The sequence below is a fragment of the Heliconius melpomene genome, chromosome 17, assembly GCF_056956725.1.
Source record: "Heliconius melpomene rosina isolate 202511_hmr_F chromosome 17, ASM5695672v1, whole genome shotgun sequence".
Lineage (NCBI taxonomy): Eukaryota > Metazoa > Arthropoda > Insecta > Lepidoptera > Nymphalidae > Heliconius > Heliconius melpomene.
This window is the reverse complement of record NC_140405.1, coordinates 9,368,730-9,490,625: the sequence shown is the minus strand read 5'-3', so window position 1 is coordinate 9,490,625 and position 121,896 is coordinate 9,368,730. Positions and strand designations below refer to the sequence as shown.

Here is a 121,896-nt window from a genome sequence, read left to right as displayed (position 1 = left end):
CACGCTCTGGTAACAATATAAAGCGTTGCATTGAATTCCGATACTCCGCACGCGATTTCTCGAAATTGGGGAATAGTGTCTTAACACTCAGTTCTCTCTGTTATGGGACAGTAAGAAAACACGTGAATCAAAAACTTTCAAATCCTGATGACCTGATAAATGATAAATATTCATTGATTGCAGAAATACACAGACATCTCCAGATTAAAATGGAATATAAGTCTCTTGATTTTTTATTATTAAATGTCTTTTTTATATATTTGACATAATTTTACTAATTGCTATAGCAAATAACTAACAATAAATAACAATATTACAAGCAATAAATAAAAAAAGAATTTAAAAAATCCAAGTAATATTTATGTTAATGAATGTAACATGTAAATACTTTTTAATGCGCACAAATGACGTTAAGCTCTGAGGTAAAAATGATGGAACAAGTTTTTTGACTTTGTAAATAATTAAAATCAACATTTCATCAACGATGATAAAGAGTGTTTACATTTTTAAAAGAAAGGCACAAATACGTATACGGTTAGATTTTTTATTCTTTGGTGGTTTTATGTAGTATCTATATTCTCATGCTTACTTTAAGCAACAAAAAAACAATAATTTTTCACACATGGAGTGGAAGGCATAAGGAACCTAGTGTTAAGGCACTCCGCTGCGCTTTGTTTGGCAGAGCAGGGAAGTACACATATATTTTTTAATAATCATACCCCAGGGGAAGATCGAACCCACTATCATTACAATTTGAAGAGTCAAACATTTTCCCAGTCCCATTGCGTTACGATTCTACGGCTATGAGTAACCATTCATTACCTATTTATATTTTTTTTCATGCTCTTTTATTTACGGCATTTTGTGGAGTATAAAGAGAGGTTGGTCACTGTCAGTTTACATTCACTTTATGTTTATTTAGGCTTGTTAAAACTATTGATGTTATCATCGTAATTTTTTAAGTATAAAAAAAATAAACTAAAATTTGTCTGTTTATACAATGGGTATACAAATTCGTTCGCGACTTATCCTTCCAACCAAAAAAAATGAAAATAATTATTATGTTGTTTCTAAAAAGTCAAATTATTAATAAAATAAATATTACACGGAATAGAATCCAAGTTCCAATCGAAAGCTTTAAGTTAAAGGTAGACTGGCAGTGTAAACCGCGTCGTCACACCAGCCGCTCGTACGCACGTCGCCGTGAACGTTGTACGCACGTGTTGCTATATTGTCTTAGTGATTGTGATTTATTTTTTATTTAAATCTATGCATAATATTGTTAATTTAAATTAAACAAAAATTGTGAAGGTAATTTTAAACGGTAAAATTTATAAATATAAATAAACTTGAAATTCATTTTAAAAAATACATATAAAATAATAATTTTAATAATTTTAATATAGAAATAAAAACATTATCTATTCAATTGATTTTTCGATAGTCTTTGATAAATATTATTATAGTAAACCATTCAAAAGCTCAAAGCTCCATAGATGGCCTCTTACGCACATATTCAAAACGTTAGACGCACGTGCACGTATTTCTATATCGAGTATTTATGCATATGACTATTTATTATTCTATTGTATGTTTCAAATTATAATTATTATTTAATATACACAAGGATTTAAAATTAAATTACCGAGATACGTTAATTTTATTTTAAATCCTTTTAATAAAAATAAAACCGAAAAATGCAAAAATAATCTTAAGAAGATATTTCTATAAAATTTTGTTTTAAAGAAAACGTAGGTTTATAAGAAAATATATTTATTACTTTCAATGTGATACTTTAAAGAATAGCTATAACTATAACTATTCTATTGCATTTTTATTTATCCTCTTTTATATCGTAGGTAAGTGCTATCTGTATTTTAGATAACTTTGTTTGTGTTTCGTAATGGTGTACCGCGCTAATATCAAAAGTAAAGGACAACTGGTGGTTATTTAACTTTTTCTACATTTCGTCTTTATGCAACGCATGCTTGCATTGTCATTCTATTACTATCTGTGTAATCTATATAATAAAAAAAACATGAGAATTATGTAGGTTTAGAAATATTTTTTAATCAATTTGAAATGTAGAGTTTAAATAACTTGCTAGTAAAACGTGATATGTACAATGAAACTTGTATTTCGACTTCGACCTCGACCTCCATTCGAAAATGATGACAGTCTACTTTTATTAAGATGTAGACATGTATTAACAAAATATGTTAAGAAAGTATGTGCTTCTCTTCGTTTGTTTCAATATATTACTTGTTTCTATACTGATATTATAAAGATGAAGAGTTTGCTTGGTCGAATGTGCCACTCTCAGACAATATATAATGGTTTGAGTTAAAAAAAAATTCTGTTGGATAGTAGATAAATGATCGAAGAATTGGGGTACTTAGAATATAATGTGCTTAGAATAACTTAAAATATAACACAACTTTTTTTATTCTATTTTTTTAAATATTATGTTTATATTTTAAATATTATGTGGGTTCAATCCCCACTCGGAAGGATGGATTATTATTTATTTATATTTTCATTTCTTTGCACCAAGGTAAGTACGTTGAGTTCAGCTACTTAGCATAAAATTCTACGGAAAGTGGGGAAGAAAGTGACTTAACAAAATTCTCTTCTACCCTACTTTAAAATTATATGTAAATATTTTTTTTTTAGGTTACTTGTACACAGTTGGTATTATATAGAAATGCAAAGTAGAATGCATATATATTGTATAATAGGCTTTATGTAATAAATAATAAACTCTTGAACTCATTAGGTTGGTTTCGATCAAGGAATTAATGAATAAATTATAATATTTTTGGTGCTGTACTGCTGTTAATAATATGCTAAATTTCTCTTTAAACATTTATTAAAGTTTTTAATAAAATAAAATAAATGAATTAATATATTACTATTATAATGTATTTTAAAGTATTAAATTAGTATGCAAACTCTTTATATTATGATTTAGGTACATAAAATCTATATATGGAAGTAGATACCTTAATTAAATCCATAAATAAAATTTCCATGCAAGGATTTTTGTACTTACTTTGTAATATGAATATATTAATAAGCTCGAACATTTTTCCATAATGTTTTATTCCCAAGCAATTGCAATAATTGAACAATTAAAAGTATTATAACTGTTTTCTAGTTTTTTGTTAAATAGGTACCTACTTAAAACAAGTTTTATGAGAAAAGTTGAAAATATTATAATTGCTGTATTTTTTTAGCATTTACTGTCAAAACACTGTTCTTCACTAGTGCAGAGTTCTACGGTGCACTTTTTCTTATTGTTAAATTTCTTCGCACTGTCTTAATGTCTTAATGTAACAAATATAGTAGAATACAAAATAGCGTACACTTTTTTAAATATTCTTTATCAATACTTACATAAGTAAGTCTCGTTAAAAAACAATTTGGTAGTTTAACAAAAAAACGTAGAAATCTTTTGTTCAAATAATTACTTTTAACAATGCCGTGCATAGGTATGCGTATATTTACAATATTATCGGAGAATTTAAGTTATTTTGCTATAATTATTGTATTAAATAGACTACATAGTGATTGCAAGTAATTCAAGTAAAGTAAAAGCAACGGGTGACTGATTAGATGAAATCCATTTCGACACTATACTTGAGGCAGCATATCAAACGGTAACTAAACCGTTACCTTAAAGTGTAAATTTTTCAGTTTCGGCTTTATCTATTGAAATAGAATAAATGACTTTTATTATTTTTAGTCTGTTACTTTAAATTACAATAATAAAATTTTATTAGTTGATCTTTACCTGTCGATGAAATTATAAGAATAGAGCGGGGAAGCATTCGAGGCGGAACACTTTGTGATCTAAGAGCCATATGAAAGTGAATCACGGAAGTGGTGATGTGTAAAATGAAATAAATAGTTTATAATGTGTGATATAAAAACGTTTTAAAATTGGACATAGTGAATGAGACTAAAAAAAAAAAATTATAACTGGCTGAATGCATTTTATCATGTGATTATCTGTTAAAAACGAACATTTTCAAAAATGGCAGTGTGGATGTTTTTGGCGGTATTATTTTGTGGGAGTCACGCGGCAGTACTTCCTCCACCTTGGGCCGATATACGACGAAATCCATGTGCCGCACATCCAAGAGGATGGCTGATGCTGTACTGGCCTTCAGACGGAAAATGTTATACAATATACAAGGTTAGTTAAGTATTTTCTATTGTAGTTGTTAATTTTTACGCACCGTTGAAAATCAGTGAACGGCAACATATACTTTTTATTATACAGTGATTAAAATATTACTGTAGCAATAACAGTAATAGTTTTGAATAGTAATACGCCCTATAAAGTACGTAATGGATTGTAGGCGTTAAATTATTAATAGTAGATAAATTATGTTAAACTTATCATTTCTTGTCGACTTTATAAAACGGTCTAAAAGTTTCTTCAAGTATTTTTTTATAAAAAAATTTTATATTTCAAAATAATAAGTAATAATATCTTTTAAATACGATGATACGATTATAATATTTTTTTTAAAATAAAAATAATATATTATTGTGTGTATATGCTTTGGTTGCGTAGTTCGTGAAAGGCCGTGACCGATTGATAGTAATGCCTATGACCTACTGCACTTAGTTTCTTTCAAAATACCTAGTAGGCTGTAATTGTTATTCGCGAATAATGTCTTTAGTCGCCTCCTCTTTTATTTGTGTTGTTGTGTTGAAAAAAGAAGTTTTGTGTTGTAAAGTAACAAGTACATGTCATTTTTATGAGTGTCTTTCTAAAATAATGGAGCCTGAGAGTATATCTTTGTTTTATCTTAACCTATTTAAGATGGTAATAAAATAAATAAGCTTGTAAACTCTATTAGGATAGGATTAGTACTAGAAGAAGAGAGAAGTAGGTGCTATCGCGGGGGCAATCCTAGTTATTTTACAATGGCAATAGATATTTAAAAGTAATGAAGAAATAAGGTTTTAAAGAATAACATAATTAAGTTACTAGCGCCATACTGCTTTTATTATTCAAATATAAACATTTTACTTTTATTAAACGTTCTTACTTATTTTTTATAATAATAATTAAAATTTTAAATTTGTCAACAGTTTAATTAAACAGTTTAATTGAGTATACAGCAATGCTTGAGCTGAGAAAGCTTACCGTGCAGCATATATTACTCTAGCTAGCGGTAACATGCATCGCGAGCTGCACGTACATTATCTATGTTTATAATATAATTAAGATGAAATATGTAAATATGATGTACAGTTACGCAGTTACTCCTCTATTACGTAATTTTGTGCTTCATGCATTTCTGGATTGTCCCCTAGAATGGCATTTTATAGTTGTTCTTTATTATAACCATACTGTATATAAGGGATGATAAATAAAAGTTTTTTCTTTTTTCAACCCCACGCTTTATCCTGCACATAACAGGGTAGGCAGAGTAAACCTGTGAACTAAGTGTTAAGACATTCCGTTTCCATTAAAACTCTTCTGTTGCCCACTTTCCGCCGATTTCTCTAGGAATTCCGTGTAGAGTGGCGTAACTCATTTCTATTTCATTCTCCCGAGTGGGAATCGAGCCCACAACCGTCGTGTTTACAGTTGCATACCTGTGCCCCTGTGTAATGACGACCTCCAGACTCTTCTCTTCCTAGATATTTTCAATGTTGATACAAAATAGTTATACCCTATACCCTATATACAATTACTAGCGGACGCGCGCAGCTTCGCCCGCTTATTTGCACTTTTAGAGGTGAATCCTAAATAACCATGAAACACGTGTTCAATGAAATAATTTTAAGAGTTTAAATTTCAAATCTTATAAAAATCGGTGGCGATTTAAAAAAAAATCCATACAAACTTTCAACCCCAAAAACAATCCCTTAAAAGTCGAATATTGCATATTCCTGTCTTAGCGAGCACCTACGTCCTGTAAGTAACTCCTATGTAAAATTTGAGATTCCTAGCACTTGTAGTTTCTGAGATTTCGTGATGAGTGAGTGACCTTTCGATTTTATATATATAGATATAGAGGTATTCCCTTATTAAATATAGATAAACAATCTAAACGTTAATAGCTGTTCAACAGTGCCATTAGCTGGCATCACATAATATGGAAAGATCAAATTCAGGTTCAAGGGTCGTATTACGCAAGTCATCCTCGATCGTGGCTGTAGATAGAAGTGAGTGTCTACTGCCTAGTAGGAAGTAAGTTGCATAAATGTTGCAAGATTTAACCGACATTGTTGCTTAAATAATCATATTGGCTATTGGGATATCTTATGTTGAGTTTGCAGTTTTCTTTGTTCCTTTCCTTGTTTTTCTTTTAGTCTAAATAAATCTCCAACAATGTGTACGTTGTTATAATATCGGTCGTATGTATACTTTGAATAAGACTTTATATTACTTTTTAAGAAAAATAATACAATCAGGAATATTCAATGATATCTTGTATATAATTGATTTTTCTAATTCTAACAATTATCAAAAAATTACCATATTGTGTGTTGAAATAAAAATTTTATGTATCTTTCAAATATCCCAGTGTCAAACCACTAGAAACGAGTCACTAGCGATGAAATATAAACATGTAATAACCGTGTTTCTCAAAATGTAAACAATTTTTTGTTCTCACGTTCGCAGGCTAGTTTCATGTATTATAATTCTCATCTAGAAGATGTATATCAACTATAACAGTGAATACATTTAGATTTAAGCTTTACACGAGTCAAGGTATTCTAGGAAAGGTTCAATGATTGTGCCAGCGTAGTGTCTCAATATTGTGAAAATGAATATACTATTAAACAAATCAGACGGGATTTGCCTATATATAATTATTAAGAAATTATTATGTCGTTTCGTAATTATTAACAAGTTTATTGTAATTTAACCATTAATCCAAGTCCATTTACTACATGTTAAATAGTGTTCTATATTTTAAAAAGAAAAAAAATAACAATAATGTAATCATTACATTGTGAAAGTATATATTTTTTATATGTCTTACTCGATGTCGCAAATATGAATGTCTGACCGAGTTTTAAATGGGACATGCATGGCGCATAGATAATTTAATTTTTGGAACCTTTAATAATTTAAACTAACTATTATTGTTTAGGGGTTCTTAATGATTATAAAACGTTTTTAATTTTTGTAGAATTTAATTTAAAGTTCTTTATGTACTTTAAATTAAATTTCAGGCAGTTTTTCGGAAGAATCTTGAATTATTATACGTAGAGTAGGATTTTTTGTACTTATATATTATAATCTAATTACGTACTAATTCGGGACACGTAGAGCCAGTGACCGTAAAATATTTTATTCGCCGCGTGCATCGCTAGATATCAGATTAAATCAGTTGTCAAAATAATTATGTACGCCATTTTTTCCTTTACCACAAGGAAATAGTGGATAATATCGCGTGACATTTCGTGAGTGCCTTCGCAAGTTACGCCTCAGATGGGACGTGATTTCCGGAATGTTATACAGAAGTTGGTTTAATATGATTACACAAATACTTAAAATATATTAACCAGTTCCTTATACGTAGAGTTTAATTTAAATCTAATTTAATCAGCTTCACGCTGTATCCCGCTCACTGCAGGGTAGGTGGAGGGAACCTAGTGTTAAAACTGGTGAATTCTGGAAGCATTAGGTGTTGAGTGGTAGAATTCAATTCCGCGCTTTGCCTCGACACCAGAGCGAAGAAATAGAAATTAAAAACGTAAATAAATATTTCACTTCTTCGAGTGGGGATTGAATCCACAACCGTCGTGTTACAGTCACTGCCTTGTGCCGCTGCGCCACGACGGTCTCAGAAATACTTAAAATATATTAATCATTTCCTTATATGTAGAGTTGTTTTTCAAATTGCGTTACTAAGTACACTTGCCCAGTTCTCGTTCCACTTTATATCTACGAGTTACGAATTACATAAATAGCTTATAGTGACATTGTTTTGTAAGCTTTAAGAGCCTTAAGCAGAGTTAAATTGAATTTATAATAGGATTATGTGGTTGAGTTAAATATATTATAATTTTAAGCGTTGTCGAACTTTGTTATTTTTTCCTGATATTTCTTACAGTATTAGATATCGTTTAAAACTATTGTTATATTATTTTATTTTTATAAAATGTGTTAAGTAAATATTAATATTAATTTGTTAGTATATAAAGTATTATTAAAAATTCACTTGTTTAAAATAGAAAAATAAAGATTATTAAAAATATCTAATCATATTATCTTAATCTATTTCAGAAAGGTCACCCATGTCCAGAATCTCAAGAGCTAAGTCCAGGGCGACTAGGAGGGCGAACGATAGCTGAATGCAAGTGTCCACCTGGTTCTGCGCAACTACCCCACACTACAACATGCCATAAGTTGTTTGAGAAGGGCCCTTGCAGGAATGGCGAATATTTTGCACCAGTTGAAGAGTCCTTTAACATACGCGGGTAGGTAAGCATCTAGGAGTAAAGGATCTACAGGGAAAGCAAGGATTCCATTATTACAAATAGAATAAATGAATGAGGCCGTAATGGCGCAGGGCATGTGACTGTAACGTTGTGGCCTCGATTGGAAATAAATTGTTATTTATTAATATTTTCATTCATTTCTTGGCTCTGGTAAGCATAAGCGCAGCGTAGAGTTCCGCTACTCACGCGCAATGTCTCAAAGATTCGGCGGAAACGGGCGTACGGAGTATCTTAACGCTAGGTTCCCTCTGTCTACCTTACTATGTGCGGAACACAGCGTAAAGATAATCTTAATTTACCCGTGTAGGCCTATAGACCAAAGGTCTTGGGTTCCGTTATACGAAATAAGTAAGAATGTATGTAGGTACATAAGAGTCCTTGTTTAGAAATGAAAGTAGAAAGGAATTTTAATGGCGAAAGGAGCTATATAAATAGCTCCTTTCGTCATTATTTATAATTACTTTCACTTAAAACAATGGCTTATACTACAGGTTTATATTTCATATATTACATTTTATGCAAATATTGTATTAATACAAATATAGTAGACAATACAATAAATATATTTAATTTTTTCAAATATTTCATTGTTTCTCGTATGTTTCTTTGATATTCAGAGAGAAAAATAAACTTTATTTGTACATAATATAAAATATTTTTTCTTAAAGCATACATATAGATACGATTTTAATAAAAAAAATCACATTTAATCTAGATAACATACATTAAAAAAATAAAGCTTTTATATTTTTAAACTTCTTCCTATTCTCGTTCATGAGAATATTTGGAATTGGTTAATTTCATAGAATTTTTTAAATTCGTCACTCTTGCGCCATCAACTGTCTGGTTTTACCAATAAAATAGGGTCAAGTTGCATTTGGTTTTAACTGTATACGATTATTGAGTCACTTAGCCAGGGCAACATATGAAATCGTATATATCAAGGATATATTAAAAAGACGTAGAACTATAATAGAACAAAAGAATAATAGTCCCCGTTTAAATGATAATTTAAGAAGAAAATTATTTTGGTATTATTTATTGTTCTAGATACACCATTTTTTATCGACATCATAATAATAATAGAGCGTTTGACTATAAACGTGACGGTTGTGGATTCGAATCCTACTCAGGGGAAATTAATTATTTTCCTCGCTCTGATAACAAAGCAAAGCGCGCAGTTGAATTCGCGCTCAACATGCTGTCTCGAAAATTTGACGGAAAGTGAGGCACGGAGTGTTTTAACACTTGATTCCCTCTGCTTACTTTATTATATTCGAAATACAGCATGAATTAAAAAAATACACTTATAAGCTTAATTAAGTAACCAAACACCAGAAATCCGCACCACAACCACACAAACCCACATTGGACATATTTAGCAATTAGGCCCACATTCCAGTGAACGCCAAGGCATGTGCGTGCGGCCGCAGGCGTGCGCGGACGACACGCTGCTGTACTGGCCGCCGGACGGCAAGTGCTACTACAGGCTGACGCAGGGCCCGTGCTACCCTGGCTCCGTGCTGACTGTCGGGGACGATGGACTTGCCAATTGTACTGTAAGTGATTTTAGATTATTTCTTGAGATTATTCTAATGATAGCTTTTTAAACGTTTGTAGATTTTCGTTATTTTCTTAAAATTAGATTCTCTGCTATTTTGATATCGAAGATCGTAGAGCAAAAAAATTAATTACAAAAATTCATAAATATTCTTTAGTAGAATAATAAATATTATCAAGTAACAAATATCTTATTTTACATGCCATCTTCGTTATGATAATTGTAAATGGTTCTTCGTATCCTACGTTGGTAGTGAAGACCACTTCTTTGAAATCTCATTAGGGCTTTGATTTATTTATTTCTATGTATTTAAAAGTGTAGTATTTTAATTTTTCACCAAATATATTATACTATCCATTTAATTTTTTAGCTTCATGCTGTATCGTGCATATAGCGCACTAGGTTCCCAGGTTCACTATGCTTACCCTAGGCATATTGAATCTGGGAATCTGTTAAGACACTTAGTTCTTCTTTCATTAAGGCACTTTCCATGTTACCAGAGCGAGGAAATAAAATAATTCAATCCCCTAAGTGGGAATGGAACCCACAACCATCGTGTGTGTTATACACAGAATGTGCCACAACCGGTCATTTAATGTTTAAGATCTCATGAAAATATATATTGGTTAAAATTTCCAGTGTAAACCAGAATCTAGCAATTACTGGGCGGCGGACGGCGGCTGCTACGCGCACTACACGCGTGGGCCCTGCGAGCGCGGACAGCTGTTCCTGCCGGGCGGCCGCTGCGGCTGTGACAGCTATTTACCTCATTACCACAACGACACTAAAGGATGTTATGAACTTGGTGAGCTTGTATATGTATGATTGACAGAAGCTATTAGGTTTACTGGGGAACGGAGTGAAATACTAGATTCACTCTGCTTAACCTGATTCATCTGCTGTGTGCAGAATACAGTGTGGTAGTACATATAATAGTGTGCTACAGCAGTATTTTAATTATTATTTTGCCTTATTTTACCAACTAGATTATTATAATGATAAGCATTTGTCCGAATGGAAAATCACAGATTTTGTTTGTGTGTTTCATTTAATGAATTTTATTACTAGTAAACGTAGTAATTGCTATTAATGAATGGTTGTTCATAAATTAAAATATTCATATCTTCGTTGTAAGCATTCAAACATGTTTCTACAAGATTATTTATTCGCAACATGTTTCTAATAATAATGTTTAATTTATTAATTCACTTAAATTTCAGATTCAATAGGGCCATGTCCAAAAGGCCACACGTTCTCTTTATCGTCATCCACGGAGGCGCGCGCGTCGTGCCGGTGCCGCACGTTCCACGCGCGCGCTGCCGACGGCGCCTGCTACCGCCTCTACACGCGCGGGCCGTGCCTTCAGGACGAGATGATAGCGCGCGGCGGGAAGTGCACCAAGGTACTGTTGCTTGTAGTACAATTGGCACAGGTGCAAAAACACAATAGGTCCATTTTTTTAAATATAGAAATAAATAGTTTTTTATTATTATATTTTTTTTCAATTTTACTTACTTAAAATTAGCCTTGTTATAATTGTAACAGAAATTAAGTTTTCTTTTATGTGTTCTCTAAGAATACGAGTTTTGCCATATATATTGTTTTATTTTTTTTATATATTTTGTGTGGTTGTAATTTTGCCTTTTGCCTTAGGATAGAGCCGCCTATGCTGGCTGTCACATTATTTCTACTAAAGGAAAACCTGTACTTCAAAAATAAATATTTACCCGTGTGAAGTACCTAATGAAGCGTTAGTTTGAAATTATATATTCAGCATGACAGCATTAATGCTAAAATTATTTCTGTCGAGCAATAATGTAAATAATATGTAACGGTGGACTAATACCCTTATTATAGAGCTAGCGGTCCACTCCACATTTACCTGTTTGTTATTTGTTTTGCATAATATCCAACTGTTAGATTATAATTTATATTTGCGATCGAGATTCGCAATGTTAATAGAATAATTTACTAAAATAACAAATAATACTTTTAAATGAAATCCAGACACTTTAGTACATTTAGTAAAAAAATATGTTCTACATTCCAGGTGCCGTGCGCCCGCGGCCGCCTGTACGTGCGCGCGCGGCGTCGCTGCTACCGGCCCGGCGCGGCCGAGCCGTGCGGCGCCGGCGAGCACCTCGCCTTCGACTTCGAGGCGCGCCCTGCGCTCGACGGCCTCAGCCACAACGGCGTGTGCGTGTGCTCCGGACCGCCCTGCCTCAGGAGTACGCAACAGGTGTGTAATATTACTGTCATTTATGTAACCTGGTCTTTGACCGTTGAGTAAAGTGCAACCCTTGTTTGGCCTATACCGGCTTACACTGCTTTTTGACAATCGGCCTAATGTGTAAATATGTACGGAAAATGGAGAGCCCTAGGTGTTCTCTTTTACTCTATTATCAGATAATAATAATATTTTTGTATAAATATTTTAATATTTACCTCAGGAAAATCCTAACAAATTCTCCCATACAATTCCAGACACCAGCATGCTCGTCCCGAGCGGGCGCAGTCCAATACAACGCGACGTGCCACATCCTACACACACGCGGACCGTGCTCCACTAACCAGTGGCTCTCGCACGACGACCAAGGACGTGTCGCGTGCTTATGCAGGCCTGGTACTTATTGTGGACAAACTGAGGACAGTTGATAGTTGTTGATATGTATGTGTATGTGATATATTTATTCCTCAGTTGTACCTTACATAGAGTAAGGCTGATGAGTTGTGGCCGTACTGAAATTAGCTATAGACTGCGCAGATTTGACTCATTGTTCATAGAGCCTAACTTCAGGGTGGCCACAATTCGTCGACCGTACTGTAGTTAAGTGATATAGGCAGTAGTATATTATAACAGTTTGTCATAGTCTATACAAAATAACAAGATCGTGAGACTTGCATATGACTCTGAACGTGTTGGGTGCTTATGTAACACTGGTATTTATTGTGATGAAACGGGAATAGTTGTGATTGGTAGTGTGTTTATTATGTTTATAATTTATATTATACAAAATATAGAGAGAGCCACTTAGTGATATGTAATTTAGTGATAAATTACATATCACTAAATATACTATTTATCACTAAATTATTTATCACTTGGCGTCGAGTAGCAATAGTTTTAGCATTCTACACAACGCAAAGTGTCACGTGGTCCGTATAAGTAGTCCTTCCTGCGTAAGTGTATTTATATTATTGTTATTATTCTTGAAAAGTTGTACATACTGATTTACTGAGGAGATATTCATATTTTATTAATTACACTAAATTATTACTTGAATTTACATATTTTTATAATAACTTACATTTGGTATTAAATTTAAGTTATTTACTATACTTACAATGCCTCTGAAATAAAACAAGTAAACAATAATTATACAGTGATTTTTGTAGTTAAGTGAACTACTATTAAAATAATGAAAATATTCATGAATATTGCCAGTGAGACTTAAATATAGAAATTGCCAAAAACAAAATGTATTAAATTTTATTAAAAATGATTTGATCTCGAGTAATCGAGTAATTTTATGCATAGTGGTCTATTGATTTTTATGTATATAAAATAATCATTAAAATATTTTTTAAGTGATAAATTGTTTTATAATTTATCTTTACGAATTATCAGAGGTACGCGCCGACACTGGCGTAGCTTCGCTTCCCACTTTCCGCTGAATTCTGAAAGTATTGAGTGTTGCTGAGCAAATGCAAAAAAACAATCGAACCGAAATCGAACCCATAACCTGTCGCGTTTAATATCTCATACATTTTTACTGAAAGGTATAAATATTTCATTAGATTAGTCCATTATCATGATAGTCTTTGACATCATCTTTTGCTACCCTCTTATATAATTTCGTATAAAATGATTATATGATATATTTGATTTTCTTTATTTTGATGTTATATAGGTATTATATTTAATTAAGTATCTTTTGCATTGTGCAGAGTAGGTAGATAGAAATTAAATATTTTTTTTAATAAAAGCTTTGTAATTTAAAGTCTTTTTAGTGAAGAGGTCCCCCTCTTTTTAGGTAATTAGGTAATTGATTAGGACTTAGTTTTAAATAAAAACTGTGTACAGGATTTGAATCCAAATCCGTAGAAATGTAATTGTTATAGCAAACAGTATTTAAACGCAAAATGTAAATAAAACAAACTCGTATAAATGTCAATCAATAACTCTTTATTTTTTTCTTATTAAATACATTCTTATAATTATTATGGTACAAAAATAGTCAAAGATTATAAACTAGATATGTGATGTTTGGCTTAAATTTATAATACAGTCATTTTTTTATAAGTCCTCACTTATCTTTTAACTTCGTCTGTGATTTACCTGAAACAAGAATTAAAGTATGTAATTTTATTATCTCAAGTTATACATATATTATGTAATTTACACCCTTCTCTGTTTCTAGCCTATATTTTCTTTACTAAATAGACACTATATCTACATACGAGTATAAATTCAGTGAATTCATATTATTCGCTACGTCATGAGCCTATCCAAAGATATTTTCAAGAGGAGGCTTGATTTTGTTAGCTTTTTATAATTTTTTTAATCTTAATTTATTGTTGGTAATAATTTTAATTCGATCACCAAACTATTCTGCGGTGGGCACAGACCGCAGGGCTTCCCCATTCTTATGCCTATGATCTTCAATTACTTAACTAATATTTTTTAGACACAACAAATCTTTTAAATTAAATAATATTATAACATTCATTTTTTTATAAAAGGACCAAAATAATGAATTTCCCCACTCAACTCATAGATTTTGATTGAAAATGGGGAAAGGAGTGTCTTGACACTAGGTTCTCTGTGGCTACCATTCTGTGTGCGGAATACAGCGTGAATTTTATCCAAAATAAAGAAAAAAGTCCACAACGTCCATACATTATACGAAACAACTAGTAACTTTAGCCAGAATGATGTTTAAAACGCAAACAGACCACGACTTGCCGGTCTTGTGATTTAAGTCCTCATAAATTCTACTTTAACTACAACCGCGTCTATCCGCATAAATTTTCAATAATCCCCATTATAATATTTACTCTCACTCCGGAATCCACTCTCTTAAAATCGGCGAATATAAATGGATTTCAGTTCGCAGTTTTGAATTGCAAATAAGTAATGCTGTTAATAAAAAGCTTCGTAATCTTCGCTTGTTTTTAAAGTATACAGATAAACAGTGTTTGGTGTTTGTTTGTTTGTTTATTGTTCGGTATAATGAATGGATTTTCGTTTTTGCATTAAAGATGCTTTAAAAAATATGGAAATTGTTTTAGATGAAATAAATATTAAATTACATTGAAATATCGAAATTTTATAACAAAATTAAACTTTTATTACCAAAAAGATCATTTATATGAAGTTTTATATTGGAAAAGTAGGGCAATGATTCATATATAAGTACATTTAAGGAAAAAGAAGGCTTGTTATTAAAGCGATTTATATGAAACCAGTTCTTGCAATTTCCATTTAATTTCCAAAGATGGTGTTACGACGTCATTCATTATATTTATTTACCATTTAAAATCTTCAAATGTCATAATTTAATAATATTTATTATCGTTGAATGATGATATCTTTATTATGAAATCATAATGGTATTGTAGCTAATAAGTGTCTGTCTGTACACACGAAGTTTGTGGGTTCCATCTTCACTTACAGAAACGTTTATTATGAAAAAGAATCTATTTACTATAGAGATGCATAAAAATCTTTTAGTGCCTTTGGGCCACTAAAATAATTATAAAAATAAGTAATTATTAAACAAACAATTTGCTATCATAGCTACTACTATATGGACCGTTTATTTTGAGAGTGGTGTAAGTACATTTTCTTTTGTTTCGAGAAAATTAAAGGTTAGTATATCGATGATTATGCAAATTCATTTACCGACCGATTTTAAGTTGTTCAAAACATGGGTTTTTTTTCTGAGAAATTAAACACGGACTAGTTATATATAAAAAAATTACGTTAAATTAAGCATGAATTACGTGATAGCTCATTTTTCTCAAAAATGGACTTACACCCCTTTCAAAATAAAAGGTCCATATATAATATTTAACTAGGAACAAACACAACAACGGAAGCTACTTACCAAAATATATCCTATACACTTGGTTAAAAGGCATCTCTATTGCCACTGTTGTCAGAATAGATACCACTAACACTACCGCCATTTCCGGAACATGGAACTGAAATAACATAGTTTTCAATTAATTAATACAGTATAACATTATTAATATAGTAAGTAACTATAAAATAAGCGCCATTGAAATAAATGTTGACAATGTTGTTATACAATAAGGGTGTTCAAATTTGAGGAACTTTTTTTAACATCACGCTGTATCTCGCACACAGACAGACAGAAAAAATTTAGTATTTTGATACTCTGTTCTCTATTTTTCACCGAATTCCGGCGGAACACTGAATATTGTATGTTAAGTGGCGGGACTCCACGCCGCGCTTAACGCTCGTAGTCTGAGAGCTCGAACCGCTCTCGAATCTGAGATCGATCTTGAAATGCCGTTTTCATTAATATGGATAGTGACAGACAGATATACATATATGTAATTTATGATTGAATACAGCATCTCAAAATCGATTTAAAACTTATGAACGGCTTATAAATACAGGGCTTTTCACCCACAATTATCATTAGTTGATGTTATATCAGAAGTCCTTTAAGAAGCACGACCTGGCAAGATACATAAAATAAAAGTACAAATTAAGGTATTACGAAAGCCAGAGGGTTTCCGTGACAGGGTTTTAAGGTAACAAGGGTAAGATCTCTCCGCCAGAACAACAATGACGCAGCTATAAATTCGACACAAAGTGTTTACGATGTAATTTCATACAACGGTCTTTGATCCTTACAGACTTCTGTTTAGAAATTTTGATTGAAATTGATTTGTGTTAGTATTAAAACATTTGATGTTTTAATTAATAAGTTATATTGAAGTTTTAATAGTTATTAAAGTAAATATATTAATAAAATATTGTTTAGACACAATAATTAAATTAGTTTTGCATCGTAATGTAAATACAAATAGTTCAATTAATATAGTATAATATGAAAAAAATATTTATTTTCTGTATAATAATTTTACTGTATTCTATTAAGAAATTATGTAATGAGCTGTCTCTTATATCTTCAAATCATTTACAGCTTTGGAGTTTATACCAGCTTTTATCCGCGGCTTCGACCGTAGTTTAATGGAAATAAGTAATAATACACTAATTAATTTCCCGCAGTAACTGGGACCGCAGGTAGTGTTACAACGAAATGATAAACGTAATGTAATATACCCTTTTTAAAGTTTTCCAAAAAAAAATGGACTAACAAACCAATAGTTCCTGAGATCAGTGTGTTCAACCAAAAACAAACTCTTCACATTTATAATATTAGTAGGTACAGATATATTAGAAGAATAACTTACAAGGTGTAGTGGATTGTAATGTTCAGAATGCCTCTGGATCCCGACGTTATAGAAGAATATTGGGAACTGGGTTAAATAAACACCGTATGCTATTTTATTGAAGAACTTGAACACTCGTGACTCGACGAATGCTGCTCCTAAATCTGAAACTAAAATGAATTATTTAGAGTGCTGGCTGTTTATCCTAGGGCTTTATATGATAACTTATTATTTCCTTTTTTCCTACTAAGAATCTGGAATAAAAGTAAGCTGTTGATTTGGAAAGGTTTTATATTGTTTAATATGCCTATGTTTCAAAATGGCGATTTGCATTACAATACCTGTATTACATTAAAGGTGTATAATATTGTTATTTGTTTGTACGGTGTATACCGCACACAGCAGGGTAGGCAGAGGGAACCTAGTGTACACTCCGTTTCCCATTTTCCGCCGACTTCTGGGGGTACTGCGTGTTCAGTGGCGGAACTGAACACCGCGCTTAGCCTCGACACCAGACCGAAGAAATGAAAATATGAAATATTTCATTTTCTCGAATGGGGACCGAATTCACAACTCTAACTAACTCTAACCTAGTAATCCATTAAGAATGTGTCCATTGGCAATCTTTTATTGTCTACATTTCTAGAGAAAACACTTAGTTCTTGTCTTTTTAAGTATAACTTACCAACATAATCATTGCATATACACCAGTGCGCTATGCACATGAACAGGCCCCACAGTATCGGCGTGACCGCCGCGAACATAGCCGCGGGGTAGTGCTCGTATTCGTACCCTTCTAGCCCCATCTGATAAGGGCTCGCTATGGTGTACGCGGCCAGCGCGAAGCATAATGCCCAAACGAGTTTTTCTTGAGTCTTAGATATGAAAGAGAATGATAGAATGATAATATATTTTTCATTATAATGTTCATAAGGGTGTGAATGTGACTGTAATGCGACGGTTGTGAGTTTGGTCTCCACTCGAGGGAAACAATTATTATTTATTAATATTTTAATTTCTTCGTTTTGGCACCAAGATAAAAGCCCGGCTTTGTGTTCCTCCTCTGAATACACTGAATAGTGGTAATCGAACCCACGACCACCGTGTTTACAGTCAAACGCTGCACCATGACGACCTCCTATGTCCTAATACCTGATTGAGATTGATGCGTAACTTCTTAGACTTAATGAAGTAAGCCATCATAACGCCGATGAGGTAAATGGTGGCGCGATGAGTTGGCAGTATATAGGAATATCGGGCAGCGTCCAATAACTTCTGAACTCTGAAACAATAAATATTATTTACTTTTGTATATTTTTTACTTTTGTTCAGTAGATAAAACATTTGAGGCAATTAAAAGGTAAAAACGGAATCTTTATACGATCACTCTGCTGTCCGTCTGTCAATACCATATATCTCGAGATTGTGGAGGTATTTGATACCTCCTGGTGAAGTGAAGGACGAAACGAAGAACCTATAGGACTATAGGGTACTTCCTGTTCACCTAATGCTATGAAACTTAGTACGAAGGTAAAACTTACAATACAAATAAAGGGAAAAATCCGAAAAATTAAATAATTACAAATTATTATTATTTATATAGTGAACGTAAATGAGTGAGTGTGTGAGTATAAATGAGTTCATGTACCCGTAAACTTAATTTTGCTTTTATAAGTTGTATTTCCCGTTGACTTACAATCGTTAAATTGGTACGGAAGCCTCGGTGGGCAAGTCCGACTCGCACTTTACTGATTTCTTATTCTTTATTTTTTTGTCGAAAATAATACTTTAATATTAGTAAGTGTGATGTAACAGTAGTTCGTTAAAATTCTGTATACGAAATAAAAATCTTGCCCGGTTAAGTAGCGTTGCTTAAAAGGGCTTAACCTTTGTCACGAGAATGTTTTGTGTCACTCTTATGATTTTCGGGTTGAGAAAAACAACATGAAAATTTTACATTGTATGTGTGACGAAAAAAATATATTTTTGTATTATAATTTTTATGTTTTTGTACGGGATTTTTTTGCCGACAGAATTATTATTTACTTAAGTAAAAAAAAAGAACAAATACAGTATAAGATTAAATAAAATTAAGGTGAAATACACCATAATAGAATTCAGTTCGTTCGTTTTTGAATTTGAATCTAAGACAGAAAGAATCTAACGAAACATATCTCTCTGCTTACACATTTTTTTATTCAATTTGTTGTAGCTTCATATTTTACCTCGTACATATCAGTAGACGAAAAAAACCTAGTAATTAGACACTTCGTTCTCCGCTTGGCAATCATAAATCAGTCCCTCAATTAGGAATCCAGCAAACAACCATCACGCTTACAATCAGTCTTAGTGTCCTTCATTGCTGCGATGACCTCAATTAATTATTTATAAACATTATTTGTTTATTTAGATATTTTCTTATTTTTAATTTATTCTAAAGTATTGATGAATTCAGTATCAAAGTCGCCTATAAACAATTTATGTTTTGGGAAGTAATGATTTTGGACAAGTATATCACCGCCCACGTCGCACCGTAGACGTGTGTAGGTCATGTTTACGTCATTTGCATAATATTAACTAGTTCCAGTTCAATGTAATATTGACATTCAATTAATATATAGTAAACTGTACAATCTATATATATAAAATCGTAAGGTCACTCACTCATCACGAAATCTCAGAAACTACATGTGAATCTGAAATTTTGCATAGGAGTTACTTATAGGACGTAGGTGCTCGCTAAGACGGGAATTTGCAATATTCGATTTCTAAGGGGTTGATTTTGGGGTCGAAAGTTTGTATGAAACTTCGTTACTACAAATGCTAGGAGTCTCAAATTTTTCATAGACGTCACTAGGACGTAGTCATGGAGACAGAAATTAATAATATCATAGTTCACGCGGGTGAAACCGCGAGCGGGCCGCTAGTATTATATATAGTAGACACGTACTTCTATTTAGAGAATTTGGCTGCTATTCCAAAGATGAATATTTAATATTAAGTAGTAGATTATTAAGATTTTTTTTTTAGCTTCCTCAATGGCGATAACAAATACAAATATTAAACTAATAGTCTCTCGACATGAGGAATGTAAAGAACAGCAAAGTAAAAAAAAAAATCCTGTAATGTGTCATACGTTACTAATATCTTAATTATTAACTATCACGTAATGCAAGAATTGTTAAGTGTTTATTTCTGTAAAGATGTCTAACTGAAGGTCAGTAACCATAATTGAAGCTTTAAAAACTTAATGTTTTAATTTTTTAAAGTTAATATAGAAATAGGTCTTTTGTATATAATGTACTCTGAATTACATAATTTATTGAATTTGGGTAAAATAAATTACAATTCATTGCAACGTATAAATAATTATATATTATTATTTATGTATATTCATATTGAAATTAAATGAATTGGTGTGTAGGAAAGGTAGGTACAGGACCAGGAAATTGTACTTACAGTCTCATTCTACATACAATGAAAAAGGAGCAAGATTTTTCAATATATACAAAATAAATAGTTTAAGATAAAATATAAGCAGTTCCAGTTTAAGCCAAAGTAATTCAAAGTATTTTTTTATTTTATTTTTATACTCTACCAAAAAAAATGTCGATATAAAAGCAGTATCTATCAATGATAAAGACATTAAATGATAATTAAATTAAAATACTTACGAAATTCCATAGTACACGAACATGCTAATGTCGTACCAGTGTATAGCGAGGTACCTTAGCACGGTTGACGCGAACGCTATACCTCCAATGAGAAAGAACCCGAACTTCCTGAACTTCCAGAATATGAGCATCAGGGGTAAGGTGGCCACGTATAGCTGCATATCCATTCCAAGCTGATGTGTATGGGTTAAGCACTGAAATAAAATAAATTAATAAATAAATGAATATTATAATTAGCTTCACTAGTTGAACATGAAGACACGTAAGAGAAATTTCACTTATCCGGACTACAAAGGGAAGCCTAAGCAGGATTAATATTTCGAGGGGAGTGTTTCTTCACGCCTATCTTCAAATTGCACAGGGAATTTTTCGCATAGACGATAAATAATCTCCTAAAATAATGTGAAATGAAATATTTAGGGTCAGGGGTCAGCTTGACCCAGCAAAATACCCTTGTAACGGCCTACCTTTTTTAAGTCTTGACTCCCACTGAGTGTTTACGTATAAAATATTATTTTGATCCCTTTTGTTAGTGAATTTTAACAATTTAATTTACTACCCTTTTATATAGAAAACGTTTTGTACAAAATAGTACTCGAAACAAAAAGGTAGATGATTTTTTTATTAAAAAATATTTTATATATATGGTTCATTGTTTTTGACAGATTAAGGTCACAAAATCAAACGAATATATTTGGGAAGTGGTTGTTTTTGTAAGCATTATTATTTAATTGTATAAACAATTTTAATTAAATGCCTTGCATTTATGCGGAAGCACATAAAGGTGGCTTGAAGCTAAATAGGTTTCAAGGGTAATAGCGATGTAGGTTACATGTCTGGAATATTCTATTTCAATTTTAATCGTTATTCATAAACTTCGATCTGAAATTTTGATAAGAAACCTTGTATTGAGAAAAAATATTATTATATTTTATATACATTTGTGAGCCTGTGAAAGAACATTGTGTAATTTGACCAAATTTTTTGAAGAACTGAGTTGTTTTATTCTCCTTAATCGATGTAATCACTTCATGTGGTTTCTATTTTGTATTTGTAAGGACTTAATAATACTATTTTAGTCCTATTTAAATACATAGATATTTAAAAGTAATGTAAAGTCTTACTCTTAAACATCTAAGTTTTTTAGATAATTTTGTGTTATTTTCCAGACTTACTCTATTACTTAAGCAAATTTAAGTAATTTTTCATTTAGAAATACAACTTACTTAGGAGTAGATCTATAATAAACTGAATTTACCATATCACTTTGTTGTATATTAATCAATTATTATTCAAGCTCGATATTCATCTCGCAGTCGTAATTGGGTCGCGTCGACATCCACACAATGGATTCCAAAAACTACCAGCTCCGCAAAAACTACGTAACACATTTATTAAGTGTGTGACGCCGGAGCCGACACGGTTATATAATGTCATGGGAACTACAGCGATGGTGACTATTATTAGGTTCAGAATATTATTTATCCTAGGATTTACGATGTAAGAGATATTTGTCAGCGATTCTGATCTCGTTTATATTTGACTTTTGTTTTTGTTTAAAAAAAACTGCTTGTAAAATTAGGTAACACAGTATATTTAAGAATTATATTTTTCAAAAGTTTTTCATAAGACCATTTGTATCAAACTAGGTGTGATGCTTAATAGCATTATCTTAAAAAGATTCGAGAAGTCTTTAAAAATGAGTTAAGAGAGGTCTGTTTTCATTAAATTATTTAATTAAGTTGACATAATTTTCACAATTCTTAAACATTTTGGAATGTTTCGAAGCGATTCATTCTTTTAGAAACTGAATATTTATATTAAATTAGTTGTCTATTTCATACTGCTTACGGGCAGAATTTTCGATATCCGCCTACGCATCATGCATAGAATATCAGTATGATGCTGCCATTTTACTACATTATCAATAAGATTTTTTTTCGATTTTGAAATCGGATTAATATTTAGCGTATATTTAATTTTGTTTTCTACCCGGGGCCCACTTCCAAAAATTTTAATGTCTCTATCCCTAGAGGACAATCTACAATCTGTTTATTATGAAAGAATTCAAGGCTTGAGGTAACTACGAAATTGATTAATCTGGCTTAAGATTTTCAATTAAAACTTCTTATTGTTATCTGTCAGCAATCTTACCTTATTGCAGTAGTTGCTAGTATCAAGTTATATAATTGAAGAAAATTCACACTTTCTTAGGCTAGATACAAGGTATCCATATATTTTTTGTTTTCTTAGTCTTCACACATTCTGTATATGTCATTCCACTTTTAGCTTATTATATTAGAGATATTGTATGTTGATATTGATTGAAATGTAATCTAAAAGTTGTTCTTGATTGTTCTGATTGGAATTCGTAAGAGTTTCAACTACGACGCTATTTTGTTAAAAAACAAACAGGTATATCTTACCATTTCTTCAAATCCAAAGTAATTATGTATGAAAAGGAAGCTCTTCCACATATTATTTTGGCAAACTCTGCTATGTTCCTCAACTACAAGGTTCCATTGAGGACCGTTGTTGATGTCTGGTAATATGTAGGTGCAGAATAACATCAAACTTAGAAATAATGGGAATAGTCTGAAATAAATAGTTATTTTATTTAAATAATAAGTTTAAAAATATGTATAGAGTTTACATTTATTTTTTCCTCTTACATTATCCAATCGTTAAAAAGAATTCTTGCCTTTTAGATTTCTGAGAAAGTATTAATTTTAAAGGTATGATTTAAGTAGTTTTTTTTTATAATAAATAAGATAAAAAATGCGAAGAAACTCTTATTATTAGATAAAGAATTTTCGTCCAAAAATTCAGAGAATAACGTTTAAAGAGTTGTTTATAATTCAATCATGATCCCTGAAAATGTAAGGCGAACGTCAATTTTTTCCGCGAAGATTCACAAGTCAAGAATCACGAATTAAAGTTAAACAAGATTAAAATGAAAATTAAGACACATTAAGAGAAAATTATAAAACAATTAAAAATTTAAAACACGTGCTATGTATATTGAGATGATTCAAAAATGTCCTTAATTACTATTAGATGATGAAAGATATTAAAAAATCGTTTTTCGAATATCGATCTTTGGATAATGATTGAATTGTTGCGTGATGATGACCAGCACATTACGTCTAAACAGGAAGTCAAAGGGTAACTATATATTTAAAATGTAGTAAATATTATTATATGGTAAACTAGCGGCCCGCTCGCGGTTTCACCCGCGTGAACTATGTTATTATTAATTTCTGTCTCCATGGCTACGTCCTAGTGACGTCTATGCAAAATTTGAGGCTCCTAGCATTTGTAGTAACGAAGTTTCATACAAACTTTCGACCCCAAAAACAACCCCTTAGAAGTGAAATATTGCAAATTCCCATCTTAGCGAGCACCTACGTCCTATAAGTAACTCCTATGCAAAATTTGAGATTCCTAGCACTTGTAGTTTCTGAGATTTCGTGATGAGTGAGTGACCTTTCGATTTTATATATATAGAAGATGTGGAGCTTAGTCATCTTTAGAAATATAAACAATATTCCTTAATATTATCGTATTAAGGAATCATATTTTGACCTTATGTTTATTGAACTTTAAAGACAAATTTTAGAAATATTTATTTTGCATTTTGCATCTTTTTTTATTAAATGTGCGATTCACGACTATTATACATCACGATTTTTTATATAAATGTTCTTTTGGTTCAGTATTTTTAAATTACAATAGAAGTTAAAAAAATAATATAACTTATTCATTTATATTTAGAATAGTTAAGTCCTAAACATTTTTTTCAAATCATTTTTGTTATTAATATTTTTCGCAGAATCTAAGGCCTTTACTTTTAATTTCTAACCAAATCGAAAAAATGTATTTTCCAGGTGTTACTTTTATATTTGTTTCTATTTGGTTTATTGGTGTTAAATAAATACGAGATCACTTCTTAACTCACCTAAACCACCTGGAAAGCATTCTGTCTTTTATATTGATGGTTCCTTTCTTCTCTAAGTCTTGGAGAAGATTGTGAGCGTTTAAAAATCCGCTAAGATACAAAAAGCTGTCGGTATAAACAATCGCTGAACGTCCAATTACTGCCCAAGGCATGCCAAACACCTGAAACATAAGATCATAGATATAAATGTTATTTTTCAAATATAATATTATCTTTTACAGTATACTTTTTTAGCAATTTATTGACAGGGTGAAAAAATACCAAAAAATTCAATACTTTTGGCTTCTAAGGTGCAACTGAGAAGAATAGAATAATGAAAATATTCCATTTATTTTCGCCACTTACTACAAGCTTACTACAAGATCTTGCGTATTTATAGAAAAAGTTTAATCTATAATTAAGTTATATTTTTCACAGTATTATTGTATTAGGGCCAGGCTCCTGTAATTGTAAACGCGACAGGTTGTGCGTCAGATTTCCACTCGAGGAAAAATTTAATATGTTTATTTCCTCGCTCTGGTAACGAGGCAAAAAAATTCCGACACTCGCAATGTCTCCAGAATTCACCGGGACGCGGGGAACGGTGTCTTAATGGGAACAGGTGTCTTTACTCAAGGTGTCTGCCATGTGCGAGATACAGGTGAAGCTAAAAGTAACAGTATTATAGTATCTTTTTAAATCGTATGTTTAGTTAGTATTAAACCAATTTAAGTACTTCCGGAATAATGACATTGATTATGTTAATCAGTTACTTTATGATATTTTAAACTTTAAGAGCTGATGGCATTTTTGATAAGTAAATAATCTTAATCACTTGAAGCTATATAATTATAACTTCCGCTTCTATGAAAATTAAGAAATAATTCAAAATTATTCTGTATATTTTTTTTTTTGTATATACTTATAATATAATACTATACTAACAAACAATACAAAAATAGAACAATTTAAAATATAAATAAAAAAATGTTAATAAATTTCAACATTATTGATACCTACTAACATTTAAAACTTTAAAAAGTGAACTACTAGCGTTTTTTAAAATAGCTATTCTCAAATAGCTTAAAAATGAAAACATTTTAAAAAACTATAAAAATAAAAGGACATATTAATTGAAAACAATTCAATTGGAGTCGAACAAAATTGGACAGCATACAGATTTGGTATAGGTATCCTATCTTGCAATACGTGAGTTCTCGTTCGATATTTTCATTGCCACTTTTCGTTTAGTTATTTAAGTATTTTATATTTAAGAAATATTTAAATAAAAAAACATAGGTTTACGTTTTTTTCGCATAGCAGGATAAGTAGAAGAAACTAAGTGTTAAGATACACCGTTCCCATTAGGACACTTCCGTTGAATTCGAGAGGCATAGCGTGTTGAGTGGCGATACCTAACGCCACGCTTTGCCTCGTTACCAGAACTATAAAAGGAAAATATTAAATGTTTCATTTCCTCGAATGGCAATCGAACTCACAACCACTGCGCTACGAAAAAATAATAAAATATAATATCATATCCTTGATGTATTTGTATAATACTAATTATATATTGTATGTATTTGGTACAAACTAGTCTGCCTTCAAACAATCTTATCTAAAAATACTTCTTTATCATATTAATTTCTTTTTTTAATAAATACGGAAGTGAACTTAATAAATCAACTGAATTCCAAGGAATTTTCAATAATTAATATTATGATAGTTGCTATATCGATTACGATGTAATATTATAATAGTAATCATTATCGTAATCGATATCAGTAGAGTAGTAAAAACAATCTACATATATATAATGGAATCTTTAGATTTCATTATATACGAGATGTTTTTTGAGTTTGCTACTGTATCTCTCATATGAAAGGGTAGGCAGAGGGAATCTAATGTTAACTATTAAGACACTCCGTTCTCCACTTTTCCCTGAATTTCCGAGGCATTGCATGTTGAGTGGCCAAACTCTATGCTCCGTTTTGCCTCGTTTTTACATTTTGAAGAAATGAAAAAATTAACAAATGATACTTCATTTCCTCAAGTGAGAATCAAACCCACACCCGTTGCATTTATAGTCACACGCATAACTGGTCCACGACGGCCTCAATATATTATATTACTAGCGACCCCCTTGCGGCTTCGCCCGCTTTTACTACTGGATTATTCATATAATGTATGTTTGCAAAGCACTTAAGATAATGTGAAAATTAATTAAACCCTAATGCAACCTGCATTTTCGTAGTTTCAATAAGGATATTCCAAATGTTTTACACAGCAAGGATTTTTTAGTAGGTACCGTAATTTTAAATCTGTGCTACTAATCTTTTCAAATACCTATTAAAATATTTTTAAATGACTATTTTTAGATAGTTAAATGACTATTTTTAAACGGAAGAAATTATAAACAAAAGCCTACCCCTACACTACAAAAAATATGAAACCAAATATATCGCGCTGAAATAATACATTCAACTCCAATTATCCAATACGTGCAAACGCATCTAACTAAATCTTCGTTGCTTTAGAGGCAGGCGGGTTTTTTTTTTCGAGCTTGTGGTTAATGCTGAAGGGGGTATTCTGTCCCTGATGAAAAGCAAGCACTACGTGGCTGCCTGTTAGGAAAATTAAATAGAAAGCATTGGCCGGGAATCGAACCCGGGCCGCCCGCGTGGCAGGCGAGCATTCTACCACTGAACCACCGATGACTGCTCATGACGCGCTTGTATGAGCAAAACGTCGCGGGGCGCGTTTCGCAGCAAGGATGTTTTGATATTGTAACAACTTCTAAAGTACTTATTAAAATGAAAAAACAGTAAAAGAAAGTTTTGATTTACATTAAATGGCCAACGTAACTAATATACTTATTTATATGCTGAGAGTAAGGGATAAGTAAAACTTGAGTCGGCACAGCTGATGTGTCAACGGCGGGATGTGTCAACAATTAAATGCGTTTTTCTCTAATACTATTCGCAATTTCGAAATAGTGTAAAAAGCAAATTTTATCTTCGTTTAACGTAGAAAATTAATAAAGTATTTTAAAGGATAAGGATTAATACCATTATGGAAAAATATCCCTCACAATAAAAAATATATTGAAATTACTATTTTTAGACAGAAATATGATCACTACACGTTATTCTTAAAAGATAAAAATATGTTCTCGCGGACTTTTTTTTAGATCTTATTAAGAGGAACAATATTCCAGTACATTATTTTCATGTAGTACTTACCATTAAAGCAGCGCATGCGCGAAAGTGTCTCAACGGGTAGGACTTTAGACACATTTATCGTATTTATGTTAATTTACATAAGAATGTACAAATAATAAACTATATATAAACCTTCCCTGAGAAATACTCGACCTAATGGTGAAAACCGCATTTAAATCCGTTGGGTGGTTTAGAAGAAGAAGAGTTAGAAAGTTCAGACAGACACAAAAAGCGACTTTGTTTTATAAGATATAGGATTATAACAAATAAAATAGTACATTCATTCGAGGTAGTCTTGGGGTCCGTGACGTAGCGGATAAGCTCCAAGAGCGTCGTCTGAGATGGTTTGGCCACGTTACGCGCCGGCCTAAGAACTATGTCGGATGCAAGTGCCTTGCTATATCAGTCCCTGGAGTCAGACCTCCTGGACGCCCAAGGAAGCGCTGGCTGGATGTCGTGATGCAGGACATGAGAGCCAATGGTCTAACCAACGAGGACGCGAAAGACCGTGCAAAGTGGAGTAGGTTGAGTAGGAGGGCAGACCCTAGCAATAGCCGGGATTAATGCCAGGAGGAAGGAGGAAGGATAACAAATAAAATAGTACATACCTCAGAATAGCTCGTTTTATTTACATAAGGACTGTGCGCCATTGCCATAGATTTATGAGCTAAGAGTAACGCGAAAGCATTCACTCCTCTAAACACATCGACACCTTTTACTCGAGTCGGTGAATCGGATAAATCAAATACTTTTTTTATATTCCGTTTCAAAGAAAAAGCGTTTAGTAACTTTTCAAAATTTGTGGCTCCCTCCTTGCCGTCGTCCAGCAAAGTACCCAAACTGAGCAGTAGTGTGATAGCTAAAAAGAATGTGCTGGAAAATAAAATATTAATTGAGTTACTTATTTATAGGCCAGTTATGGCGCAGGGACAAGTGTGTGTGTGTGCCTGTTGTGGATTCGATTACCACTCGCGAAAACGAAATGTTGAATATTTTCATTTCTTCGCTCGTGTGTCGAGATAAAACGCGGCCATGAAAACCGCTCTCTATATAACCCCGCTATAATATGTGACAGTGTGAATGTAATAAAAGAAAAAAATGTAGAAACTTTTTCTATTTAATAGACACTAAAATGAATCATATATGAACCAACACATAAATTTACCGCATTAATAAGAGTGTAGATGTATAAAGTACTAAAACTAAATTATTAAATTATTACATACATAGCTAAAGTTTTGCCAAACGAATATGGTCGTTTAAAGTTTTTCACAGTGCACATTGTGTTCTGGACTTTGACTGATATGCCCAGATCGGACATCTTGTGAGACAGTTCCTCCTCCAGGTCATAGCTGCTGCAGGAGCTTGGAATACAGACTCCCCATAAAATACTTGAAAATCTAGGAACCCTGTGGCCCATCTGAAAATTAATTATACTTTTAATTACTCATCTATACTAATATAATAAAGCGGAACAGTTTTTGTTTGTTTGTTTGCACGCTAAGATCTCTGGATCTACTGGTCCGACATTTTTTTTGTTTTTGTTTTGTATGAAAGCTGCATTCTTCAGAAGTGCTATAGGCTATATAACATTACATTACACATATATACTAATATATTAAAATACTTATTTCAATTTGACATGCAATTTATTCTGCCATGTTAATAACAACCGCCGCGTCGCTACGCGACCGTTACCGCGACATTTTGATATTCATCCTTATGAAAATAAATATAATAGTCACTTTTAGCATTTCATCTAGGTTGAAATTATAGTTTACTGTATTACTGTGTCACTGATTCAAAATTAAAACTCGGATAACTTTAAGTACTTTTTCTAATATTAAGAATATGCTTTAGTTACTTTTACTTCTTTTGTTGGTTCATTTCAATAACTCAGATATTTTTTCTAATAATATGTTTCTACTTATTATTCTTTCTTGATTATTTAAGCTTATATTTTCTAACTAATTCTATTGAAAATTGAAAATAATTTCATAAATATATTTAATAAATATTCTTATAGTTCAAGCAGGCGTAGCCGCTTCCGGGTCCGCTAGTAATTTATATTTTTTTTATACAATAATAAAAGATTTTAAGTTAATAGTATACATAATGATCACGTTTTATAAATAAAAATAATCAAACAGGTTTTGAAATATACAAATTCAATGTAAACAAACTAGTTGTGTCAAGCCAACGCAAAAGTTATTTTTAATTCCTTAAAGCTTTTTTAACATATGTATAAATTTAAATATGCATAAACGTCTACATGTTGCATCGTGATATGATCACAAGCAAGGCTTATTATACTTTATTTTTCTTGTTTATAATTCACTGTAATTTCATTTATTATTTTTACATTTTATTATAGAAAAGACGAGGCCAACTAACGAAAGGGTCACCGCCACCAACCAATACCAGAGATGCTAGAGCTTTGCCGGTCTTTGAGGTGGAGATAGACGCTTTTTTAAAGGTACATAAGGTCTACCTACTTAAAAACACTGCTGCAGGTAGGTCTTTCCACAGTTAGGTGGTGGGTGGAAGGAAGTTCCTAAGTATTAGTGGAGTGCCACGAATCCAGATGAGCTTGTGACGTACTGTGCGCTTAGATAATTTAGCAGCAGCATTTGCCTATAAACCAAAGTGAAGAAATGAAAATCTTAAATATTTCATTTCATCGAGTGGGAATCGAACCTATAACCTGTCGCCATAACAGTTACATATACAAGTGGCCTCATACACATGTTGCATAGTAATATTATAGTGTAGAACATTATTCAAATCGTCGTTTAAGCTTGTAAGGCGATCTTTGGACTATTGGTACCTAATCGAGGGTTGCGTTGCTATTGTCTTCAATAACTTTTGATCTTTTTTAACAATGATTTAAAACATATGAACAGTTTTGGTCAAGGGCCATTGTGTTACACAATAAGAATTGTGATTCAAAATAAAGCTAGAGACCAAATAAGTTGACAATGTTGCGAGCTCACGGAATATTAACTAAGGAATTGGACCTTGGTATTTGCGTGATCACGATCCAGATGATACCGAGTTCATTTTATTATTATTTTATTTGTCATCGTTACTAAGGTATTTATTTGTACTGTAGAATCTTTTTAGCAACATTTATATCTTTTTGTCAACAGTACTTGAACTGTCAACTGTAAGTACAAGCGTACAAAAAAAGCCAGCCGGCCTTGCCTTTACAGTGGTTTAAGAAACTCTAATGGCACTTGACTTTAAATATAATTAATCATTGGCTTATTGTTTGATTTCTTTTTTTTAGCTTTACGCTGAATCCCGCATGTAGCAGAGTAGGCAGAGACAGCCCAGTGTTAAAACACTCCGCTCCCCACTATCCGCCGAATTCTGAAGTGCGTGCGGAGTAATGGAACTCTAGGCCGTGCATTGCCTCACCACTAGAGCGAAGAAATGGAAATTAAATATTTTATTTCCTCGAATCGAAACCACAACATGTCACGTTTACAGTCACAAAACCGGGCGCTACGATTGGCCTCAATTTATTGCTTAATCATGCTTAAATTTTTCATTTAATCTTGACTTCCTGTACCTACTTGCATCTCGTGAGCGTAAACTCGTATTTGCATACAATTGAAGATGTATTTAAACACTTAATAATATCGAATTAATATTGAGAATAATGAAAATTACTATAAATATTTATTTAATGAAAAGGGATTTGTAGTAAGTAGTACTTTTTGAGATATTTTTAAAAATGTTTAATTTTAATTATTACCTATGATAAAATACATATATGATCGACTTAATGCAATAGTTATTACTTCAATTAAAATATAAGAAGGAATGTTTTAAACATAAATTATACGCATTTAAAATATTTCTCTTCTGGTTAATCAAAAATTTGCGGTGAGAAATTCTACCACTAACTATAGTACGAGATGCTTTGTTATATAAGTTACTACTGTTTTCTTATAATATACGAAAGAGAGAGAGAGAGAGAGAGAGAGTTCCACAGTAGAAAATTTGGATAATTATAAAAGTTTAAAAATAAAGTTACGCGAAACTTTGAAATTGTAACGGTCATTTGTCCGATGACTCTGCCAGTGACCTTCTCGTTTTCCTTCTAAGACACAAACCACGTCACGTAACTCTACGTAACATAACATTACACATGTCAAGCACTAAGCCGGACCGGACGCTTGAGGTCGAATACCCCATGTTTAGGGGAATTTGTCGCAAACCATAAAATATTCTATGAATAGCAAATTTTCTCATTTTCTTATTTATATAAAAATAATAAGTTGCTGTCATGGCGCACTGGTAATAGAAAGTGACTGTAAGCGCGAAGGTTGTAGGTTCGCTTCCCACTCGGTGTAAACAAATATTTATCAAATTCACTTTTCTCACTTCGGTGACCGGTTTGGTGGTTGAGTTCTGCCACCCAACATGCAAAGCCTCGAAAATTGAGGAGACCTGAGAAGAACTCTTCGAAGTATGAAATTAAATTAAATGAAAGTTAATTTCTAAACAATTGCTTGCATTGCTTCAAATGAAACCATTGCTAAAGCTCGTTTTTCCCGATTTTTCGCCGATTTCTCGAGGTATTCTGTATATAGAGTGAACTCAACCCAATCGTTACCAGAGCAAGGAAACGAAAATATTAAATATTTGTTTCCCCGACAGGGAATCGAATAAACAACCGTCGCGTTAACACCTTTGTAACATCAATCCACGACGGCCTCTACTGAAAATTGATAAGACGTGAAAATTGTAATAACTTATGACAATTTTCTTATACACTTATAATTTAAATTTGTTTTGCAAAATATACTCTAGGTGCACGTGTTACTTTGTATACATACACAAACGGCTTACGTAAGCGAAGCTGCGGGCATTAACATGTTCTAGATAAGACCCCTAACGTATTCTGGACGCATAATTTTTCCGCTGTAATTTGCTGTTTTACCACACTCCGAGCTTTTATCCCGAAGTGCATTGCATAAATGAGTGTGCTTAAGCTCTACGGATAAAACGTACGTAACGTGTAAAGTTCAACATATAAAAGTATTTTTTTTATTTATTTTTCTCTTAGTTATGAAATATATGAAAAATTAATGGTATTTAGCAAGAATTAACTATGGAAGTTATATCATACCTTAAAGAAATGTGAAGCCATACTTGTTGATATTCGAATATTTTTAATTTTTTTACCTGTCTTAGTATTTTCTATAAGTATCTATGATATTTGTTATGTCAACTTCCCATTAATTTTACATTATTTTTGATGGTTATGCTGCACGCTTTATCACACTTAGCCCAATAGGCAAAGGGAACTTGGAAACCAAGTGTTAATACACTCCGTTTCCATTAAGACACTTTCGTCACAGCTTCACTAACTTAAATACATATTGCAACAGCATTTATAAAATCTAACTGTAATAAAAATCTAATAATAATACAGTTGATTGTTATAAAAAGACAAAAAAATATATATAAACTTATAAACACAAAGAGTCATCCCTCTAAGAAAATACGACTATCTTGGCAGCTTTAGCCGTCGTCTCAGCCCATCTAATGCATTTTGAAGTGGACAGATATTAGAATATAATCTTCAAAGAAATTCATTTTTCTTACTTCAGAATTTTATATTTATTACTGTAAATATTTGCTTATTACAGAAAAACACTGTTGTGGTTCAGTTATGAGATTCTTTTTTCGTTTTCGCATTCAGTACTCACTGGTTCAAATTCTTACGAATCAGAGAGTGTCTATGTTTTTATTGGATTACTGCGACAGAATATAATATAGGATTTTCTTTATGAAATGAAATTAACGATTTTTTACTCTTTTAATCGAATTAAATAAAGAATATCTTGTCCCGAATGTAGCAAGGTAGGCAGAGGGAGCTTAGTGTTAAGACACTACTCCTCTTTACCGCCGAATTCTGGAGGCATTGCATGTTGAGTGGTGGAACTCAGCGCCGCGTTATGCCTCGATATCAGAACGAGAAAATGAAAATATTTAATATGTGAACTTCTCAAGTAGGAATAGAATCCACAACCTGTCGCACTAGCAGTCGCTTGTGCTCCTGCGCCAGGACTGGCCCTCTACCCTGATATATGGAGGAAAAAGTTAAATTGACTGAGTCTATTTATTTGGTTTGAACAGAAACCATGCGTACATACATAATATAGATGACGTCTATAAATGAGGAACTTCCATACATAATGCCTGCTTGGTGTCGATTTAATTGCGAAGGCCCAAATGAGATTTAATAGTGTATTGAATTTTAAAACATTTAAGTAGTATTTTAAAACTATTCAAATTCAAAATGGCTTTGTCTCGAAAATAAAGGATCAATCGGCTTCCTAAAGTTGTATAAAATATTTTCTTTTGTTTCGCGGCATTAAGTTTCGCTAATAAGCACAGGTAGGTCACAGGTAGTTAAATATGAATTAAAATGTAAATAACATTGTTATATCTTGAGACTTTATTTACATTATTCCTCCAATTCTATATGATTTTACTTATCTATATATATAAAATCGAAAGGTCACTCACTCATCACGAAATCTCAAAAACTACCGGAGCTAGGAGTTTCAAATTTTGCACTGAGGTTCTCTATAGGACGTAGGTGCTCGCTAAGACGAGAATTTGCAATATTCGACTTCTACGGGGTTGTTTTTGAGGTTGAAAGTTTGTATGAAACTTCGTGATTACAGATGCTAGGAGTCTCAAATTTGCATGGACGTCACTTATAGGACGTAGGTACTCATGGAGACAGAAATTAATAATAACATAGTTCACGCAGGCGCAGCCGCCGGCGGGCCGCTAGTACTATATATGGCAGCTAAGTTACAAATCTTATGATGAAATAGTCTCAGTAATCATTAAAATGCAAGTTGCATCGCGACTGTAGAATTATAAATATGTGTAAATTATTTATGCATTAGAAGATGACAATAGATTGAAATGTATACTAGTGTAGTGTTTGTATATTGTAAATATAATAATATATTTGTAGTGTAAATTGATTTATATCAGTATATATGTACAGTGGTAATGACTGATGAAGAGAAGTACTATGATCCTTGTATGTATTCCGATGAGGGTAGGTAGAGGAATCCTGGGTAACTAGTGTTAAGACATTCCGTTACCATCAAGACACTTCTGTTTCCCACTTTTCGCTGAAATATGGACGCATTGCCGAAACTCTACGCCGCACCAGAGAGATTCGAGGGTGGTCTTAACATAAAGTTGCAAAACTGTCTCAACTTTACAATTTTTTCTCTAAAATTAAAATTATCAATTATATTTATTACAACTAAACGTTATGATTTAAGTTTCATAAAACTTAATTGTAGGAGAAACATGAATACATTTTATGTACTGTTATTTATAAATATTTTAACAGCTGGTTTTTAAATTAAACCTGGAGTCGAGCTCAGCCAATCGATAATAAGTTGCAATAAGAAACCTTTATAATTAACCACTAGGCTTTCACTGTCTGGAGTGAATTGTTAAAAGTCAAAGGCTTACTCCAAATGTCAAACTGAGGTTAGACAAGAAAATAAATTGAACATTTAAAAAAAACTGGGCAACTACGAGCCGGTCATGGGCAGGAAGTGTTCCGTACCGTAAAAAATAAGTTTGCCGAATGGGAATTGGGAGCAACAGAAATACATTATCTGTGAAAAATTCAACTATCACGGCTACTGAGATACAGCCTGGTGACAGACAGACAAACAGATGAACGGACGGACAACGAAGTCCAGAGTAACAGGATCGCGTTTTGCTCTTTGGGTACGGAACTCTAAAAATGTAGCAAACAGAAACTGTAGAGTAGGCTTAGGTTTTCTTAGGAGAATTGCGTTCCGAACCAGTATTAGGTTTTCGTTCATTCGACGTTTTACAAAAATATATAAATTAACAATATTCTACTCTCGTAAATAAAACAAACACAAACTAAGCTTCACGCAATATCCCGCATACACAGATGGAAGCTAGTGTTAAGACACTCCGTTACCCATTTATTTTAATGTATAAAACAATATAATATAGTGATAATCATTAATTATTTCACAATTCATTTGTAAGAAACAGAGATAAAGTTATTTAATTAAATAATTGTTATTCACTAATGAGGCTTTCAAATAGCCTATAGGTACTATGTTTATCAAAAGACGATTAAAATGTTAATGACCTATTAGATAGCTGTATTACAATTGTTTTATATGAAATTTAATTACGGATTTTATTTTGTCGCTCAGGTAAGACAAAGCGACGCGTTAAGGACCGTAACTCTACGCGATGTCTCAAAAATTGGGGAATGCAGTTTTTTCTGCTTAAAAAGCGTATTTTTTTAAAATTAAGTAAATACACATACATATTACACTTTTTAAATATTTTCATTTAAAGAATTACGGTTTTTTTTAAATAAATTTAGTATTTCATAATATTTTAAAATAATATTTAGTTTGAGGCTATCGTGGTGCCGTGGGACAGCGTCTGGCTGTAGACACGAAGGTCGTAGCTTCGATTCTCACTAGGGCGAAAATATATCTTTATTTGGCAAGTGTGGCATTGATTCTCTCATCTCTACTCGTAGTATTTTAAATTCGTTTGGAAAGAGGAGAACAGAATGTCTTAATATTCGATTTTTTTTCTTTTTATCAAGCATTTTATACCATTTTAAATTTCTTTTACACTATAAGCATATTAAAATTTCGTTTGATATTTTCAAAATATGAAAATTCAAATTCGCGCCTCTTGGATGTGGTCCAAATGCTGTATCCAATTACGGTGTCAATTAAGCGGTTGTCTTTTATTGATTTGGTTATTATGAATGACTTTATTATATGGACTTAAATCTTTGATAATAATATTTTTACAAAAATAATTAATAATCAATATCATTTTTTTAAATTAAAAGTAAATATAATTAATTATCATAAAAGTACGATGAAAAATGATGTAATAAATAATAGTGTCGAGGTTGAGATGTCCATTTTAGTTGTTTAAAAATACAAAACAAATATAAGGCAATTGTGAGTAAAAACATGAAAAATATGATGTTAACATGACGCATTTGGCAACTACCTGACGGTTGTTCGTTGCATTCCCTTTCAGGGGATTGATTACCTTAAGATTATTTCTCATTGCCCTACCCTACTTTAAATACAAGGAGTCTCTATTAGTAGTTTTTTCTCTTTGGCAACTTATAAATAAAAATTATCCCTTATATAGAAAGAAGGAAAATAGTGTAACATTGTCTGTTGAGTGGTGGAAATACCACAGCGAAGAAATGAACATATCCTTCCCCCGAATGGGATCCAAATCCACTACCGTTTACCTCGCTCTGCATCATGATGATATATGATACAAAAAATATAAAAAAAACAACATACGTCAGTAACATTACTCCGTATATAATGGCCGCTGTGTATCAAATAGTCCAAGTGTTCATATCCCTTTTCGCCGCCAACGCTCACTTGAAGAGATGCCAGGCAGTACTTGCCCCGGACCGCACCGTCGATGTCTAAACACTCGTCGAAATCGCCGTATTGGTTGGCGTTGCCGCTGAGAATACCTGATGGAGGCTTCGCAGTGGCGTCGAACACTGAAACAATATTATTTCTTAGATTTACTGTTTATTTTTAATGTTAGTAAAGTTTCTATTACTTTTTTTTATCGGCATCATGCTTTCTCTCGTATAATGTGGTAGGCAGAGAAGAACCTAATCAAGACACGTGGTTGTCCACTTACTGTTCCTATTTGAGACTTATAGAACCCAATGGTAAAGTGACCTCACAACCATCATGTTTGTAGTCAAACGCAAACTGATTCAGAATGGTCAAAATTTAATAATTAGTATTATTATTTATTAATTTAAAATTTTAATAAATGTTTTTGCTTGGAGACTTCTAATGTAGTAGTCGATTTACAAATTTCGTCATGTATGAGGTGACTCTTGCGTCTTACTCAACAAGTAATAATGTTACTTTAATAATATAATAATTGAAGTATAATATACTTGCTAAAATAAATAAAGATTAAATTAAATTTAAAGAAATAAATAAAGGTTTTAATATATTAATTTATTTGTTGGATAGAACAAAAAGCGAAATCTCCATCTTAAAATTTAATTGTTTTTAGTTTTGACTAACCATTAAGAAGTTTGACTGACCAACATACGTTTGTAGTATAGGATATTCTTTGATAAAAAATAAGGATTATAAAAGAAATATTTTATTAAGAGTAAATTGAAAGTAGAGAATGCAAGGAATTTTGTAATTGTGGATCACAATTGAGAAATACATACGACCTTCTCAATAAATATTAGAGATGTGAAGTGTTTAAAATGCATATTAATTTTTTTTACGAAACAAGGTTAGAAAAAAAATATTGAAATAATATTTTAATCAAATATTAGCTCTGATATTTTTTCCACAAAATTTGCATTATTACTTGAGCCTGCTATACCAAAGGATTTTTTGACCACAGTTTTTCATTACATTTGTTTTAAATTATGACAGTTCTTTATCTTCGAGCGTGTCAATGGGTCAATTTACTAATGACACGTTGAATGGAGATCACACGGAGCAGATTTTCCTTTTATTTTTCACAACCAGATTTTTTTTACTTTCACGCTGTAACCCGCATATGGGGAGATAAGGAGAGAAAAAATAGTGTTAAGACATTTACATTGCGCACGTAGCTCGCGGCTTGTCGTGTTACCAGAGATATAATGAATTATGAGAATCCCGAGTGGGAATCAAACTCACGACCAGTGAATTACAGTCAGTAGCTGTGCCGATGCGCCACTACGGTCTCAGATAACCTGATTAACAAATAAAATAGCTGTTAATCAGGTTACCAACGGAATTGATCTTTGATCACTTTGGTCTTTGATATCTTCCTAAATCTAATAATAATAGGAAATCACAAATATATATGTATATTATTCTTAATTAACCAACACAACAATAATAAACTACAATTTTTATTTTTTTTGTATAATGTTATTAGATAACGAAATTAATTCAGATGAGAATAAATAATTTTGTAGCACAAGCGGGCGAAGCCGCGAACGGGTCGCTAGTAAAACATAAAAAGATTAGCTTACTAATATACATCCCGGGGCTAATCTATCATTCCGTAGCGTGACGCAAATCGAAGCTAGTTTTTTTGAATGTCGCCTAATAACATTGAATCTTTTCGCGTGACAGTGGTGAAATGAGTGAACGGTGAATGCTGCGCGCGTACCTTCTGAGTGACATTGGCGTGACTGGACTGGCTCGGCGACTTGTTCGGAATAAAATTTAGGATGCACTTGTAGATGCGAATAGAATGGCGTAATAAATTATTGGGTTATTAATTTTTTTTAGTTAGTATTGTTTGTTAATGTAATATGAAAGATTGTTGTTATATTTATTATGAATAGAAACTATCAGTTAATTTATAAAAACTATTAGTTTCTATCTAGTATTAGATTAATAAAAAATTAATTAATTTAAAAGTAGTGAAACTGAAGGATTTGAAAAAATGCGTCAAACAATTTCTTTTGGCTGTACTAACATTTTTTTAATTAATGCTAAAATATCATATAGTTACTTACACAGTATTATAAATAAAAATGTGATATTTTTTTTAGCTCTTTGATTGAATAATTTCAACTGCATTCTATGATGGACGTCTACGCTGAAGAGCGGACGGCGATAACAAATTCATATGAATTTTACATTTAGAAAATGACAAATTTTACATTTTTTTCAGTATCATCCGGGACAATCTCAAAATATTCAAGAGGGAAATTAAAATAATTTAAATATAATTATTTCTCCGAGAGGGTGTCGAACCTACAACCAACGTCTTTATAATCAGAGAATGTCCCGTGGTGATCTTAAATATAATTTAAGTAAAACAAAACAACACAGGCTCCAAGCAATCTAGCATCACTTTTGTATTAAAAATAAATAAAGAGACGAGTCTACTTCTCTCATATAATTTGCTAATGAGGGTTGCCAAACTAGTATCATTTTTTTAATTCTTTGGATATATTAAAAACCATGCTGTTAGCTGTTCTGTCTTCATTAATAAAGTGCATTTCAACAATATACTATTTAGAGTCTTTTAATGATTTATTATAATTAGATATATTTATAATAACATAAATCCATCCGGACGCCTTAAATTTTAGCTTAAAATATTTAACTACACTAAGAGCAGAAAATAAAAAAAAAAATATAAAAATGTAAATAACGACGACGAAACGAAATATTAACGACGTCCGTTAACAGTGCGCTGCGCGCTGGGACGGTTCGAGGACATAAGCGTAGGTTTAAATCCCGTTAATTTTTTTTTATAGATCTTCTAAAATATTTTTTGTACTATGTAAGTTTTTGGTTGTGGGTTTGATATCCGCTAGGGGAAATAAATTATTTCCATTTTCTCGTTGTGGCAACTCTGAAAACTTGGCGTTGTGTTCTGCCACTAATAATGCAATCTCCAAAAATTCAAATGAGAAGCGAAGTGTATTAACACTAGGTGGCCAGACTACTTTGCTAAATGCCTGAACCCTAAAAAGAAACAGTTCTTAGTAGCAGCCCTATTGAAATCTAGTCTATTTATTTTATTTCTCATGGTACAACTAGTAAGGTCACTTCATTTAAATAAAATATTCTCGTTTAATATATCGTTCGGCAGGACTTCTTTACCAGACAAAGTGAATGTCACCGACCTCACTCTAGACTGTATCAAGTAGTATATTTGACACCTGGTATATTAATCACATGGGTGTGTTTACAAATAAATACAAAAACTATATAAATATATTAATAGTTTTTTATTGTATGTAAAAAGATTTATATTATAACAGTAAGAAAAACCTGTTCTAAATATCATCTTAAACTGGTTAACGGTTTTTGTTACTTTTATTTTTAACCTTTTTACGATAGTGTTTAGTTAATAAGTCATTCATTAAATTTGTAAACATTGCTTTTATTTTAAGCATAATATATCCTTTGTCTTTTCCGCTATATGCGGGATACATTGTGAAGCCTATTCTGCCTAGCCTATCTGTAGATAGATGGAATCTAGTGTTAACACACTCCGTTCTCCATTATCGTCCGAAGCTTAAAGTGACCTCACCGACGCGCTTTTTCCTCATTAGTGGGTAACATAAAAGTTATCATTTTCAGAATTTTTGGATCGAACCCACTTCCAAACAGACAATATCCACTGTGCCACGATAGATTAATAATTTCTCACAGAAATACAAAATTTTCCATGTAATTTGCAGGGGTACTAGTGCTACTATACTGTGCTACTATAAACGCGATGCTTGGTCGATTCGATTCCAACTTGGGGAAATAAAATATTTAACATTTACATTTCCTATTCGAATCTAGAATTCGGACGAAAGTGGGGAACGGTATTATCTTAATGAGAACGGTGTGTCAACACGAGGTTCCTAGGTTCCATTTGACTACACTGCTATATGCAGAATATAGCGCGTAGCTAAAATTAAGCATATAATTTAACTAATCTCCCTCTTGTCGAACACACGTGTATGTTTATAATATGTATGTGCATATATTACTAATTTAGATAATAAGTAAATGACAAAGGTTGTGAATTCTGTACAGTGCATCGTTTTCTATATGTTCCAGACACATTAAATTAATACGAATTATTTAAAATCAAACTAAGACGAATATTACAGGCGTACTGAAAATAACAATATAAAGGAACCTCGGTTCTACTTACTTTTGTTTACAATTTTATTATTATATTTTTTTTGTGATCTGATAAAGTACCCACATGTCAAAGAGAATTTGGAAACTTAAGGGGGGCCGAGCCTGCAATTATTAGTAAATCTTTTAATTCTTTACTTTCTTTTAACGCCCAAAGCAGGGTAGATAGGTGGAACCTGGTAATCTCATGTTAAGATACTCCGTTCTCATTAAGATACTTCCGTTCCTTATTTTAGGTCTATTTCTCGAGGCATTGCGTGTTGAGTGGTGGAACTTAACGCCACGCTCTGTCTCCTTACTAGAGCGAGGAATGTGAAAACAATATTTCATTCCCCCATATCCCTATGGGGGAATGAAATATTCATCGAACTCGAATCGAATCCACAACCGTCGGGGTTTACAGTTGCACGCAGTACCTCTGCGGTACTTCTTGAATTTTGGTCTTAAAATCCATAACAAAAACATTTAATCACTCGGTAATTAATTATTAGAGACAACAAATATTATGAGATGTTATTATTTTCTTTAAAAGCCTTTAAAATAAAAAAAAAATAATAACGCGAAAACGACGAGGCAAAACAGAAGAAACACAGATACACGTTTTTTAAATTGCTGTCTTGAGAAGAATCTTTTTATTTTATTGTTTTAGACAAGAAATTAAATGTCTTGTTAAGAATGCTGTTCTTTGTTAGTAATAAGTATGGACTATGAATATTTTCGACAGACAGTCGAGACAGTTGGATGATGGTATGTTTTACGAACTTGAAGACGCGATAATATAAAGAACTACAAAAAGAAGGAATAAGATTCATATTTTATTAGTTAGCTATTATTATAAAATTATTAAGTTTTGTTCAGTTTTACGCTATATCCCACACACATAATAATCTTGCTTTGTGTGCGTTCCCTCTGCCTGGGTAGGCAGGGAACCTGGGAACCTACAGCTAAGAAACTTTGTTCTCACTAAGATATATTCGTTCCCCATTTACCGTTGAATTCTGGAGGCTTGCGTGCTTGCTGGAGATTGGCGGAATTTAACTCCACGTTCTACCTCGAACATTTGAACCCGACGATAAAGTATCTCATTAATAAGAATTAATAAAAAATGAATGAAATAACAATGTAGATTTGCTTAAGCGAAACAATAACTAATTTACATTACATTTAGAATTTATATTAAATTTTCAGTGTTTGGAAATGGTGTCCGCCGTTAGAGAAGTATTTATCGAAGATTGAATTTGTGAGAATGCTAAGTTATTTCAAGGTAACAAAATGATTAAAGACGCATGCTGTCACTATATATCAGTAGAAAACAATAGTTTTTAGTACTTTTGTATGCGATCCTCGTTGATGTTATGGCTGGTTGTACACTGGCATGTGAACGGTTGGTGTTTAAACTTGCGCCGGCCGGTCAGCTTTGTTGCTAGTTTTTAAGTATTATAATAAAAACAATATCCATTTGCGATCCAATAAAATATCTTCTAATAAACTAAATATTTATGTATTTTTTGTTTAGAGAATATAGATATTATTTTCATAATAAGCCTTATATTTGTTTATACGACTATAATTAAAGGAATATATAAAAAAATAATTACTTTTCAATGCCCACAGCTCCAACCGGTCAAGACTGTCCAAAAACGACCTGCTGTCCCTTCTACACTGTTCACTCGTACCATTCATCGGAACCATGATCCTGGGGAACCTGTCCCATAGTTCTAATATATTAATTTTAGCACTTTCCACATAAGAATCGTTATTTACTTTAAATATCGTCCCATTAAATATGCTTTCTGATAGTAAATTGTTGTTCATAGTAAGTTCTATACACTCGCGGGCTGCGCCGGCGCAGGTGCACATCAGGCACAGGAGCACGCAGGCGCGCGCAGCCATGTTTCTCTTAGCAATGATGCCGCGCACCGCCAGCACGTTATTAAGATCGTTCAAACAATAACCCTCTGACACCGATGACAATAGAGTTGACTAATTATTTTTTTATCTACCTACTTCTATTGAAATTAGTATAAATTATTTATTCGTTATTTTTATTATTGACATTTTTAGTTTTTAATTTTATTGGTGAATGTATTCCGGCTAATGGCGAGATGCAAACTAAACTAAGCAGCGTGGATATTTGTGAAAGGATACTCATAGATCAAGGGCTAATTTAAGATTTTTTTAGGTTTATTATTAAAAACATATTATTTATGTTAATTTTGATGACTGGCCTTGGTCCTGGAATTAATGTATTTGTACAGAATTAATATATATTGCAGCGAATGTGACATTATGATTTTTTAATTCTTTTCTGAATTTTTATACACTGTAATTTTACATTTTTGTCATGCATGAAAATATTTTTTAATCTTATTTAAAATTTTGGATATATAGCATACTTTTAAATTTTTATTTCAAGGATAATAAGAGAAAATATATTGAAAAATTCCTTGGATTTTCACCACAGACTTAAAATCCTAATTTTCATTTTGTCTAGCTTACCTTGAATGATTAGTGAATGAGTGAAAACAGCAAGAGTGATAAAAAAAATGACCCAAAGAAAACTAAACCGACCCAGTCTTGGCGCACTCTTCCCATTGAAGAAATAAAATATTTCATATTTCCATTAGGTACCTCGCCCTGGTAAAAGAGGCAAACCTAAGTGTTGCCACTCAACTCGCATGCCTCCAGAATACGGTGGAAAGTGTGGAACGGAAGTGTCTTAATGTGAACTGAGTGTTTTTACACTGTGCCTACCCTGGCATATGCATGCATGGCTGGAACATGCAGCAGCATGTAGCTGAAACTATGCCAAATATTTATTTATACATATATGTAGGTATATGTAAAGAAATTCCCATATACATAAATCAATCATATATGAATTAACCATTCCTAATGCGGCCGACACATGCGTTAAAAGAATAATAATATAATCATAACGAGCAGTCGTCAAGATCACTCCCATTATTAAATAGTTATTAATATAATGTGTTTATTGATATCATGGAAAGCTATTAAGATTGTGGGTATATGTAAAATTATTTTATTTTATTGATTTTTGTTTTAACTATCCCTGATATTAGTGACGAATATACCTGTAACATTTCCGACTTGTGCTTAGTGTCCAGGCACTCCTTTCTTCACTTACCACCAGAATTCAAGACTTACAAGACGTACATTTTCAGAGGCGGAGCTGCATGGTCCACTTTGATCAGAGCGGAAAAAAGGAAATAAAAACCAGATAATGCGAGACGGACTTTCCGTACCAATATCTATAAAAAATTCATTTTCATTCATTTTCATTAGTTGTATGGGACCCCTCTAAAACTTTAATTTTATTCCATTTTTTGTATTTTAACTATCATGGCTTATGAGATACAGCCTGTTGACAGATGAACAGATAGACGGACGGACGCACAGTGGAGTCTTGGTTATAGGTTCCCGTTTTGCCCTTTGGATAGGTAACCTAAAAACAAGCTTTCGACTAGCAATCGAACCCATAACCATCATATTTACAGTACAGTTTGTCCCATTGGTCTTTAGTTAAATTATTTTAATAAAAATAATTTTAATTTTTTGCTTAGTTCTATTACTAATTTAAAATAAATATTCTTAAATATTTGTAAATATTACATCGGATGTGTAGTAATAAATATAGATGGATAAATCTTAAATTTTGTATTTAAATAGCGCAACTGTTTGTGTGTTTGTTCTGGTTTTTTTATCAGTTATTCTTAACAGAACTGCCTTCAGCCCAGTAGCTTCCTGAAATAACTACTAGTCTTTAGAAAGGCCTATTGAATATAAAAATATAATTAATTTACACATTTACTTATCTTAAAAAATACAAATTTGTAATATGACTTGCTCCATATTAGGAAATAAGGAAGTTATAAATTAAGTAAAACGTTGTAAGTGTTTTGAATATATTTATTATACTGCGAAGATTTTTTATCAGTTATTAGACAATTTAAATAAAGTATCGTATTTTAAAAATTTACATTAGGATAGCATAAGGAAAAGGCTGAATTTTATAAAGATCAAACTGCATTTAATGGTCGCTGTCGCGGAAATAATCAATTATTTATTATATTATACATATATATGGAAAAGGTGATCGAAGCCAAAAAATAAATTGTAATTATGAATTAAAAAAAAGTAACTAAATAAAAAGCAGGGGCTCAATATTGCGACCAAACGCGGCCGTTGTTTTATTGATTCCCTCTCGGGATTAAATATTAAATATTTTAATTTCCTCGCTCTGGTAACGAGGTAAAGCGCGACGTTGAGTTCCGCTACTCAACACGCAACCTCGAGAGCTCTGCAGAGAGTGGAGAATGGAAAAAATATATAATAAATTAATTAAAAATACATAAAGATTATTACAAGCCACTAGTGGCGCAAGGGCTCAAGCGTGTGACTGTAAGCGCGAAAGTTCGTAGGTTACGCCACTCGAGGAAATGAAATAAACAAACAAAGTGAAAATGAAATAAACTAACAAATAAAGGAGTGACATGACACTAGATTTTCTTCATCCTATTCAAGATTTCCAACAAGAAATGCGTAAAGATAACAACTGACTTATCAATAATTCGAAAACAAATTATCGTCAACGTAATTTCCATATTAAGAAAAGATAAACAATATGGAGGCTGTTTGTATTTCATTTTATTACTGTTATAAAATATATTACAATCGAATTAAATACATTATTACATAAATCAATATGCAGTTTTTATTAATAAATTTAAACAAAATGATTGTTTATCTGTATCGTAAATAAACATATGTATATACAAGAGTAAAAGTGGTGTATGTGAGTCAAGGCTGGCTTAACCGAGACCCAGAGGTAACTGTTTTATGCACTCAAATATATTTTTAAGGTTAGAGGTTATATGGTGACTGGAAAAGTTCGCTTCTTTTTTTAATGAAATATTTTTTATATTTTATTATGAAGTAATTTTAAATAAAAAAATGATTTATTGTTTATGATCATTAATATGTTACTATGTTGAAAATGTAAAATATGTATAATTTTCTTTAGCTATTGTAACAATATTTTTTATTGGATCTACGGTATCGTCTTATTTCTTTTCTACCTTTACATGTATAGTAGAATGGGCAGCCTTTCTTTATTCTTAGTCCCTTTGAGTGAAGACACTCCTTTTCTCACATTTCGCTCAATTTTCGTTACCAGAGTTTGTCTTGTTACCAGAGCGAGGAAAATGGAAATAATTCATTCCCCAATTGGAACTCGAACTGACAATAATCGTATTTGCAGTCACGCTGCTGTGCCGCTGAGCCATGATGGCCACAATTATAAAGTTATTAATCTATGTTATTATCACGTTTATTTTTTTTACAATGAAACTTATGTAGGTAGTCATATTTTTTTACATTTTATTTATTTCACAGTGGGACTCCTTGCGCCCCATGAATAAATGACCCAGTGAGGAATTACCAAGATGGCCAAATTCACAATATATTTATTTAATTTATATGTATGTTTTCACTTTTTTACTTTTACTTTTTACTTTTTTGTGAAGTTTTGGAATCCTGGGTATACAATAGTTTTGAGAAGATTTATTGGTAGCTTATTACAACTCTAATGATAACGCCGAATAATATAATAGTAGAAACTCCGACAGTAAAAACACATAGATATTCAAAATAATATTTTGGTGCAATTTTTACTTACATCTTGGAAAACATCCCTAAATAATATTACTAAATTAATTTACTTTCCCACTATTTTATATTAAGCTAATGTTAAAAACAATATAAAATATTTATTTTACAATAATTAATACATTATAGTGAAGTAATAATTACCTACAAGAAATTATCAAACAATAGATAACCTTACAAGACGGTGTTATTCCATTCCATATTTGCGCTGATATTTTCCTGTCGATAGATGAATATGTACCTACTACCTACTTTTATAACAGACATTTTAAAGATATTCTTACCTGATAATTTCCGATTAGATATGCAATAAAAGAAACAAATTCAAATTGTTGATTTATTTTTATTTAATAAAAGCAAATATCCTTATTTCTAAAATATAACGAATGTACCAAGATTAACAAGTAGATATATGTGTATACATACATTTATATAGGTTTTTGATTAATTGTGCTCAACTTTTTGCTAATATTATTTATACATAAAATTATTCTTGTTTTATATAAACATGTATGTTAAACATATTTTTTTGTTACATAACATTTATTAATATGATATTTTAATAGCAAATACAAACTACTCCAAGACAGAAACCGCCTGAATAGTTCTTGCTTATACAGAAATTGTTACAAGCAGGATTAGAACAGCCCCCCAACGTCTTTAGATGTTTGTTTTCTGAAAAAAAAAAACTTGTGGATTCTTCGAAGCTTGCTGAAGCTAGTGTAACTTAGTACAGTCCTAATATTTGCAAGATTCACTGGAACACAGCTAGGTCTGATATAGGGATGAGATCTGATATAGTGTATTCACAGCAAATATCGCACCATAATTGTATTATAATATAATTTATAGTTTTAATATAAAATAATCAAAGAAAGAATAAAATTAGACAAAAAATTTAGACATTAATATTGAGTTTATTATACCTAATTATGTTAATTTAAATAAAAACAACTTATATTTTTAATAATTAAGTTTTTTTACCCTTGCTTAGAGCCACCCCTAAAATCTTTTATCTTTCGAGGAATTGTAAAATTGTCTAAAGTTTATTAAAGAAATCTTTAATTTTAACACGTTAGGTCATTGCAATGTTATATTCTGCCAACTTAGAAACATTAATATAATCTATCTATATATCTTTATTATCTATATTATGATAACATAAATATAATAAATAAAATATGTCACCTTTCTTACGACATACGCATCTGTCATCTAAGCAACCGCCTCCCAGATAACCTTCAACTTGGCACGTCATTTTACATGAGTTGCTACTGCATTCATCTATTTTGTTATTGGATAGCACATCGTAATAAGTATTTTTCTCCATATTTATTATTTCACCTAAAAAACATAAAATATCTCTAATTCTTATAATCACCTAAATATTATATAAGCAATTGTATATAAAAGTATGTATGTAGGCACTTGTACATGCTAAATTGTAATGGACTTGGAATACTTGGCGCATGCGCCAAGTATTGGTGTAAACGCTATAGATTGTCAGTTCAATCCCCACTTGTTGACTTCCGCTACTCTGCACGCCTCCTAAATTCGGTGGAAGGTGGAGAATGGAGTATCTTAACACCAGATTCCCTCATTAACCTGCCGTGTGTGGAATACAGTGTGAACCTGTTAGAAAATACTTATTTGTAAAAGAATATACATTAAGATATGATAACATTGAAAAACTAACCGTCAACCTGTGTAGTAATTCTGCATCTACAATGACCTTTGCTGCACCCGCCGCTTATAAATCCTAGACGACGACAAATTTCATCACACTGTCCGTTATAACAATTGTTTACTTCTTTCATACTCATTTGAAACACCACATCTGAAATAGGTGGAGGGATGAAAAATAAATAGAAAATAAATAGATGGTACTAAGTTAATACGTCTTGTCTTAGCATTTCTCAGGAATTCTTCTCTAAACCCCCCGCGGAGGGAGAGGGGAAACGGTTCCAGGGCTAAGCCCTCTCACCATGCTGAACCTCCATCGTCCATAGCTATGGGCGCGTCATTAGGGTTTAATAAATATTTAATTGCGTGAGATTTGAATACACAACCACTGTATTGGCAGAATTTTTTTTTTAGCTAATAACCTTCTATAGCGCTCATGAATATTTTTTATCAGTGGAGAACGGAGTGTCTTAACACTAGGATCCCTTTGCCTACCTTGCTGTGTGCGGGATACAGAATAACGATAAAAATGACAAACTACAAAAGTCTCAGAATATCCTTAACTATGCTACATAGCCAAAAAATGTTACTTAATCTATACTTCTATACTAATATAATAAAGCGGAAGAGTTTGTTTGTTTGTTTGTTTGTTTGTTTGAACGCTAAGATCTCTGGATCTACTGGATCGATTTACTTTGTTTTTGTTTTGTATGAAAGCTGCATTCTTCAAAAGTGCTATAGGCTATATAATATTACAATACACATATGTACTAATAAATTAAAATACTTTCTAATTTGACATGCAATTTATTCTGCCATGTTAATAACAACCGTCGTCGCTACGCGACCGCGTTAGTTACCGCGTCATTTTGATATTCATCCTTATGAAAATAAATATAATAGTCACTTTTAGCATTTCATCTAGATTGAAATTATATTTCTATAGAAATTATATTCTTATATTTCAAGCAGGCGTAGCCGCGTCCGTGTCCGCTAGTTATAATATACAATTATTCTATTGAAACTTACCTTTATTACTTTTATTATAGGTAACGCATTTACAGCGATCTGCCCAACAATAACCGCCATCGAAACCGCGTTGGATACAACCATTGTTGCAGTCTGGGAAGTAGCACTCGGCCACATTAGACTTTGCCGTCACTTCTGTAATGAAATAAAATATTTGTTTTACATTTTGTAATAGTTATTTTACACTTGGAAAAAAAGGGGTTAAAAATCCATACCTATATTATATATTATAAATTCGAAAGTAACTCTGTCTGTCTTTTACGCAATCAGGGCCAAACCGCTAATTTAATTGTGATAAAATACTTATGTAGAGATACTTGAGGGTCTCGGGTTGAACATAGGATACTTTTATTTCTCATATTTGTAATATTTTCGATATATACCAATATATTAAAATACTTATTAATTTGATATGCAATTTATTCCGCCATGTTAATAACAACCGTCGCTATGCGACCGTTGCTAAGCAACGGCTTGCAAAGTTTGTTGTTAGAAAACGTCACCCAAAATTATCTTGCTTAACGCATCTCTCTATTGTAAACTGAAAATAATTTCATAAATATATTTAATAAACATTCGTATAGTTCAAGCGGGCGTAGCCGCGTCCGGGTCCACTAGTAGGTTAATAAGTAGAAGCACGCTTTGGAGTCCGCTATATCCGTTATCCAGGTCTAGCATGTGTCACCATACATTAAGATTATAAAGTACCATTTTGCTCGAAGCTCTCGCATTGGCAACGGTTCCCATTGCAAGTTCCGTTTTTGAATCCAAGATGTTGGCAAAGATCATTGCAATCGGTGGTGTCGCAAGTTCTTAACTCTGTGATACCATTGGAAGTAGCCACTGGAACTATAGTCACTAAATGTAGATAAATATTCTTTTATGTTAGAACAAAAAACATAACCATCTCGTATTTTAGTGATGTAATTAGAAATTCTTATCTCTCTGTTTATCACTATTCGTCGAAAGGCAACGGAAGGTTCATTTTGCATACAGTTGGCTGGATTAATCAAGAATATAAATAAATATTTCTAAATTACACATGAAATAATAGGAAAATTTGACATCAAATTTTATTAAACTAGTTTACTAAAACCAAATAATTATTAATGTAAAATAAACCATTATTATAACACAAATAAATAAATAAAACGTATTTTATACCAACAGTTTCAAAGAGATTGTATCAAGAAACGTAGTTGTAAATAAAGCAAAAGGCACAATGGGACACATTCCAGCCAAATTGGTAATCCTATTTACTATATTAATTCGGGAGAGAAATTCTTACTCGTTCTTGCACTGAGACGACAGAGATCGTTAACCGCCAGTTCTTAGCCTTTTTTAAAACAATGAAATAAAATTGTGAAAGCGGTGGATTTTCCTTATTATGTATTTCGGAAGCGAGATTTTAATTGAGAAAATATTGCCTTAAAAGTCGTTTGTGCTGAGGAACCTTGAGCTGAAGAATAATGTTAGATGAATATATGAATTTTAACTTCGCCTTTGTCAATTCAGTTCATTAGCCAAGTAGTATTAATTACGTTGCTTTAATTTAGCTTTTGTGTTAAAAGTTAGGAATGAATTTAACATTTTGGACGAACAAATTTGAGTTTGATTGTTATATTAGTTAATTCTTAGGTATATTCTGAAGAGAATTTCATAATTTCCATATTTAGCTATAAGATCCCCTTTTGTAAATTGTTTTAGTTTATTTTATAATTCCTTATAAAAGTGATATACACGAAGTACAAATAAAGGTATAGTATGTATGGATGTTAGATATAGGTACACTAACCTAAACAAATTCCGCACCGAGTTCACCCCATATACAATCGTAGCATTTACTTTTATTAAATCTGAATAAATTATTTGTAGAAGTTCTTGTTAGAAAGTTTTCTTAACAAATTCTCAATGATAATTAATTATTAATTATATAACCAGATCTATGAAATCAAACAACTATAGAGTAAACATTGAAGTGCCAATTATAATATTTGTAAAGCTCTACCAAAAAATTATACACTTTTGCTATACTTGTAACGAAATGTATCCTGACATGACATGACAAAATGACTATCAAACTCATTTGGATAGTCTCTTATTACATTTTACTACATTTGTTAACCTACTAACTTTTAGTGAATAGATAATGATTAAAATTTTAAGATAATTAAATAATTAAGTTTTAATACATTATCGATTGTATTTATAAATGAAGACAATAAAAATATTAATATCATTAATTTTTAAAATAGCAATAATTTTACAAAATGATCTTATGAATGAAGAAATGAAGTTAGTTTCTTGGTAAGATTACATTTTGACATCGCAACGATCCCATTGCTTAAACGAAATGATCCCGATTTAAGTAAGATAAGCCAAAATGAAGACAATTCAACCGCATTACGGGTATTGTGTTACATTCGAATTGCTCGGCTTTAATAAAATGAAACTGTCTGAGTGCGCGCTGATAACATCATTTGTTTTAATACACCCTGTATTTTAATTATTGTATAGAGAAATGTCTACTTTTAAAAAATATTAATTAGGCTCCTGCAGGTCCGTCGTGGTGCAGGCGGCTGGTTGTAGGTTCGATTCTTACTTGAGAGAATGAATTTTTATTTATTTATTAATATTTTAATTTCTTCGCTCTGGCACCAAGGAAAAAACCCGGCGTTGAGTACTGCCACTCAACACGTAATGCCTTAAAAAATTCGGCAGAAAGTGAAATGTGAAAGTTTTAACAAAACATACAACTTTTTAAATATTAATAAGCCTATTATTTGAATTATACATATTTTGATATAAATCTTTGAAATTGAGATTTTGAATGAATACAAAATACAAGAAGTATTAGCTTATTATGTATGTAGAAGTATTAGCTTATTATGTATGTACTTATATACAAGAAGTATTAGCTTGTTTGTATATAATGTTGGCGTTATCGATATCGCGAACGGCACAGCTTTTATTTATAGCCTATTGTAAGGATGATATATTCCCGAGGAATGTCTAAAATAAATTGGTATCTTTGTTTACTTCAATTTAATTTGGAGATTACTATTTAAGATCGGGACTCTTATATCATCAGAAATTTAATTTCGATATCGGTTTGTCGGGTAAATATTGTTGTGATTTCTGCAAACAACCCCGGCATTCTTTGCGTTGGGACTTGGAGTATCTCCTCCTTGGAGGTCAGATTGGATTCATTTTGTAGAGAAATTAGAAAATCTACTTTATTGCTAGTTACTACCATAGCGAATAATAATACTTGTTTATTATATGGATTTCTTTAAATTAAATTTTGATGTAGTTTCATTATAATTTTGAGATAAGCAGGTAAGTAATTGACGCCACAGTGATGCAGGAGTGCGATCCACACCCAGGGAATTACTTTCATTTCCGAACCGATAAAATAAAGTGCGGCGTTGGGTTCCGCCACTCAACACGCAATGTCTTAAATTCGGCAGCAAGAAACAGACTGTATACTATATGTATACTAATTTTTCTTTGCCTATCCCATTATATACAGGAAAGGGTGGAGTTTTGAAAAACGTACATAATTGGCGTCGTTAGAACGAAGCTTATTCCACGATAAAATGTCTGGCATAAGATTTTATTAGCATATTCCCTGCTTTGCGGTTTATGAGACCCTTGCTTTGTCACGTCTGCCATAGTAATATCAGGGTGCTCATTGAGTTCCTCCGTCAGAGTTATTTTGCTGCATATTGCTCCATAATGCAACAGGAAAGCATCGTATAAATTTCTTTCGGATATTGTCGTTCGCTTTTACTTCACTTTATTGTTTTTTAAATCAAGTTTGAAGAATATTATAGGTAAATATTGTATGTAACTTTATATTATTTTAATTATAATGAAAATTTCTAGATATCTAATATTTGTATGGTATATCTATAAATAATATTATCAACCAAAAGCAGTTATGAGAAGCAGCTAGCAAAATAGTTGTTAAATCATTTTTTTTTTTTTTTTTTCTCGGACTTGACTTTAATGCTGTTAGCCTTACTGGCCTTTACAGCGACACCGGGTGGGTAGGGAAGAGGGTACTCTGTCCCTGAAAATATGCAGGCACTGTGTGGCTGCCTGTGGGGAGTGCCGACGACGCAAGGGCGCCCCCTGCGGGGCTCGAACCTCGGCTTGCGGTCGTCGAGCGGGCTGGGAGTTTCCCTATTCTAAGCAAAGCCGGCCGCGACACAGAAGCCGCGACCGGGGGATAAAATTAGACTAATCTAAGGGAGCTAACGGTCCCTAACCGCTGGACCCGACGGCGCCGAGGCGCCGCCGGGCCGTGAGATAAGCTAGACTACGTCGTCGATTCCGGCGACGACGGTGTGTGTGTCGTGCGTGTGTAGTGTGTTTCCTACCTACGTACGGGCCGTTTGCTACGGTAATGGCGTCATCGGGGTCTAAGAGGACGCTACGCGGGCGTCTACGAATCGCGTGAGGCGTGTAATTACACGCCTCAGCGACGAGGGGGTTCGCGTGCGAGCCTGCGCGCTCAAAGTAGCGCTTCGCTAAGCGTTTGCAGTGCTCGTGAATCGATTCCAGTTCAAAATCTCTATGTAGGTCGACATTACGCACGTACCAGGGGGAACCTGATGCGATGCGCAGGAATTTATTTTGCACTTTTTGCAAGGGAGCAAGCTTGGTGTGCGCGAACGCAACGCAAGCGTAAGTAAGGACAGGTCTAATACAAGCTTTGTATAGTGTCAGCTTATTTCTAAGTGACATTTTACTGTTCTTGTTTATGAGATAATATAATCTATTGAGAATGTACTTTGCTTTATTGCAGACTTTTGTAATGTGGGGTTTGAAAGTTAATCTAGAGTCTAGAGTGACACCTAGATATTTGACCTGTTTTTCCCAGGGAATGGGTTTGTCTAAGAGATGGATGGTAGAGACTCTTATATTTTTATTGAGAGGGAAGAGTATTGCTTTACTCTTCTCGGGATTGACTTCGATTCTCCATTGGCGGAACCACTCACCGAGTGCGCGGGCCGCTTTCTGGAGTCGATCTTTTAATAGGATAGTACAACGCGAGGTTGTGAAGAGGGCTGTATCGTCGGCGTACATAGCCAGGTGAACACCCGGAGTGAGCGGGATATCACTGGAGTACAACGAGTACAGGATAGGACTTAGCGTAGAGCCTTGTGGCACGCCTGCGCGGAGGAGGCGGGGGGAAGAGAGAGTGCCTTCGACTTTATAGCGAAAGTATCTATTCGAGAGAAAGTCCCGCAGGATGTGTACGAGACAGTCTGGCAAGCCGTAAACGGCGCGCAGCTTGTAAATCAAGCCGTTATGCCAGACTTTATCGAAAGCTTTCGCTATATCGAGAAAAATAGCAGCTGTATTGCTGTGAGAAGGATCCCTAAGGTTGTATCGAGCTATATGCTCTACAACACGGTGGACTTGATGTATGGCGGAATGTTTCTTTCTGAAACCGAATTGCTCATTGCAGAGCAGAGAGTCGGCCTCTACCACCTCTGAGAGTCTAACGAGAATGATTCTCTCGTAAATTTGACCTAAACAGCTGAGAAGGCTGATAGGTCGATAACTGGACGGGATATTCCGCGGCTTATTAGGCTTGGGAATGCCTATGACTATGGCCTCCTTCCATTCGTCGGGGAATGAGCACGACTTAAGAAGGGAATTGAAAATGATGACCAATAGAGATATGAACTGAGCCGGTAGGGACTTGAACATTCTATTAGACAATTTATCGGGCCCCGGGGCCTTCCTATCTTTGAGGTTTTTGATGATGACTTTGACCTCGTCTTCAGAGGTCGGGCGGAGCGGTTCCCCTTGCGGGGGCGTCAGCGCCCATTCTGCGACCGCGGAATCCACACGCGCAATGTGGCTCGGATCGCAGGGCTGACTACTCGGGGTACATTGAGCCTCTAAACTGTCAGCGAGACATTCCGCTTTTTCGGTGTCATCGGCGGCAATTGAACAATCTGACCTAACTAGAGGAGGCATAGTCGAGAGACAATCGACTCTAAAAGCTCGCGACAGCGCCCAGAATGCCTGGTGCGATGGAGCGAGCCCCTCGAGCTTCTTATCCCACGACTCACCGCGCAGAAGTTCGAATTCGAATCGAACTCTCCTCTTTAATCTGTAAAATTCCCTACGATTGTTGTCAGTCGGGTAGGTATCGTGTCGTCGCATAGCTACGTTCCTGCGTCTAATCAATCGCCTGAGCTTTTCTGAGATATCAAACCTACCGTCGGGCAAGTTTGTTATCTCTTTCGAACAACTCTGGATTGTATTTAAAATATAATCGGTAAATTTATTCGCCGCGTCTATCGCTAGCGCCGCGGAGTCGGCGATGCCAGGTATTAATTCCTTAAGAGGGGATTCATTCGAGCGGAGGAGCTTTGCAAATCTCCTCCAGTCGACCACAGTTTTGGTGGGAGGGCCAGAGGGGCGCTCGTCACCTAACTTGAGAATGACAGGACGATGGTCCGAATCTAGGTCGAGAATGGTATCTATTGAACGTTGCGACAGTGCAACGTTCGAAAGTATGGCAATATCGAGTACATCGCCTGTGCCGAGGACACTAAAGCGAGTGGGAGAAGGCGGGCCTATAACACAAGCGTTATATTTCTCTGTGAAGGCTAGAAGCCTCTTGCCGCTGACATTAGTCACCGACGAATTCCAAAGTCTATGTTTGCAATTGAAATCCCCGATCAGAAGGACCGAGTCTCCCATACTAAGTAGCGCCAAAATGTCGCTTTCTAATAATTGCCTAGACGGCGAACGATAAACTGAAGCTATAATTAAAGGCTGATGGCCTGTGAGGAATACCTGACACACCGACGCCTCGGCTGCTTCGAGAGACGGAGGGTCGAGTGGTATACAGTGTAAATTCTTCTTGTAATAAATCATAGTGCCTCCACCGTGGGTGGCTCTATCATTTCTCACAATCCTGTAGTTCGCAATGCCAGGACTACGAACAGCAGGTTTAAGAAAAGTCTCCTGTATACATAAGATATCTAATTGATGGGCGTGCGCGAAGGCGCTCACAGCCTCTTTTTGGCGTTTGACACCGTTTGCGTTAAAGGTCGCTATTGACAGGGCTCTAGGTTTAATACGCGCGAGTTGCGAGTCAGCGGGCCGTGGGGTAAATCTATTTATGACCGCCATTGGAAAAATTTAAACCGCGACGAAGCCTTGAATGGCTTCGATGAGATCTATATGATCTATAATAACTTGAGCGCGATCGTCGGAACCGTTCGTGTTCCTAAGTTTCGCCGCGAGGACTTTGATTTCTTTGAAATCAAAACATCTAGCGAATCTTAGCACAAGTGCTAAGTCGCTAGCGTTAGAAGAGGGGGCGGGCGCGGCGCGGGAATGCGCGGGTGCGGGCGCGGGCGCGGCGCGGGAAGGCGCCGGGCGCAAGGGCGCGGTCGCGGTCGCGCCGGAAGGCGCGAGCGCGGGGCGGGGAGCCGCTACCTGAGGGGTAGGCGGCTGTACCGGTGCCGCGGCGAGGGCGACGACCGGTGTAGGTGCGGGTTTAAACCACGCATTCTCTTTAGGGAGAGGGGCGGGCTCGTATTGAGTAGGAGCCGGCTCCTTTTTATTGGAGGTGCGCTTTTTGCCTCCGCGCCTAGTGCGTCTGCGCGGCGCGCGGGAACATCCGCGATAGTTCAGCTTGGGGGCACAGCGGGATCGGGGACTTTGCGGGGACAATCCGCAGTCGCGTGATCGTCTAGGCACTTAACGCACCTAGGCCGCGCGAAACAATTGCGGGCAGAGTGCCCGTATAATTGGCAGCGATGACACTGCCCTATGAGACCCCTCGTATGTGGGGGTTCGACTCTGATGCCGGTGAGAGAACACACCGACCTCAGGTTGAAAATTTCCTTTCCCTCCTTAGTGAGGTCCAGGATAACAAGAACAATGTCGAATTTCGCTTTAGTGCGAGAATTGTATAGACGGTGCGCCTGGCGCACGGGGAAGCCCTTGCTTTTGAGATCGTCAAGGACGAGATCGACTTCGATCTCTTTTGGAATGCCCTTAAGGACGACGCGCAGTTGGCGCTCGTCCTCCAGGGCGTAAGAGTGGTACCCTATCTGGTACTCACGAAGGAAAGAGGTGAGTTGTCGGTGTTCCGACGAAGACCTGACTTGGATTTTAATACCTACCTGCGTTAAACGCGCGGTAGTGTATTGAATATTGTGGCTATTAAGCCACTGGGATACTTTTCCCCATTTGTGCTTCTCTTGCACATAAATGGGTGGCGGCGGTTTAATACGGGGGGCGCGGGGCGCGCGGGGGGAGTCGTCCTCTTCCCGCTCAACCGCGGAGGCGGGGGCAGGGGAGGGGGAAACCGTTAAGTCGTTCGCGCGGGAACGGCGGCCGTCGGGCTTGTTCGCCTTTTTGGGCGGGGGGGGGGCCTTAGGGGCCCTGGCCTTACGCTTGGCCGAGCGGGATCCGACGGTCTCGAAACCGTCATCATTTTCCGTATCAGAGGAAGGGCAATTGCCCACCTCCATCTCTTCACCAGACTGGATCGGTGAGGGGTCGCGGGAGTGCTCCCTCGGCGGGGCGACTCCGAGGTCGCAAAGCCCACCGGAGAGCATCTGCTCATCAACGGCGCTCGGGCCGGCAGCTGAAGGCTGCATATCGGCATCTGGGCCGAAATCGGGCGCGCTAGGCGAGCTAGGTGCGTCATGGCGCGTTTGCGCGAACTTGACCACGGCGTTATACGTGTCGCCGTGGAAGGTCTCTAAGTACCTCAGCAGCTCGGAGCGACTGAGGCCGGCCATACTTTGTCTCTCCCCTCACCTTGCGGCGAGGGACGGGGTGTGTATTTTAAAACTACACTATATTTGGCAAGCAAAATCTACCGTCGGTGAACGGTAGGTGAGTACCTAACTAAAAACAACTGTGTATCCACTTACTGAACAAACAATCCGGACGCTGGAAACGAGCGATGCGGGACTCGGCAACCACAGGGCAACGCAGCGCAGCAGGACGCCACGCAGCTCAGCGGTCGCAGGAATCCGCAGCACAACACTAATATAAATACAGTAGCACTTCGACAAGGGATCGAAATAAATATAATAGCCCAATTGTGCGACCTCACCGAAGCAAGGCCGAATCGGATCTCTGTTAAATCAATACATATTTTAAATATAAAGGCCGTCTTGGCGTAGGGGCACAAGAGTATGCCTGTACGGTGACGATCGTCGGTTCAATCCACACTCGGAGGAATGAATTATTGTTAATTAACATGTTAATATTTCTTCGCTCTGGCACCAACCCAATAAACGTCTCAGAAAACTCGGCGGAAAGTGAGGAGCGGGGTGTTTTAACACAAGGTTCCCTCTGCCTACCCTGCTATATGCGGAACACTGCGAAGCTGATACTTTAAATATGGTAATTTCTCTACAGTCTAACTCTGAAGCATACAGTTATGAAGCGAATGACTTCTTCGGCGAATGAGTTTTCGCATTTACAGACCACGCACGCCTGCCTTGGAATGTCATTGTCGTCTTTCTTGTCATTACATATATACCATAGGTAAAATAAATTAATATATCAATATTAAATTTAATAAATTTGATGTATTATTTTTTATCTATAATTTAATTTAACATATTAATTATTAATTACCTTCGAATTTTATGTAAGTATCACAACGGCAATGGTTGTTGACACAGTCTCCGCTGATAAAGCCCATTCTATGACATAACTGGTTACAGTTGACACTATTACAATCCTTTAGTTCCTGAACGGTGGTAATTTCTGTCAAGTAATAAATGTTACTAGATATATTACTTTCTTTTTTTCCGTCCGTTCCCCACTTTTAGCCGAATTTTGGAGTATGTGTTTGGCGGAGGGAACGTGGGAAGACTAAAAGACTTACTGGGATAATTAAGACACTTTCGTTCCCTAGTTCGGGCAGAACTCAAAGTGCGGAACATGAAAATGGGAATCAAACCCACAACTGTCGCGTTAACAGCCGCACTAACATACACATACGGGTAAGGTGAAAATATGAAGGACTATTTGAATTTTCATATGAAACTACAATTATGAAATTATAAATTAAATATTTTTACAAACTAAATGCTACACTTATTTTAAGTTAGAGAATTAAAACATTGAGAAGAAACAAAAAAAATAAGTAATTAAATGACCCACTCGCATTTTTATTAATATAAGTAAAATGAATTACTAGTGGAATTAGTATTGGAATATAATGCAAGTGTTAGAAATTGTGTAGGTATTTGTCCACAAAGAACGTTATAACAGTAAGTTAGTTTCTTAGAACCTTACTACATAAACACATATCGTATGTTGCTGACTTCGACTCATAATAAAGATAAGGGCCCTGAGAGCACGTACCTACAGTAAAATGTAGGTATTATTAAGTAATTTATTATTAAGCTGAATCACGTTGTATTCCGCACACAGCAGGATAGGCAGATGGAACCTAGTGTTAAGACACTCCGTTCCCCACTTCCCACTGAATTTTTCGTGCAATTGTGTGTTGAGTGGCGGAAATCAATTTTGTGTTGCCAGAACGAGTAAATATGAAATTATTCATCTCTTAAGTGGGTATAGAACCCACAATCGTCACGTTTACAATCACACGCTTGTGCAACGACGGCCTCAAAGCTTGTTTAGTAAACAATAAGTAATAGGAAACCTCCTTATCGGGGCCTGTATGAGAATGTTTATCTTTAAGTTTGCATTTAGTATGAAAACCTAAATATAAATTTTATTCCTTTTACACATAATAGTTATAGTTTTAAGAATATTTTTTAGTATCACAGTTGATCTCACATAGCAGGAGAGTATCGACAACGTAGTGTCAGACACTCCGTTTCTAACTTTTCGTTAAAGTTCCTTTTTTTTGTGTTCAGTGTAGACATGGGCGTTATCGGTTTTTTCCGTTAACGGTTATGATACCGATATATGGTTTTCGTATCGATATCAAAAATGGTTTTCAGATATCGTTTTTTTTATTCGAATTGTCAATAAACGCAAAGTCATAAATATAACATTATATAATATGAAATCTATATATATAAAAGGACTTGTCCTCACTGACTGAGGTAAGACGCACGCAGCCGTAACCGCTGTTCGTAGAAACGTAAAATTTGGACAGATGTTTACTTTCGTAATCTGGACATCCACTAAGAAGGGATTTTGAAAAATTTTAACCGTAAAGAGGTGAAATAGGGGTTGAAAGTTTGTATGGTTTTTTTTTTAAATCACCACCGATTTTTATAAAATTCAGACTTTTAAATAGATTTCATTGAACACGTGTTTCGTGTTTTTTTTAGAATACACCTCCTAAGGGTGTAAATAAGGGTTTGAAAGTTTGTATGGAAAAATCTTTAAATGGCCACCGTTTTTCATAAAATTTGAAACTTAGACTCTGAAAAATGGTTTATTAGAATTCACCCATAAGGGTGCAAATACGCAGGCGAAGCTGCGCGCGCTCACTAGTATAACAATTAATAATAAATAATATAATTAGTATTACATATAGGTAAATAAAAAATGCATTTTTCTCTTTGTTTTTCCAGAGCAAGGAAAATCAAATAACTTGTTGGCTAGACCAGTATGTGCGCAATGACGACCTTTGTACATTGTTAGTCTATAAATATACTAACTGACCTTGTATTATGTCACACTTGCAACGATCACCAACGCATGCCCCTTCTGGAAAACCTATACGACGGCATAGTTGATCGCATTCTCTGTACATACAGTTGTTTATGTTCTGCTTTTCACTGGATCCTATATAAAAAATAAGCAAAATTTCAATAATACAATTTCAATATTTCAATAATACATACAATGAAATAAATTGACGAATCGAAAGCGAAAAATCACAAATGTTTTTATTTTATTTCTCTTTTAAACTGCTAAGAGGTGTACTTTTAATTATGATTTTTCCAACTTTTAAAATGTGTATGTAATCGAAAACTACCCTTGTTACTATTTCAAAACAGCAATAAAAGATATTTGATTTTTTTCACTTTCGATACTTTACTTAGGGGCCGTCGAAATACACACATTGGGAGTATTAAAGATATTAAAATGTTATTACAAAATTTTTAATTTCAATGATTGACTTCCTTTGTTTAAAAATAAACATTTTTTTGATATATTAGACGATTATATAGACGATTATATTATATTAAATAGAATATTTTTGTTTATTTTTATTACTCTATAGTTAAGTTGCATAATATTTCCAATGAAAAATAATTTATTTAGCACCTTTAAAATAAAATTTAAAGTGGAAAATGATTTTATACGATAGATAGAGTTTAATTAGTCACGCCACCAGTTAAAATTCTTACGGCTAGAAAATTACTTCTTAATTAATATCATGGAACTAATGTAATTTGATAAGCCCTAGTTTCTAAGTATATATAGGTATAAAGTATACAGCTTAATCAACGAAAAATCTTTAAAAAATCCTTTCGCTTTCCTTTCTATAGTGTAACTTCTAAAATAAGAAAAATAAAACGTACCGTCGTCGTCATAAACACTAACAACCATTGCTGCATTCACTGCATAAATCACTGTTAGAAATACAATCGCTTGTAAATTAAACATTTTTTTAAGTTTATCCTCTCGAAAATTAAAAGAAATGGAATTTAAAACCCGAGCGTCCCTCTTTTATACGAGACCGTAGGCTACAGGCGGTGCTTAACCGCGAATGTGACTTTGACTTGTGATTGTGAGTCATGAGTCAATTGTACTCCCATATGAGAACGTAAACGTCGCATAGGCCAGATAATGAATGCAGTATTTGTTTGAAGTCTATGCAATGTAACATAGAACGTCGTAGATATCAATTAAAAATAATAATAATATAGAGATAATAAATAGTTTTTTTAGTACACTTTTATTTTAAATAATAGTTATTTAATTTTTGTCTATTATTTAAAATGCTTCTAACTTCAGACTGCTTAACGATTTAAATGATATAACAAGGCCGTTCAATCCAATATATATTTACTGTAAAACTGTTGTTTATTTCCTTCAACGGAACAATAATATCACAATTGTTATTACGTTCAAGGAAATAAATATTAAATTAAATTAGTAATCGATAATATATATATAATTTATTATTTTAAAATATAATAATTAATACAAATAAATACAAATTAATTTTAAATAAAAAAACTATTATAAAATCAATTTCTACCAAAAAATCAAGAAAAAATTAAGGGTTTACTTTATTGTATAGTACGGAAATACTTCCCTTCCACAATCAGGCACAATTATTCCAACTACGAAGCACTTCTATTACATTTATAATTAAAATTGCATTCATAAATCTTTGCTGCCAGATGGCGCCAGAAATTAACAATAAAAGCCGTTTTAATTACGCAAAGAGACGAAAGTATGACGAGCGTGATTAATTATTGTAGAACAAGTTCACCTGCACTTCCTTTTAATATTGAAAAATATTTTATATTATTTTTGTATACGTAATCTATATATATAAAAGGACTTGTCCTCACTGACTGAGGTAAGACGCACGCACAGCCGTAACCACTGTGCGTAGGAACGTGAAATTTGGACAGATATTTACTTTCGTAATCTGGATATCCACTAAGAAGGGATTTTGAAAAATTTTTACCCTAAAGGGGTGAAATAAGGGGTTCAAAGTTTGTATGGAAAAAAAATTATATCGGCACCGATTTTTATAAAATTTGAAATTTAGATATTTAAAAGTATTTAATTGAACACGTGTTTCATCGTTTTCTAGAATTCTCCCCCTAAGGGTGCAAATAAGGGGTTGAAAGTTTGTATAGAATTTTTTTTAAATCGGCACCAATTTTTATAAAATTTGAAATTCAGACTCTTAAAAGTATTTAATTGAACACATGTTTAATGGTTTTCTAGAATTCTTCCCCTGAGGGTGCAAATAAGGGGTTGAAAGTTTGTATGGAAAAATCTTTAAAACGCCACCGATTATTATAAAATTTTTAATTTAGACTCTTAAAAATATTTAATTGAACATGTGTTTCATGGTTTTCTAGAATTCACCCCCTAAGGGTGCAAATAAGGGGTTGAAAGTTTGTATGGAAAAATCTTTAAATCGCCACCGATTTTTATAAAATTTTAAATTTAGACTCTTAAAAATATTTCATTGAACATAAGTTTCGTGGTTTATTTTAATTCATCCCCTAGGGGTGTAAATAAGGGGTTGAAAGTTTATATAGAAAAATCTTTAAATCGCCACTGATTTTTATAAAATTTGAAATTGAGACTCTTAAAAATATTTTATTGAACACGTGTTTCAAAGTTTATTAGAATTCACCCCTAAGCAATAAGCAAGCGAAGCTGCGCGCGTCCGCTAGTCTATATATATAAAAGGACTTGTCCTCACTGACTGAGGTAAGACGCACGCACAGCCGTAACTGCTGATGGTAGAAACGTTAAATTTGGACAAAAGTTTACTTTCGTAATCTGGACATCCACTAAGAAGGGATTTTGAAAAATTTTAACCCTAAAGGGGTGAAATAGAGGTTCAAAGTTTGTATGGAAAAAAAATTAAATCGGCACCGATTTTTATAAAATTTGAAATTTAGATTTTAAAAAGTATTTCATTGAATACGTGTTTCATAGTTTTCTAGAATTCTGCCCCTAAGGGTGCAAATAAGGGGTTGAAAGTTTGTATAGATTTTTTTTAAATTGTCACCAATTTTTATAAAATTGGAAATTCAGACTCTTAAACGTATATAATTAAACACATGTTTCATGGTTTTCTAGAATTCACCCCCTAAGGGTGCAAATAAGGGGTTGAAAGTTTGTAAGGAAAAATCTTTAAATCGCCACCGATTTTTATAAAATTTGAAATTTAGACTCTTAAAAATATTTCATTGAACACATGTTTCATGGGTTATTAGAATTCACCCTTAAATACGCAAGCGAAGCTGCGCGCGTCCGCTAGTCTATATATATAAAAGGACTTGTCCTCACTGACTGAGGTAAGACGCACGCACAGCCGTAACCGCTGTGCGTAGAAACGTTAAATTTAGACAGATGTTTACTTTTGTATTCTGGACATCCACTAAGAAGGGAATTTGAAAAATTTTAACCCTAAAGGGGAGAAATAGGGGTTGAAAGTTTGTATGGAAAAAAAATTAAATCGGCACCGATTTTTATAAAATTTGAAATTTAGATTTTTAAAAGTATTTAATTGAATACGTGTTTCATCGTTTTCTAGAATTCTCTCCTTAAGGGTGCAAATAAGGGGTTGAAAATTGTATAGAAAAATCTTTAAAACGCCACCGATTATTATAAAATTTGAAATTTAGACTCTTAAAAATATTTAATTGAACATGTGTTTCATGGTTTTCTAGAATTCACCCCCTAAGGGTGCAAATAAGGGGTTGAAAGTTTGTATGGAAAAATCTTTAAAACGCCACCGATTTTTATAAAATTTGAAATTTAGACCCTTAATAATATTTCATTGAACACATGTTTCGTGGTTTATTAGAATTCACCCCTAAATACGTAAGCGAAGCTGCGCGCGTCCGCTAGTTGATTAATATACGTATAATTTTCAATTGTTACTGGAGTTTAATACAAATATTTGAAATGTAAATATAAAAAAGTAAAACATGAGTGTAAATGTAAAAAAGTAAAACTAGATGCTGTAGACCTAGAGCAGAATTTTCTATTTTCCCTTGTTTTGTATTTTAACTTAAAATATGAGTTTGTAAATGTTAATTCAGCCAAGATGTTTTGTAAACATAAGTTTCTGCTTTTATTTTGTTACGTCCTTTTACAGCATAAAACTTGTAATCCTATATCTTATAAAACAAAGTCGCTTTTCGTGTCTGTCTGTTGTTTCTAACTCTTCTTCTTCTAAACCACCCAACGGATTTTGATACGGTCTTCACCATTAAGTCGGGTGTTTTTTGTAGTAGGTTTATATATAGTTTATTATTTGTACATTCTTATGTAAATTAACATAAATACGATAAATGTGTATAAAGTCCTACCCGTTGAGACACTTTCGCGCATGCGCTGCTCTAATGTTAAGTACTACATGAAAAAAATGTACTGGAGTATTGTTCCTCTTAATGAGATCTACAAAAAAGTCCGCAAGAGCATATTCGTATCTTTTAAGAATAACGTGTAGTGATCATTTTTCTGTCTAAAAATAATAATTTCAATATATTTTTTATTGTGAGGGATATTTTTCCATAATGATATTAATCCTTATCCTTTAAAATACTTTATTAATTTTCTACGTTAAACGAAGATAAAATTTGCTTTTTACAATATTTCGAAATTGCGAATAGTTTTACAGAAAAACGCATTTAATTGTTGACACATCCCGCCGTTGACACATCAGCTGTATGTTACTCAAGTTTCACTTATCCCTTACTCTCAGCATATAAATAAGTACATTAGTTACGTTGGCCATTTAATGTAGACCAAAACTGTCTTTTACTGTTTTTCATTTTAATAAGTACTTTGGAAGTTGTTACAATATCAAAAAATCCTTGCTGAGAAACGGCTCGCTACTCGCCATGCGTCCGCCGCGCCCGCCTGCCTTACACGCATCGGTGGTTCAGTGGTAGAATGCTCGCCTGCCACGCCGACGCCCCGGGTTCGATTCCCGGCCCATGCATTCTATTTAATTTTCCTCACAAGCAGCCACGTCGTGCTTGCTTTTCATCAGGGACAGAATACCCCTTTCAGCATTAACCACAAGCTCGAAAAAAAAAACCCGCCTGTCTCTATAGCAACGAAGATTTAGTTAGATGCGTTTGCACGTATTGGATAATTGGAGTTGAATGTATTATTTAAGCGCGATATATTTGGTTTCACATTTTTTGTAGTAGTTATTAGTAGGTAGGTTTTCGTTTATAATTTCTTCCGTTTAAAAATAGTCATTTAACTATCTAAAAATAGTCATTTAAATATATTTTAATAAGTACTTGAAAAGATTAGTAGCACAGATTTAAAATTACGATACCTACTAAAAAACCCTTTCTTTGTAAAACAATTGGAAAATCCTTATTGAAACTACAAAAATGCGGGTTGCATTAGGGTTTCATTCATTTTCACATTATCTTAAGTGCTTTGCAAACATATATTACATGAATAATCCAGTAGTTAAAGCGGGCGAAGCCGCAAGAGGGTCGCTAGTTATTATTATATAACAAGTCAGTTAGTTCATTTTTAACACAAACCAAAATAGCAAAGAAGAACTTAACAGTTCTTTTGATCTTAAGAATCGTATATTCTCAATTGTTTTAAGGGGCTGTAATCGTGGATGCTTAAAATAGCTTTCAGCTTGATATGGAGGTGCGTGGAGAGCATGGAGACGTAATCTTGAGAAAAAAAATCTTGACCCTATAACGGTTCGATTTTTTTCGTTTGAGGTACGGAACCCTAAAAGTAAAGTTTTAATTCAATAAACACATATATTTGTAACATACTAGCACGATTATAGAGCAAAAACTATGTTTTACATAACTGCTTTGTGAGTAATATATAAGATATATTTTCCTTACTTTGGTAACCTTCATAAAACAAGTATTTTTTAATATATACGTAACACTATTTATTGAATTTAAAATATCTATCAAAAACAATTCATTTTGGTTTCTGTATACTAAATTTACACAGCTCCTTATTTTAAAATATTAATAATTGAAACTAAATTTACGTCTGATAAATAAACTGATTTCTGTGATTTAAAGTTATGATTCTCATATCAGTCAGTCGAGTGTTATTATTCACTAAAGGTGGTTGGTGGTTAACCTTAAAAGACAATAGAAATTAAAAAGTAAAATGAATTTCCATTTTTTAAATATATTAATTGTGGTTATACTATGTTTGGGATTTGGATTAAAAGGTAGTAAATATATATAAATATATTATACGGTTCTTTTATGATATTTTTAAAATTTTGGATATTAATCTTGACTTTATAAATTAACTTAATTCCTTAAAAAAATACGACTTAAGTTCAATTTTGGGTTATTGTACATATGACTAGTATTTTTTTTTTAATTTTATAATAAATAGATGTTTTTATTTAAGTTATGTTAACCGAGCATTTTATTTTACCGGAATAACATATTTGTTAAAGAAACAGAAAAATATATATAACGTTAAACTTAACTAATTATTAAAATTAAATTAATTACTTAGGTTTAATTTAATGTTATATACATTTATGGTTTTTATCAATTTTACTCTTTCTTTAAAGTTGTTTGAATTGTATATAATAATGACTATTTAATAGCCACATTCTTCAGAGGCTATGAGATAAGTGACGTCACATTCTGGTAGCTTGCACATATTAAAAACAAAATGTCAGTTTATTTTGGTAGTAATTATTATTTTTTCAAATTACTTGTGTACACAAAATAAATATTGTTTTTTGTAACTATTAGCAGTTTTATTTAATTAAATTTAATTTATTATTTATAGAATTAGATATTTTACTTAATAAATTTTTCGAATTTAAATGATTATATACCTATATATAGCAAAGCAAAACAAGGAAGGAAACTTGCGCTTAAGTTTGAAACCCGTTTTACTACTGCTTGTATCTAATAAATAAATGATACAAGAGTTATCATTTTTTTTTATAAAATCTTGTTTGAATTCTTTAAGAAAATATAATGTCTATATCTTGTATGCTGTTTGTAGATGTAATATCGTTATTATCGTTATCCTTTTTAGTTACAATTCTTACTAGGGGTCTTATGGTTTCTAATGGTTTTTCCCCATAGTTTCTGATTGCTTGTGATTAATATCTTTTAATTGTATGGGTATTTATCATGAGTAATGAAAAATGTATTTTATTCGAGTGAAAATAAAAACTTCCGTTAGATGTTTTTAGTAAGATTTTCTTATTTTGAAACGTTGTTAAAACAAAGGGACGTGGTAAGTTCTGCCATTTAACACGTAGTCTCAAATTGGTGTAAAAAATTGAGAACTGTTACCTCTAGGTTTTTTCTGCCTGCAATATGAAAGATTTGGCATGAATCAAAAAATATATATTTATAAAGATAATATTTTTATTGTACATATACATATATAGACAACCAATTATGCCTTTAAATATGGGTAATATTAAATGTATATGCGGTATGAATATTTAACATATCATTTAATAATAATAATAATTTAATTTAACATAACATTTAATAATAATCATTAAATAAATACCAATAAATCATTAAAATAGGATTGCATTTCAGATTTATGTTCTTTTACTTAATTTCCATTTAAAATATTATTATCTCTCGCCTCTAAAATAGAAAATCTTATCATTAATATAATTATTAGTCTTGAATAGTTTTTATCTCCATTTTAAGTGTTTGTAAAATAGATTTAATGTTTTCTTTTATTATAAGTAAACTCATATTGTGTACGCAGTAGATTATATATTTTTTTCTTAAAAAAAAAAATTTTAAATAAAATTATTTTGATAATGAAAAAGTTTATTACTCTTAGAGAAGTATAATAATAATTATTTAATTAACTTAATAAGAATATCAATTTACATTAATTAGTTAATGTACAACAGATGGTCACCTGCTTGCTGGTATCAGCTCGATGTTATTCATTGACGTATTTCATGATTGACAAGCTTAATATAAATTAGTAATTTTGATATAATATAAAATATATATTTGACACCGTTACAACGCACTATAAGTATGTAAGCGCGACGGTAGTGGGTTCGATTCTCGCACAGGGCAATGAATTATTTTCATTTTGCCACCTAGAACAAAGTGCGTTGAATTCCGCTGTGTGAAATCGAGTATAAAACATAAATGGAAGTTTCTTGACTTAAAAATATAAAAAAAACATATTTCTTATTATCTTAATATTTTTAAGTAATGGAACCTATGGCCACTATATTTTTGGAAAATATTTCAATTGAACAACACTAAGACGAATAGAGATAAATATATATTGGTTTTCAAAAGGAGAAATTATTAAATTAACAGTAAGTAATTCGCGATACAAAGTAGCGACGAGAAACAAAATAATCGGCATGCTTATCAAAGTAGCAATTTAACCAAGGCCACCCAACACGAGAATTATTTTTTTAACACGGTTAATAATAAAATTGTTTTTTATATAAAAATATATATATATATTAAAAACATTGATGGCACAATGAATTTAACCAGACAAGTAGATTGGTTAAACTATTGGTTAACGATTACCGTGCATCGTCAATAAAATTATCAAATTAATTATGTTGTCGCGGTAAAGCGCGGCGTTGGGTTCTCCCACTCAATTCACAATGCCTCCAGAAATTGGCGGAAAAAGGAGAATAGAGTGCCTAAATACTAGGTTGTTTTTTGTCTACCTTGTTGTGTGCGAATACCGTCACAGTAGATTAATCTAATCTAAGCTGCAAGTCTCGGTTGACCTCAAAGAGTCCAAACGAACCATTTGGACACCTCTCCTTATGTATAAGATCTATGAATCTGAGGTATTATTAAATAATTTATTGTATTAATAATGTTGCTTACTTATAAAATTGCCAAATGAATTCTCATGTATTACTGAAGTATTATTATACTTGTATAGTATAATAATAAATGTTTGTACATATGAGTATATCTATATATATAAAAGGACTTGTCCTTACTGACTGAGGTAAGACGCACGCACAGCCGTAACCGCTGTGCGTAGAAACGTTAAATTTGGACAAAAGTTTACTTTCGTAATCTGGACATCCACTAAGAAGGGATTTTGAAAAATTTTAACCCTAAAGGGGTGAAATAGGGGTTCAAAGTTTGTATGGAAAAAAATTTAAATCGGCACCGATTTTTATAAAATTTGAAATTTAGATTTTTAAAAGTATTTAATTGAATACGTGTTTCATCGTTTTATAGAATTCTCCCACTAAGGGTGCAAATAAGGGGTTGAAAGTTTGTATAGGTTTTTTTTAAATCGTCACCAATTTTTATAAGACTCTTAAACGACTCTTAAAAGACTCTTAAACGTATATAATTAAACACATGTTTCATGATTTTCTAGAATTCACCCCCTAAGGGTGCAAATAAGGGATTGAAAGTCTGTATGGGAAGATTCTTAAATCGCCACCGATTCTTATAAAATTTGAAATTTAGACTCTTAAAAATATTTAATTGAACACATGTTTCATGGGTTAGAATTCCCCCTAAATACGCAAGCGAAGCTGCGCGCGTCCGCTAGTATATTATAATTACTATTGAAAACATTCATTTAATGAATTATTTCGATATATTTGTATATTGCTTTTATAATGTAAATATGCGCTCTACTTCCGTAATACAATACAACCGATTCCTCTGTAAACTCCCTCGTATAGGTATTATCTTGGAAGTAGGTCAACTATAACAAATACCAATCTTGTATCCAATTCTACTTAGCGAATGTGTTTTTAGTCCTTTTTTTTTCAAAAAAAAATGTAAATTAGTTCCATTTCTATAGGGGTAGAAATGTTTAATAGTATATGTTTCTTTTTTATTTATTTTATGATTGATTGATTAATTAACATTTAAATTTAAATAAATATTTCATTTCCTCGCGTGGATGATAAATATATAGAAATCGGGGATCGAACCCGCAACCAGTCGAGTTTACAATCTCACACTTTTTTATGAACACACAATTAATTATGAATTAGTTTTGAAACGTTTTTACTTTTCAATTCCAGTGGGAGACGCTGCTCGAATAGGAAAACGGTGTCCCTACGACTGCACACAATACTGTCATACAAGAGGGAAACCAGCGGGCTATTGCATACGTACAAGTTGTCATTGTAGAAGAACGAATTATTTATTGAATAATGAGTAATGTACTCGTATATATAAATATACGTCTTTATCTACGTTTTAATGTGAAATTGTGTACAAAAATGTTTTTAATATAAAAATATATTTCGACTATATGCCATAAAATGTAAAGTTAAAAATATAAATTTAGTTATTCCCTTAGGCTAAGAAAAGCTAATAAGAGCTGTGTGTGAGTTTCCATGGTTTTTTTTGTTAAAATCTCAGAAACAGATAAGAAATATGGAATGTAGGTTAGAAGAATTAAACTTTCAAAAAGCTAGAAATAAATATTTCTGATATGTCAAATCGAAACTTGATTTATTTATTAGTAACAGGTTCTAGCCCAATCATCATCATCTTAGATGCAAATTTGTTTGTCCTCTACGCGTTCGTTCAACTTAGAGAACAACAAGCTAGAGTGTTGTCTTTGTTTGATCGGCCTTCCTGTTGCACCGTTCACATATAAAATGTACTGTAGGATTCTTGAACCATTAATCATTAAGAAGCCATCAAATTGGAATAATTAAACTAAATATTAGACATTTTAAAAGAATAATTAATCATTTAAAAGAATAATTAATAATGGTTGTTGGTTGAATAAAATATTTTCATTTTCATGCTTTTTTAAAAGTACGATACTGAGCATTGCACTTGCACTTGAGCATTTAACATCGGGGGCACAAAGCCGACCGACTCCAAAAACAACGGATTTTAAACAGTAAATAGGTATATATAAGTATAAGTAATTTTATTTATTTAATTTAAAGTTATTAAAATATTTTTATTCTACTTTTTAGTATAAGTTTATATTTGTGCATAGTTTTGAAGTCGGGATTATTTTTTTGTATTATTTTCTAAATTTTTTTACGAGTAGGGTCCTCTAACAAGAAGTTATTTTTTTTGTTGTTATAATAGCCTTTTTTACTCATACAATTATATTTAGCTAATTTCAATAAGTTAGTATATTAACATTAGAAATATATTTTTTGAAATGTATAGCATATTTTAGGATATTCTGTTACAAATTAGATGGTAAAGTCAACAAATGCTCTCTACATTCAAATGATTGTCAATTTGCAAAACAGTTGTTGATCTATTTACGAAGATAACTGAACCTGGAATGAATGTCCATTTTCCGATGATTGTTATTTAATGACAATTATTAAATAATTATTTTTTATATATGCTTTATTTTCTGTTGTGTTATTTTATTATTAAAGAGTTGTCGCCCGTCTTTGTTTGCTTAGACTTTACTGCCTTAAACCTACTTCCCGTTGGAATATCATGAATTCCCTAAGAAAATTACATGCTAAATGTCAACCATTTATGTTTAGTAATTTTGTCTGTGCGTTTTCTGTAGGTCTCTCTCAACTAGTTTCCCACAAATATGTATATTTACTGCCGATCTAACTATAATATTTTAACAAGACAACATGTGAATCTCTCAAATGTTGGACAGTAAGTGGAAGCCGAGTGTCTTGACACTATGCGTGAATCTAAAACATTTGCAATAACCGATATAGTATCAGTTTTATGCTTAGCATTAAGTTTGAATCTGAAACGTTAGAAATTGAGTGTCCTGACACTAAGCGTGAACACTAAGCTGTGGTAATTTCCTCTGTCCTCACACTAAGAGTGAACCTGAACCTTTTCGAATATTTTAACATTTGCACATATGACTAGTAGTTAGTTCATCTCATCTATAATCAGTTTAATCCCCAAAAGGAATGAACGTGAGTGCCATTACGAAGTTCGCTGCATTAGTTTAATACGTACCTACATACATACGAGGTATGTATTTACGTATTGACATATTGAAAATATATATACAATTTCACCTTTTGTATCCCGCATTTTCCTTGCAGGCAGGGAGAACCTAGGCTGAAGATACCCCGTTTCCTACTTTGCGCCGAATTTTTCGAGGGATTACGCGAGAAATAAAAACATTAATAAATAATAATTCAATCTACCGAGTGGGGATCAAACCCACAGCCGTCATGTTACAGTCACACGCTTGCGCTGTGTTACGGAGGCCTCTCTCTTTACATACTGAAAAGATTATCTATAAGATTATTTATAAGATAAATTTAATTAATTTAAAACTATATTTTTATTTTTGCTAGTCAGTCATCAGTTTTACGTTTTTTTCATATAGTGGGGTGAACAAAGTGAAATTAGCATTTAGACACTCCGTTTTCCGCTTTGATCTCAAATTCGCGCATTCCCAGCCCGCGCCAAATTTATCATACAAATATTACTTTTACATATACATAATATATAGATAAAACAAATTAAATCAACATTTAATATATAGGTGATATTCGTATATCCATACCTATATTATAAATTCGAAAGTAACTCTGTCTGTCTGTCTGTCTGTCTGTCTTTTACGCAATCAGGGCCAAACTGCTAATTTAATTGTGCTAAAATACTCATAGAGAGATACATGAGGGTCTCGGGATGAACATAGGATACTTTTTTTTCTCATATTTGTAATATTTTCGATATATACCAATATATTAAAATACTTATTAATTTGATATGCAATTTATTCCGCCATGTTAATAACAAGCGACGGTTGCTAAGCAACGATATGCAAAGTTTGTTGTTAGAAAACGTCACCCAAAATGAGCTTACTTAACGTATCTCTCTATTGAATTTGAAAATAATTTCATAAATATATTTAATAAATATTCGTATAGTTCAAGCGGGCGTAGCCGCGTTCGGGTCCACTAGTTCTGAATGTAAATTAAATTGTATTTACTTAAAAGCGATTAGTGTGAAGAATGTGAAGTATTCTTAAATAAATAAATACTGTAATGAAACTATGTCAAAGAATGATTATTTTGTGAAGAGTTATAAATAGGTTAAACGTCATACATTATCCGTACGTTTAATGATTCATTAATTGTGTTATCACTAAGAGCAAATCGAGGGGATTTACTACTATTTATATTAGCGTTAAAATTTACTTAATAACGTTAGTATAAAAGTGGAAGTTAATTTTGTGATGGGCACTTGAAATTATTATTCACGATGTGCAACATACATTGCATATCTCTAGTTTTATTCCTAATATTTATAAGACAGATCTACACTGAAGATGTTCCAGTTGGTGAGTACTGAAATGTTTAATTGTAATTATTTCATTTATAATTATTTTATTTTAAGAGCTTAACTGTGACTGTCATTTTTTAAAAGTAGGTTAACTGACTTTTAAATAATTGATAGGGCCACAAGCCGTGTATTAATGCCGAGGCTTAAATACATTCGTTATTTCAGATGAAATTTATTCTTTGGCGGACGACGCAAGCTTCCGGGCCTACATGAGCGGTGTCGATATGGGGATAATTAATACGGAAAAATATCCGTTCGAATCATTCCAAAGGGACGAACGAAGGGTCTTTAGGGATCTTTACTCGGAATATATCTCCATAAATGGTACACTGCCGCTTAATTATGAAGAATGGCTCATAATGAACAACTATGGCATACTACCTGATACACAAGAGTCTTTGTTCAAGAATAGAATAAGTAAACGCAGCACAGCAGATAACAAGCGACGCTTCGTTAATACTGTAAAAAAGGGCGATATTCTTATAACTGGCCGTGGTGTAGGGGGATTAGTGGGCCACTCGGCTATCATGACTACCGATAATTGGGTACTTGAAATGAAAGGGGGACCAGGATGGGAAAGAGGTATAAGCAGCAACAATCGACAAATAGATAAACATGCTTGGTTTGATGCACACAAATCCGACTGGACTACTGTATATCGTTGTCCAGATGGAAACGTGGCTAGAGATGCTGCAGCCTGGGCTGATCACAACTATTATAATCCTAAAGGTGGTGCCAAGAAACTTATTCATGTAACTTACAGGTTAACAACGGATATGAAATCGAAGAATCCAAGCTATTGTTCTAAGCTAGTAATACAAGCTTATTACTTTGGAACTGGAAGAAGGCAAGTCATATCGAATTCTATTGCTGGAAGAATTATTGTACCAACGTCAATTCCTACGTTCTTCTTAAGTCCTTATAGACTTGTCAGTAAAGGAAGATTTTAATCTGCATTGATGAAGTTGTTTGAGGTTGTGTGAAGTTAACCAGAGTTAAATTATAATACTTTCTTATATTGAATTTGAATATGGTTCAAAGTTACTATTAAAAAATATATTTTTTTAATGAAAAATATGAATTATCTAGGCTAATATAATAATAAATAGAACCTTAAACGAATGAACCAAAGTATTGTAAGGTATACTATTATTTTTTATTTAATTTCTTTTGAACTTAGATTTATTCTTAGCTTTTACTATATATTAGGCTATAAGGTAAACACGAAGTGTTCACAAGGGATTTGCGAAATGTTTTAAATGTCTTCTGCAAATATATTCGACTTTACCTCATAACAAGCATTTTTTTACACCAAAATTTAAATAAATAAAATTGATGCCATCTATATCTTTTTTTTATTTCCTGTAGGAATACCCCTTTTTGCGCTTACTTATTACTAGAATAAATATCATGAAATTTATAAAGTGGCTTAATGTTACGATATATGAAACGAAAATATCTTTTTATAAACAACCTATATTAAATATAAGTTTTTTTATAAAAATAACAATCGATTAAAGCGCCATCCACTCACTCGATATTCCTTAGAGATTTTATTTAATTAGTCTAAGTTGACTTTATTGAAATAATTCGAAGAGGTTCTATATATATAGATTTAATAATTTCTTTGTTATATTTAGATATTTCAATGAATACTGTAAATATATTTAAAACTAGCAGACCCGCGAACTTCGTATCGCCTTACAGTCGATTCTTTTTTTTTAATATGTATTCTACTATTCGGGACACCGGGTCAGCTAGTAAGATAAAAAAATAAAGAAAGTTGATAAGTCAACAATTATATAATATCAAAAAAAAAAACTTAAATCACTTTAAATTCTTGTAATATTCATTAAAAATTACAATAAAAATAACAATTTCCGATATCTTATTATTTTTACTTATTCTAAATTCAGTTTCATTTTCATTGTAGAACTTTATGGTACCCGTTATTTTTTGTTTGGTTATCTGGCGCGTAAACAAACAGAGCAGATGGTTTTCCAACACGGGAACAGGCAACATACAATAGACCATGCGAGAAACATGAGTTTTCTATATTAATACCACAAACACTTAATAACTGCCCTTGAGATTTGTTTATAGTCATTGCGAAATCAAGCCGTACTGGAAACTGTAGTCTTTTAAGCTCGTATGGTATGTCAGTCGAAATCATTGGGATGCCCCGCATCATCAAAAAGTCTTCTCCTTTATACTTTCCTTTCAATATGATTGCTTCTATTACGTTATTCATTATTTTTTTATCGCTAATCGTGTGCCTTTACAAAGTTTCGCAAAATTACAACTACACATACAAGCTTTAATTGAAGATTCTTCTTCTTCCTGGCATTAATCCCGGCTATTGCCAGGGTCTGCCTTCCTAGTCAAACTACTCCACTTTGCACGATCTTTTGCGTCCTCGGTGGTTAGACCATTGGCTCTCATGTGCTGCATCACGACATCCAACCAGCGCTTCCGCGCTTGACGCTTTGGGCGTCCGGGAGGTCGCGTCCCAGGAACTGGTATAGCAAGGCACTTGCGTCCGACATAGTTCGTAGGCCGGCGCGTAACATGGCCAAACCATCTCAAGCGACGCTCTTGGAGCTTATCCGCTACGTCACGGACCCCAAGACTACCTCGAATGAATGTGTTGCGTATGCGGTCAGACCGCGTTACGCCGCACATCCACCTCAGCATCTTCATTTCCGTGACGTGAAGCTCCTGAGTGTGCCGAGATAGTGCTGGCCAACATTCGCTGCCGTATAAAAGAACCGGTCCGACGATGCTCTTGTATATCAGCCCCTTGAGCTTGGGCGGTATTCTGCGGTCGCAGACCACACCAGTGACCTCTCGCCATTTGGCCCAGGCAGCGCTTATCCGGCCATGGACATCGTGATCGATGCCTCCAGACTCGTGCATAACGGATCCAAGGTACCTGAACTTCTCCGACTTAACGGCTGGCTCAGGACCTATAAGGATGGTGCTCGAGTCCCGGCTCCCGCAGGCCATGTACTCTGTCTTCGACACATTTAGTTTAAGACCGCCGTTCTCAAGCGTACCCTTCCAGAGGTTCACTTTACCCTCCAGCGTCAGTAGGTTCTCGGCAATGAGTGCTATGTCGTCGGCATACATCATCAGCCATGGAGGCTGGTCCTGGATGTGAGCCGAGACAGTATCGAGCACTACATTGAATAAGAACGGACTAAGAGCCGAGCCCTGGTGAACCCCCACTGTAATCGGGAAGGGTCTAGTGTCGCCAACAGCAGTCCTAACCATAGAAGCGGAATCGTAGTACATGCCTCTGATAATCTCAATATAGGCCTCAGGGATCCCTTTGGATCGCAATGCCCACCAGATACACTGACGAGACACACAGTCAAAGGCCTTCTGCAGATCTAAAAAGGCCACATGCAGAGCTCTCCTTTTTTCCCTGTATGCCTCCATCAAAGTTCTGAGGGCGAAAATGGCGTCCATAGTGCCCGATCCTGGCTGAAATTCATATTGAGACGCAGAGACAGTACACTCTCGGCGGAGCCTGAGGTCGATCATGCACTCGAAGAGCTTCACTCATAAGCTTAATGCCCCTATAACTACCACAATCTTGAACACTGCCCCTTCCCTTGTAAATAGGGGTAATAAAGCTAAGCCGCCACTGATGCGGCATCTTACCAGTGTTCAAGATATGGTTAAAAAGGTCAGTAAGCATGAGTACACCAAGAGAGCCCAACGATTTCCACGCTTCGATCGGAATGTCGTCAGGTCCCACCGCTTTTCCGTTCCTCATTCTTATTCCAGAGGATGTCCTGACTAATATCTGTCCGATATTTGTTTGTGGGCATACGGGTACGCGACCCCGGATCCTCGAGCCGCCACTCTTACATCCTCACCCAGTCCGGAAGAATGGTGTCCCCCTCCCCCCTTCCCCTCCTCCTTTCCTTAGCTCTCTCCTTCTTCTACCTATCCTACTCCTTCTATTTTACTCTCCCCTCGGTTTTTCCCCACAAAGGGGTGGCTCCAATTAAAAACCGCCAACCGCCACTTAAATGGACCATGAAGATTGTTAGGCGGAAACCCTGGCAAATCAAGTGAGTTTAAAAATTCCGGTAGATAGTTCACGAAATCATCTTCATTAGTAGCCGTATCAACTGATTTATATGTCCTCATTACGCCAGGAATGACATCTTGGAAATTGAAATTTAATTCATTTATATCAGTGTGTTTGGCAGCCAGTAAAGCTCTTCCGTTCAACCAACCATGGAACAAATAATTTTCAGCAACATTTGGAAGCACTTTATGATGAATGAGTTCATCTTTGGATTACGTTAACTGACAAAAACGATCAGGAAAGGTGATGCAGCCAATCAGCGCATCTATAGGAAGTTTGCCATTACCAATATCAATGAGTTAATTAGAGAATATGTCTCCAGATTGATCATTTTGCATCATGACACGAATATTCTCGCTTAAATGTTATACCTTGACATGTTTCTACAATTTGGAGGACTTTAAACATGATTTCAGTTCATCAGCTTGCTATGAACGTGGAACCACTGGCAATGTTTGGCGAAAATCTCCTGATAATAAAATCCGTAGATCTTTTAAAGTTCTTTCTAAATTCAACTGTCAAATCAAATTAAAGTGCTTAGTAAGTGATATAGTAGATGACATAGCATCTCATAAACAAAATATTTCAATTACCTGCATTTATCATCTTGATTGGGAAATCATAGCCATCTTCAACTTGCCAAAATATAATGGGATATTGCAGTGCATCATATGAGCGATGTGTTTCCTTAATACGTTGTAATCGATTATTTCACGTGACTCCAAATTTTCTCCAATTACAACAATGGCAACTTCATCGATAGAAGATGCATTAAAACATTGCACTTTTGAAAAATATAATTAGTTAATTGTATTCCTGAAATAATTTTTGTAATTGTTCAACTATTGACCTTTTCAGTGAATTGTTATGTGTACAACGTAGGTTGATTTCTTGTGGAGAATTTTTCATAAAATAAATTTACTAAGACTTGTAGTCGCTATCTGGTACTGGTAACAATAAACCTGCTCTATGATATATTTGACCTTGTAACTGTTGAGGGAAAAATGTATTGTAATGCGTATGGGCTATAATAGTTATGATTAACATACATGCAACTGCAGATACTATGACAAAACTTAAAAATTAGCATTAAATTTTCCCGAACTGCTTTTGTTACTCCAAATGAAGTCATTTGAAAGCAGTCGTTGTATTGTTGAATATTTTTTAAGAAGTGTATATGGAATATGCTCCTATTCCTAAAACCAATGAGTACAATGGCTCTGGAGGTGGAAGTTACGGTATCAATTTACACAACACAATCTATTTCCTTTGGCTTTATTTTACAATAACAATTTTTAAATTTCAATTTTTACAATAACCTTACAATATTGGCTAACTGAGTTCATAGGTCCAATAGCAACACAGCTGTAGGCACTGCTGGCATCAATTGATATATATAACAAAAAGGAGCTCGATTCAAATTTGCACCATTATCAGTAGTAGTAAACTATCGTGCTTTACGGGTCTGTCTCAATCGATTTTTTTCACGTTCATTGCAATCTTCACGTTCTGGGCAGTACGATTAGATTCTTCTGCCTAAATTTGTCCACCGCCTTATAGAAGGGATATTTAGTAAGTCACAAATACACAACACTTTATTAATTTTATAAAATTTGTGGCTTTTAGATTTAATAATGTAGATGCACATTTACAACAAAGAGACTTTTACATTTCAAGTGACATCTTACCATAGAAATATTGACAAATATTGACATTAAAAGACTGAGATCCCAGGGCCCCCAGACCTACATCATTTTAGCAAAGCTGAAATCTAATATGTACTTAAGACTGTATGCATACTCTCTAACTTAAAAAAACCTTCAGAGATAGTGCCAACTTAAAGCACACTTCCAGTTACATTAAAATAGAAATTCTCGTTTTTATATATGTTTTAAAGTAAAAAATGTATATTTCACATTCTTTCACGTGGACCTTTACTTCTGCCAAACTTCCTAAAGGTTCTTTAAAATTTAAATATATTATTTACGGACTATTTAAAGATCCCTCATATATAACCAGATCAATCCGATGGCTTCATCATTTGCCCAGAAAGAGATATACCGTTATTTTTTGCTACCTTTTAAAGGATCCTATTTTCAAATTAGTGAGTAAGCATATAATATGTAAGCATATGTCTTAACTACATGTAAGACTAATAGTCCTGGCGACTCTGGGATCTGGAGCTATAATATTTATACGATACTAACGTCAGTCAATTGTTTTGCCTTCCCGGAATCCAGCGACTAACATTTAAACTTTATAGTACGGTATTAAAGTCCAAATTGACTTTTAAGTATTAATACGGATCTTTTGTATGGGAATGTAGAAAAGTGTTGTTTTTATATCTTTTCTGGCAATTTTTTAAAGTAGGATCCAATTTTTTTTTATTTCAACAGAAAATGCTCATCACGCTGAATAACTTTTCCTAAAGCGTTGTATTGATATCTCTTATAGATTAGGCGGGCTGCTAGGGTTTCACTTCAGGTATTCGGGCTATCAAAATAAATTATAGCCTATATGTAGGCGAAGACTAATGGCTATGCGACAAAAGAAGTTTCATTTAAATCCGTCCAGTAGTTTTTGCGTTAAAGAGTCACAACAGACAGACAGACAAGAATTCCAAAAATTATATTTTTCTCTTCTATTACTTGTATAAAGTCCCCCGGAAAGGTTTTTTTTAGTTTATATTCAATGTACAGATTTTACCCCCCTTACAGTTTTATTATATATATATAGATATATAGATTTGTGTATAACATATGCATATCTATGTATAGCTTAAAATTTTATTATAAGCTTTAAAGCTTATAATTTTATTTTAAGCTTAATAATCATTTTATTAATCAATAATTACAATTCTTCAGAGAACTCGCTTCTTTATTCCTTTAATTATCTTCCATTGTATCTTTACTTCAGACGAGTGTTATCATCGACATTGGCATCCAGTCATAGTACAGTATCCACCTCTTTTGTACCCTCTCTGTTTGCACGAAGCAATGCATTCATAGAATACACAGCCAGGAGGAGGTTTCACATTTATTGTGGCTTTAGTTACTAATCTCTTTTCCATATTATTGTAGATATCTGTAAATAAGGGTGGGTATATTTATAACTTTTAGAGGAAGCCAGATAAAACGTATATAGGTATTGCTTTTTGGGTATTTATTTAGTCTAGTAATTTAATTAATACGATGTTTTACTAAATCATTCTTTTTCAGCTTCTTGCTGAATCCCAGCCTAATGTTAAGACACTCCGTTCTCCATTTTCCGAAGAATTTCGGACGTGTTGTTTGTTGAGTGATAGAACTCTACGCCGCGCTTCGCCTCGACAGTGGGGACCCACAAATTGCATTTACAGTCACGTTATGTATTTTATAATATTAGTCAAATATACGAGTATATTCAGAGTATAATACTATATTAATACGAACTGGTAGAGTCACTTTGTGCAATTAGAATCATCAAGATACCCAGAACCAAATACATCTTCACGATTGAATTACACAATTTCACTGTGAAATGATTGAACCGAGCTACGTATTTATACATTCCTTATACCAGCATGCATGCAGTATTCATAATTTAAGGCTACTAGAGAAAGTATAAGAGCAATGGCATCGTCGCACGAACTATCCATTGCGGTTTACTTTAAAAAAAATATTGGCACAAGAAATAGGAAAACAGCAATGTACGTTTAGTTAGTGTTTGTTAAAATCACATATTAGAGAGTCGCAAGACGAGTAAATATTGGACGCAAGAGGAATACCCGGAGTCAATTTCGCTAGCACAGAATTGCAAGTGATAAATTTATATCCGCGTTAAACAAATAGGGACTGTAACGTTCCCGGTGCAGAGCTTAAAGTCGTTTGTGAATGTCGCCTTTGTTTTGTTACAAATGTGTTAGAATTACTTCTGTGATAAGATTAAAGATGAAATGTTATTGTTTACCTACATCCCACTTTTGCGGAGTCTAGTTCTCGTGCTCGATTTAGGTAGTTCATGTTTACTCTAACCAATGCAATAATAGTATAAACTCTAAAATTTCGCATAGGATATTATAAATAAAAATAAATGAATAAATAAATAAATTAGCTTCACGGGGTAGGCAGAGGGAACCTAGTGTTAAGACACTCCGTTCCCCACTTTCTGCCGAATTCGAGAGGAATTGAATCAGGATATTATATATTATATTAAGAATAAATAAAATAAATTCTTACTTAGTATATACCGCATTTAGCAGGGTAGACAGGGAACCCCGTGTTAACAACATACTCCTTTCTCCACTTACTTCATTTTATTGTTAGTTTAGTTTTGTTATCAGATTAAAGAAAACAATAAAAAAAATCCGCCGTGAGAATCGAACCTCCAATCGCGAAGTTTACAGTCAGACGCAGTGTTGCTGCGCCATGACGATGTCTTTAAGCCTACATTACATAATGACAAATTACCAAGCGGCATATTTCTTATCAGCATTTGTAATATGAGCGTCTATTTTTTAACCGACTTCCCTAAGAAAAGGAGGAGGCAGTCGAATGACTGTATTGTTTTTTTTATTGACCATATTACAATTTCTCCTAAACCATGTCGCAAGTCTTTGTTGTGTGTTAAGCTTAAAATAAAATTTCTTTGAAGTCTTATTTATCACTTCAATTGAATGTTGTTTAAATAAATAAAATTCCCAGAACAAGGAACAAGGAACCTATTGCAACTTAGTAGACTGTTTATTCGGTATTGCACGTAGGTGTAATGTTTTGTTATTTTTTAAATTCACACTGTATCCTGTACGTAGCAGGAGGGAACCGGGGAATTTAGTGTTAAAACTCTCCGTTTTCATTAGGACTTCGCTGAATTCAAGCGACATTGTGCGTTGAGTGGCAGAACTAAACACCGCAGTTTGCCTCGTTATCCCAGCGAGGCAATGAAAATAACATTAAATTTTGCACTTCCTCTAGTGGGAATCTAATCAACATTCTGTCGCATTTAGTACAAGTATTAATGTTTAGTATATTATAATAGGTAATCATTAAATTGTTTCTTTTAATTGTCTAGATTTTTTACATTTTTTATAAGCTTCTCGCTGTGAGCCGCATATAGTAGGGTAGGTTGAGGGAACCTAATATTAAGATACACCTCTTTTTCCTCTCAAATTTGGACACCTTGTGTGTTGATTATGGAAACAACGGAACTTCTTGTAGTGTATACCATATATAGTAATAATTCTTACCCTCAAGTGAGAATCGACTTCCCAACAGTACCGATTCCAGTCAGATGTTATACTGCTGGGCAAGAACGATTATAAATTAATTATTTCCCTGAATAATTGTATTCTCTGACCAAGGATTCCCCTTTTATTGCATCGTCTTAAAAACTAATATTGAGTCATAGAAGGTCATTGACTTTAATACCGACTAAGTTTTTGCGTTAAATTATAAGTGTATTATAATTAACCCAAAATAATTACTACGCAGGCTATTTTGATGCGGCGGAATAACGTTTGGCTTTTCGCTACTTTGGCTAAGCAATGGTCGTAGGTTCATTCTAGGTAACACGAAATGTTTTGAAAATTTGAATAGAACGAGAGGAACAAACTGTCTTAATAATAGGTTCCCTCTGTCCACCCGGCTTTATAAATAAATAACTATGTTAATAAATTAACGCAACATCTATGCCGTATTTGAACCAAACAAAAGGTCTATCCATATCTTTCAAGAAAAGGCTTTGGTGAAAGGTTGGGTAAAGTAAGTGCGTCCTGCAATTTGTCCCAATTGTTGACTATATATCTTGGACTATGGGTAGGTGGATCATTTATAGCAAGACTTGGTTTAATTGCCCAAAGCCTACAAGAACTTGTATATATATATACATGTGAGTTTAGCTGTCATGATTAGGGAACATGGGAACATTTAGGGAACATGGAAACATTTAGGGAACATGGGAACATAGTGTTAAGACACTTCGTTCCCCACTTTTCGCATAATTATGCAGGCATTGCGTCTTGAGTGGCAGGACTTTACGCCACGCGTTGTCTCGTTACCAGTTTATTAATGTAATAGAACACAAAATAATTAAAATTTTTGTTTGTTTGTCTTTGCATGCTAATATCAGAAACATTAGATTGAAAGATTAATCGGTTCATTAATTTTTGTTCGTCAACGTTTCTGTAAAAAAACTTTTTTATAGAATTCGCTGAAATTGTACGTTTCATTGTATTGATATTTTTCTTACATTATAAAGTTATTAATAAATATTTGTGTAGATGAAGTAGGTGAAGCCACGAGCGGGTCGCTAGCAAATATAATAGATATAATTCAAAGTAAGTACAACAAGATTCTCATTTTTATCAGAGGTTATCAAGATATACATACTTACTAAGGAGGAGGTCGCGGGTTACTTCCCGTCACGTCAGTACAGATTGTTTATTTAATCATAATGATATTATGTATATTCTAATTTATCTATTATATACTGACAGCGATCAATTGCACAGAGTGTGACTGTAAAACCGACTGGTTGTGGGTTCGATCCCCTCTTGAGGAGATGAAATATTTATTTAAATTTATATTTCCCTTTCTTCGCTCCGGTGTCGAGGCAAAGCGCGGCGTTGAGTTCTGTCACTCAACATGCAATGCCTCCTGAATTCGGCAGAAAGTGGGGAACGGAATGTCTTACCACTAGGTTATTTCTGCCTACCCTGGTGTGTGCGGGATACAGCGTGAAGCTGATTTTGATTTAATTTATAATTAATATAAAATTATCCGTATTACATCAAAAGAACTAGACGCTATATTACTTAAAGTAAATTTCTATATTTGTAGGTTGAAATGGTAAATTGCGATGTGATCTTAATTAGATTTCTTTGTGCACACAAAAATGTGGGAGCTGGGTTGTCATATAAAAATAATCAAAAGTTATTACAATACATTATATTTATTAAATCTTCTTAACTAAATAGGAAACAAAAAATAATTATAATATATCAAATTTTCTTTTACATTTATAAATACTAGCTGAGTAATAATATCATATATATATATATATATATATGTTATATACATATATATGGAGTATAATTATATGTTAATAGCAGGAACATCCTATGATAGCACAGTAGCCAGCACTGAAGCCTCGTCTTCTGCAGTTGGAAATACACTCCCAAAGAATGCATCCAGATCCAGTTTGCCGTTTCATTAGATTGTGGAAACCTAAAGCAAGTAACGGTGTTAGTAAAGTTAAATTCCGCCTGTTAACACGCAATATTTTTAAGAATTTGACGAAAAGTGGCGAACTAAAGTGTCTTAATGGGAACGGAGTGTTTTAATACTAAATTTCAACTCGATATCTCCAAGCGTTTAAAGACTCTTGAGAGACAGACAGACGGACAAAGTGATCTTTTAAGGGTTCCTTTTTTTCTTTAAAAGTACGGAACCCTAAAAACGTTATTATATATGGTATATTTGCGAAATGTCACATCCTACGCATGATAATTGTAGTTTATTGGTATACAGAAATTAAGAGATATTTCTACTGTACAGTACTTAGCCCTTTCGAAAAAAAAACTCTACAGTTACGGTCTTGAGGTCATGATACTCAACACACAAAGCCACGAGTGGAAAAAGGGAATGAAGAGAATGATAATTAACTGGTTTTCTTGCTTTTCCCTGATAATGAAATACTGTCCCGTAGTACATAAAAATAAAACAAGTATATATCAATTGAATCTCATGATTGTAAATAATCAGTGTCTATTTGCGAGTGGTAGAGGCTACCAGAGTTGTAAATAATTTAACATTATAAACTTTATGGATTGAATACAAAAGTAAAACTTAGCTTTACCTAAAGCTCACGAGAAGCAGATCACGAAATAATTTAATATTAATGAAAAAAGTTGGTACTTACTAGGAGTTTCTTCAGGCTCGTAGCAATGTGCTATAGCGGCCAAAGCCAGCACGAGGAACAACGCGAGGAGTACACACGTCTTCATGATTTATACAATCATCAGCTGCTAGTGATACACTTATATATGCAGTTCCTTATAAATACTTTTAATTGCAATTATTTATTACTTTGATAACGTTTAAATGAATGTATACATTGCTAGTTTTATCCCCGCCATTGGTGACGTTAATTTGACTTACATCTTTGGTGACGCCGGTCTCACAGACCGGGCTGCCGGTTTATTAATAGACTGTATAATAATATAGCAAAATAAAAATAAAAGAAGAACGTACCTTTGCTAATTTTACAAATTAAAACTAAAACCGGTCTGATATACCACACGCCACATACAAGTCATCAATGGCGGGGGAAAAAGCTGCCGTTTTCTTAGTTGGCAATCAATGGATACGTATCAAATTAATTATTGCACATTTAGGCGTAAGCTTTCCGGTACACTCGCTTTTTACTTAGTTCATATCGGGTAAAAAGAGAGTTACCCGAGGATGACTCGTCCACCATAAAATAAAGGAAAAAATATGAGTAGCAGTTAATTCAATTAAATAATAAGCTTCATGCTGTAAATACTTAGTAAGGAGAAGCTCGCGGGTTACTTCCCGTCACGTCAGTAAAGATTGTTTATTTAGTCATAATTATATTATGTATTTTCTAATTAATCTATTATATACTGACAGCGATCAATTGCAGCGAGTCGTGGCCCAGATGCACAGAGTGTGACTGTAAAACCGACTGGTTGTGGGTTCGATCCCCACTCGAGGAGATGAAATATTTATTTAAATTTATATTTCCCTTTTTTCGCTCTAGTGTCGAGGCAAAGCGTTGAGTTCTGTCACTCAACATGCAATGCCTCCTGATTTCGACAGAAAGTGGGGACCGGAGTGTCTTAACACTAGGTTATCTCTGCCTACCCTGCTGTGTGCGGGATACAGCGTGAAGCTGATTTTAATTTAATTTATAATTAATATAAAATTATCCGTATTACATCAAAATAACTAGACGCTATATTACTTAAAGTAAATTTCGATATTTCGATATGTGATCTTAATTGGATTTCTTTGTGCACACAAAAATGTGGGAGCTGGGTAGTCATATAAAAATAATCAAAAGTTATTACAATATATTATATTTATTAAATCTTCGTAACTAAATAGGAAACAAAAATAATTATAATATATCAATTTTTTCTCTTATATTTATAAATATTAGCTGGAGTATAACTATATGTTAATAGCAGGAACATCCTGTGAAAGCACAGTAGCCACCACTGAAGCCTCGTCTTCTGCAGTTGGAAGCGCACTCCCAAAGAGTGCATCCGGATCTAATTTGCCGTTTCATTAGATTGTGGAAACCTAAAGCAAGTAAGTAACGTTGTTAGTCAGAAATACCAAAAACAAATGTCTGAGTAATAATTTGAGTTAATAATTAAAAGTGTTTGAGTAATAATTTTATTATGAGTCCAGTTATGGGGAACAACATATTTTCATTTCCTCGTTCTGGTCCGGTAATGCAAAGCGCGGCCTGTTAACACGCAATGTTTTCAAGAATTTGACGAAAAATGGAGAACTGAAGTGTCTTAGTGGGGGCGGAGTGTTTCAACACTAAATTTCCACTCGATGTCTCCAAGCGTTCCTGAGACAAAGGCTCTTGAGAGACAGAAAGACTAATAACAAACTGATCTTAATCTGAATCTAAGGGTTCCTTTTTTCCCTTAAAAGTACGGAACCCTAAAAACGTTATTATGTATGGTATACTTGGGAAGTGTCACATTATACACATGATAATTGTAGTTTGTTGGTATACAGAAATCAAGAGATACTTCTACTGTACAGTACTTAGCCCTTTCGAAAAAAAACTCTACAGTTACGGTCTTGAGGTCATAATGCTCAACACACAATGTCATAAGTGGAAAAAGGGAATGAAGAGAATGATAATTAACTGGTTTTCTTGCTTTTGCCTAATAATGAAATACTGTCTCGTAGTACATAAAATAAAAAAAGTATATATCAATTGAATCTCATGATTGTAAATAATCAGTGTCTATTTGCGAGTGCTGGAGGCTACCAGAGTTATAAATAATTTTACATTAAGAAACTTTATGGAATGAATACAAAAGTAAAACTTAGCTTTACCTAAAGCTCACGAGAAGAAGATCACGAAATAATTTAATATTAATAAAAAAAGTTGGTACTTACTAGGAGTTTCTTCAGGTTCGTAGCAATATGCTGTAGCGGCCATAGCCAGCACGAGGAACAACGCGAGGAGTACACACGACTTCATGATTGTATAAAGCAGCTGCTAGTGATCAACTTATATATGCAGTTCCTTATAAATACTTTTAATTGCAATTATTTATTACTTTGATAACATTTTAATGAATGCATACATTGCTAGTTTATCCCCGCTATTGGTTACGTTAATTTGACTTACATCTTAGGTGACGCCGGTCTCACAGACCGGGCTGCTGAGTTATTAATTGACTCTATAATAATATAGTAAAATAAGAATAAAAGAAGAACGTTCTTTTGCTAATTTTACAAATTAAAACTCAAACCGGTCTGATAGACATATACGTCATCAATGGCGGGGAAAAAGCTGCCGTTTTCTTAGTTGGCAATCAATGGATACGTCTCAAATTAATTATTGCACATTTAAGCGTAAGCTCGCCGGCACATTCGCTTTTTACTTAATTCATATCTGGTAAAAAGGGAGTTACCCGAGGTTGACTCGTCTACCATAAAATAAAGGAAAAAAAATGAGTAGCAGTTAATTCAACTAAATAATCAGCTTCATGCTGTATCCCGGACTCAGCAGGGTAGGCAGAGGGAACCTAATGTTAAAACACTCCGTTCCCCAGTTTTCGCGTGTTAAGTGGCGGTACTCAACACGGGGCTTTTGCCTTAATTAAAATATTAAAAAATAATAATTCTTTCTCTCGAGTGGGATCGAACTCACAACTGTCGCATAATAGTCACACCTTTGTGCCCCTGCGCCATGGCGGCCTTTACAAATAAATCAAATAATATGGAAAAAGAAAATAAAAATAATATTTGTGGAGTACAGGGTTTGTATTGCAAAGTGTAATATTTAATCATAGATAAGATTATCGCTTTGTTATTGTTTAGATATTGCATTAACTAGAAATTGTAAGTGTCTGTGTATCTTGAGTAAACTTGACAATTTTCCTGTACATTTCACAGAAATTTTTGACTTATATGACGAACAAATTTGTTCAAGTATGTACTCAACTCAATCCATACCTATATTATAAATTCGAAAGTAAATTCAGTCTGTCTGTCTGTCTGTCTGTCAAACCGCTAATTTAATTGTGATAAAATACTCATATAGAGATACTTGAGGGTCTCGGGATGAACATAGGATACTTATATTTGACATGCAATTTATTCCGCCATGTTAATAACAACCGTCGCTAACGACCGTTGCTAAGCAACGATTTGCAAAGTTTGTTGTTAGAAAACGTCACCCAAAATGAGTTTGCTTAACGCATCTCTCTATTGAAAACTGAAAATAATTTCATAAATATATTTAATTTATTCGTATAGTTCAAGCGGACGTAGTTCGGATCCACTAGTTTATGATAAATCTCTTCAGATTATAATATTTATGTTTTAATATTTTTTTAGCTTGGCAGAGGGAACTTGGGAACCTAGTGTTAAGACACTTTGTTCCCATTAAGGCATTTTCGTTCCCCAACTTCTGCCGAATTCTCGAGGTATAAGTAGTGCGTGGCGGAGCTCAATGCCTCGCTCTGCATCGTTATCAGAGTGAGTAAATGAAAATATTTAATATTTTATATCCTACTGTGGGAATCGATCCCACAACCTGTCTCGTTTATCTCATTGGCCTCAGTATTACTTTTGCCGAAAAATTAAAATATATGACTTGTTTTTTCTGCAGCAGGATATTTCTTTTTGCTCTGTGTTTAAATATTATTAAATGCCGCCCAAAAACGTACTTGTTTTACAACCAATAAAATTCTAAACGTTTACCAAAATGGATAAATGGGCACCAAACGTTACCTAAAATATTAGTAAATAAAGCCAATTTTTCTTATTATCGACTGCCATAAAAATATACAATGAACGTCTTTAAAAATTACTTTGTCAGAGATGCTAGCAACAATATAAGAATTTTGAAGTGACCCGATGAGAGCATGGCTTCGTTGGTCAGAGAACAAATATACATCCTAAAAAACTAATAAACACGTAAAAAAATTAAGACATCACTCCAGAGCTTAAATCACTACAAGGTCAAAGCTTTTATTTTTTTTTATTTATCAGTCAGCATTTGTGTAAAGTATGTACCTATTTTAGGTACTATCTTTATTATTACATTAATTTATTTTCGTTCTTATTTCTAGCTGCTGCTTTGTCTTGCGCATAGTGGGGTGGGCAGAAGGAACTTGGGGACCTTGTATTAAGATATTTTCATTTCACAATTTCATAATAATTGCTTTAGATAAAGGAAATATGTAAAAATCTCCCCACACAGATGCTGACAACATATTTTATGCAGGTAATGTAAGTTGTGGTAAGCACATTAGGATTTCGACGTAGCTTGAGAGCGCAAAAGGCGTGAGTTCAAATTCAGCTATGTAAAATTTTTATAAGTTTTATAAACAAATATTACTTTTAAGTGTGAAACTAAAAAAAATATTAGAGAATGGACTTCTAAGATGTTGTAATATGTAGAGACTTATCATAGATTCAGTTTAGTATATTATGCTTGAATAATTCATTTGACGTCACGTGACGTCCAAAATTTCTGTGAAATGTACAGGAAAATTGTCAAGTTTACTCAATAACTCAAAACTTAAAAACTCTTTTCATTAAACGTGAAACGGCATTAAAAAAAAACAATAGAAATGTTCTTACAATCATAGCCCTCATATCTGAATTAATTACTATTGAACTTTAAAATGGTTAGTGTTAAAATTTTTCATATGCAAATCGTTAATTTGGGGATTCCATGGTTTTTGTTAGTAGTAAATATTTTAATTTATTTACTTTAAGTTTCATATACTTTTTATGTGACATGCTATTTTATGGTTGACCGTAGTTATAAATATAAAAAGAATAATATTTTATTAAATATATTTTTACAGCAGGGGCTAAACAAATTAAAGAAATAAATTACCATAAAATAAATATTTATTCTTATACACTAAATAGGCAATTTAATACTAATTCTCATATAAATACAATATTTAATATATTCAGTAGCATTGGCATCCAGTGAAGGCACAGTAACCGCCTTTAAACCCGCGTCGTATGCAGTTGGAATTGCATTCCCAGAGCGCACAACGAGGGTACATCGAGCCAATCGGCTTAATTTGCCGTTTCAGCAAATTGTGAATTTCTGTAACGAAATAACATTGGGTATCATTTTAATATATGCATATAGATATTGATGTTAGTAATGTGACATTTTAAAGCTTATATTTTTTGGAGCTTCGCGCTGTTTTCCGCATGTAACAGGGTAGGCAGAGAGATGATAGTGTTAAGACTCTCCGTTCTCTACTTTCTGTCGAATTTTCGAGGCATTGTGTGTTGATTGGTGGAATTCAACGCGGAGCTGCTTGCCAGCCAGTGCGAAGAGATTAATATATAATAATTATTATTCCTCGAGTTCTATCAATCAATGCTTCGAATTCAAATGCAAAGCGGAGAACGGAGTGTCTTGACGCTAGGTCTTCTCTGTAACTCTAAATACGGGAACTCTGCTAAATACGGGAAAAGAGTGATAGTGAAAAAATAAAGTTAACAAAATTTTACTTACTAGGTACATCTTCATTGGCCTCGGAGCTTTGGGCAACTGCCACAAAAGCCACCACCAGGAACAAAGCAAGGACTACACACGCCTTCATGATTGTAACAGGAATGTATGGAACTGTAAGAGATACAGCCTTTATATGAGACTTTTACCTCCCAACTACCATATTATTTTGTTTCAAAGAGAAACGCACTTACATTACGGATACGGATTTTTTATCTTTTTATTACATTGATGCTTTAATAAGAAGTTTTTTGTCTAAGTACTAACAGTGTAAGGCAATGTAATCGATCCATGTATAAACATTCAAATATAGTACATTAAAGATGCAGGGAATACCCCTAGTCCCGCTATGAGGCAGCGCTACAAAGAGGTATGTTTTTAAATGAGTTAATTAAAAAGCGACTGTAATTCATGAATAATAAAGTTTTATTTAAATTGCATTCCAGTCTTCTTACTAATAGCTGATAAGATTAACCGTAATGTTGATTCGCACACATATTCTACTTTTTAGAAATGTTAAGTATATTTAATTACTTATCTAAAGGATTTCAATTGTGTATATTCAGATTATTTTATTATTTTCCTGTTTGTGAAACTTGTTACAATTTGAACAAGTTTTTGTATGAGATTTTCGATATTAGTAAATATTATAATATTTCGATCTCAGTTAAATATGTCGAAGTTTTAATATTGGAGGGTCTCAGTTTGCAATCTGTCCATCTGTCTGTATGTCAATTCTGAACTATATTACAAAAATATAGTATGTATTTTTTTGTGCCGATCTGTCTACTAAGGCATAGGTTGAGCAGCGTTAAGTTTTACTTAAATAAGACTCTAGAATGTGCAAAAAGTGAAATGGAATAGATTTTTTTTATCATTCTACTTCCTACTTCTAAATCCTAGTCTAATATTTCTGGACGTCTGGCAGGATGTACATGATATTAAAAAACGCATTTGTTTGATCTGTCGAATATAGCACAGTGTAATGCTCTGTCATATGGCATGCCATAATTTATCCATGAGGAGAAAATGGAAAGTTAAAATAAAATTTCAGTGACTCTATTCTTTTTATAAAATAAATAATGACTAATCTATATTATTCATTATTTAAATAACAACACAAATATGAGTAAAATAATTTACATTACTTTTAAGGAAAATCAAACTTGTATGTAATTAAATTAGCATTTTTTTGTAGTAACAACTTAATTAAGCAATGCGCTTACGCTTTACATAAACTTCGTACACACATGTAAAATGTACAAATTTTTTGTGATAATAATTTCGTTTTTTTTCTTTTAAGTTTCTAATGAAACCAAAAGGGAATTACCTTATTTATTTAATTAAATAATTTTGCTTAATTGCTACATTAGTTTTAAAATTGCTTTGATAATATTATTTGTTTGGCCTTAGTTTGGTGGAACTTACCGCCGCGTTTGGTTTACCAGAGAAGGAAAACAAAAAAATTTTGGCTTTGGATTTAAACCTTTGGTCTGGGTTTTAGTGCTAAGACACTCCGTTCCCATTAAAATACTTCCGATCCCCAACTTCTGCCGAAATCCGTTGACATTGCCTATTTAGTGGCGGACCTCAACAAACTACAGCAGCTGTGCCTCGTTATCAGAGCTAAGAAATAAAAAAATATTTAATCTCCCTTCCCTCTTGTGGGGATCGAACACAATCTGACCCCCCTTTGTGCCCCTGCACCACAAACGCCTCATCATGTTCTGAAAATATCGGGTGTTTGTACCAATAAATAAAATAAAAAAAAAACGAAACTAACTTACTTTATAAATTAACAAAAGGATCAATACAACTACGAGTATAGATTTTTTGTATTTATAGGCAATCGAAAAGGTACAATTAATGGCAAAAGAAATAGCTTCTTGGCTATGCCTTTTACGTGTAATCCCATCCAATTCTCTGGCACTGGCGGCTGGCACTCTAGTACCTAAGTGCGTTGTGCAATTTGTCCCGATTGTCGACTGTATATCTCGGGTTACGAGCAGCATCATTCATTTTACCCAACCATTACTGGTTTGTACTACAACTTGTGCTAAACTTGAACAATAACGATCTATTGTTATATTTTCTAATAACATTAATAATAGAAATATTTCATAATTTAAATTTAATTTTTAAAGTTAAAATATTGGTGTTTCTTAACTATGATACTAAAGTTTAGATTAAATTAGTCAAAATACCTCATTTCCTTCCCCATTGGGAAATGCTTAAATAACCAATAACCCTGTATTTTATAAGATAGCAATAGATTTCAAATAAACTTTTCCCACTTATAAATTATTTATTCGGTAGGTTATGCATCGATGTCGTCGAATATTTATTTTATTTTTCTGCTTGCTGTATTTAGCATGTAGCAGGGTAGGCAGAGGGAGAGCCTAGTGTTAAGACACTTCAATCCCCACTCTCTGCTAAATTATGTGAGCATTGCGCTTAACAGAGCGGCGGAACTAAATTGAGTTTAGCGCTTTTGGCTCGACACTAGGGCTAAGAAATAAAAACATTTATAAATAATAATCAAATTCAAATGCATTGAAAACTAACTATAAAAGTTAATAATCATCATCAAATCAGCCTTTTCGGGTCCACTGCTGGACAAAGGCCTCTTGCAGGGTGTGCCAAAGCTTCCCACCCTCCGCCTTCCGCATCCAGTCGAAGCCAGCAACCTTCTTCAGGTCGTCGGCTATAAAAGTTAATACCACAAAACAAAAAAATCTTAATTTAATTACACTTAAATTTCAAAGGAATCTCCAAATAACTATAAATGGTATATGTTTCAATATCATATTTAATTGTATTTCTGAATAGTTTCCTGTATTTCAATATCATACCTTATTTAATTCTATTTCTGATTAATTTAAAAGAAAGAAAGAAATAATATTATTCTTATTATTTCTTTACTAAGTCACAATTTAAAAGTGCGAGATTAAAACAATAACCGGGATCCGACAAGCAGGCGAGACTTAGATAAGTTAATTTATTTTCCGCTTTAGAAGCGGATATACTTATCTTCTAAGCTCTAAGTGAATGTAATAGTTTGAAGTGTTTATACTGGAGTGCATCTTATTTTTAACTGTTTTTGTCGTGTTGACACTAACATTTAATTATATAAGGTAATAGAATTCTGTACATTTTGTAATTTACCATTTGATTTTGCTCGTAATAGAACTGAAATGTCGTATTAGAACAAGTTTAGTTTAGTTTAGTAGTTTATTTAGATTCCGCAGGAATTCCAGGATAGAAAAGATATCTTTATGCTGCTCCATAACTTTTTCTATCTTTTAGTGTTATGAACATCGGTTTAGCTGGTCTTAAGATTATCCTGAACATACAGAAAAAAAATGTTCTATTTTTGTGTTACCACAACACATATGTACATAACACATCGTGTAAATAATTATATGCACTTAGAAAAATTAATAATTAAATTTTATTTTTATGTATATAGATACAGTGAGAACGTATGGTCCGTTAAAATAAGTAGCGAAATGTATTTTCTAAGAGCCCATTTCTCACTTTGGAGTTTGCCTCTAAAATATAAGGTATAATATACCAGGTGGAAGCGACAGCGCTCCTTAAGCGGGAGCAGCATATAGGGAACAAAATTTCAAACCCATATCTTAAAAAAAATAATCAAAAAAACGAAATTAATGTCATAAAAAATTAAGTAATCTAAAAACAATAATATTACTGCTTTATTATTCTTATAATAAAGTGTCTTCTTAACTCTTAATAATGGAAGTAGAATATCAATACACCTTTAGAAAATGAATAAAAGGGAAGCGCATCGATTTATCCTCCGCTGCTTAGTACGGAGACACTGTCTCGTTACGTTCTACAGTAAATTTATGTCATGAAGTACTTAATAGATTTTTTTTATATAAATAAATTTAAATTTTGCATCTATCGTTTGCTATATATTGTTTCTATGTATATTATTGGTGATATCGTCAACTGTTTTCTATGAAGTCCGTTTTCCATGAAGTCATCCTCTTTGTCCATCTTGCTATCGCACTACATCGCTTTTATAATATTTCTTAAATAAAAAGAAAGCTTTTTATAATTACAAGAAAAAATACCATATTAAAATTATGGAAAAAAATCAATAGCGACCTAACAAGATTAACAGCCATGTACATATTTGCATTATGTAGAAAATTGCTCCCATTTTCTGCACTCATTTATAATTACAATATAAAAACTAAATAGTCAATAGATGAATCCAATAACGTAAACTTTTTGTTTTACTTCATTTCATTGAAAACTATTCTATTTTAATTAAAATCTTTCTTCATTTTGTTTCCATAGCGAACGGAAATGTATAGATAATAATAGATAAAATGAATTGTTGCGTGATAGCGTCTATTGTATAAATATGGCGAATAGTCAAGTGGAATTAATAAAAATTATATACTTTTATTTCTATATTAAGCAATTGCTTAGTTTTTATTAGGTACAAATATGATCATTCTATTATTATAAGAAAACGTTATAGGAGGGTTTTTGTGTGTAAAATTAAGAATATTTTGTATGAGGAAGCAATGAAAGTGATGAAAGACTTAATAAAATACAATCTGCAATGTCTTGCAAATAGTTTATTTTGTTTAAAGTTACAGTTACTCCGAATTACACGTGATGTTTGAAATTCTAGTCTGAGAATGTTTTATTTCAGAGAAATATCTTAATAATTAAACTAGGTATACCTGCGACTTTGTCTGCGTGGGAAGGCAAATTGATATATTTTTTATTTGTGAACTGATAGAATATATAATTGCTAAAACTGCAACTAAATGAGTTACGCCGTTTCTGGGATTAGCTTGCATAGGCGCACTAGACAAACAGACAAAAAAATGTTAATCATATTTAGGGGCCTATTTATATTAGAAATAAGAAATTATTAAAATAATAGTTTATCTCATATATATTCCATGTACAGACAAGAATTAATATTTCTTTTATATTTACAAGCATTAATGTCTATTGATGCAAGTAGTCAGTTTAGAAACACAATTTAAGTTAGTCAATAGTAGGTTTGCCACACGCCTGAGGCTTCCGGCAAGATTCGTTCAAACGTGTCGAGTGTTTTATCCACGACTGATACTATAGATTTTGGTGTGCTGGCTTACTGAATATATATTATATATGTACTTTTATTGAAGTATATAAATAAAAGCTTCAAATATATATTTATGTTTAATATTACCGAAAAACAACTTCAAGTCCATTTCTTCCCCTCAATTTTTTTATGATTTATATAGGTACATAATTATAATCGACGTTTTAGTCTTTATTGTTATTTGTTATCAGTAAATAAATATACAAAGTAGGAAGGTTTGTTAAGTATTTATCGTCTAATGTAAAGTCGTTGTGAACGCCTTAAAGTTTATTTAGATTTGAAGATTATGCTAAAATTTTATTATAAAATGTCATTTGCTAGGTTCTAACTCTACAAATATAAGGATAGAAAAGTCAATATCAACGAAATAAAAGACTTTTAAATTTTCTGTTTTGAATGTATTTAGTTTTAAAGGGTTCCTCTGTGATGTAGTAATATGAGTTACGAGAAGACTTTGTTTATGTGTAGCCAAATTCCAAATTATAAAATTCATTAAATAAAATAATATTCAACACAAAAAAGCCAATTATTAAAGTACAAAATAATTTTGTCACGTCCGTCTCGTCTCGCAAAATAAAGTTGCCTAAATGAAAAATATCACCGAAAGAGCTAAGAGGAATGAAAATAATTACATCCAATGAAAATTTAAATGCTTTTGACACATCAACCGTCGTTTCCTGGCGCGATGTAATTTGTCACGAGTAATGCCGGCGCGGAGAGACAGAGGGCGCGGTGACAACCGAAGAAATTCCCCCTCACCGGTACTAAAGTATATTGACAGCCTTGTCAATCATAAATTTATAATATTCTTTCATGGAACCATTTTCTTTTAAAAAATATACTTTTGTAGGTATTAAGTTAAGGCCAGTTATGGTGCAGGCACAAGCGTGTTAGTGTAAACGTGACAGGTTGTGGGTTCGATCCCCATTAGAGTAAATGAAATATTTAATATATTCATTTGTTCGCTCTGGTGTCAAGGTAAAGGGCGGCGTTGAGTTCCGCCACGCAATACACAATGCCTCCAGAATTCGGCGTTAAATGAGGAACGGAGTGTCTTAACACTAGGATTTCTTTGCAAATCTGCTGGGTGACGGATACATCGTGAAGCTAACAAAATACTTTTGCTTTTGCATATATATTTGTTAGGATTATTGCTTTTGCGTATATCTATCTATCATAGGAGAATAAATTTTGTATTTTGAGTAATGGCAACCAATAAACCGAAAGAAAACTGGAAACAATCTCAATTTAGTGGTGTGTAGGCTGTTGCGACCAAATAGTACTGATTTTCTACATAAGAACTCTGAAGGTATGTTTTTTTATACAAATAAGGAAGTTATAATGGACCGGTTAGTGGGAGTAGCCCACAGGTTAATAAAAAAAAGATTACTTACATAATATGTTTATTGGAACTGATGAAGCTTCCAAGAATGACGTAAGCTGTATCAGCATAGCAAAAAGGCAATCGATCTCGGAGCTTCCACCTGGTTACAGCAATCTGAATGCGTGATATGCGTTAAAGTACTATGAAACCACTGAAGTTTTTATAATTTCAACCTTATCTCCCTTGATATTTAATTGAAGTTGCTATAAATTATTGTTATAAACAAAAAATATATTTTATAGTCAAATTATATATTCTAAGTTTATTTTTAGGAGAGGACTCTGATGTCTCTGTTATAATTCGATGTCAATGTTTATTACCAGAATCTAAATCCCGATTATCTGTATAGAATAATCAAAGGTAATAGTGGTTGGTGAAATTTTCCATATAATAAATAAAGAAGAGAAAGGAGAGATGTGTCCATTGTAGTCTCTCTATCTACTTACTCTGTAATGGACGTAGACAAAACAAATCTATATAACACAAACAAACACCAAAACTAATACTATAAATTTAAAGTGTTTGTTTGGTTGAAGGCGCTAATCTCTGAAACTATTGGTCTGATTGGAAGTTTTTTTATTTGGATAGCCTATATTTATCGAGGAAAGCTTTAACCTAATTGATTGTCTTTTTTTTATATAACCCACTCAATGGTCAGAGTCAGCGAGCTCTTACAATGTGTCATTTGCAACTTTTAGTTATTTCTATTGTGCCAAGCAGACAAAGCCGCAAATAAAAGCTAGTAATTTATATTTCAAACAGCGGTTCTATATAATAGCTACAGACAATCTAACGAATTAGACTAAACTGTTGTAAATTAATTATCTCCATTTGGATAAATTAATCAATTGTCCATCCATCCTGTATTCGTAAAACAAACCGCGTATAAATCTCTCCCGAGCTCATAGAGCCGAAACAGTAACAAATGGTGGTGTGTGTGTATGTATGTGTGTATTATGATTTATTGTTATGCCTGAAATATGTGGAATGCATGTTATAAAGGAGACTATAAATTATTATGTTTTACATGCGCATGTTTATTAAATGAATAAAAAAATTGATGTAGTTTACTTTCACGCTGTATTCCGTATATAGCAGGGTAGGCTGAGAGACCAGAGGGAACCTGGGAACCTAGTGTTAAGACACTCCGTTTCTAATAAGACAATAATATCTTCTATCTCCTAGTAAATAGAAGAACTGAACCGATTTTATTGGACTAACTACAATATACACATATGTACGGACAAACAGAAAGACAGATAAACATTTTAAAATAGTTTGTTTGTGTTTAAGTATCGTGTAAATAACTTATATGAGCTGAAAAAAAACAGTTTTTTTGAAATCACAGACAGACATTTCAATTTCATTTATATGTATATAATATATACAAAAAGACGGCCAGAAGGGTGCGTGATCCTGTAAGGCTCTCGTTTTTTCTGGATAGGTATATGTCGTATATAGGTCAAAATGTTTTTAATATTAAGGTCCTTTATGAACAGTTCATAATTGTTGGTGTTTCTTACAATTTGAATTGTAAATAATTATTTTTCTCCGTAAAAATAAAATGAAAATTATGATCGTTTTTTCATAAAAGCCAGAGGCATAATTATTGCAGAATTTTGGCACCATTCTATACTGTCATGATTTAGTTTTCAGAGTTTCGTAATTAGTGCGCTGTTATTAAGGCTTCCTCGTCAGTCCATTAGTCTATGCAAAAGACGCGGACAGTTATATTGTAACAGATTACTTTGTATTTTTTGAAGTGTTTACTTCTATTAATATGGTTTTTATTAGGGCTTTTTATGATCTATATTTTAATGATATGAAGAAATCACAGTTCTTTATAATCATACCCTATTCATTTGGGCACGAGACAAAATGTAAACAAAGAAATCTGTTTCTAAAACTTTTTTGATATCTGCCTCAATACGAACGGCTCTACGACAAATTTAGTTACTAACTATCAATTGAGAATCAACTATAACATTGATAGAGTTATTAGTTCCAAATATAAAGCTTATATATAAAGTTAACATATGTATATAACATGTACCTTCTTTCATTATTTTGAGAAAAAACAAAACCTGAATTTAATTAAGAATTGCAAGGAAATTGTCTATCTAATTCTAGATATTTACTTTGAGACTATAATAGACTTAGTCTTGTATAAAGAGAGCTCGTTGCTCTAGCGCGTTAAAACGATTGATCACGCTCGGCTTCAAGAATGCATTCAGCAGTTACGTTAGCTATTGATATATTTGCTAGCTAACAAGTAACCTTTTAGATTAAAAAATATTTTATTCTTGGAAATTTAATGAAGATTTCAAATGTTAACATACTAAAAACTCTTAAATAAACTATTATACACTTTTGGATTATCTACTTTTAACTTTTAATAAATTATTAGTTTTTATATCAAGATCAAAATATTATTTTTCAAACATTTTTGGTATAACGTTTCAAGTTTAAAATAAAAATATACATAGTATCAGTCCTACAGGAAACCGCCATCTTCCATTCCTTCTTTCCATATTCTATAAAAAATACACAAAAAAAAACCAATAGAAAGAAAGAGACGAAATTATATGCTTTTTGTCTCCTTTTTTACCATTGGATAGATAAAATAATATAATGCTCTAGAATACAATGCATGCACTTTGCTTAGACCCGAGTAATACTTAAAATATGAACAAGTGCTTCCAAATGCGAGATACACCAACAAAAGTATTCATAAATAATTCAATTTTAAAAGAAAATATTAAATACCTTATTAGAGTGACAAACAAAGTTAAATTTATTAATAATTGATATCAATTTTTCAATAATTAATATAGCAAAAATTATATTCTTTTCTTTTGAAAATTATAACTAATTAATTTAAGCTGCATCAGTGGCACTTTTATATCGCTTTTCATTCGTACTCAATGAAACTCGCACTTCGCTTAATTAAAATTTAAAAATAAATTGACTTGCTATATTTTCGCCTTCGACACAAAAAGAAACGTTTTTCCTTAAAGGAAAAACGAAAATTATAATTTATGTCGAAAAAAAAAACAAATAATTTGCGCTTGTTATACTTTTAATAGCGGATTTAATATTGAGATGTTATTTTTAAAGTTCTTTGACGTATTTTGGAGTAATAAACGCTTAATAAGTTTATTTGTGTTGTGAATACTGTAATTAAATATAATTCTTCTGTTTTTGAATGTAATGAATAAGAATAAGCTTGACTTGATTGAAGTTAAACCAATCCTAGTTAATATACTTTTTTTATAAAACTTTCTAGTCCAGTCCCTTCCTTTCCATACTAATCTTTTTAAGTTATTTTTTTTACTTACTACTAAAAAAATAATTATAATACTATAATTGTTTTGCCTTTCGAAAAAAGCCTAAATGCTATTTTTTATTATGTTGAATCGGTTGATCACGCTTTGGATAAAAAAATTATCTTTGTTGTTCATTAAGCAACATTTAAATAGTCCTTTATGCTGACACAGAGTCCTGGTACGTGTTCTTCTTATATTTTTTTGCATGCTAAAAATATGAAAACTAAAAACTAGAACAAACACTTGTGATTAGAAATCAAAATATAATCAAACCAATTTAACCTTGACCTTGTGTCTTTACTGACATTGATGGATAGAGAGAAGAGACATCTCATTGCTATGCGTCATCTAGCATATATTATAATACATATATGCGAATGCTACACATATATATGTAACTTACTGTAATTAGGTGACATCGTAAGTTGTCTATATGCTACTCAATAGTTAACTGTCATGTTCCTCGCCAGGAGTTGGGGGCGGATAGCTACGTGATCAATTACCCATGACACGATGTCTTTTGTGAAGAAATCAATATTACTGATTAGTTTATGTTATGTTATATATTTAGTGGATTTAGGTATGTATATATTACTAGCGGCCCGCTCGCGGTTTCACCCGCGTGAACTATGTTATTATTAATTTCTGTCTTCATAACTACGTCCTAGTGACGTCTTTGCAAAATTTGAGACTCCTAACATTTGTAGTAACGAAGTCTCATACAAACTTTCAACCCCAGAAACAACCCCTTAGAAATCGAATATTGCGAATTCCCGTCTTAGCGAGCACCTAAGTCGTATAAATAACTCCTATGCAAAATTTGAGATTCCTAGCACATGTAGTTTCTGAGATTTCGTTATGAGTGAGTGACCTTTCGATTTTATATATATATAGATTAATATTGTACCTCTCCTTACTTTAATCCTTAGAAATACACTTTACTTAAAGTGTGTTCAAAGTTTGTGAAAAGAAATTTAGAAGTGCAATTAAAGTAAGCAGTGATGATTGAACAAACGATTGTTGGAGCCTGTGGAGAAGTCGTGACTTGCCTAGTACTCTTCACAAATTGAAAGTCTGCCACTGATATCAAGTTTTCGAAGAGAAACAGATAATAAAAAGTAAATTAAATAAAATACAAAGACAACTTAGAAATGAGTAATCTTTCTTTAAGACGAGATGATGTATTTATTGAATTTGTATTTTAAAGTAGACGAATTATCTATAGATTAACAAAATGTCGCATAGTTATGGGTATCACATCCATTATTATATTGAAAAAATAATATAACAACGACAAACTTTATTTATATGTATTGTGTTTTTATTTAATCATTCCTTGTTATTTTTCAAGCCATTGATTGCTATGTAAAAATAAGTAATTACTACGCTTTTAATATTTTTTTTTTTTTTTTGATAAACATTTAATTTCGTAACATAATTTTTCAGCTTTACGCTATATTCCACTCGCAGAGGGATTTTTTTTAATATTATTTACTAATTCCAGAATTCACGTGATTTAATAAAACAAAAATACTGACCATTTCATTAATTATGAACGTTTATTATTGGCAACGTCTGATGAAATAATGGCATCATATCATATCATTAATATTTTATCACACGAACGGGCGCTGATAGACGAAGGATACCGTACCAAAGCGAAACTGCGCAGACCGGCAAAAAGGCAATCGATGCTCCTCCAAGTTCCACCTGCCTTCAGGCAATACGAGATCGTGATGCTCCTTAACTACCTATAAACGAAGTGTGTTCAATAAAATCAGTATATACCCTTGTTTTATATCAACAACAACAATAGAATTATATTTCTTTGCAATTCTCACGTCTCAGCTTTGTAGTCGTATTGTTCTGAATGGTCGTTCTTGTATTGCTATATTTTACAGCTATAACCGGTTTTATCTTCGCAAATTATGTAAATAAAGGCAAGGCTTTTATTGTGAAATGTGAATTGCGTGTAAGAAAAATGGGTGAAAGTAAATATTAATTTAAAATAATTTGTATTTTGTATGTGATTCGTTTGTATTATACGTTAGTGGGTACCAGTAATTTCTTTTTTTATTATATACAACTTCTATACCAATATGATGAGTTGAAGAGTTTGTTTGGTTGAGTTCGCTAATCTCGGGAACTATTGGTTTGAATTGTATGTTTTTTTATTGGACAGTACATTTATCGAGGAAGGTTAATTTAGTATAGTTAAATAACGTTAATCGTCTTGATTTAACCCAATATCTCTATAGTTAGAGTTGTCATTTAACCATTGAGGCGAAGAGACAAGTAAAAGCTATATTAATAAAAATATTATCTGCAAGCTTTATTGTTTAAATTACTTGTATACGACAAGTAATTTATTATTTATGAAAAAAACTTCAGAGGTATTCCAATATCATCGACCATGACCTTAAAACATTTTATACTTATTTCCAAATAAGTCTTATTACTTTTGTATTCGTTCTAATTAATCGTGCTAGAGTGACAAGGGCAAACGTCGCACTTTAAGTGCACTTTTGAGATCGTTGAGGGCTGGCCCGTCAAAGCGATTGATCACGCTCCGTCGACTTCTCGAGAGTACATCTTGTAATAATTATTTGTTTCTTTTTTTTCATTTCTCTTAAATTTTACGAATGTGAAGATAGAAAGCGAAAACAGTGTAAAATTTTCAGATTAAAATATTTCTAGGCAGTATTGTATTAATAAATATTAGTATATACAGTTTGGTTAGACGTTGTTCATTCATTAATTTATGACAAGCTTCAGACCAGACCTAGAGGTAGACCTAGAACTAGATTTCAGCGGAAAGTGGAAAACGACAGTGTCAAAAAGAAGCAAAATAGGTGTTAACAATATTTTAAATGGAAAATATAAACGATTTTGATCAGATAAATTTATGTTAATGCAAGTTTGGCTGGCAAAAATACTGTATCTACGATTTATTCAGTAAATTTAAATATTAGTAATATTTTTAAAAAAGTATTTTTTAATTAATATGTATCAAAGTCATCTAACAGAATAACAATTCAGATTAAACTTTCTATTTAGTTACATAATGTTACGTGAAATATTGTACCAAAATTGCCATTGTTCGAGTTTAATAGTTCTAAATAGAGTTCTCTTGTTAGAACAGCTCTATTTGCTGGTGTTCTAATAAAATACAATTGTATATTTGTTACAATTATGCAATTAAGTTGATATTAGAATTAGAATTGATATGATCATGGTTTCTATTTTGCTATTTTTGAATTTATTAGTTATAGTATTATATTAATCAAATGCCTTGCAAGTGCATTGCTTTACCAGTTCCTGGAGTGAGACATCTCGGACGCCCAAGTAAGCGCTGGGTGGATGTCGTGATGCAGGACATGAGAGCCAATGGTCTAACCACCGAAGACGCAAAAGACCGTGCACAGTGGAGTAGGTTGAGTAGGAAGGCAGACCCTGGCAATAGCCGGAATTAATGCCAGGAGGAAGGAAGGATTAATAAAAAATAGTTAATCCAATACTAGGACTATTTAATTTTATATTCCAAATAGAGAAACAAGGACACGACACTAGTTTCACCAGTCTCCACCAAATTTGTATCAACAGATTCATATAAGATGGTAGAAACCAATATTTTATCTACAAACGTACGAAATGCTAAATATTTCATACAAAAACATTTTTGGTTCAAAAACATTTTTCATGTTGAAATAGAACCCATAATCATTGTCTGTACAGTCAGAGACTGTGTTACAATTCCGTTTGGTAATTCTCTTATAAGAATATCTCACATATTTTTCATCAGAATTATTAAATTACACTTAAATGCTTCGTATGCTTCACAACATGAACTAAATGAGTTTTCTATTCCAATGAGCAGATAATGAACGCTCGTCGACTGCACGTTAATTAAGTATGATATCCGATTAAAGGAAAGATACATTTTTAAAGGAATATTTATAGAATATGATATCTTATAATCCTCGAGATTTATTTATTGAATAGGTAGGAAAATTCTTTTTATTAATTTGATTTCTATTTTCTCGATGATATTATTTTACTTTGTCGATTAAATATGGAAACTAGTGTTAGGTCTCTTCGTTCTATATAATGATAAAGTGGTGACACAGTTGGGAAATTCTCAATATGATGGTTAGAGATGAAAATTTCACTTGTGAAAAAAAAAACACTTTGACACTGTATCCCGTAGTGCATGTAGCAGGGTAAGCAGAGAAAACCTAGTGTTAAGACACTTCGTTTTCCACTTTTCGGCTAATTTTCAAGGCCTTAGTCGCTGAGTTGCGGAACTCAACGCCGCGCTTCTGGCGCCGCTGGTAAGTATTTTTTTGCTTCTAGCTGTATTCCGCACATAGGAGGTTAGGCAGGAAGAACCTGGGAACTAGACAACTACGTCCCGATTAGCAGACTTTGAACCCACGACCGTCGCGTTATATTTACACGCTTATGCCCATGCTCTACGACGGTCTCAAATAAATAAATATTAATTTTGATAATATAGGTTACTTGGTTCTATTGGAAAAGGCGAGGTATTTAAATTTGCCATCCATCACGTGAATGTCAGAGATATTGCATTACGTAGAGAAATCAGTGGTAAAGAGAATGAATTAGCTTGACTTGTGACTTGACACAAGAGGATAGACAGAGGGAACCTAGTGTTAAGACACTCTGTTCCCCATTTTCCATCAAATTGGTGAAGCATTGCGTGTTCAATGGCGAAACTCAACGCCGCACCTTCTTATAGAGACAATAACTCCAAATATACTGACAATATCTTATTACATAAAACAGTACTAACATAACAATCAAAACTATAAATCCGCGGTAACTGATTCCACGCTATGAACCGGCAAGTGTAGATTCTGCCTTTGACCGTGTAAGGGTAGCTACGTGATCAATTACAGGCACCCACTCTTTGTTAGAGGAAACAATGCGCGTTAAACGACCATGCCTGATCCGGCCATCATTTACCACCTTCCACCGTGATACAAATCGAATAGAAGAGAATTGTACTAATGGATTATAAATGATTTATTGATTAATACGTATAAAGAAATCAGCTTCACGCTGTATCCCGCATTTAGCGGGATAGACAGAGGGAACCTAGTTTAAGTCACTCCGCTCCCCATTTTCTTAATTCTGAAGACATTGCGTGTTAAGTGGTGGAACTCAACGGCATGCTTTTCTCGACACCAAATCGATTTTCTCGAGTGGCGCCACGACTGACTTCGTTCGATTTATATGTTGACAATTTTTTATTTTTACAATGTATGAGATAATTACATATCTTTCTTGTAAATGTTCATTTTAGAGACCTTACAATTTTGTATAAGCAATCTGGATAAATATCAACTTGTAGACTCAAAGTCGAGCTTTATGTTACAGGGGGGTGAAAATAACTATAATTTACTTACCCAAGTGGGGATCCAATCCTAAATATTCTTATTTTTAATCAGATGCTGTCCCACTACTCCAGGATGATGATGAAAGGATATAATTTTGTTATGAATTATATATGAAAACACAATTTTCCTAAGATCTAAATTTTTTTTAAATAATATTAATTAGCAAATCGTCTATAGAGTTTATTTTTAGCATTCAAACTTTACATCTATTTAAAAGAACGAAACAGAAATTAAACTTTACATATCAATATCAAAAAAATACAAGAAGTTAAAAAAGCTAACTTAACCCAATCCTCAACAAATATACTAGTTAAGCCATACGAATGAAGAACTACAAAATGCGCAGGAATTAAATCAGATCGACTGTACATACAGAGAGTAATAAGAACTAGATAGTTAAAGTGGTATTCCGTGTAACCGCAGGCCGCCCCGCCTCCACAACTCGTTAGCCTCGTCAATCCCTCAGTCAATTTTCGTAGAGGAATTTTCTTTTTGTTACTTTAAATCTACTAACATGATTGAAATGTAATTTATAATTTACAATTCATGTTAAGTTATTTTGAGACATTTGTTGTGTAAAGGCACAGCTTTTGACTCTAAATGGACGTAGGTTCGATTTCCATTCAGAGAATGAATTATTATTTTTTGATCTGGTAACAAGACAGAGTGCGGCGTTGAGCTCTGCCATTCAACACGTAATGTCTCTATGGGCGGTGCGTGGGTAATGGAAGTTTTAACACTCTGTTCTTTCTGCTTATCCTGCTATACGGGGGTTATAGAGGGAAACAAAAAAAGAATAGTGAGCATTTGGTTGCAATTATTAAATTATTGTAAATCAATGAATAGTATGTTTTTTTTTCAGTTCCTAATATTTTTATTTACGTAATTCTGACAAAATTAAAAGTATAAATAAATTTTCTATACTTTAGAGAGTATTTTATTTAACATATATATCCATATGTTATTTATATGTATAGAATATAAACATAGCTGTACGCACAAAGGCGTGCGCGATCGATAGCTACTCATCCAGTATTCTATTAATTAAGACCCGATTTGTAAACTAATTTGACGATATCAGCTGTCTGGGTTCAAATTGATATATATCGGTTGCTGCGAAATTGCATACGCTAATATTATTGTCAAATATATAGATTAGCATCTGGTTAATTATAGATTACACAAAACAAACTTTTTATATATCTTAAAATAAATAATAATCCTTGACGCTTTTTCCGGTTTAAAGCAGTGAATCTAGTGTTAAGACACTCTGTTTTCTTTACAACTATTTATCGAAACCTTTTGAGTCGCGGAACTGAACGCCGCGCTTTGTCTTGTTACAACTTGACAAATGGTCACGACAGTAATCTTGTTATCATGTTGAAAGAAGGAGTGGGATGGCCCATTATCCTATGATGGCCTGAAACTTGATTTATACGATAAATATTTCTTAGAATTTCTTTTAATACGATATGATGAAGTTTATACTACTATACAAATAGAAAAACTTTATATAGTAAGTATAGGAAGTTTCTATAGAACGTTGTTTACAAAATCTCTACTGCAATATAAGAGTACACAAAATAAAATATCTGGCAGTGTAAATATTGACTTCGTCTAAAATAAAAGCTAACTTTCAGTATTAGAAAATGAATTTCACAAATAACATACGACTCGATGTCCTCTTAGTGCACTGGGATTGAGTGTTTTGAGGAGTTTGAGATGGCGTAAGGCTGTTCCTGCTCGGCTTGGTTAAGACATGTACTGTCATAAAGACTCTTGACGTTAGATTAACTCAACATTGGCGTTTACAGCATAGGAGGAACATATTTAAATTATCAATATCAACAGAATTTTTTTATTTATTTATTTTAGCATCAGCTTCACGCTTTTTCGCTTATCAGAGTATAGAGGTAACCTGGTGTTTAGACACTATGTTTGATAACACTAAGCGAGCGTTGTTTTCTTACCAGAGTGATGAAATGTAAAGAATTAATTTTCCCGAGTGGGAATCGAACCCATAATTGTGTTTCTTCTGTTAGGCGTATAACGGCCTTTGGTTTTTGTAGCTTCGTGCTTTGTAGCTTATTTAAGCAGGGTAGGTAGCGAAATAAAGTGGCAAGGCCCTTCGTTCTTTATTCCTATAGTAAATGGTTAATCCTACTTTTTAATACTATTTCTTAAAGGTATTTTTTTTCTTGAAATTTCACTTTTGCTTATTTTTTCTTATATCATAAAGATGATTAGATAAAATCGTTCAAATTTTATATAGAAAAGAATTTTTCCTTAGTATCCTTTTATTTTTCCTTACTAATATTTTTAAATTTAGACTGAAAAATAAGCAAAAATATTATCATTTTATAGTCCAATTTTTAACTTGTAATATACACTCTAACAATGTACTCACAGTGAAATCCTTAAAGTTTGTTTAAGCAAAGGTTTTTGGACGTGGTTAGTTTGTGTAGGCAAGTAGGTACTCAGTTCGACGTCGGCGTATTTATACAGACGTATTTGTTGACTTGCATCTACGAGTACTTTGTGGGCTTAAATATTAGAAAAAAAAAGCTTTCAGTTTATATTCGATTTAGTATAGAAGGTAAATAATTATAATTAAAGTTATAATATTTAATTATTTTAATCTGTAATGTGTTGTATGTATTTATATTAAAATTATACTTTTCGATTTAAATTGCTGAACAAGCAATGCCTCCACAATTCGGCAGAAAATGGGGAAAGTAGTGTCTCAGCACTAGGTTCTCAGACTTTCCCAAATCTCAACTTTCGGACGTATTCTGGAGGCACTCCGTCATGGATGAGACCAGAGAGAGCGAAGAAATGAAAATATAATAAATTTTTTACACGGAGTAACCTGTTTCCTGTATGTTTGGTAGTGACATGAAGAAATATTTCTATTTTATCTTAAACGAATAGTGTGTTTCGTTATATAGCACGAGTGTTCTTACAGACATGTCTACCTTTCTCAAATCAGATCTTAAGGAACTTCAGATTACGTAAAAAGATATTTGGTTCAATGATTTTCCTCCATAACATTATATAATAAAAATCTGCGCGTGTTTTTGTTTTTTCTATGTCTACTATTATCTATATAAATCAACCATATAAAATATTATTTATTCAATAGGGCTTTTACAAGCACTTTTGAATCGTCAAAAAAGAAATGTCAGTAGCGTCAGTCTTATAGGAAGCTACCACCGGGTTGGGAGGCAGTTCTGCTAAGAAGAGCCGGCAAGAAACTCAACAGTTGGTCTTTTTAATATACAGGGTGGAATTGTCAGCACCACTTTAAATGAAACCACAGTTTTAACTACTCTATAAAAGCCTAATATAATTCGGAAAAAAAAAATCCCAAAAATAAAAAAGTTATTTTTTCAAACAAAATAAATAATAAAATTATCGTTTTAAAATAAAACGCCATTTGTAAAGTATAACATAGGCACGCACACACTTACCTGTCAAATCGGAAACGTCGCACACGTATGTGTGCGTCACACGAAATACAGGTATGGATAAAAATCGTGAAATGAAAAAAAAATCCTACGTCCAAACTGTTGAGGTACCTTGATTAATTTCTTAGGTGTGGGTTTGAAATATATTGCCCTATATGCAGTTTCAATAAAAGAAGCGCTGCCTCTTCCACCCTGTATAACTTACAATATATGTATCACAGTAGTCTTGAATTGAATAGTAAGCTTTTCTTAATAATAATAATTTATTACTTTAATTTGTTATATTGGCAAGTCTAAATTCACTCGTGGAATTATATTAAACAATTCCATAAATGATTTAGTATTTTTTTAAAGAGAAAACTAGCAGTCATAAGCTAACGTTATAACGTTTATACCGTAAAATAATAATATGCAATTAAATTTATCGCTGGCTTTTTTGAGCATAGTTAGCACAGTTGTCCTTTGAGTCATTTTTATATTAATTTATAATTAAAACATATTTCATGACCTTACAATTAAAATTAAAAAAAAAAGGGTCGTCGTGGCGCAGCGGCACAAGGGTGTGACTGTAATGCGGTTGCGGTTCGATTCCCACTCGAGGAAGTGAAATATTTATTAACGTTTATATTCAAATCGAGGCAAAGCGCGGCGTTGAGTTCTGCTCCTCAACACGCAATGCCTCCAGAATACGGCAGAAAGTGGGAAACGTGTTGGGGAAGTGCCTTAACACTAGGTTCCCTCTGCCTGCCTGCTGTGTGCGATACAGCGTAAGATTAAAGCACTTAAATATAATAGGCTAGCTAAAAAATTTCAAGTATTTTCTTTCTTCTGTGTCTACTGCTAAATTACCATTTCGTTACGCAATTAAAAAAATGAAATTGGTTTATGGTTTACTGAACTGAGTATTGTTACGGTGAGCTCCAACTCCTTTGATATTCAATGAACTGTTTTTATTTGAGTCATTTAATTTTGAAGACAATTTTTGCCGATAAAATTTTTCAGGCGCAAAAATAACTAAGGAGTGGCGGGGACCTTTGATGACACGTTTTAATATTATATTCTGTTATAAAAGTACATAGAAAAATGTATATTATTTTTTATTTATTTACTTAAATTGAGATATTATTTAATTAGGTATGGGACTTTATACTAATACGCTAAATGGTAATTCGTTTACAAATTAAAATAATTCCAAATACCAAATGTAATATACGAAAGTTTTAATCTAACCCATGAATATTGCTTTCATATAGTCACGTTCTAACTAGGCTACGATAATGTGGAGTCAGGTGGGTATATAATTATTTCCAGCATAAAGGAAGGTTCTTCGCTCTGGTGTCGTGTCTCAATGGCTCCAGAATTCAACGGAAAGTGGGGAACGGAGTGTTTTAGTTGATTTAATTTTAACACCAGGTTACCAGATTTTATAAAGGAAGGTGACGAAGGTAGGACCATGATGTCAAGACTCTCCGTTCTTCGCCAATTTCTAGTGGTTGCGTGTTGAGAGGATGTCAGATGCTGTTCCCATACACTACGATGGGATGATCTAAACGGAATATTATAATGACTATATTTAAAATCTTTTCACTAAACCAAATTACAATAGCTTACTTATTAAACTATTAATATAATACCTCGTGGTATCATATTAATAGTTTAGAGTTCAAGAATAGTTAAGGTTTTCGATTAAAGTTCGATGTGTAATATCGTGAGCCTATAAGTAGATTGACTTTGCATATTTAAACTGGTAAAGTGCAGTTCCGTGTCGCCGCGGCTCTGAGGCAAAACTTTCCCGCCTAAAATACTGTTTATATAACGTATAATATTATCATATTATATGCATTTTAATTTTTTAATGATTTTAGAGTTTTTGTCTATGCTAGTTTTTTTTAATTCACTCATCTTCTTATTCCTGTTAAATATTAGGATATAGATAGGCCTAGATTCGTATAAATTGTGCCCATTTTTACACAGTGTGAGTTAGGCACTAAGGTTTTGGTTAAGATTTTTTATATCTAATCTTTACCTACTTCTACCTAATGTAAATTGCGTATTTTTTTAAAATTATTTTTTGCCAGAAGTAAAAAAATAATTAAATATCGAACCACGAACTAAAACAATAGTTAAATGAACGTGCCAACTGCACCTAAAGGCATTATGTATAAAGGCAGTATTGATCGGTACATACGTTGGATTCGGCGTCACTAGATTGACTTTGCATACTTAAGTTCGACCAAGTGCAGTCTCGTGCATGCTGCATTCACAATATACGAGTACGTCGCCTAATCAAATTGCTGGAACGTTTTAGTCTTAGTTTATTTATTAATTTAAATTAATAAATATTTTAAAATTCACAGTTTATTTGTATGTTTTTTAGTAGGTCGCAAATCTTAGAATTTGTAATTTTTCTTTTTTTGAATCTTTTTTAGGGTTTCTTATAAAGTTTTCGAAAAGAGAAAACGGAACCCTTATAGAATGACTTTGTTGTGCTTCTGTCTGTTTGTCAAGACCATTTACCTCACGATATGTGTTAATATCCTGGATCCATAGATTTGCAGGGAGATGAGCTCAGTACCTGGGGCCTATGGGGCCTATGGGCGCAATAAGGCTCGCCTTCTCCGTGCTCTCCTCTTTCTACCTACCAATATCCTTACGATTACAGTTATCTGTTTACTTTATTTTATTGTGCTATAAAAGTTGCGGCAAGCACATTTTATCGTTTATCGAATTCGAATTTACAATGTAAATTAAACAATCTGACACCTTTTCTGATATTGCGCCACCGTTGCATATCACTTAATTGACTTACATATTTTATCTATTCTATTTTATCGATCAAGCAAATACAGTTTCATTTATGAATTTTATTTATTTATAAAATTCATATTTTCTATTCATAAATATTTATATTTCAATGTTTCAACTATAATAAAATTACAAGAGCCTTTTTTTGGAATTGAACCCACAATTGTCGCGTTTTACAGTCACTCGCTTATCCAAAAAGCTATATCCTGATAAAAAAAAACCTATTTCCCATACAAAAAAGAAAAATAATTCTAAACAAATTGGCACTGTCAACTGAAAGAGAAGAAGCACCTACTACTTGCAATATTGTACGATCGTATTAAACAGACCGAGGCGTAATTGACGCGTCTCCGATGGGCTAATAACGATTGCTTCATACTCAGTTAACGACGAATTAGATCACATGATTGCTTTATGCTGTGCTAGGTATGATTAAACTTTGATGACGTGTGGACGAGCTTGTATTGGTCCCTTATGAGAACCTATTGCACTGCTGTCGATATTGAGACATAACTTTTGGTTTTAATTTATGTTATTTTCTATTAAAAATATTGAAATTTCACTCTCTTAGTTGTACTCAAACTCGACTAGTTTGTTTTACCCTATTTAATGTAGTAGACGGTCGAACATTTGAATTAGGGACAAAGGGAATAGTTTACCTAAATGAGACAAATAATAAGACTAGTAGCTTATGTACCATTACCTAGAACCAAATTTGATTTATAAACATTTTTTTTTAATTATTGTAGTTTTTTTAAAGACTTTAAGCAGCAACTATCATCAGGTACACTACCTTATTCACATTACATAAGATTTAAACTTAAATATAAATCTGAACTCTAAAATACTCCACCAGCGACACCAAGCGCGGCGTTGAATTCTACCACACAACACGCAATGCCAGAATTCGGCAAAAAGTGAAGAATGGCGGAATATAGCGTAAAGTTGAAAAAAAAATGTACATGATCATCAAAATCTCTAAATAGGCGCATGTATTACAAATAATGCAAAATATAACTGCGTATAGAAGATTTTACAGTGGGATTTTCCGACGCAAAAATTACATATGATTTGATCGTTGACGTTTCCCACTGTAATATAAAACGACGCGTTACGTGACTCTCGTAGTAAACATGACGAGCGAACAATTCTTGTCATTTTCTATTCTTTTAGTTTTGTTTTTGGTGGTTTTTTCTATGGAATTATCTAATTCAAGTGCAATAGACGGAAATATTGGTTGGTATAATTTTTTTGTTTAAAAAACTTTATTGTAATTTAAGTTTTATGAAATTGCATTAAATTAGAACTATGTGCACCAACAACAACCTAACTATAACCTAACTATAAGGTTATAGTTATGTCTAAAGGCCTTTTGCCGCTTTGATTAGTAAGTCACTTAAAAGTTAAGAGTTGTCGAGAAATAATTTAATTAGCATATTTAAACATTTCAGAGGCAAACGATGACTCTTACCGTAATGTGAAAATCTTATCGCATGCTGCTTATAAAATAGGTATATATTTTTTTATAATAGCAATTTTGGACTTAAGCCATTAATTAATAAATCAAATATAGAGAAAATATTAAATATTTCCTTAATCTAAATTGGGATTGAACCCATAACCGTCGCGGGTTACAGTCGCCAGTCTGCGCCATGAAGGCCTCTGAACTTCTCTTATTGAGCTAATCTAAAAATGATCTTGTTTTGTATTGCCTGCCATGTTGAGGAGACAGTGTCTTTATGTAAACGTGGAGGTTGTAAATTCGATTCCCACTCGGGGAAAGAATTATTTTAATTTCTCTTAATAATGGACAGGATACGATGCAATCCTTCTGTATACAAACGTGAAAGTATCATATTCAAAAAAATATTGAAAGCGTTTGCTTCTACAATAACTAGCTGTAAAAAAGTTTCATAACATAGAATATATTATTTTTCGTGAAATGTTAATTTTCATTTCTATCATAATAAAAGTTACAAGTAAAACGTTCTAAAGATTTATGTAACATTTTGCACAATTTTAAGAATAATTTATTTTCCAGTTGCGGGCAATCGTAGATACTGTACCAGTAGAAGCTGCCAGGGGTCGTGTAGGGCCATGAATTACAGAGTGGGGCGCTGTAATAGGAATGGTGTGTGTGTGTGCTCTCGAATATACTAATAAAACTTAAACCTATAGTAAATTCCTTCTATTCAATTATTTAGTATCTAAGTAAAAGTTTAAATTTCTAGTTCAATTTAGTAAAATATTTAATTTAGTACTATTTTTTGATTGGATTATTTCAAAATATATAACATTAAATAACAATTTTCTACATTGAGCCCGTAGTGGCGCAGTATGACAGTGCCTTACTGTAAGCGCGATGGTTATGGGTTTGATCGTTGGTTAGGTACAATTATATTTAAGTTTTTTTTTATTTTCCCCTCTCTGGTAGTAAATGTCACAAAAAATAGGCGTAAAAAGAAGATCAGAGAGCCTTGACATTAGTTTCTATCTATCTAGCCTGCAATGCGTAGAGCGTAGAGCGTCATGTTTATTTCGAATATATAGTACGTTTGAAGAATTCTGTACAAGATATTTACAAAGATGTTTTTATTTTTATTAGGAAAACTTTTAATAAATTACAAAATTTAATTCAATTGTTGTGTAAGAATTTCAACTATAATTCTTGTTTTTTATATTATCTTGTTTTTTCTTATTACTAAAACATTATATATACACATTATATTAATAATATAAGTAACATATTATTTCAACATTATTTGCTTCGAGAAAGTAACCTTAATTAGTGTTTAGTTCAAATAACTGGATCGTCTACCTAATCCCTTGGCACAAATTGACTAACACGGTTTAAGCTCGAGACCTACAAATCGAGCTGTACAGACAATTACATACACGCTTAGACTTTGTTCAACCAATTAATTACTAAGATTTTTTTTTTAATTTGAATTTTTACATTATTTTTTAATTCAATTGAGTTGTTGATGGAATTAATTGATTTCGGTAAGTTATTATATTATATTATAGTTTTTTTTACTTATTAATAAAAAAATGTAATATATAAACAATTTATTAAATTAGCTGTGTTATTGTGATAACATCAGTTATTTTTAAAAATGTTTTCAATATTATAGTGTTATGAAATTAAATACAACTTTTTATTGATATTATAAAAAAAATAACTGATATTAAATAATCACAATTCAATGTTAAATAGGTGTTAAAACTGTTATATTTTTTAAATAAATAAATAAATAAACTTAGCTTAGCAGCATCATTATGTCACTTGTAGCTTAAAAAAGAAAATAAAAGTCTAATCCCGTTTCGGTTTCAACACAAGAATTACTGAACCTAACTCCTAAAGCCAGTAACATGTCAAAGACAGTGGAGTGGAACAAACCTAGTCCATACAATCCTCTTACTGGCCGATATGTCGCTTTTAAAAGAGATTGTGGCCAAGGAAACTTCTATTTTAAAATGGCTCTCTTAGTTGATTGAATTTGAGCTAACTAAGCATTTTGTATTATGAAATATATTTATTGCTTTGAATTGACACGTTTATTGTCTTCATAGTTGAAGAAAACTTAATAATCTTTTTTCTATTAAGGGACCCCATGTCTTAACACTAGGTTCCCTCGTCCTCCCATCCCACCCTACTATGAGAAATGATACAGTGTGAACTTAAAAAAAAATAACCGTTCAAAACGTCAGTTTGCATTCACTCAGTTAGATATAAATGATATACCGAATATATGTATGTATGTATGTGCCGTATTTGCAGACCCTTTTACGGCACGTGGTATAATAGAATTTGTTTTGTTATTATGTTTATATATATGACTCGACCACTCGAGTGGGAAGAGAACCCACTAAGGTCTCATTTTACAGTCAGAAGTTGAGCCGATGCGCTGCAATGGCTTAAGCTAATTTTGATAAATATTTTTTCTGTTTTATAATTAGTCTGTAATAAAAGCTTCTACGGATGAAAAAATTATTTAACAAAGAATTTTGTTATTTTTCTTTTTTATACACTCTCCATGAACTAAGGCTAGGTTTTTATATTTACAAATATAATATTAGAATCTACATGAAGTTGTTCTCTACCTAACCTATTAAAGTTTCAAAGAATAATAAACAACCAAGAGGAAAAAACTTATACAAAGTAGAATTTTTAAGTTTCGCAAAAGCTAAGGAACTAGCTTACCACAAAATAGTTAAGTTCTATCAATAAATAATTAAATTTTAATGTTTTCGAAAGCTTTTCTGAGTGAAAAGCTGTTGAAGTTTTACATATTTATATACTTTACGTTAAATATTTTTTAATAATTATGTTTACCGAGAGATTTTTAGCGATTTTAATACTAAGAAAGCAGTTTTAGTGCCTACCCCGATACAGCGTGTATGTTATATTCAAGCACATAATATATTTAACATTGATTTAGCTATATGATTTTATTGATCTAAAAACCTTAAAAATACTGATATTCTAAGTATTAATCGGAAATATACCTAAGTAAATTAGTGTAAACAATTTTAATACTTTGAAATATGTTTAAAGCACTGTGAAGCGTAAAATACAACACATACATTGTTGGTGCCTTATAAAGTGACCTCATAAAAGGATAAGTAATCTTTTTCCTTCGAAGCAAACTAATAAAATACATAGAAATACACTTTAACTTTGAAATAAGTATTGTATTATTCTTATATTTTCACTTAAAACGTAAAAAAGATTAGGATTTATCACCTAAAAGACGTATGAAATTTAATATAATTTCCTGAGAATTGTGTTTTAGAAGGGTTAAATTAAAATCCTAAATATTTAGTAATCCATATATTTATTTATTTAGAGCTGAAGATCGAGCTCAGTGGCGTGCTATTGGAGAGGCCTATGTCCAGCAGTGGACGAGGACAGGCTAATGATGATGATGATGATGATGATGATGACATAAATTTATTAAAATTAGGAACAAAAACAAACCAAATGGCAAGTTCCTTTTTTGTAAAACATTACTTTTGTACATATTTCCATGCATTCTTTGTTGTTCTTGCAGAAGAGACTTCCTCCTACTATACGACGTTTTGTGATTTTATGATTCTGCTCTCTTTCAGTTACAAGTTGATTTAATACATTTTCATCTATAATAAAAAAAAAAAATAATAGTAGTATAACAAAAAAGCTTTTTATTTTATTATTATATTAATATTTCTTTGTATATTTTGTATTTTTAACAGAATAGTTACTCATTAAACGTTTTACCTCTAGTATTAAGTGGCATCTAATACCGAAAAAGAATCATTTTTTACTAAAGAAAAGTTTTTTTAAGTAGAGTACATATTTATGGCTGTATTCTAGTCCTGTTATATGGAACATTACATCTGAAGACCAGACAACACTAATGTTATAATTTTCGTTTTATATTTTGTTTAATAAAAGAAAGAAGATTGGTCCTTTGTAAGTTATAATAAAACTTCAATAAGACTACCCATTTTTTAAGCCAAGATAACAGATAAGTCATGAAACATCAGCTTCACGCTGTATCCCGCACCCAGCAGGGTAGACAGAGGGAACCTAGTGTTAAGACACTCCGTTCCCCACTTTCTGCCGAATTCTGGAGGCATTGCGTGTTGAGTGGCAGACTCAACGCCGCGCTTTGTCTCGACACCAGAGCGAAGAAATGGAAATATAAACGTAAATGAATATTTCACTTCCTCGAGTGGGGATCGAATCCACAACCGTCGACTTACAGCCACTTCAACAATTTACATGAGTAAGTTAAGTAAGTTCAGATAAATCACGAATTTGATAGATCAATGAAAATATCACATTACCAAAAGAAAATAGTCGTTCTCACCTTGCAAAGCCTGAATGTTAGATGCCAATAAATAAATTATTGTAAAGACAACTACGTAGAGCTTCATGTCTGTAGTTATACAAAGTACTGGGCAGATAATACAGGGAATCCCTTATATATCGGAATTGCTTCAAATGTAAACATTGCAGAGTGTGTAAATAACTTTTTTTCTACGTCCAATTTGTATTTGTGATAAAATACTTTTCTTATCATTTCTTATAAGAAATTTCTAAAAAAAAAATATTTGTTTCACCAGTACCTATTATTTACCCGATTTCTGTTCGCTTAGAATCCATTAATATATTGATTAAATTATGAATTGTTTTGATTTGCTTCACCTTGCATACAGTGGCGGGGTAATCGAAATAACAAATATCCTTGGTTGGATATCGAACCTAAAACTATCACGTTTATAGTTTTTTTACACACTTCCGTTTGCCACTTTCCGCCTTATTTCGGGAGAATAGCTACCAGGGCGAGGAAAATGAAAATATCAAATGTTTATTTTCTACGAGTGGGAATTGAATTCACAATCTGCGTTTACACTCGTTACTGCGCTACGACTGGCTTCTATCATTTACAGTTAACGCTACAGTATTTGTCACTTCTTCATGTAACATTATTTTTATATAGTACAAGTCAAGAATACACTACAAGAACAATACAAGAATACACTCATATCTTTATTATTATTTTTCAATACTTGAAATAAAGGAACCATGTCACTAGTAATTATGAAGGAAAACATTCAATTATATTCATTTTCCTTTCAACGCTCATTTAAAAGTACCTTCTTACTAATTGCTATTTCCAGGAAAAAGTTAAAAAGTAGAAATTTGCAAGTTTCAAGGATGCTTAAGAAGCAGGCTCATAATGAAAGACGGGGATGTTGAATATGTAGGGCACAGGGAAATATCATTTCTTTAAAACTTAAAATTATATAATTTTTAATATAAAATATTATTTTTTTGGGCTTTATGCAATTTTCTATATATAGATTGTGGTTTGGCATACAGTTATACACAAATAGTTGATTTCCACCGCCCGTATTTACACTATAACCAGATGAAATCGTTAACAGAATATAATTTTGTGAATGATTTATTTTCGTATATGATTATGTGAATGTAGTATTTTTTAGTAGAATTGTATTATACTATAGAATTTCAGTAATGCTAAAAATACAATACTGACTATATGATACTACTGATGTATTGTGTGTATACTTAATTTGAAGCAATTATTTTCGTAACCCTAAATTAATATTTAAAATTT

The 121,896-nt window shown here is 32.9% G+C and overlaps 7 protein-coding genes and 1 long non-coding RNA gene across 14 annotated transcripts; 3 read left to right on the top strand and 5 right to left on the bottom strand.

The window, feature by feature from the left end:
- The first annotated feature begins 1,153 nt into the window (after positions 1 to 1,153).
- On the top strand, positions 1,154 to 14,379 carry LOC146530205 (uncharacterized). Of its 3 annotated transcripts, none has more exons than XM_085200958.1 (8): positions 1,154 to 1,311; positions 3,813 to 4,198; positions 8,264 to 8,457; positions 9,881 to 10,037; positions 10,679 to 10,844; positions 11,260 to 11,441; positions 12,090 to 12,278; positions 12,524 to 14,379. In XM_085200958.1, the coding sequence occupies exons 2-8, from the start codon at positions 4,037 to 4,039 to the stop codon at positions 12,692 to 12,694; spliced, it is 1,221 nt and encodes a 406-aa protein (XP_085057084.1). In that variant the 5' UTR covers positions 1,154 to 1,311; positions 3,813 to 4,036; the 3' UTR covers positions 12,695 to 14,379. The 3 variants fall into 3 exon arrangements, with proteins under 3 accessions (XP_085057084.1, XP_085057085.1, XP_085057087.1); XM_085200959.1 differs by having other exon boundaries at positions 1,156 to 1,324; XM_085200961.1 differs by lacking the exons at positions 1,154 to 1,311; positions 3,813 to 4,198 and having other exon boundaries at positions 8,281 to 8,461.
- Positions 14,211 to 44,020, bottom strand: LOC146530204 (nose resistant to fluoxetine protein 6-like). Its single transcript, XM_085200957.1, has 12 exons — positions 43,640 to 44,020; positions 37,695 to 37,906; positions 29,529 to 29,722; positions 28,911 to 29,175; positions 25,103 to 25,263; positions 23,571 to 23,739; positions 21,145 to 21,338; positions 18,623 to 18,752; positions 18,156 to 18,345; positions 17,492 to 17,640; positions 16,150 to 16,246; positions 14,211 to 14,378 (listed from the first exon to the last, which is right to left on the bottom strand). Exons 1-12 carry the CDS (start codon positions 43,932 to 43,934, stop codon positions 14,347 to 14,349), a joined length of 2,088 nt encoding a protein of 695 aa, XP_085057083.1. The 5' UTR covers positions 43,935 to 44,020; the 3' UTR covers positions 14,211 to 14,346.
- A 4,032-nt stretch (positions 44,021 to 48,052) lies between these two features.
- On the bottom strand, positions 48,053 to 63,192 carry LOC146530203 (uncharacterized). 5 transcript variants are annotated; one of them, XM_085200962.1, is made up of 8 exons: positions 62,963 to 63,190; positions 62,097 to 62,219; positions 60,081 to 60,212; positions 51,150 to 51,290; positions 50,442 to 50,576; positions 49,426 to 49,566; positions 48,918 to 49,073; positions 48,053 to 48,404 (listed from the first exon to the last, which is right to left on the bottom strand). In XM_085200962.1, exons 1-8 carry the CDS (start codon positions 63,045 to 63,047, stop codon positions 48,289 to 48,291), a joined length of 1,029 nt encoding a protein of 342 aa, XP_085057088.1. In that variant the 5' UTR covers positions 63,048 to 63,190; the 3' UTR covers positions 48,053 to 48,288. The 5 variants fall into 5 exon arrangements, with proteins under 5 accessions (XP_085057088.1, XP_085057089.1, XP_085057092.1 ...); XM_085200963.1 differs by having other exon boundaries at positions 51,150 to 51,284; XM_085200966.1 differs by lacking the exon at positions 60,081 to 60,212 and having other exon boundaries at positions 62,963 to 63,192.
- A 4,856-nt stretch (positions 63,193 to 68,048) lies between these two features.
- Positions 68,049 to 73,496, top strand: LOC146530202 (uncharacterized). Its single transcript, XR_014878968.1, has 2 exons — positions 68,049 to 68,325; positions 72,145 to 73,496. It is a non-coding gene; the product is annotated as an uncharacterized LOC146530202 (long non-coding RNA).
- A 1,727-nt stretch (positions 73,497 to 75,223) lies between these two features.
- On the top strand, positions 75,224 to 76,724 carry LOC146530201 (uncharacterized). Its single transcript, XM_085200967.1, has 2 exons — positions 75,224 to 75,377; positions 75,545 to 76,724. Exons 1-2 carry the CDS (start codon positions 75,299 to 75,301, stop codon positions 76,327 to 76,329), a joined length of 864 nt encoding a protein of 287 aa, XP_085057093.1. The 5' UTR covers positions 75,224 to 75,298; the 3' UTR covers positions 76,330 to 76,724.
- A 9,784-nt stretch (positions 76,725 to 86,508) lies between these two features.
- On the bottom strand, positions 86,509 to 87,728 carry LOC146530200 (gallerimycin-like). The gene is made up of 2 exons (XM_085201190.1): positions 87,378 to 87,728; positions 86,509 to 86,683 (listed from the first exon to the last, which is right to left on the bottom strand). The coding sequence occupies exons 1-2, from the start codon at positions 87,460 to 87,462 to the stop codon at positions 86,559 to 86,561; spliced, it is 210 nt and encodes a 69-aa protein (XP_085057316.1). The 5' UTR covers positions 87,463 to 87,728; the 3' UTR covers positions 86,509 to 86,558.
- An 813-nt stretch (positions 87,729 to 88,541) lies between these two features.
- Positions 88,542 to 89,786, bottom strand: LOC146530199 (uncharacterized). The gene is made up of 2 exons (XM_085201189.1): positions 89,627 to 89,786; positions 88,542 to 88,783 (listed from the first exon to the last, which is right to left on the bottom strand). The coding sequence occupies exons 1-2, from the start codon at positions 89,709 to 89,711 to the stop codon at positions 88,659 to 88,661; spliced, it is 210 nt and encodes a 69-aa protein (XP_085057315.1). The 5' UTR covers positions 89,712 to 89,786; the 3' UTR covers positions 88,542 to 88,658.
- A 2,798-nt stretch (positions 89,787 to 92,584) lies between these two features.
- Positions 92,585 to 93,389, bottom strand: LOC146530198 (defense protein 6-like). Its single transcript, XM_085200731.1, has 2 exons — positions 93,231 to 93,389; positions 92,585 to 92,810 (listed from the first exon to the last, which is right to left on the bottom strand). The coding sequence occupies exons 1-2, from the start codon at positions 93,316 to 93,318 to the stop codon at positions 92,668 to 92,670; spliced, it is 231 nt and encodes a 76-aa protein (XP_085056857.1). The 5' UTR covers positions 93,319 to 93,389; the 3' UTR covers positions 92,585 to 92,667.
- Positions 93,390 to 121,896: the final 28,507 nt, after the last annotated feature.

Bases quoted from the DNA above. Each gene is read 5' to 3' on its own strand.
- LOC146530205 (XM_085200958.1), top strand. From the start codon at position 4,037: ATGGCAGTGTGGATGTTTTTGGCGGTATTATTTTGTGGGAGTCACGCG. The intron at 10,038-10,678 runs GTAAGTGATTTT...TAAAATTTCCAG, and splicing joins ATGGACTTGCCAATTGTACT to TGTAAACCAGAATCTAGCAA. The intron at 12,279-12,523 runs GTGTGTAATATT...ATACAATTCCAG, and splicing joins GCCTCAGGAGTACGCAACAG to ACACCAGCATGCTCGTCCCG.
- LOC146530204 (XM_085200957.1), bottom strand. From the start codon at position 43,934: ATGGCTGCGCGCGCCTGCGTGCTCCTGTGCCTGATGTGCACCTGCGCC. The intron at 37,907-43,639 runs GTAATTATTTTT...ATATTGTTTCAG, and splicing joins GGAGCTGTGGGCATTGAAAA to TGTTCGACGCCACTGCGAAG. The intron at 29,176-29,528 runs GTATGTAATAAT...TTTATTTTCCAG, and splicing joins TTTGGCAAAACTTTAGCTAT to CACATTCTTTTTAGCTATCA.
- LOC146530203 (XM_085200962.1), bottom strand. From the start codon at position 63,047: ATGTTTAATTTACAAGCGATTGTATTTCTAACAGTGATTTATGCAGTG. The intron at 62,220-62,962 runs GTACGTTTTATT...TTTTTTATATAG, and splicing joins TAGTGTTTATGACGACGACG to GATCCAGTGAAAAGCAGAAC. The intron at 49,074-49,425 runs GTTAGTTTTTCA...TATGTTTTTTAG, and splicing joins AATTACTACACAGGTTGACG to GTGAAATAATAAATATGGAG.
- LOC146530201 (XM_085200967.1), top strand. From the start codon at position 75,299: ATGTGCAACATACATTGCATATCTCTAGTTTTATTCCTAATATTTATA. The intron at 75,378-75,544 runs GTGAGTACTGAA...TCGTTATTTCAG, and splicing joins CACTGAAGATGTTCCAGTTG to ATGAAATTTATTCTTTGGCG.
- LOC146530200 (XM_085201190.1), bottom strand. From the start codon at position 87,462: ATGAAGACGTGTGTACTCCTCGCGTTGTTCCTCGTGCTGGCTTTGGCC. The intron at 86,684-87,377 runs GTAAGTACCAAC...TACTTGCTTTAG, and splicing joins CGAGCCTGAAGAAACTCCTA to GTTTCCACAATCTAATGAAA.
- LOC146530199 (XM_085201189.1), bottom strand. From the start codon at position 89,711: ATGAAGTCGTGTGTACTCCTCGCGTTGTTCCTCGTGCTGGCTATGGCC. The intron at 88,784-89,626 runs GTAAGTACCAAC...TACTTGCTTTAG, and splicing joins CGAACCTGAAGAAACTCCTA to GTTTCCACAATCTAATGAAA.
- LOC146530198 (XM_085200731.1), bottom strand. From the start codon at position 93,318: ATGAAGGCGTGTGTAGTCCTTGCTTTGTTCCTGGTGGTGGCTTTTGTG. The intron at 92,811-93,230 runs GTAAGTAAAATT...ATTTCGTTACAG, and splicing joins GGCCAATGAAGATGTACCTA to AAATTCACAATTTGCTGAAA.